Here is a 144,179-nt window from a genome sequence, read left to right as displayed (position 1 = left end):
ATCATATTGCTTAAATTGTTTCAGCATATTTTCAATATCACGAAATTGTTCCATAACAGAACAACCATCAACCATTTGATAATTATTGAAGCGACTGACAAGAAATTTCTTACTTGTAGTATCTTCGGTCGTGTATCTTGTCTCCAATTTGTCTCATAATTCTTTAGTGGTAACCTCTTTTGGTAGGTGTCGAACAAACCATCAGATAAACCATTCAATATGTGGCCCATGCACATATAATCAACATTACCCCATTTTTTCCTTTCTCAGGTTGCAGCAACAGATTCGTTTTCATTCTCTTCAGGTCTTGGAGTATCCAAAACATCGGCAATTTTCAAAGTTGATAATAATAAGTGCATCTTTTTCTGTCATCTTCAAAAATTACCTTAGCGTTCCACTTTCATGTGTTGTGGTAGTCATCATGAAATATAACCTTAAAATTGTTAGTACAAATATCTGATAAGGAAAATCTCAAACACACGAACAGAACTCGAACAGAAAAAGAAGAAATAGGACAAGGCTCCAAGGCGTGTATCAAGCTACTATATTTAAGGTTATATTCGCCCCAACCTATCTTTTGTGCGCAAATGAGTTTCAAGCAAATTAACCTCGAGGATACAATGAAGCCAGTGACTATTTATGTTTTGCACTAACGAGAATAGTCCACTAAGCACTAAGCAATGTATAACAAGAAACTCAATTTCTACAAGGAATTTCTGCAGTAACTCTTTATAGAACAATCTGATAATATTAGAAAATGAGGAAGGATAGAAAGAACTTTTAGAACTTGTTGGTGTGATTTCCAAGTGAAATTTCATTCCTATTTATAAGAATTTTCATGTCTCTTCATAGAGATATCTTTCAATAGGTGTCTTTATGAATAAATAAATAATATTTATTCATTTAATTTTATAACTATTCGAGAAATATTGTTTGAATAGTTACAATTTTTTTTCAAAAATCAAATGATATAACTTTTGACCAATGATAAAAAGATTTATCTTTTGATTAATTACATTCATTCATTCATAATCATTGGAATATTATAAATATTTGAAAATGTTCCAACAGTGGGTCTAATCATGGTCCACTTCTTAAGTGGCAAAATAACTTTCTAGTCAAGTAGCTATTGGACCTATTTGGATCTAGCTAAGTCCCATGTGCTATACATGCATCGAGAAGGCTCGACATTTGAGTGAGATTAATTAAAGACGCTTCATATGTTGACCATGTTATATGTTAATGAGAGTCATGGTAAACGAGATATTATGATGCGTGAGACAACATTGAATACTATAAGCAAGTCCCTTTTGCCCTTTAGTGAAGTATGTATAATATTTTTTTGGTGAAAAAGAGAACAAACTTTATTGCCTACTAGATTAAAGTTCAATACATAACATGTGTATGGGCATTATCCAACAGTGAACAATTTGTGGATTAGAACACACACAAAGTAAATCATTAAAAAAGACTACATCCAGAAAAGAGCGAGGTTGGAAATTACTCTCCCATTGCGAAAACATCCACATATTTGTTCCTTTCACGAAAAACGTGCAGCACAGAGCTAGAACTTAGAACGAAGGAGAGTCTTGAACTCATCAATAAAAGCAGACAATAGGAAATTAGGATTAGATGTGGCTTTCATAAAATGAATTATAGCCGTAAAATCAACTTCAATTTCAAGATTCTCTATGTTGATCTGTCGAGCTAAGACAAGGCCACCTCTAAGTGCCCAAAGCTCAACTTCTACATTAATTACTTTAGGGATATGTCTAAATGAACCAATCAACCAATTACCTTGATGATCATGAATAATAACACCTACACTCGCTTTAGCGGGTTACCTATAGTTATAAGAATATTTATAACTTTGATATATTTGTAGCCTTTTTCCACAATATTTTGATTAATGTTTTGTAAAAGATGATTTCAAACTTTTTTCTTTTTTACGTTTGATTCACAAAAAAATTAGTCAATAATTATATTCTTTAAACTAATGATTTTATTTAGGACAACACTAAGAGGTGCAAGCAGGGTCGCTTCCCCCCAAAATGGTAAAAAAATTTAATCTCTTTAAAATTTTTAAAATAACATCATTGTTAAATTACACTTTGACCTTCCTAAAATGATAAAATTTCTCTATAAATCCTTTAAAAATTATAAAACAATATATTAATATAGTGATAAAATTATATTTTAACTTTCTTTAAAAAATATAATTAAATCTTAACCCCTTAAAATATTTTTTTTTACTTCATCCTTGATTTTGTTTTGATCAACATGGAAACGATTTGAAATTAAATGTTGTGATTCAAAAATTCAACTATAAAATATCGAGCATGTATTTAGTTGTTGTCTCAAATGAGTCTTAAACGAGAGATTTGAGAATTTTATCTAATATACATATGTTACGTTAAACAAATGTGGTTTAAAATCATTTTAATAACTTAACTAATGTTACTTTAGTTTGGGCGGTTATATTGCACCACTTTAGTCCTGTTTTGCAATAGAATATATATATTAATTTTTTATGTTGATTTTCCTGTTTATATTTAAGGTTTGAAATTGTTTCTTTCAATAATATTGACTTCAAAGGTTAAATTCACATCTCTTTTATTGAATAATTGATTTTCATTTCACAACTTATAATAATATTACTTTTTTATAATTTTAATCTCTACTAAATATATATAGTATATAAATAGTTAGTATTTAAAACATTTGTGTGTATAAGCTTACACATTACCTATAAATTAATAAAATAAGGGTAAATTACATCAACAGTCACTCAATTTTGAGATAGCTGACAAAACAGTCACTCTGGTTTCAATTCAGTCACTTAACTTTCGAAAAATAACAAAACAGTCACTAACGTTATAGAAAAGTGACAAATTAGCCACCCATTAACTTTTTTCGTCACTAGCTTAACGAGACCGTTGACGTGGCCAGTCAACTTGCCACGTTGGACGAGGCAAAGTTCAGTGATTTTTTTATCATTCCTTTTCCATCTTTTAATAAATTACCCAATATTTTTACTTTTTGCATAAATAACCCAATATGTTTATGTTTTTTCTTCTCCACCCCAATAATCTTTGTTTTCAAAGATGGTGATCTGCTTCTTCTTCTTCACTAACACAGATATGCTCAACTTAAAAAAAAAGATGCAGTTTCTATTTTCCATTTTCCATGAAAGAGATATGATGGTCAACATTAAACGTCATCATCATCCATTAACTATTATGGGTTTAAACCTCACATGGGTATTGCAATATCCTGATTTTGGGCCTAGTCGGAATAGTAGTTTCGTGACCACAAAATCTGAGATAGAAATAATGATTTTATGATTATTTTGAGGTCTATGATATGATTGCATGATTGTGTGAAAATTTCGTGAAGAAATTTTATGCATAAAGTGCTTAAATTGAAATTAGGGACTAAATCGAATAATTTGCAAAACTTGCATTCTAGAAGTTTCCAGTATGAAATTGTTTTGAAATATTAATTAGGAGGTCTTAAATAGAATTTTACCAATTTCTAAGTCTATGGACAAAAATTGGACATGGATGGAATTTTTGGAAAGTTTAGTAGTAAGGGCATTTTGGTCATTTAGGGGTAAAATGAATTAAAATACAAAATTAAATGCCAATTTTTCTCATCTTCAACCTCATGGCCGAATGTAGCAAGGAGAAACCATGGCTAGGGGTTTCCAAGCTTCCAAGCTCGATTGTAAGTCCGTTCTAGCCTCGTTTTTAACGATTTTTACGTTTTTGGAGTTCCGGTAGCTCGATTAAGCTTATGCTAGCAATAATTCAACCTAGGGTTCATATTTGGAAAAATACCCATAGGTGAAATTTGTGTATTTTGGTATTTTATGATAGAATATGAGGTTTTAAATTATGTTAGACAACTTGTACTACTCGGTTTTAAGCGAAAACGAGCAAAAGGGCTTAATCGGTAAAAATACCTAATAGTCATAAGTACATGTTAGAGTGAGAATTTGATGTTGCCATAGAAGGGAAAAATGATCATCATGTCATAAAACATAAGAAAATAGGCTGAAGTTTAATTTACGAGCTTTGGGGAAAAAGTGTAAATATGTGAAAGTTTAGGGGTAAAACTGTAATTTTTCCAAAATATGAGTTTGGGTCAATTTGAATAATGTGAGTCCTAATTAGACTATATTTTAAATGATAGAGCAAGGAAAACTAAAATTCGGGCTAAAATGGGGAAAATACCAAGTTGTGGACGAAATGGTAAAAATAGCCATTTTCGCATACGAGGTAAGTTCATGTGTAAATAATGTAGTATAATTGTTATTTTTAAGTTATTGATGTTAATTATATAATATGCTAATTTTTATCATGAAATATATGCTTTGTGGTTATTTTCGAATAAAATGCAAATTATGTGAATTATTAGTTAAATATAAAGTGCTACCGAGTATTGGTTTCGGTATTTTACGGAAGATGGCATGGAGATGTGTTCGAGGAAAATCCCGTTTGAACCTTAGGAATAGATTAGGATACAAGTGACATGTCACTAGGATATTTGGGCATCCGAACTCGTTGAGTTGAGTCCGAGTTCACTTATGGATGCGAATGTCTGAACTCGTTGAGTTGAGTCCGAGTTCGAGAGATGTAACTAGGCATCCGAGCTCGTTGAGTTGAGTCCGAGTTCACTTATGGATGCGAACACCCGAGCTCGTTGAGTTGAGTCCGAGTTCACTTATGGGCGGGTTACATGGTAGCTTGGCTACATATGTGGCACTTATGTGCAAACTTTCCATGTATCCGAATTATATTCCGATGTGTTCAACGGGTAAAATTCTACTCAAATGGAGGAATACTCGAGAGGAAAGGGACGTATTGGTAAGTGTTTTGAAATGAATACTTTGAACAGGTATGTACTTAACCCTCGGGTTGAAAACTCAATATAACAACAATATGGTAAGATGATAAATGAAAATGTGATATGAATGTCTCGGTGATGATTATGCAAATGATGTTTTATGTTTGCTTATATAGTTGTGTTACTTGCTATTTGCATGTGAGCTTACTAAGCATTTATGCTTACTTCCTCATTTTCATTCCTTGTAGTGTTGACAAGCCAGCTCGGAAATCGGGAACGATCAGAGGCATGCTCACACTATCCGTATACCATCTTGGCATAATGGCTTGCATATTTTGAGTATGGCATGTATAGCATTATAATCATTTTGTATATATGGTCTTATGATATGGTTATTGAGTGGTATGGAAATGCTTGGTAATGATTAGCCATTGGAATGGCTAATCATGATCATATTTGGTGTTATGTATGCTAAATTGCTAGCTAATTCATGGAAACCATGAAATAGGAAAAATTTACCATAAAATAGATTTAGATAGCAGCAGTGACGTGAGTTTGAAAAATCATTAAAAATAGTAGAGATACAATTAGATTATGAATAAATATGGAATTTAAGAATTATGAGTCTATTTTCATATGGATGGAACAAAACAGGTATATGAGTTATATTTTATGAGATGTTTAAATTTTTGTGAAACAGGGCCAGAGCGATTTCTGGATCCCCTGTTTTGAATTTGGAAATTCACCATAAATTGTTCAAAGATAATTACAAGTCATGATTTATATGTACAGATTCCTTATTGAGTCTAGTTTTATTAGAAACAAACGGAATAGTCATTGAAACTCTGTACAGGGAGATATCTGATTCGTAATACACAGTGGTTAGAGCAGTCGAACCCTGAAACAGGGGAGACTTTAACTAATAAACTGTACTAATTTGCTCGACCAAAAATTCTAGAAAAAAATTAGTAAATATATATATGAGTCTAGTTTCAGGGAAAATTTACGAAATTGGATTTAGAGTTTTGGAACTCGAGATATGAATTTTTAAGCGACTGTGATGCAGATTGCTAGCTTGACTGAAAATTTTAAAAACAAATTGTTTGAGCTGTTTAAGTAATGAATTAAGTCTGTTAACACCTCGTGTTCGACTCCGGGGACGGTCTCGGGTACGGGGCGTTACAGGTATAATTAACAAGATCCCTTAATTGACAAATGAGTTTCCATTTCAATACAAACCATATGTACTGAACAAAACACTCACACTTAGATACTTACCAAACATCACCATGGTAGTAAACGGATAAAAAAGTTTTAAGACAAAAGGTAATTAAAAAAAACAAAAACCTCATACAGAAAAAGAAAATGGAAACAACAACAATCGCACCATTTTATCCCTAAACCATGGCAGATTATAAGTCCAAAGTATCTGGTACAAAGAAGAAGAAAAGATGACCTGAAAAGAGATAAGATGGTGCATTTGGATGGATACAGCGAAGAAAAGCTTTCGACCATTCTCTTCACCAGAACTACTCTTTGTGAAGCTTGTCTCACTGCCGCCGCCACAATTTACGACCATTTTTTTTATTTTCTCGATTCCTAACTCAATCACGACTCTCAAATTTCTCTTCTTTTTCTTTTTCTCTGATTCTTCTTTTTCTTTTATTGCCTAGCCCAGTAGAATGTCATGTCACTTTTTCATTACGTCTATAACAGAAAATAGTTAAAAGAACTGTTTTGTTATTTTTTTGAAAGTTGAGTGACTGAATTTAAACCAAAGTGACTGTTTTGCTAGCTACCCTAAAGTTGAGTTACTATTAGTGTAACTTACTCTAAAATGAACAACATTTAATATTTTCTCTTGAATAAAATCTAAACTTAATTTTCACAAAGATAATATATACAAATTTTAAGTTTTATTCTCTATATTATTAAACTTTTTACGGATGAATAAAATGTTTCACCAAAAGTATTAGGTGCAATGGTAAAGTATATTGTACTATTCAAGAGAGAATAAAATTCAATAATTGAAAACGACATTATTAAAAAGAACAACTACAAAACCCGAACATAAACTATAAAACCAACATGAAAAGCATAAAAAAACAAATAAATAAAATTAATAGAAATTTACAATTAACTTTCTTTGCCTTTACTTCCAAATTTATTCCCGCTTCACTGTTTACTATTAAATTTTTTTTCACATTAATCTTAGTAAAAAGTATAAGGAAGAAAGAACTTTATCTTGAAAAATTGAAAATTTTCTTAGTCTTCTAAATTATTTTACATTTTCTTTGAATTTTTTTTAAAAGAAAAAAAGGGATGGTGAAAATCTCATCGATTCTAATAAAGAAATTGATGTGAGCTGCAGAAATTTAGAAGAAGAAGACAAGAATAGAAGGAAGAAGAAAAAGTAGCAGAGAGAAAAGAGAGAGAAAGAGTTGAGAAAATAGTATTGATTTTTCATAACCAACACTAGCACAAATGAGGGTGCTAAAAGAAAGAAAATAACGGTCATTATAGTTGTCGTCTGGTACAAGACTGAGCACGAAAATGTCCCGTTTCATTAACCAAGCCCTTCACCCCAAAATGCAGTGTATTCATTAAAGTACCCCTCCCCAAAACGTGTTGTTTTATGTAACATAATTAGCTCAACAATTTAAAAAGAAATAAACAGAAATTAACGACTTTTTAACCCCATAATTATATGCCATAACAATACTCCCTCTCTGCAGCAGATCCTTGTCCTCAAGGACCGAAAGCAGGATATTGCCTTTGAAACTCTATCCAAGCTTCCCAAGTGGAGTCCTCGGGAAAAGTGTCCACCCATTCCATGAGCACCTTAGTGATAGCATGATTCCCTTTTTTGATCATTCTTCTATCAAAGATTCGTGCTGGTTCCTTCAGGATCGAGCCATCTGTTCCAACAGGTGGCAATGTGGGTGAGTGTATAGCTGAGCCAACATGTTTCTTCAGTTGAGACACATGGAATGTGCGGTGGATTTTTACTGCTTCAGGTAATTTCAATTTCTAGGCCACCTGACCAATTTTAGCTTCAATAAGATAAGGGCCATAAAACCTGGGGGAAAGCTTCTGATTCTGCATCTTTCTCAGTAAATGTTGTTTATAAGGTCAGAGTTTCAGGTATACTAGGACCCTAATTGCAAACGACCGATTAGATCGTTTCTTGTCTGTTAGCTACTTCATTCATTCTTGAGCACGTTTCAAGTGAAACTTAAGTTGCCTCCTTAAAGTTTCCCTATGCTGAAGTGTTCTATCCACTTTAGCTACTGTAGAGGACCCTGGCAGTTATGATAGGTGAATAGGAGGTTCCTAACCATAGACGGTTGTGTAAGGAGTGGTGTTTTTGGCTGAATGGTGTATGGTGTAGTACCACCACTCTGTCAAAGCTAGCCAATGAACCCATTCTAAAGGTTTTTCAACAGTCATACAACGCAAATACCCTTCAAGGCACCTATTGAGAAATTCTGTTTGCCCATCTGTTTGGGGGTGGTAGGCAGTGGAGAGGTACAGTCGAGTACCAAGTAATTTGAAGAGTTCTTGCCAAAATCTGTTAAGAAAGATTTTGTCTCTGTCAGATACGATGGACTCTAGAATTCCATGAAGCTTGTATACTTGATCCAAGTAGAGCTAAGCTACATTTGCAACAGTGAAAAGGTGTGCCAAAGCTAAAAAATGAGCATGCTTGGTTGGTCTATCAATTATTACCAAGATGGTGCTTTTACCTTTAGATAAAGAAAGACCTTCTATAAAGTCCATACTAAAGCAGCCCATGCTGGATCAAGTATTGGCAGAGGTTGCAATAATCCAGGGTATGCAGCATTGTCACTCTTGTACTGTTGATAGGTGGTGTATTCTTGAATCCACTATTTGACATCTCGCGATAACCCTTTCCAGTACAATAGGCTAGCTATGCAACGCCGAGTAGCATGTACTCCTGAGTGGCCACCAATGGCCTCACTGTGGAACAACTCAAAAATTGCTTTCTTCAGGTTTATGTTGTGGTCGATCATCACTTTATGTTTTTCTTAAGAACCCTGCCATCCCGTGAGTACTTGGGATGGGATTAAGGATTTTGTAGTAAGTCCATGGACAACTTCTGTAGCTTCACATTATCCAACCCAGCCTATAGAATCTTATCCCAAAGCTCAGACCATGTAAGTGACATCTCCTCAAGCATTGGTAAATTTGACCTTCTGGCAGATGAGTCCTTCTAGCTAAAGCATCAGCCACTACATTCTAAGACCCTTTTCGATAAATAATGGAGTAGTTATACCCCAACATTTTAGAAACCCACTTCTGTTGATATGGGGTGATGGCCTATTGCTCAGATAGGAATTTCAGATTTTGGTGGTCTGTCTTGATAATAAAGGGGCTTCCAACAAGGTATGAATGCCACTTCTTAATAGCAAGCAACACAACTAACATTTCTTTATCATATATGGATAAAGCTTGGTGTTTAACTCCCAAAGCTCTGCTAAAAAACACCACTGGTTTTCCTTTTTATTGTAACATAGCTCCAATCCCATTACCACATGCATTTGTCTCTATACAGAAGGGCTCATGAAAATCTGAAAGAGCTAGTACTGGTGCTGTGCAAATAGCTTCTTTAAGAGCCAAAAAACCTGTTTGGGCAGACTCCGTCCAATGCCACTGTTGATCTTTCTTTAATAGTGAAGTGAGTGGTTGAGCCAGGGCTCCATACCCTCGAATGGATGTCATGTAGTAGCCAGATAGGCCCAATAATACTCTAAGTTCCTTGGTGTTCTTAAGTATAGGCCAAGATAGAACTCATTTTATCTTCGATGAGTCCATACTGACAGTCCCTATTGTTATAATATGGCCTAGATACTCAACCTGAGTAGTGGCAAAACTACACTTATTTTTCTTAGCATAGAGTTGGTTATCCCTTAGCAGTTGTAAGACTACTTCCAAATGCCTTAGGTGGTTAGTCTAATCCTTTGAATAAACTAGGATGTCATAAAAAAAACTAGGACAAATTTTCTCAGAACTGGTTTAAAAACAGTATTCATCAAAGCCTAAAAACTGGATGGGGGCATTTGTTAGGCCAAATGGCATAAGTAAGATTCATAGTGGCCCGCATAAGTTCTGAATGTTGTCTTATAAACATCTTTGTCCCACATTCTGATTTGGTGATATCCAGACCTCAAATCTAGTTTAGAAAAGAAAGTAACTTGGCTAAGCTCATCCAATAGTTCTTCAATAATAGGAATAGGAAACTTATCTTTAATGGTCATGTTGTTGAACTTCTTGTAATCCACGCATAATCGCCAGCTCCCATATTTCTTCTTTACCATGACAATAGGTGAAGCAAATGGACTATTGTTGTCCTTTATAATCCCTTGATGCAACATTTTCCGCACTAGTTTTTCAATCTCATTCTTCTGAATAGTGGGTATGTGTATGGTCTTACTTTGACCACTTGTGATTCATCCAGCAGGGGAATGCGATGGTCCTGAAGTCGAGTAGGTGGTAAGCCTGACGGTACTTGAAAAACATCATCAAAAGCAACTAATAACTTGAGTAACATTGGATGGTCAGGAGACCTTGGTAGAGTAAGTACTGTCTATTGGCTAAAAGATAATAGCATAGGCTGGGGACCATAGCTTAATACTTTGAAACATTTGGCTACTTCATTGTCAGACAATAGTTGAAGACTGCTAGGAATAACTTCTTGTAGGATATGATTTTTACCCCAGTGTTCGAATTGCTTAGTGAGGGAGGAAAAATTCTATATGATGGATCCCAAAGATAAAAGCCACTGAATTTCCAACACTAGATCACACCCCTTCAAATGTAACAAATAAAAATTAGTAGTGAATGTCGATCCTTGAGTTTCTTATTGGACATTTTTGTAGACTCCTTAGGTAGACAACCGAAACTCTATTAGCCACCATGACCCTTAATGCAACAGTTTGCTTAGTAGGTAAGTTTAGATGCTTCACCAACTTAGAATCCATGAAATTATGTGTGCTCCCAAAATCCACAAGAATGATGACTTCTGTTTGCTCGATGTGAGCTAAAAGCCTCATAGTGTTGTGCTCTTGAGAGCCATGCAAGGCATGCAAAGAAATGACAGGCGAAGTGACCTCGGGTTTCTGCTACCCTTGTTTCAATTGCTCATTGCAATCTTGAAACTCATTAGTTTCAGGGCTCTTTGGCTCAGCCTCACCATTAGAGGAAATTTTAATCACCAATTGGTACAGTTGAGATTTTTGGCATTTTTGTCATACAATGTATTTGGAATCACACCAGAAACAAAGCCCTTCATGTCTTCTATCATCTATTTCTGCCTGAGATAAGGACTTCACAAGGCCTTTAGGACCCCCTGTGGTGCTAAAAGTGAAAACGGCTTGAATAGGTTTAACAATTGGTAGAAAGGGTCTGATTGGTCCTCTAGCTCCCTCGTTATATGTTGGTTTTTTTATAAGCTCCGAGATAATACTTTCTACCCTTCTAGCTAAACGAAAACCATCCACTAGGGTAGAAGGTGGAAACAACTGCAAGTATTGCCGTATTTCTGGTTTGAGATTACTAACAAACATACTAATCGCATGTTCTTCAATTAAATCTATTTGATTGAGCAAACTAACGAATGTATCATGAAATTGAGTCACTGACCCTTGTTGCTTCAAGGTAACAAGCTCAAACATAAGATCTAGAAGAGTGTTTGAACTAAACCGATCCCTTAGTCAACGGGTATAGACCTCCCAGGATAGTTGTTGCAACCCACCACGCCTCTGGACAAAAAAATAGTGACAGTCCAGTGCCTTGCCTTCAAGATGGAGCATGACTACTTTTACCTCAGCCTCATTTCTGACACATTCAGATGAGAAGAATTGTTCAAGCTTCTACCACCATCCATAAAAATCTGTGCCATCAAAACATGGACACTCCAGTCTATATAGATTACTGGTGACATCCCCTGAAGACCCCCATACCAATGATCCAGTTTGCCTTGAATCTTGTAAGTGTGATAGTATCAACTGCTTCTCCTTTGAAGATTTAGGAGGAACACTCCGTAGTATGCCTTTTCCTTTGTCCAAGCTCACTTCCACCAGAGTTTCCTTGCTAGTACCAACAACACCGGTTGGTGTTGATTGCCCCATGTATTACTTAAATAAAGCTTGATGACCTGTGCAAATCTCAGTTCAAATCTCCCCTTTCATCGTATCATGGAAGGATTGAAACTTGGTATCAATCTTGGTATCCATATTTGATTTCAACTAGGTGAACTCCTATTGTAGTTGACTCATTTCTTTTTGAAGCCTAGTGGTTACTCCATCGTTGGCCATGAGGAAAGAGAGGCTTTGATACCTTGATGTGAGCTACAAAAATTTAGAAGAAGAAGAGAAGAATATGAGGAAGAAGTAGAAGTAGCAGAGAGAAAAGAGAGAGAAAGAGATTGAGAAAATAGTACTGATTTTTCATAACCAACACCAGCACACACGAGGGTGCTAAAAGAAAGAAAATAACGGTCATTACAGCTATTGTTTGTTACAAGGCTGAGCACGAAAATGCCCTGTTTCATTAACCAAGCCCTTCACCCCAAAACGCAGCGTATTCATTAAAGTACCCCTCCCCAAAACGTGTCGTTTTATGTAACATAATTAACTCAACAATTTAAATAGAAACAAACAAAAATTAACGACTTTTTAATCCCATAATTATATGCCATAACAGAAATAATGTTATCTTCTTTATTTATATGTAATGGAACAGTTTCTATGATTGCATTTGAGTAAGATATTCCACCAAGACACAGTTGGCAATCAAACTTCTTATTATTTATAAGTTTGAATTGTTTAATTCGAAAGCTTATAGCTTGAAATTGAAGTACAATTCGACCTTTATAATCTCAACCTATAAAAAACTAGTAATTCTCGAAAGCCAAAAGGTCCAAAATTAATAATAAACCAAATCACTTGAAGAAAAAAAATATTCATTCTACTTTTTAATTGAATTAATAGTGCATATTTTTGTTGATCAAATTGATATCACGAGTTAATTAAGAGATATTACGAAAATATTTTATTACCTTAATCTTTTTATTTTTATTTTAAAAAGTCAATTAAAAATTTGTATGTAATGTGGTTTAAACTCATGATACAACTTAATCATTAAACCAAAGCTTAATTTTAAAATAATATCTACATATTGATTGTTTTATGCATATTTTATACTCCATCAATATTATACTGATAATGTAAGTTAGCTCGAGATTTAAAATTGATAACAACACCATAATAAATAATTATAGTACCTTTAGTATTCTTTTTTTATACAGAAAAAAGAAAACAAAAGTTACCTTTAATATTCTTAATATGATATATTTACATATTTAAATTTTATTTTACTCATAATTTAATCTATTTTTCATTTTAATATCATATATATTTCATATGTTATTATCAATTAGTTTCAAACCATATATTTTAGTACATTAATTTTAAACTAGCATCTATGTTTTAAGTATTTAATTCTCATGTGATAAATTTTCTATTTATATATAAAAAAAATATGAAATATCTAATTATTTAAGGGTTAGTATTTGATATAGCATATTTTTATTTATTTCGTAAGCACTTTAAAAAATGTCATGTATATTTTTTAATATTATTTATTTTTAATATTTTATTATATTTTATGGGCACGTTTAAAAACTAGACCATATTGACAATGTAAAAAATATTATCACATTATTTAATTTGTTTTATTCGTAAAACACAGCATGCTTATGCATGGACAAGCTTTAACTACTTGATTAACACTTAACAAGCAACGAAAAACACATACTTTAGTGCACACAAAGTAGTTTCCACAATAGGTTTAGACATATATAGGAAAGGGAACACTAGTGCTTTTTATCGCTGCTATCAGGAGCCTGATTAAGTATTCTTCCCAACCTTCCTAGGCATGCTGCCGCCATCATCTCCACCACCACCGCCTCCACTGCTTCCACTTCCACTTCCGAAGCCATAGCCACCGCCACTGCTACCACGCCCACTGCTGCTACCTCCACCGCTTCCGCCTCCGTGCCCTCCACTACCCCCACTTCCAGTACCACCACCACTTCCTGAACCATACCCAGAACCACCTGATGAACCACTACCTCCACCACCGCCGCCTCCACCTCCCGACCCTGGACTACCACCAACCGAAGGAGTTGGAGAGGGAGATCCCACCTGCTGTGGAGGGCTTTGTGAATGGACGCAGAGAGCAAAGCATAGGGAAACTAAGAAAAGGCACATCACAAACCAACGACTCATCTCTCTTGATTTTACCCAAAAGAACAATTCTTAAACAAAACGCTCTTCAAACAATTGAACCAGCAAGTCATATATAAAGGTGTGAGAGATGGAAGAAGCCATGATTTATGTAACTCAAAAGCCTGTTTCCTTGTACAGCTGCATGCAAAATTCGAGCATAAGTTACACCGATGACCGAACGATAAATGTTGTTTTCTTGATAAAGAACATTCGTACGGAAGGCTTTAAGGTTTTGAACGTCGGCCAAATCGTAGTTTAGATAAGTAACACCGACCTTATACTTGTTCTTGTTCTTGATAAACATCATTGCTAAGGAGAGCTTTTAAGGTTTTAAATGTCGACCAAATTGTAGTTTAGAAATATTTAGAACCTTATAATTTGTATCGCCATATGGTGAGATTAGTTCTGGTAAGGCTAAAATTATGGTTGGTAGTGAAGTTGGTAGTGAAATTGGTTACTTCAGCAATGAAATTTGATATTGTATTAGTGAAATTATTTTTAATTCTACATTGGCTAGAGAATATTTCTATGCTCACACTTATCTCATATAAAAGTGTCATTTTATTCATTATTTTTATTAAAAAGTTATTTTTAATGTGTCAATTTCTTCATTATTTTTACTAAAATGTTATCTTTAATCCTACATTAATTAGAGAATACTTTCATAGCTCACTTATCCTCCATTTTCATTAAAGAATTACTTTTAATCCTATATTGACTAGAGAACACTCTTGTATCTCACATTTATCTTATTAATAAGTGGAAATTTCTTCACCATTTTTATTAAAAAGTTAATTTTAATCCAACATTGACTAAAAAATTCTCCATAGTTCATTTCTTCACTATTTTCATTAAAAAGTTAATTTTAATCCCACCTTGGCTTGAGAACACTTTCATGCTCACACTTATCCTATAAATAAGCGTCAATTTCTTCACTAATTTTATTTAAAAAGTTAATTTTAATCCTACATTAACTTGAGAATACTACCATAAATAAGTGTCAATTACTTACTCTAAGTGTAAATTTCTTTACTATTTTCATAAGCTCTTTAGAAAGAGCTTACTCAAAGGAGAGAACATTACTATATTTGTAAATAAGTTCAATTACTTACTCTAAGTGTTAATTTCTTTGGCCAATTTTGATAATAATAAAAAAGCCATTTATTAAAAAATTATGGTTTTGAGCCGATTTTTTTTGGATATTTAGGGAAATAGGTCAATTTTGGAGAGAGAAGTGAAAACTTCCTCGATCAATTTTTATAGGATTTACTATTTTTTGTAGGGTTTAGGGCTGGAAATTTGTAAGGACAGATTTATTTGTGTTTGTGTTTGGGGTAGACATTATGAAAGCTTAAAGGTATATTTGAGTTAACAGTGATACGATAGCGCTCAGAGACCCATACATTTCATTTGTCATGTCGAGATGGAACCATTGCCTTAGGAGACCATCACATTGCAACTGAGGCTCTAAGTTCAAGGTGTTTATACAGTCACGGGTTGAAGTATAACTAGAGCTCGTACTTGATGGATGTTAATGTGCGGTCACAAGTTAGAGTATAACTTGAGAGCCCGATTGACAGTGGTTATGTGGTCACTGGTTCAAGTTTCATCTCATCATAGAGGATGATTTATAAACCCGATATATAAGTTTGAAATCATAATCATAGGGAAAAATTGAAGTGCTTTCCAATATAATCAAATTAATCTTTTTCTCCATCTCTACCAAAAATAGTATCATTAACCTCCTAACCCAAAACCTGTAACAGAGTTGGATGTAAGAGGACTCTTAGGAGGGAGTGATTGTGATGGTGGAAAGAAGGTAAAACTAGAGTCGGGGGTAGTAATTGTAGTTATTAATGAGTTATTTAATCACAACAATCATTGTTGCCCCGAAAGGACATTCATATTTTCTCTAATGCCACAATCACTCCCCTCTGAGAGTCCTTTTGCCCCCAACTCCATCACAGGTTTGGGAGAAGATGAAGGTTAATGATACTATGTTTGGTGGAGACAGAGAAAACAAAATTAAGATGATTATACTGGAAAGCCCCTAAGTTTTTCCATATGATTATGATGTCAAACTTATGTATGGGGTTTACAAACCATATTCTCCTGGTGAGGTGGAACTTGAACCCGTGATCGCATAACCACTATCAATTGGCCTCTCAAGTTATACTCCAACCCGGGATCGCACATTAACATTCGTCAAGTGTGAGTCGTAGTTATACTTCAACCTGTGACCGAATAAGCACCGGAAGTCCAAGCCCAAGTTGCAATGTGATGAGCTTTTAAGGCAATAATTTCATCTCGATATAGAAAATGAAATGCATGGGTCTCCAAGTGCCACCGCATTATCGTGAACTCAAATACACATTAAAGCTAGCACAATGCCTCCCTCAAACACATAAATATTTCCATAGAAAATTTTCAACATTGAAAAAAACAATTGAGGAGATAATTTTTTAGGGTTGAGGGGTGGTGGCCGAGAGAGTTTATGGAGTAAGGGAAGGAAACCCCCCTTTATATAGGAAACCGGGTGGACAAGAGGAGAAAACAAAACAAAACATGTACCATGAGTATCTGAAATTATCTCAGGATCCTTGAGATGTCTGAAAATTGAGGACAGGGATTCCTAGTTTCTGGAAAGTTTTCATGGGTTAAGGGGTTGGTTGAAAAAAGGAAGGGTGAAAACACATCCCACAGGATGCATTTTCAATTGACATAGCATATGCACCTCCGACCTACATGCATAATGTCGACCTTAATGCTGAAGGTAGGTTAAAATTTCCAGAACTTTTTCATAAAAGACTAGGCCAGACGAGTTTTTCATTAGATGTTGGCGATTTTCAAGTTTGCATGAAATTTTCCTTGAAAGATGCTTTTGTTGTTGTAGTAAAGCGATACAACATAAAGCATGAGGTAAACTTCTACATTACAAAATCCCGATCGGAGAAATTCGAGGCCAAGTACGCAATGTGTGACAACAGATGATCATGGAAAATCATGGCATCTGTGAGAAAGAAGACGGGGTTTTGGACCATTAAGAAATATAGCACTCCGCATACAAGTGCAATATTCGTAAAAGGAAATCTTGTTGTCATTAGGACCTCAACAGCCACTAGTGTCAAGTTCATGGTACTAATTATTCATCATCACGAAATGGTTGGACATAGATTCTGCACGTTATTTAACAAAAATAAAGAAACTTGACACCCATTAATGTCAAAATACTTCTAAAAAACAACATTCTAAAAAATAACTTTCTCATACACATATTAATAAATAATATTAAAATATAATAGTAAGCCTAATTTATACTACATTTATATCAAATTGATGAAACCGAATTGGACCAACCAATACATTGGTTCGAAATAAGGTAAAGAATCAATTGACTTGTGAATTGATATGAGTTGGATTAAAAATCGATTGAACCAATGATTGAATCGAGTTTTATAATTTTTTACTTTTTAATTCTTTTATGATCTTTTTGTAATTTTTTTAATTAATATGGACGAATGAAACCTCACTAGTCTATGATAAAATATTGATTTAGATTCAAAATTGTAACTTAAACTTCGTGCACCTAGAGAAACAAAAATAAATAGCTTAATATATTAAAGAAAACTCTTAAATTATTGACCATTTTAACAATAAAAGCCCATTTCCTACTTTATTTACGGAAATGGGCCACTTTATTTATTATTAATCGAAATCGGCTGAAAACACTAAAATGCGTCCACGTAAGAACGTTTTAAGGGGATATTCCAACAAAATGCGTCCTTGAGGCAGCTTTTTTGCCATGTCAGCAAAAAACGCGCTGACATGGATAGTTTTGCTGACATGACAAAAGCTTTCCCTCAGATGTGCATTTTAGCCCGTGTTTTTTACCCTAATGATCATTTAAAATTTTGATAGTTAGAGGGTCCAATGGTAAAAAAAACTATAAAACCCCTATTCTATTTTTTTCACACAAACATTTCTTCCGAAATTCTCAAAAAAGCTCAAAAATTTCTCCCTAAATTTCTCGAAGCTCTCTTTAATTAACTATTTTCTTTAATTTTTTTCTAAATTAGTATTGTTTTTTATAATTTCTAAGATATTTGATCATGTTAGCAATGGATGAGAAATTAATTCGTTTCGATCATAAAAATATCTCCATCGAACAAATGAAAATGGTAAGCGTTAATTTCAATTTTTGAATATTATTTAATATTTTTTTCGTTTATGTAATTTTAATTAATTTTAATTTTATAATTTTTTATAACAGTCTGTAGATCGGTGTTCCAATGTTATATTTGTAATATGTCTAGTTCCCCATTACCGTTAATAGAAAATTACTTGAGGGAAGGGGTTTTTGGCATGTGACCAATATAGGCCGGGGGTGCAAGTTAGACCGGAAACCCATCAGTGCGTTCATAGAGAGGTGGAGACCCAAGACGCACACATTCCATCTTCCATGCGAGGAGTGTACCATCGCTTTGGAGGACGTGAAGTTACAATTGGAATTGCCAGTGGATGGGTCCGTACTCACCGAGTCCGTTCAATCTGCTGATTGGGGAGCCATATGCTATATCTTTTGGGTGTGATTCATGATAATATTTACGGAGGTTGAATCGAGATGAAATGGTTACAAGACACATTCCCAGAGCTAGGGAATGATCCGACTTAAGTAGAAAGAATACGATATGTTCAGGTATACATTCTTGAGATCATTAGAGGTTATATGATGCCAAACTTGTCACGAAACCTAGTACATCTGAGATGGCTATTGAAACTTGTTGATTTTAGAGCAGCTGACGAACTTAGTTTGGGGTCTACCGTGTTGGCAACATTGTACTGGAAGATGTGCGGGGCGACGAAACCAAATAAAGGTAAAATCTGAGGTTGCCTATCACTACTACAATCATGGGCTTGATTTCGCTTTCCGTCCTTGAGTGAACCACCCATATACATTCCCACTCATAACGAGGTAAAATTTATATTAGATTTTACAATTATTACATAGATTAAAATATAATTTTATGCTAAAAATTTATTTAATTAGGTGGAACCATTTGGTGAGTTATGTTGGAATACCTACCGCTCTTGAAGATATACGGCTTCTATTAGACCAGCGGTCGAAAGCACATTTAAGTATTAAATGAAATATATATACGTAACATATCGTTTCGTATTTAATATTTAGTATTATGTGTATAACTAATATTTTTATCATGTTCATATAGTTTCAATGGACACCATACGAGGATCCGTCAATTCGGGTAGTAATTCCAGATGAATTCTTTCAAAATCCGAACATTTGGCATGTTAAGGTCCCATTGGTTAACTATGCTACTGTCGAGATGCACCAGACGGATAGTGTAACAACCCCTAACCTTTATCCATCACAGGAATAGGGTTACGGAGCATTACTAAACTTTTTAGATCAAATACCTTTAAAACATATCAAAACAATCAACCTAGATACCTAACCAATGTACCCTCATAGGTACCACAAATTTATTATCAAAACATATTAATTTAAACATCATTAAAATCAAATTATAAACATGCCAAATTCAATCTGATTTGCCTTTATTATGCTCATTTAAACATTAATTTAGACATGTCAAAATATAACCTCAAACATAAACACATACTCATATATATAACCAACCAAAATTAACTTATGATCTTATCTACAAACAATCCACAAAATGATTAGCATTTATACACCCTAGGTACATGCCGACACAAAAAGAAAAAACATCACCACGTTTTGAGTTTGGGATCATTGATGGATGCTGAATCGGCGATCAAACTTAAGTACCTAACCTACACACGAAAAACAAAACCGTATATTGAGTATAAACTCAGTGGTATTTCTATAATCCGAATATTTAAAGGCAAGATATTATAATATATACATTTAATCACACAATAACATTAGTCATCCAATTAATCAATTCATAAACACATCATTCATAACATATACAATTCTCATCACTTGCTATTTCAAATCTCATACTTGCTATACAAATAGCTTTTCACAATATGATACACAATTTATGTGTCTCATTTTCATTTCACATTCAATGTTTTCTAATACAATTCATAGTATCATTTCATTTCTTTACCCTTATTAACACGACTCGGACTATGATGGATACACGGATCCAACCAATACACACCAGTTTGGTAACCACTACCTCATCAGATAATTCAAAGTAAAAATTTGACACCTAGTATCTCATCGGCTAAATCGAAGTAAATTGGCACCCAGTCACTACAGCAAAACTGACTTTTAGCAGCGTTTTTTTAGGCCTTTAGCGGCGCTTTTAAGCGCCACTAAAACTATTTACGGCGTTTTTACAAGTGCCGCAAAAAACGCTGCTATAGATGGCTCCGCTAAATTTTGCAGCGTTTATTTGAAAAAACGCCGCTAAAGGTCATGGCCTTTAGCGGCGCTTTTCCCACAAACGCCGCTAAAGGTAATGAAATTTTAAAAAAATATATTAAAAAGATCATGAAAAATATAAAAAAAATTAAAATTCATTATCAAAATATTGAGAAGAATAATGTCCATGATTTAAATATAAAAATTTTCTATTAAAATTCATTATCAAATAAAAATAAAAATAAAAATATAGAATCAAAACTAAAATAAATAATCAAAATTAGATTAAATATAAATATAGAATCAAAATAATAAAACACCAAACTTGTATACTGCCCACCATTATAAGTCACTAAAAGCAAGAAAAACAAAATGACTTAATTCATGGAATTTACGAATGTTAACATCAGACATGAGTTTAAAACTTTGCCTTAATTCGAAAGGATATTCAAAACCAGAATCCACAATAGATCGAAGCAGCTCCGGTTTCAGCAGAAAGTTTCTGAATCCCGAACTGTGAATTCCAACATACCCCCTACACCACATAAAAAAGAACATTGCTTTACACTAAAATTAGCAGATTATATTAGAACATTGTTTACCTTAAAAATATGTATAAATTAAAATCAACTAAGGCTAAAATACCTGAGGAAGTGCTTCGACACAGCTGCGATAAGTATAAAGCACTGATGCCATCCCCTTCCCATCCTGGATAAGTGTGTTCTGCCATGTCATCAAATACAAGATCAGAGACTAAAAAAAAACACTAAAAAGTTTATCAAAATTTTGCAATTAACTTTAGACTCTTAACTAGCTTGGGCAAAAAATAAGTATTTATGCATATAAGCAAAAAGGAGAATAAAATAAAATAAATTGACATACAAGCTGATTGAGAGCTTTTGTGTCCTCTGTAAGAGCAAAAACGATAAGCAGAAGTAATCATGATGTGGTTCAATTATTTAGGTTGTTCCTTGATAGCAAGTTTAGAGAGTTAAGAGGAAATAATTGACTGAGGGTGGATGAAAAGATGACATTAAGCTAACCTTGTTAGTGTTTGAGTGGTAAGAACATAAAGTGGAGGATCAACAACGCTCTCATCAGCATGCCGCAAGAAGAGCAACAAAAATGAGAGGTTTCGGTGAAAAAATTAACCATCTATAACCAAGTTTTAATAATCATCAGTGTTCAACACAAATGAAGCTGGCAAGTCAAAGTTTTGAAGCAGAGGTGAAAGCATGTAATGGTCAATCTATATTTGTCAAAAAAAACCCCAAAAAGGATTTCAAGCACTAAGTAAGACCATTTTCACCAATAAAAAGCAACGTTTTACCCTAAAAGACTAAAGTTGAATCATGGTATCTGAAAAAACTTAAAGAAATAGAAATGATTGTAAAGAAGCAGGGAATAAGAACATTACATACTATGAATTTATATTCAATGTATAAGTTTTTTGCGAGTAATATGTAAAAATAACAAACAGACCATTACACATGTGACAATAACACATTAAATCTTAAAAATAACAGAACTTAAAGACTAAAATTTTCAAATTCCAAAAGTATAAAAACTAAAAATGACTAAATTAAAGTAGAGACTAAATTAACAAATATAGTGTCTGATAATAGAATTTGAAAATCAACTTATTTGATATTAATTTAAGATATGATATGACATATCCAATGGAACCATTCTAGCTTAACTCCATATTGCATTTAATATTGCATTTTAGCTTTACCCAAAATGCCGCTAAAGGTAATGAAATTTTAAAAAAAATATAATAAACCAATGAAAACGATGAAAACCGAACATTTGATGCTGATAATTAAAAACTCTTTTGGGAGACAAAACAGAGAAATGGAAGACATTCTTGCTTTTTCTACTAATGTAATAGCAACTACACAGTTTTAAAACTACATCATTTCCATATCCCATACCCAGTACCATGGTTCGTTTTTCATGCATGCTTCAAGACCCGTTTCTAAGCCAAGGTCACACCTTCAAACACATTTTAACCCGATTTTTCATCACTAATATTTTGTACTTGAAATAGACATGAATCCCATGAGAATGGAAAAGGAGAAATGATCAATGTGTCACTATAAAGCCTTAGGAAACTGGAAGTATTTTCAGAAATGAGAAAAAAGTTATTTGAAATATAAATTTGTACACTAAAGTTATATCCATTGTCCAACAAAATTTCAGAAAAATTTTGAACACATATTTTAGAACTTTAACATACAGCTGCAATCTCAAGGCATTTTAATCTCTACTAGCTTAACAAGGAAAATTGCTGCATTAGTAAGAAAATAACTTAAAGGCCGACCACAGTTCTAAGAGATAATGCGCTAATTTCAACAAAATGAAGAATCAAAAACCAGAATAAAGAAGAACTGAGAAAAAAGAATAAAACCAAACATATAAATGATCTGTTCAGCGAAACTGGATGTGATCCCGGGAATTGTGCATGCCCTCTAACCTGGTTTCAAAAAATGGCCATACCAGAGCTCGTATTAGATTAAAACTGTAATGAATTATACGCAAACTAAAGAATTAACTTTTAGCCAAAAAATATAAATAATTAATTGGATAAAAGGTGTACAATTTTTCAATAGTTTTAGTTTTATAAATGAGAGAAGTTCTCCTAATTTTATAATTAAGAGAAAATATTCTTATAGTCTTCGAATATAATATACATTAAAACAACAGTTTAACAAATTCAAAGACTATTAACTTATCACTTAATAATCCTCCACAAAATTTCCAAAGCTACAGTCAAGAAACAAAGTGAATAAAAAAGCTATGTCCTGATGAAACATCACCAATGAAACTGGAAGAAACATAAACAAGTATACCTCAGTGCCAATTAGTAACAACTTAATGACAAAGCTTAATATAATTTGTAAGACCTACAAAGCTTAATATATATGGTGAAGAAGAAAAGGCAGGCTGGCCATCAGCAAAGATTACTGTTATAATCAAATAAGACAAACCCATTCATAATATTTATAATAAATAGGTCATTTTGTGCTAAACAGTCAATATATTACACTTTCCAAATGGAAATGAGGAAATGGTACTATGAAGCTAGCAGGTTTCATTTGTTCTCATGCCCTTATTAAAGTTAAAAAAAAAAAAAGAGAAATTAAGAATACTGCATGGTTGTCCATACAAGTAATGCAGTTGGAGCTCCATCATCATCATCATCATCATCATCATCTGCAGTTGCTTCACCATTGAGATAAAGATCAGAAGATCTTTTCCACTCAGGAGTTGGAGGGCAGACAAGAGATTCTGGTCTTCTTTCATGATAAAATGCATAGAGGGCATCAATATCGTCTGGTTTATATATTCCTGGTGGGCGTGCCTCAAAAAAAAATTTTATTGCCTGCAGAAAAGGTTAAACAAAAATAGTAAATAGTATTCCATTGTGAATGACTAAAACAGATACTGGAAAAGACTAAAAAAACATACCACCACCAACAACAAAAATTACTGACCCGAGTAACAGACATTGGCTGTGTTCGCATGAGACAGTGAATAATCATGTAGCCAATGCGGTTATGACCATGAGTACAATGGACAAGAATGTAATGGCCTAAATTCAAGATTATCGGAACAATGGTTTCGTAATCATAGATCCGATTTAAAGAGAAATTTATTTCAATATTTTTGCTTGAAATTTTATATGATAGGAAAATCGTATGAAAATATTGATAGGAAAATTTTATCGATTTAGTGATTAGTTAGAAAAAGAAATTATTGAAGAAATTGGGTAAAATAAGGTATCGGGACCTCTATCTTGTAAAAGCGAGTCGAAAATAATTTTATAAATATTTATGAAATGTTATTAATGTGGTATTAAAATTTCGTTAGGAAATTTTAATGTTTGGGTAGTCAATTAAATGAAAAGAACTAAATTGTAATAGGTGTAAAAGTTGCTAGAGTGATTAAATAGCTTAAGAGTCAAATGAGAAAGGATTTAAAAGGCAATTAGACCCAAAAGTTATTTGGGCTGGACTGAAAGGGTATGAAATCAGCAGAAAAATTGATAAATTAAGGGTAAAATTGGAATATTGCAAAATTAACTAAATAAAACTAGGACTAAATAGGAAATATCTAGATTTCTCTTCATTTCTCTTCAATTCCAGCAGCTAAAAACGCCATAGGAGGGTTCTCTAGCTGGTATTTCATAATTTTTGCACCAAGTGAGTTAATCCTTGCCTTTTTCTTGTAATTTTTATATTTTTAAGACTTTTACAACTAGGTCCTACTATTAAATTCATTAGTTTTTGATTTCATGGATGAAATTGAAAGTCACCATGGTTGAGTGCTATAATTTTATGATGAAATAGAATGAAATTAAAGCTTTAATTTGTTTATGAGATGATTTTATTAGGCAATTTCAATGGAAATTGATTTTTAGGACCTAATTGTGAAAATGTTTAGAATTAAAGTCTATTGCTGAAATTATGATTCCTAAAGGTTGTAAACTAGTTTAAGGTGATAGAATAAAATGTTAATTGAGAAAAATCAGCTCAATTGAGAGGCTAATTGAGTAGGGACGAAATTATCATTTATTAAAAGCTTAGGGGAAAAATGGTAATAAACAGCTTGCACTAAAACAGTTTAGACAGCAGCAGTAGACTAACTTTGAAAAATCACTAAAAATTGTAGGAATCGAATTAGAAGATGAAAAAAATATGGAATTAAATCTTATTGAGTCTAGTTTCTCATAGAAGAAATATTGTAAGCAATGGATTTGTAAATTTTGAGATATAATGAATTTTGTGAGACAAGGTCAGAATGAATTCGGGTTCCCCTATTCTGACTTTGAAAAATTATAAAAAATTGAATAAAAATAATTAGGGACTTAAATTTATATATATAGAATTATTAATGAGTCTATTTTTAATAGAAACAAACGAGAACATCATTTGAATTATGTATAAAGAGATAATTTTTTTTAGTGAAGAAGGGTCAGAACTGTTAGACAACAGAACAGGGGTGACTTTGAAGAATAAACTGTACTGATTGGCTAAACAAAAAATTATGAAAAATTTATGGTAAAAATATATATGAGTCTAGTTTTAGGGAAAATTAACGGATCTTAATTTGGAGTTCCGTAGCTCAAGTTATAAATAATTTAGTGACTATGACTCAAGTAGACAGCTTTGAATGAACTATAAATAATAGTTGAATTATAGAGAATGTTGCATATGAACATGAAATGTATTAAATTGATAATTATATTTATATATTTAGATCCAGAAGATTCAAATACGAAGCTAGATCGAGGAAAGGAAAAAGTTCGGATTAGTAGATTTTACTGTTTACAAAAAAGTATCAAGGTAAGTTCGTGTAACTTGAATTATATTCTGAAATGCTTGAGATTGTATGTTATTGATGTGAATATGATTTGAGTGCTCATTGTATGAAAATTAATGAAACATTGATATATTTGATAAAATGGGAAGAAATCCCGGTTGAATGAAAGGAAAATTCGATGGATCTCTGAAAAGGAATTGACGGTAAAAAGGATCTAGGCCGGACGGGTGATCCTATCTTGATATAGCCCTCCCGAAGAATATGTGTAAAATGGATTTAGCCCGGACGGGTAATCCGAATTAGGGTCTGAATTTAGCCTGGACTGGTAATTCAGATCCAAACTCATTAGAGTAATTGTCGTTGCAGGGATTTAGCCTGGACTGGCAATCCCGACAATACTCTATGAGTTTATATTGCAGGGATTTAGCCTGGACTGGTAATCCCGCTGCAAGGTTGAGGTTCGCGGGAGTGTGCTCTCTGAAATGAAAATGTGCGCACATGAATATGAATTGACAGACCCGGAATTGTACACTAAAAGTGTACCTTTGAAAATCCATCGAAAATTCCAAGAAATTCAACGGGATAAATATGGAAAAATAACAAGGAAATAGAAATCATGGTATTGACGAGCTCATCAATCATAGTATATATTATTGGTACATGGAAATTATTGTACTAACTTGAATGTTGAGTTTGTGCATATTAGGGTAATAATGCATTGAATGGATATATGGATGTTTATTGTATTGTATTGAAAATATTAGGTAAGTATAATTCTTGTTACATGAGCTTACTAAGCACAAAGTGCTTACCCCGTTTTCTTTTTCTCTGTTTTGTAGTGTTAAGAGCTCGGAGGTCGGATTTGGTCGGAGACACATCACACTGTCAACCTCAGGATTTCGGTATATAAAGAAACTTTATTTTGGAAATCAATGGCATGTATAAGCTAACAAAGTAAATGTTAACGTGAAATGAATGTAAAGTTAGCCATTAATATGGTTAACAAACCTGGTTATAGATATGTGATGACGTTATATTATATAACTGCATGAATCTATCATGAAAATATGTTGAATTGATTTGGTTGATATGGATTGGTCTCGATTTAATATTGCAGGGAAGGTTAGATATTTATAAAAGGGCTATATTGAATATAAAAAAAAATTTAATTCGTAAACTCCGGTAATGCCTCGTACCCTATTCCGGCAATGAATACGGGTAGAGGTATTACAAAGAATATATTTATTCGATTTCTGACGTAGGAGAAATTGTGACACCTGATAAACAAGTTACATGGAAGTTTCAGTAAATTGGTCACAACACACTAGGAGCAAGTAGCTCACATCATACCACATGTAGATCAGCAACTGTAATACATGAATGAGAAGAAGTGGGGATGCATTACCGATTATGACATAAGTTCTAATTTATGTTTGTGATTACAACATAGTAGTTTCTTGTTTTTAGCATAACATGGAAACATATAACCCAATGACCAGCCATAAATTTGGTTGTCAATTGATAAATGCATCATGGGAGTTGGGGCTAAATCTATCACAGAAATTACATTTTAAGAAGAGATGAAGGTAGTGATTCTAGTAGATTCTGGAAATAACGGAAAAATATCATAGCAAAAAGTACCTCATAAACAAAGGTATTTACAGACGCATTCTCAGGTACAGCATCCCTTCCCCTACATTGTATCTAGAACACAAAAATAAAAAATTAAGCCAAGGCTGAAAGAAGTAAGAGAAGCATTAAACCATACTCTAATACTTTGCTCACCTTTACATGCTTAATGCCTTTTTTCTTCAGGTCTGTAGTTTGATAGTAACGAGAAGTGTTCGTCAAATCAATCACCAAACCAAGCTGAAAGCAGGCATAACAGATAAGGTATTGTTTTCAAATAAACAATATCATTTTAAAAGTCTTATCCAGCAGAAACCGATAACTAACTTATGATATAGACACTTCTAACAAAATCTTGAATGATATAGACATGCCCACCACCTAACCTTGTATAATCAGCTTAGCCCCTATATGCTGTCATTTCTATAGTCAGAAAGACCCAGCATTTATGAGGATTTGTGCTCTTTCACAAGGATTTTGACATACCATTTACATGTTTAAGATGATGATAGAAGAGATCAGCTTTGCATTCCTGGGAGAATCGATGAGGTCTTATCAATGCGAAATATGAAAAGATGATGATAGAAGAGAAATCAAGCAACCAACAAACAACCAATATGCTACTAATAAATTGCATCTATTCAAAGCATATCCTCTTTATTACTCCAAAAAAAGACCCGCAAGTCAAAGTTCCATGCAAATCAAAGTTCTAAAACCTCAAGTCCAAGTACTGCAATGAACATATATTCCATTTTTCAACTAAATCCAATGAAGAAAAAACCCTTAAATCATAAGAAAACACACACACACACACACAGAAATACCAATTGGACTGATAGTCGATCCTCTTTCAGTTGAGACCAAAACTGCTGGTCCTTGTACTTCTGGTTGCTCATCCTAACAAAACAAAACAAAAACATACACCTACTCATCCCGTGCCCTAGATATTCTTTAAGAGCTTAGACTATTATCTAATGGAATAAGGAGAAGAATCATTCTACCTTAACATTCGCCAAAGCAATTATATAGTTTTAGATGAACTATTGCTGCCAAAATTATGCAAATAATAAACCAAGCTCAAAATCAGAATCAAGAGAAAACAAAGGTGTACCAATTTACGAGCTAAAAACAGACAACAACTATGAAAATATCAGCCACAGAACATGCTTGTTAGATATATCAAAAATCAATAAATACTATCTCCATGCAGTGATTTTAGAATTAAAAAGAAAATGAGATCGAACATAAAAGATTTAAACAAAAAACAGAGATGGTGCTGCATCTCGACCAATTAACTCTGAAACATCCACAAAAGAAGTAGTTTCTGGACGTTTGGGTTGGTTGATTTTTCTTTTTATCAACTCAAACCTAATTTTGTCTTTAACAATCTCATCTACTTCTTCATTGATTTCCTTTATTTTGGTAGCAATATTATAACGCTTGGCAACTTAAGAACCTGAAGAAAAGCATGAAACAAAGGGGCATACCTTCCAGTTACGAACGAAGCAGAGCCAGAAGGATCTGTTTGCAACTGCTGAACTGCAGTTTCCCACTCATCTAATACATCTTCCATGTCATAAGAAACATATCTGAACTTGTCTAACCAAAGTTTAACCCGTTTGTCCACGGATTCTTTCTCCTCTGCATCTTCAAGCTCCAACCGGTGTGCTTTAAAGTTGGTTCAAGCCTTTTCACCTCTTTCTCAGCACCTTGCACCAGACTCCAGGCTTCGATTGCTTTATCAATGGTGATTGCAGTCATCTGCTCCAAGATCACCGAAACAGTCGCTTCCGCCATATCTTCAAACACAGATTGATATATTGGAAATACAAAATAGAGAGTTGCAGTCGACGTTCAGTGGGTAACTAAAACACTGCGTAGAATTGATTTTGAGATATGGGTACTGCAAAAGCAGTGAGAATCAGTGGATGCGAGTGATGGAGCGTACTGTGAAAATGAAAATGAAAAAAAAAAAGAGAATCAAAGGGACTTCGGTGAAAATCAAAGGTATTTTGATTTGGGGATTTTGGGAAACCGATTTGAGGATATCGAATTGGGGGAAGTTTTAAGGGATTTGGAGATTCAAGGTTTGGGGAACCAGACGTTCAGGGGTAATCTGAATTGGGGAAAGTAAAGGAAATTTGGGGCTCCAGAAAACGACGTCATTTTCAATCTATTAAGAGATGTTTGTGGCGTTTTTTATAAAAGCGACGGTAAATCATCTCTTTTGCGGCATTTTTAAAAAACGCCACTAAGTATGCAACCTAATAATTTTTTTTCTCTTTTATTATTATTATTATTATTATTATTTACTAAAATGGTTAAATTTTAATTTGGTCTCTTTAATATATTTAAATTTCAATTTTTTTTGCATATACTTTAATTTTTAATATCATTTAGTCTATATATTTTTATAATATTATTAATTAATCCAAATAGTTAATATTATTAACTTTTTGATTAAAACATTACATGATAATATATAATTTTAATATTCAATCTTAGAGAATAGAGATTGAAATGTGGTTTCCCATTTTTTAATCAAAATATCATTCAACTTGCACCAACAATCACTTATATACCCAAAAAAATTTAAAATTATTTTAAATAATAGTTTTTAATTTTTTTATTTAAATAAATATTTTTTAAAAATTTAACTAATATTTAAAAGAATTAGATAAAATTTGAAATCTTAATTTTTTTAAAAATTTTAATTCTTTAAAATTTGAAATTATTTAATATATAGATTAAAAAACAATCAATCATATACCCAAAAAAACTTTAAAATTATTTTAAATAATAGTATTCCAAATTTTTAACATATAAATTTCACACTAATTATCTTAAACCCTAAACTCCTAACCCTTAACTTATGTCCCTTTAACCCTAAAACCCATACACTCTTAAATCTTAAACTCTAAACCACATAACTCGTAAAACCCCTAACTCTTAACCTCTAAACTTTAAGCCATAAAACATAAACCCTAAACTTCTACCCCTTAACCTCTAACCCTTACCCCCTATCATCTAAACTTTAAACGATTAAAGTTTAACATATATTTTTATAATTTTGAAATGATTAAATCAAAAATTTTCCACTATTCAAAGGGATGAAGTGCAATTTTACCTTTAAAATTTTTAAAAATTTCAAAAAACCAAAATGGAAAATTTTTCATTTTTAGAGGAGCAGAGACTTTTTCAACCCCCTACTTATGCCCCTAAATATATATTAATTATATGGTTTAGGATTTAATTATTCAATATGATTCACTTGAGATTAACATACTATATACCCATGGCCATTAAACCTTAAACCATAAAACCCTAAACCATAGACCTTAAATATTAAATCCTAAACCCCAAAATAAATTTAATCAATATTAAGTATTGCTTTCATAATTTATTATGAACAGAAGCTTTTACATTAATATCTATGTATATACACATCAACATCCATATGATGTTTTTTGGGGTTTAAGGTTTTAGGGGTTATAGTTTAGTATTTATGGTTTTTAGGGTTTAAAGGTTATAGATTAGTGTTTATGATTTTTGGGGGTTTAGGGTTTTAGGGGTTAAATGACTTTTAGCGGCGTTTTGACCATAAACGCGGCTATTGCTCTGGTTTTTAGCGGTGTTTTTGGGAAACGCAGCTATTGCTCTGGAAAAACGCCGCTATTGCTCTAGTTTTTAGCGGCATTTTACCAAAAACGCCGCTATTGCTCTGCTTTTAGCGGCATTTTTGCTAAAACGCCGCTAATGTACAATTTTTGCGGCGTTTTTTGATAAAATGCCGCTAAAGCCCTATTTTCCTGTAGTGAGTGCCTCATTGAATATATCTAAAGTGATAAATTGACACCCAATGTCTCATTGACTCGAAGTCAAAAAATCCCTGAACTCTTCCAATCCTATGGCATGCCATCTATATCCGACTCAGCCCGATATAGTTAATAGGGTTTCAATTCACTATTCAATAACAATCAATATCAAATATCAATTTTTCCATATAATCACATATACAATGAATTTAATTCAATTCAATATCAAAATGTCATATACTTACCTCAAACTACTTACCATAAACATTAAATCAAAATACAACAATTAATTATAAGATTCGGATTATCGAAATACAAACTAGAATTTTCGAGCTATTCCTTGTCGACTTTATTTTTTCTCTTCTTAGAGCTACAGAATTAAAATAATTAAAATTCATTAATACAATACAATTTAATTTAACATTGAATAATTCAATTTTTATTCAACATTTGCCTAAATTCCAATTTAGTCCCTAAACCGGGACTAACTTTATTTCTTCACAATTAATTCTATATTTTCATTCAATTTCCACTTTAAACTAGATTTAACTCTCTAATTTCACTTAAATATTAAATTTTAAAATTTTTTACAATTTAGTCCCTAATACTTAAAATTTACAATTTATTCTATAATTCAATCCTTTTTCATTTCTAACTTAAAAATCTATTAATTTAGTTCCTAATACTCTATTTATTCAACATAGACAACATTTAAAAACTCAAAAATTTCTAAAATTTTGACATAGGTCCAGTAGTATTTAATACTAGGATTTTAAAAATATAAAAATTATAAGAAAATGGACTAAATTAACTAACCAATTGAGCTTTGAACCTTAAAACCCTAATTCTCCTTCTTTTTCCTTTTCTTTCCTTTTTTTCTTCTATTTCGTTTCTATTCTCTTTCTTTTTCTATTCTTTTTCTTTTATTTAATTGTTATAATATAATATAATATATACATACTTAACTTTTAACTTTTAATATTTTAATATTATAATATATATTTTAACTTTAAAAATTCATAATATATATAAACTTATGCTGCCTCAATTATGACCATTGGCATAATTGCTCCTTTGGTCCCTTTAATTTTCTTTAATCTATAATTCAACTCTTACCTTTTATACAGTTTAGTCCTTTTACCTAATTACTCTTAATTCAAGCAATTTCACCTAACCAAAACCTAATTAACTTCACAATTAACTTTGTAAGTATTTTTAATAAATATTTACAAATTCATTTTACGAAAATGGATACCTGAAGACACACTTTTCGATACCTGTGACTATTGGGTCGTTACAATTCTCCCCCTTAATAAATTTTGTCCCCGAAATTTACCTGAAAAGAGGTAGGGATACTGAGATCTCATTATCTCTTTCGGTTCCCAAGTTGCTTCCTCAACAATTTGACTACGCCATAACACTTTCACTAACGAAACTCGCTTATTTTGCAACCCTTTCACTTCACGTGCCAAAATCTCAATCGGTTCTTCTTCGTATGACAAATCAGGTTGAATTTCAATATCTTCTGTCGAAATAACATGAGATGGGTCTGTTTGATATCTTCTAAGCATCGAAACATGAAAAACATCATGAATTTTCTGTAATTCTGTAGGCAAAGCCAAACGATATGCAACTAGTCCCACTCTTTCTGTAATCTTATATGGTCCAATAAAACGAGGACTCAGTTTCCCTTTTCAGCCAAATCTCAAAATTTTCTTCCAAGACAAAACTTTAATAAATACTTTATCACCGATAGAATATTCAATATCTCGACGTTTTAAATCTGCATATGATTTCTGTCTGTCAAAAGCTGTATCTATCCTAAATTTTCTTAACAATGTCTTTTGTTTCTTAAATTAATTTCGGCCTAATCATTTTTCTTTCACTCAATATTATCTAACAAATAGGTGATTGACATCTATGACCATATAAAGCTTCATACAGAGCCATTTGAATACTTGATTGGAAACTATAGTTGTATACAAATTCAGCCAAAGGTAAGTAATGCTCTTGACCTAATTCAAAATCAATAACACAAGTACGAAGCAAGTCTTCCAAAATTTGAATAACATGTTTAGATTGCCCATCAGTTTGCGAACGAAAAGCTGTGCTAAAATTAAGTCATGTACCAAGAGATTCATGCAACTGTTTCCAAAATCTCGAAGTGAACCGCAGATCCCGACTGGAAATTATCGATATAGAAACACCTTGCAATCTCACAATTTCTTAGAAATAAACTTCAGCAAGCTTTTGAAGTGACCAATCAGTCTTGACTGCAATGAAATGAGTTGATTTCGTAAGTCGATCAACAATTACCCAAATAGAAGTGACCAATCAGTCTTGACTGCAATGAAATGAGTTGATTTCGTAAGTTGAAAAACATCATGAATTTTCTGTAATTCTGTAGGCAAAGTCAAACGATATGCAACTGGTCTCACTCTTTCTGTAATATCATACGGTCTAATAAAATGAGGACTCAGTTTCCCTTTTCGGCCAAATTTCAAAACTTTCTTCCAAGGTGAAACTTTAAGAAATACTTTATCGCTGACAAAATATTCAATATCTCGACGTTTTAAATCTGCATATGATTTTTGTCTATCAAAAGTTGTATTCAATCTATCCCAAATTTTCTTAACAATGTCTTCTGTTTCTTGAATTAATTCTGGCCCAATCATTTTTCTTTCACTCAATATTATCTAACAAATAGGTGATTGACATCTACGACCATATAAAGCTTCATACGGAGCTATTTGAATACTTGATTGGAAACTATAGTTGTATACAAATTCAGCCAAAGGTAAGTAATGCTCTCGACTTGATTCAAAATCAATAACACAAGTACGAAGCAAGTCTTCCAAAATTTGAATAACATGTTCAGATTGCCCATCAATTTGAGGACGAAAAGCTGTGCTAAAATTAAGTCAAGTACCAAAAGATCCATGCAACTGTTTCCAAAATTTCGAAGTAAACCGCAGATCCCGACTGGAAATTATCGATATAGAAACACCGTGCAATCTCACAATTTCTTAAAAATAAACTTCAGCAAGCTTTTGAAGTGACCAATCAGTTCTGGGTTCCTACACCATCCACACAACTATTTCGATTTGAGCATGTTTGAATTGTATGACCTGGGTTCTTACACCATCAGCACAACTTAGTGGTTCGTTCTTTCCCGGATATCTATATTATCATGTATTATACTCGAGTAAGGTCGACCTTTTGGTTTGCAACGCAATTCTCTATTCGGTAACAACTTAAATGTAGCAAGCGATATAGATGGTCACTTATGTTCATCTAGGACCGGTGGGAATACATGTCTCCACACGTTGTACAGATATTCTATTTTGTACACTTTGTCGATATATCTCATGGGATCCAAATAGAGATTCTGACAAACTGTAACTGCATGAGCGCATGGATAATGAAGTGCGTCAAACGTCCTACAGTCGTAAGTCCTATTTCTCAAGTGTACACGATATTGCCTGTCGGCAATACCTTGGTTTGGCCTGTTGAACTCCGTCACATGAAACCATAGTGTCACCAAACAGAAATATGTTTCCTGGACAACCATGGTTATCAACAAATGATGCGTTTTTTTTAAAATAGAATTTATGAATTCAGCCAGGTTTAAGGTCATATGACCATATTATAGGCCGCCGTCATATGCTTGTGTTTACTGATCAAAACGTATGTTACAGTGGTAGTCTGCGCCTTGATCATTAACTAACCACAAAATCCCCAACATCTCATGAAAACTGTCCTTATTGATCTCGTACCCTATCAATATAAGTTGATAGCGAAAATTACATACCACTCTTCCATTTAGAATAAATTGAATATTACAAACAAAATTATATTAGTAGAGATTAAAAACCCATCTTGGTCACTTATTATTGTTCAGTAGTAGACTAATATTGTCCATAATAGTTGGACGCAACATGCCTTAGACAACACTGATGGTGTGTGCAATTCCATATGTTTCCTTATCGCTCAATTGCTGCTAGTATCCTAATGCCCTGATTTGATATAACGCAGATATTAAGTTGAGGGCAAACATGCATTCTCAACCTAGAAAGAAAGAAATCTCAATCGTCACCTGACTCACTCGGTGTTATTACAAACGCAATTGGAAGAATTCTCTCACCGTCATCCTGTGCTACAGCTAGCAATAGTCAATGGGTATATCTACCACACATAAAGGTACCGTCAATTTGTACCAATGGCTTGCAGTACACAAATGTATCTCAACATTACTTAAAGCTCTAAAACAAACGCTTAAACATTTAGCATCCATGGAGCAAGCGTCGTTGTAGTACGTAAGACTTGCTTCAAAGTTTGTTACATAACCTGGAACGTTCCTCTCCAGCACTTGACACTATTGCCACACCTCATTATATGAAGCATCTCACCCACTATGCATCTTTTCTAACGCCTTCTACTTAGCTGTCCAGGCCTTGCGGTAAGAAGGTCTGTACCTCAATTAGTTATGAATATTGGCAATTAAGACCGACATAGAAGTCTTGGGATCCGCCTTCACCATCGGTAGTATTAAGCTAGCTATCATATCTGAATCCATCTTGGGATGATCTTGTGAAACACTTGTCAACGAAGTACGTTAAATAATGCAACATTAAGTAGTAACATTATTGTTCAAAAGCCCTAAACACCCAGTGATACTATACCAGCAACACACGTATATAGACCTTTGTACTTCTATAACTCCCATAAGCCTGTCTTTTTCTTAACCGAAGCCATGATTTTTCATAAACATGTACCGTCTTGCACTACATACTTAGCCTCGGACTTCTCAGATTTGGATTTAACCACGTGGTAGTTAACCTTGTTCATGATGTTATATTGTTTCAATGCACCAAGAAAACTATCCTTACTGGAAAACTCCTTACCAACTTCCAATTCACCTGAGTCCAACGATGAACTTGTAAGGTCACGCCTTTTGTGTGGTAATCTAGAAACTCCAACGCATCATCTGCCGATAGATTGACATTATGCTTGTGGGCTAGAAGCGAGTACGCCGTGAATTGCTGATCTTCTTTTTCTTTATTTGAACCTCCTTCACTGTTTTTAGGTTTGGTTGGAAGAGGCTCCGGTTCAGAAATAATGCAACTTTTGCACTATTAGGGATGGGCTTTCGAGGTTGATCCACATTAGACTCATCATCTAACCCACCATCATCTGCAACGTGCGAAATCCCCTTACCGGTAGACGTCGTAAGGAGTACATCATCCCTTCTTGGAGACGTTTCGTAATGTCCCCAATCAGATGTAGATTGTCAACCACTAGAAGTTGATGACATTCCTTAGTACGTATTTCCAGCATCGAACATCAACCCACCGAGGTGAATGTCCCATCCACGAACCGAGTGTCGTGCAAGAGTTGTGTATTCCATTCTGCCACAAAAAACGTGCGCTTGCGTGTTCTACCTCCCACTAATGGAGTGTCGAGCCAGGGTCGTGTATTCCTCTCGAACAGTAGTAGATGTTGAAGTCGCAAATGCCTCATTTGGCAATGAAAATTATATATATAACTTAAGATAGAATGATCCACTAGCGAGACGAGTCTGCACTATCGCCTCCAAGCTACGACCACCTTTGATATAAATTGAGCCATATGTCATGGGATCAACCGAAACACAAAACTAATACTTAATAGACGAAACTCTCATTGGCGCCATTCCGAAGATTTTGTGCCTAATTCTTTTATGAAGTTCTGTCAAATCTATGTCTTGGTTAAAAACCAGTTGTGTTGTATTCTCCGATAAAAAAAACAATGCCGTTCTTAGTGTCACGAACCTCACCATCATAGTAAATAACAACACTAATATGTTCACTCATCTTCAATTTTTATTCTACTTAGCCTCTCTAATTTTTCTTGCTGAAACTTATGCAACATGTGAATGACATTTGGCTCATTTATAGCCTAAGGCCAAGCAGGAACTATTGTAGAAAAAGAGTGTCAACGTGAGAGCTTTTTTCAGTAATTTTGTTGACAATGCATCCTGCTTGAAGCGTTTTTGACATATTAACTGTTTTCTCAAAATTACTTTTTCAGGAACTACTATAGAAAAAGAGTGTCTACGTATGAGCTTTTTTCACTAATTTTGTTGACAGTGCATCCTGCTTGAAGTGTTTTTGACTATTTTTTCAGAACCGTCTTCTCAAAATTATTTTTTCAAGAACTACTGTATAAAAAGAGCGTCTATGTGGGAGCTTTTTTCAGTATTTTTGTTCACAGTGTATACTACTTGAAGCGTTTTTACATTATCTTTTCGGAACCGTCTTCTCAAAATTATTTTTCAGAAACTACTGTAGAAATTTTTTTTTCTTATTGTTAATATAAATTTTTCAAAACTCAACCCTAAACCTTTTTACAAAAACCCTAAAAGCTAAACACAAACTTATTTAAAAAAACCTAAACCCTAATTTAATTAATTTTCTTAAAAACACTAAACCCTAATTTAAATTAATTTTTTTTAAAAATTTAAACCTTAATTTATTTTTTTAAATCTCTAAACCCTAAACAAATAAAATAATAAATTATTTTAATAAAACCCTAACCTTAAAACACTAAAACTCTAAACCCAAAAACCCTCGTCACTAAACATGCAAATAGCCCTAACCCTAGAAAAACACGGGCTAAAATGCGTCCCTAAAGGAATGCTTTTGCCATGTCAGCAAAACGCGTCCACTTTAGCATGTTTTTTGTTGACATGACAAAAGCGTTCCATGAGGAACGCGTTTTGCTAGAGTTTCCCCTTAAAACGCTCCTAGGTGGACGCGTTTTAGTGTTTTCGGCTTATTCCGATAAATAATAAATAAAATGGCCTATTTTCTTAAATAAAATAGAAAATGGGCTTTTATTAGTAAAATGGTCTAAATTATTATATTTTGTTTAAACAGGCTCTTATATTTATTTTATAATTAAATAAATCTTAACTTATTATTTTTATTCATGGAAGTCCTTAATTTCAAATTAAAGGATGATATTTTAAATTTTTTGCATTTTTATTAAATACAAAAAAAATAATGTTTTAATTTTTTTAAAGTACTTATATATATAATAGACTTAATCACACTTTTAAAATTTTAATTATTTTTTAAAATTTTATATTTTATTAATAGTGTATATAATTTCAAAATATTTTAATTTTAACATTAAAGTTTAGGTTTTATGAGTAAAAACTAAAAAGCATAGTTTAGGATTTTTTTTAGTATAAATAAATACAAAAAAAGAGAAAAAAATTTCCGATGCCATGTGATTTAACCTTTTTATTGCCCAATTTCAGATACCCAACGCTGCAGCTTCATTTGCCCACTATCTGTCTCTCTCTCTCTCTCTTTCACTTCACTTCCACAGCCTTCTCTTCTCCACCAATCCAAAAAAAACAAAGATGCAGTACAAAAACCTGGGCAGATCAGGCTTAAAGGTGAGTCAACTATCGTATGGAGCATGGGTTAGTTTCGGTAACCAGCTCGATGTTAAAGAAGCAAAGTCACTTCTCCAGTGTTGTAAAGACAACGGAGTCAACTTTTTCGACAACGCCGAGGTTTATGCCAATGGTCGAGCCGAGGAGATCATGGGTCAGGCTATTAGGGAACTTGGGTGGAAACGATCGGATATCGTGGTTTCTACCAAGATCTTTTGGGGCGGTCCTGGGCCAAATGATAAGGGTTTGTCTAGAAAACATATTGTTGAAGGAACCAAGGCGTCCTTGAAGAGGCTTGATATGGATTATGTTGATGTGCTCTATTGTCATAGGTTGGTTCACTTAAATGATCGGATTTTTTTTCTATTTCTTTTTTTATTTTTTGGGTTTGGAATCGATATGGGGTTTTGTTTATGTTTCCTGATTTGGTGCTTTTCATTAGATCAATTCATTTTAACAACTTTTCTTGCTTTTGTTTGAATATTTGTTTTATGCTGTTTATCTTTTCTTGGATTTTAATTTTGATCTGAAGTCACTTGATTTTTGGATTTTAGTTTTGATCTGAAGTTACTTAAAAAGTAGCATCTATAATCTTCAAGATGTTCGATTTTCAGTATTTCTGGGTCTTATTATGGCTTGTTTGTCGAGGAATTCTAATGTGTGGTTTTGGATATAGGTTTAGTTGAGGCAAAACTACCATGTAGCTATTGTATTAAGAGTCAAATTCATTTTGTCTCCTCTACTAAAAAAATTGGACAAATTAGTCTCTTAGATCAAAGAGCAAACTTATCATTTTGTTAAAATTTTCTATTTTTACTTTTTAACACGTGGAACACATGGAGCATCATGTGTCACTACTTGATTATTCAATCAGACACATCAATTTTTTAACCCTACAAATTGATAATTTTTTTAACAGAAATGATAAATTTGCTCTTTGATCTAATATACGGGGACTAATTTGCCATTTTTTGAGTAGGGAGGGCTAAATGTAATCTGGCTCGTACTTGTACTTTTTACCGTTTAGTCGAATGTTTTACATGTGGAGTAGTGTATAATCTATCATATGTAACAGTGTAAGGCTCTTTTACGGTTCTTTGTGGATTGAAGTCTTGTTTTCGTCTGGATAATTTCTCTGATCAATTTTTGGGAGTCTTAAGTTCTAGGAGTTTTCTTTTCAAGAAACTTGACATGAGTGCATTAATTTGATATTTGGTTACAGGCCAGACACACAGACTCCAATTGAGGAGACTGTGAGGGCAATGAATTATGTGATTGATAAGGGTTGGGCATTTTATTGGGGGACAAGTGAGTGGTCTGCACAACAGATTACGGAAGCATGGGGAGTAGCTGAGAGGTTGGACCTGGTAGGCCCGATTGTGGAGCAGCCAGAGTATAATCTATTGACTAGGCACAAGGTAAGTGGTGTTGGAACTCAGTATACCGAGTAGGCACTATTTCCTCCTTTTCATTTTATGTGAACTTTGTTTTGGCAACTACACATTTAATAGAATTCTCAGTATTCTTCAGTTTGTACCATAAAAACTTGACTTGCCCTTGAATTTACAGCTGTTAACCAGGAATGACTTTGTTCCTACCTCCTTCAGGACTATACAATTTGTTCATCCTTTTCTGTATCAATGCAGGTTGAATCCGAGTACCTTCCTCTGTATACTAACTATGGTCTAGGTCTTACAACATGGAGTCCGCTTGCTTCTGGAGTGCTTACTGGAAAATACAACAAAGGAAATATACCATCTGACAGTCGGTTTGCTTTGGAAAATTTCAAAGTAAGAATCACTTCACATTTGATTTGTTACTTTTGATTTTGTATGCTTTATTGATCTTTTTGTCTCAATTTGAAGTGTTGAACATAACCACTTGTAGTCTTCTAGGTTTCTTTTTCCTCGTAAGGATATATTTTTTTGATGAGATTGATTTTAGGCTATGGTTCACTATGTTTTGTGCTTCTTACGAATCTAACATCTTGTTTATGCATATGTGCTTGTAGTAAATATAATTTCTTGCACGTTTACAGTTGATAAATCTCTGGTGTCTGTATCCAAAAACAGAACAAAAAGATCAAAAACTCAACTGTATAGTTGTTGTACGTGTACCGACATAATATTCCAAGCAAACTTATGTTTTCCATATTTAATGAACATTTTCATTTAGCATCTCTAGAGATGATTGTGAAACTTAATTTAGCTGCTAGTATTACTTGATTATACTTGATGTGTAGCATATGTTAATTATTTCTATGAGACTAATCTGAAAATCCTTCCCTATACGTCATGAGTAAGCAACTAAGCTATGTTGTTTTCTTGTGTAGAATCTTGCTAACCGTTCACTAATTGATGATGTGTTGAGGAAAGTTAATGGACTGAAGCCAATTGCTGATGAACTTGGTGTACCATTAGCTCAACTTGCAATCGCATGGTGCGCTGCAAATCCTAATGTATCATCGGTTATTACTGGTGCTACAAAGGAATCTCAGGTTATTATATTATGTATCTCTAATCATTTTGTTTCATATTTGTTTGGACCACTGTATGGATCCAATGAATTTGCTTGGCTATTAGATGCTTCATGGAAGCAAATTTACACATTTTTTAGTAGTGCAATATTATAAAACTGGGCTGTTTGCTACATATACATGTGCTTGAAGTGTCAATATATGTTTGATATAGGGACAAACCAGCCGATGACAATGAAATATGGGTAATTTAATGAAAGGGTTATAAATTAATCTGGGATTATAGTTGTTTGCATATTTGGCAAAAGGTGACATGATTGGCTGTTTTGGTAGTGCAGTAGTATAAAATTTGGCTGTTTTCTAATTATGCATGCGTTGAAGTGTCAATATATGTTTTATATAGGCATACTGGATGATGACAATGAAATATGGGTAATTTAATGAAAGGATTATAAATTAATTTGGGATTATGGTTGTTTGCATAGTTGACAATAGGTGACTTGATTGCAGCTAGATCTGTTAATTGGGTTGGTTTTGGATTGGGTTAATCTAGGTTGGGTGATTTTGGGTTTTAAAATTTTCGGGTCATTTGTGTTGAGGACATTTCAGGTTCGAATGATTTTTTGTTTGGGTTATTTTCGGGTTGGACAGGTTTTGGTTGTTGACTTTTTATGGTCAAATCAGGTTTGGGTTCGGTTTAGCCGGCACAAGTTTATGGGTTTAACTCAAAATTGACACATCTAATTGCAACCTAATACCACCTCAACTCTTCATTTTCCTTGAAGTATCAATGTCCCACACTCATGTCTAAACACATTTTCAGATACGAGTATAGGACATGATCCTGACCCTCTTAAGTACATGGAAAAAACATAGAAAAAGTTTAGCATACTTGTGTTGTGCACGTACCTATATCCAACAATCATACCAGAGTCCAAGTAACAAGATTGCAACTTACCTATTATGTAGTGACATATTCGTCAGGGTTTGTAGACCTATTTCCTTAATGGCCATCTTTTTAGAATACCTGGATAACAACCTCACTCTTTTGCCACCAGGCTAAGTGTCGGAAGAACCCGTGTCTGAACTTGTAAACTGATGAAAATATTATTTTCTATGGTTCCAAGAAGTTCCAATCTAATGTTCCAGCGTTTTCTTTTTGTCCTTTCTTCTTGTCATGTGTTTGAGATTCTTGCTTTAATGGATTGATCATCTATGGTAGGCTAGTTACATTTGGTATAAGCTATATGTTAGAATTTCCATTAGAAGGTTATATTTTCTTACCTATGTCGGAGTATGTGTTGAACATGGTTGTCGGAACACAGGTATATAAAGAAAATATTAGTCGGAGCAACAAAGGTTTCAAGTGTATTAGTTTTTTAAACTTAGCTTTTTAAGGGTTGCATTAGGATTTGAATATTTACACTGCTGCTACTCCTAATACTTAACTGCAATTTTTTTTCTGCATTCAGATTCAAGAGAACATGAAGGCACTTGATGTAATCGCATTGCTGACTCCTGCTGTCATGGAGAAGATTGAGACAGTTTTTCAAAGCAAGCCAAAGCGTCCAGATTCTTACAGGTAGACGCGGGATACTGTTGCTTCCTTAGCATGTCATTGGCATAGCAGTGTTTTGGAGCAGATGTGTGAGCTTCAATTTGTGTATTTGGTTTGGTGTTTTATAGTACTTTGCAACTTTTAATTGTATTTGGCACCCTTATTATTGTGGAAAGAAGACTTGGGAGATGAAATGAATTTGTAACTGGTTGTGATTGTTGGTGGATTGTGAACGTACGTACAACTCTAATTTATTTATCTCTTTTCTATTTTCTGCTTTGGTTTGAATTTTTTATTTTATTTCTCATGATTCTAGTCTACAAAAATATATACCAGAGTTTCACTATTGAAACAAGTTTTTTATTTTTATTTATCAAAAATATTTTTCAATTTAAAAAAAAAAATTATTATTATTATTTTAAATAAAGAAACCAAATGTAACTAAAATAGACAAAAGTACCAACTCCAAAATTATCAACGTGAACATTGACGGTTATAATGTTACTCAAATTGTTGTTTGAATTATTGCAACACTTGTAATAGACAGCGCAACAATAGTTTTATCCTAACAAGGATCACTGTTTATTGATTAAAATTTTTAGTTTAATTATTGTAAATAATTAAATATTAATATAAGGGTTAATATGTAGTTTATCTTTAAATTTGTCCAAAAGAATTTAGTTGGTAAATTTTTTTTTAGCTAGTTGGTATTTGAATTTATATTCAGTCACACATATTATCTCAATTTGTTAAACTTCAATTTTTTAGAAGTTAACATGTGTTTAAAAAAATACTTAGTTACTACTTGAACTTGTCCAAATTTTTTTTTACTTTTTTAAAAGATTTTTATTTTTTTATTTATATCTATCACATGTTATATTGAGATGCTGTCACATGTCACCATAAAATTGGCTGTTAATGCCACATCAGCACAAATTTCTGATGTTAGTGCAGATGTACTAACTTGGGTGATGGAATGCAACTTTAAGTATCACAAAGATAAAAAAAAGTTCATGTACCTAGGGCTGTAAATGAACCAAGCTTGAACGAACAAACCTCTATTCCTGTTCGTTTGTTTATTTTTAAGCTTGTTCGTGTTCAATTTGTGTTCGTTAAGAATTTCAAAATTTTTATTCATATTTTTTTATTTAAAATTATGTGTGTTCATGTTTGTTTGTTTAATGTTCACAAATATGTTCATTTAACTTAATCAAACATGTTCACGAACATTAAACGAACAAGTTCATGAACATATAATTGAATATGTTCACGAACAATGTTAATGAATAATAAACAAACAAACAATAAATAAATACATACACACAAATATTATTTTAATATTTTTATAAGAAAATATCATTAATAAAAAAATGAGTCAAAACAAGTTTGTTCGTGAACATAAACGAACCGAATACACCTCTGTTCGTGTTCGTTCGTTTATAAACGAACATAAAATTTTTGTTTGTACTCATTTAACTTGGTAAATGAACATAAATGAACGTTATACTAACGGTTCACGAATAGTTTATCGAACATTCTGTTCATTTATACACTTATATGTAAAAAGCAAAAGAAATAAAATTTTAAGTTCTCAAGCTTGAAAAGGTCTAACCTATGAATACGTATAAAATCAACCAAAACACCATAGAAAGGATTCATGTAAAAAGTCAGAAAAAAGTATTATATTTTACATTAAATCAAAGTTGGAAGGATTTGTTATAATTATTGATAATAAGAAAGTACTGAAAGTACAGTTTGCAGTACTGTAAGCAGGAGGAGCAAAATAGCAGCCATAAGAGAGATGAGTGACCATGGACTGTTAAAATAATTGTGCTTCAAATTCGCCATCCATATGTTCCAACGCTTGCTGCAATGCTTGTTTACATCCTCAAACACTCCACTGTAATAGAAGTTGTGGGAATGGCATACATAGATTCCCAGACTGTTAATCATGGCCGCCACCGCTTTATCATCCCCTAACATGTTATTTATAATCCCATGCTGGCAAAGTATTTCCACATCTTTAGGTGAATCAATAAGGCTGTCCATCAACACCATGTAATCACTTGCATGCTTCACATCTCTGTCTGCTACAAATAGTTGCTCGAATGCAATCAGATTTCGTAGGAATGATTCGGTATAGTCATCGATGTTAAGTTTAGGGATAAGCAAGGTTTTGTTTTCGAACCTTATGTCGAACATGCTGTTTCCTTCTATCGTTTCGAATTTGATTCCCGATTCTTGGAGTTCCAAGGCACAACGAATGAAATTCATATCGAAATTCCGGGTTTCGTTTAAGGCTTCCAATTCGGAACTCGAAGGATGACAGCAATGGTGATAGGTGAAGTCTAGTAAGTGTTTGATTTCTGATGTAATGGATATGAGATCATGTTTCGGACGTCCTTTTCCGGGTACTCTATGGAAGAACATATCGAAAACCGCTTCAATGAACATACCTTGATCGACCCCAGTCTCGATTACGGAAAACAATTCCCAAATGACGAAGAAAGGAAGTTGATTTTCGACTAACAAAAAGTCTTGAATCAAAGCAAGAAAGTAGCCATTAGTGTAATAATTGACCAAATCCTTCTTTAAACACAAGCGAATCAACTGCACAATAAAGCAACCATCAAGAAGCAACATTTTGACGAATTCATCGGAGTCGAGACATAAAGGTTGTTCATAGCATTTGCGAGCTTGTGTTTCTAATTCTCTCATTTTCATGACATATTTTGAAGCATTCATCACCATTGTTTCTTCAACAAGTTGTTGAAGGAAGCCAATCTTTCTCTCTTCCATTGCTTTCAAGTGAAGTTTACCACGATGGTACGGCCCGATTGAAATGAGTTGTGGTTCATAGGCCTTTTCATTCACCTGACGAAGATAATTAGGTACTTTGGAAATGCAAGGCTTAGGCGAAGCTAGTGATGAGCTCTTAAGCATTTCGTTTACGCTAATGGCAACGGGGTCTTCTTTTACTTTAGCCTGTAAATTGCACCCAAACCATGTTATCCATAAATAAAATGCAAAGTTTTCAGTATAGGTATTTTATACCAAAATCTAACCTAAATATTGTTGGTTTAAATTTTGGAGATACATTGTTGGCAAATCCCGAACATTAATCATAAAACAAACATCATAATATTAACATAAATTCAGACGAATAATATTTAATTTGGGCTTTCATATCATTTTATAATTGAATTAAATTGATATTTTATCAAGTAATAAGCTTATAAATAGAGATTATATTTTAGCCTTTAGAATTAGAATTAGAATTAAGAATATATCATTCATGTGTCGATTAAGAGTAAACTCAATTAACATTGTTGTTATTGCAGTATTTAGAAGAATGTGAATTCGAAAGCGTTTAAACGTATTTTTTTTTCCGATTTAAGAATTGTAAGTATTGCATAAATTCATATATATATATTATTCATGTGAGATGTTAATCTAAGGAATGTTTTGTAACTTTATCAGTGTAGAATTTACAAGTGAGTCCTAATATATGGGATGAGAATTTGTAACTTAAATTCGTATTGTGATTTGTAAATTATGAAATTGGATGAAAAAAAACTAAATCAATTTAAATATTTTATTGTTAAGTACGTATAAACTTCTTAGGATTATATAATATCACGTAGAATTTCTTACGATGATATGTATAAAGCAACCAGAAAATTGTTCACTACCAATATTTAAATCTATAGACTTAAAAAAAAATCTCGTTCTTTTCACCTCCCTATCTCATATATTAAAAACTGATGAATAAATTGAACAAAATGGTGAACATATCAATAAAGATATAACCTTTTGTCGACCTTTCTGGCTAAAATAAAGTGAAAATCATTTCAACCCATGATAGAATTTCAGTCCATTCATACATCCCTGGATTTCTAGCATTTTAAATTATAGTCTATATATTAATAAGACTACAGATAATCAGTTCTATTATTTAGATTTATGTATAAGACTTACTTGTTCAACGGGCAGCGCCATGCCTGCAAATGGGTTTCGCTCGGTTTTTTGCTTGGCAATTGAAAATTGCTAAGGGAAAAAAAACTATCTAAATTAAGAACTAGAATAGGATTTTCCCCATAGAGGTGAAATTTTGGGTATGATGAACCAATAAATTCTTTTGTTGGGTTCTTTTTTGTAATATGGAAGCAATAAATTTTGAGCAAATGCGGTTGGCAACTTTGAAATAGTTAGTAGAGTGGTTGAATAATAATTAATACAAAAGCAATTTACTTGCAAACTTTGGTGTCAACGTGGTACTACTTTTTATTGAATGCAATTACTGAGCCTTCAAAAAGATGGAAAATGGCATTGAAAATTGGAAAAAAAAAAGTAGGCTCTCTTTACATGCAATTAATTTATTGGAATATGCTGAAAAAAATTTGAAAAATTAAGCTGAAATTCTATAAGTTTATCGATTTATGTTGTTTTTGGAGAGAAAAATAAAAATGAGATTTACAGGACTCGTTTCCACTGCTACATCAGTGAAAACGTGTCACATAGGACGCGCTTTTATTCTCTCCTAAAAACACGCCCTACATGGTGCGTTTCCGCTGATGTGGCATTGAAAACATGCCTTGTAGGACGCACTTTCACTTAGGTAAAAATTGTTTTATTTTTTTTTCTTGCGATTGAAAATTAGAAGTTTGTAGATTTATTTTTATTCGTGTTTGAGATAGACATGATTATAATTTTAAGCAACGTTTGAATTTATGGAGGTGTCATAGAGTTGGGTGACCTACAAATTTCATTTGCTACGTAAGTATGGAGCCATCACCCAAGAAGTCAATCGCGTTTCAACTCAAGGTCCCAGTTGGCGTTGATTATACAATATGGGGTTGAAGTGTAACTAGGCTTCAAGTTTACAAAGGTTATGCTGTCAAAGGATGAAGCATAAATAGGGCCCCAGTTGACAGTGGTTATGCGAGCACGGCAACCAATTTTTCCTCGTTAGAGGCGGATGGTTTATAAAACGCAATAGCATTTTAGTATAATTAAATATTTCATTTTGTCCATGTCCACCAAAGGCGGCAACCCCTTTATGATAACTTGTGACATGATTAGGGTGCGTCACGCTTTTGTGTTGAGATGGACAACACGGATTACTTGATTATACTAGGAGGTCCCTTGCATTTTCTTTCTTTGTACTTCCATATGGGTTTTATAAAGCATGCTCATCTTATGAGGAGAAACTGGTTGTTATGCCCGCATAACCACCGTCAACTAGGGCTCCAGTTATGCTCCATCTTTTGATAGAACTTTGTAACCTTGAAGCCCTAGTTACACTTCAACCCGAGATGGTATATTCACCGCCAACTTGGACCTTAAGTTGAAAAGCGATCTCGATTTCTTAGGTGATGGCGTCATACTCATACGTTAAGTGAAATTTCTAGGTTACCGAGCTTCATGACATCATCGTGAACCTAATCGAAACTTAAAACTATGACTATGTCTCCCTCAAAGTGAGAGAGAAATAAATCTTCAAACCTAAAAATTCGAACACGCAAGAAAAAAATAAAAAACAATTTAGAATACTGAATTAGAGGATGAGAATGTGCATTTATATAGAGGATGGAGCGGGGGGAAAAGGGATTTTTTATCTCGGGTTGCAGGGATTTAGAAGCAAAAGGTAATTTGTTGATTTTCTATAGAATGAACTCAATATAGGCCTTTAATTTTCCATACCGACATTTGAAGCATATTATTGATCTAAAGGATACTTGGCATTAGAAGTAATCGGGGTTGTCATGAAAACTTGAATTTTGTCCCTACGTTGTTGTCGAAGTAAAGGTAATTCATTAATTTACGTGTAGGTTTAGGGTTTTGGGTGATGAGAACTATATTTTTTTACAATTTTCTCAGTTTTAAACATGTGGAACAGGCTATTCCGTTGAAGATGAGCAGACGAGTGAGAGCTCTAATCCATTACAACAGTCAAATTTGTGAGACCAAAATTGACCTCATTTTTGAATCAGCACAATCCGAAGATCTGGCATTCAACTAGACCATAATGTTAAAGGAGTTCGAACAAGGATTAGGTGCAAAGTGGGGATCCAAAGAAGAATTTTGAGCCTCAAATTCAGATATTTTTCATCATTAGAACCCGCTAGATATGTCATTTTTTAAATCAAGCGGGACAATGATATGAAGTAGGTGACCGAATCCCATTGCTCTACTGGGAATGTTGTGCCGGAGTTGTATGCCGACTTCGTCGAGGAGAACGAAGGTGTCCCAAGCTCACAGACATCGTGTCCACCAAATCCTACGCCTAATCAAGAAGCTGAAATTCCCATCCAACGATTGTTCGATGGATTCACATTATTGCTACGAAGTTTATACCAAGACCTGCCGAAATTATCTTTAATGGTAAGGCATTCATCGGTTTCGCCCCTGGATCATGGGGTGGGGGACAGTTGATCTCTCATAATTTGATGTAGCAGATTGAACTAGTTTTCACATTTAAGGAGCTTGAATACAAGTATTTTCATTATGTTTTAATTCAGTTTCTTTAGTTTTGTTTACATTTAATAAAATGTGCACATAGAGTCTTTTATTAGCCTTAAGGGCCAAATGAGGCATAAGGGAGAGTTAATATAATTTGTGACTGTGCCAAAGACCTTTAGAGGGTATGTCGGGTCAATACTGGATGTTATGGCGTAACATGGGGTAACTGATGTCGCAACGTAGCAAGCATAATAGAGAAAGTGAGAAATTGCATTTAATCTCGCAACATAGGCTAAGGGTGTTGCGACATACCCTTGAAGATAGCTACAGAGGAATGCTACATCGCGACATAGGTCCTGGTGTGTCGTGACATTGACTCCGTGATTGGAACAAAACACAAAGCAGAGGCATTTTGTCTACACAATTAGACTTTATGCTCGAAAACGTTAGCTAACCTAGGGTTAAGGACGACGACTACCTAAAGGTTATAAATAGGCCCCTTTAGCAAATATAAAAAATATCTAAGTTTTATCCTAGTTTTCTACCATTAAATTTAGTCTTATTTTCTTTCCTTCTTAAGTTTTCCTAGTTTTAGTTATTTGTTTTCTTTAAGAGATCTGATTGTAAATGAGATCAACTTCTATGGATTCATGCTTATTATCTATATCAATCAGGCTTTTCTTAAACTCTCTATTTCAATCCATTCCCTATGATTAATTTTTCCATTTATTCTATGTTGTTTATGAAAGACATGAGGAATTAATCTTTCTATGGGGGATTAGCGAGTGGAAGCATGATCTCTTAACTATTTTATATGGTTATTCAACAGATCAATTGTTTGAGAAAGGAAGAATGTGGAATAAACCCTAGGCCTAACAACTCCAGGAAGTCATCAAAGTGGGAATTAACCCAAATTTGGTATTGCCCATCCGTCAACACCTTGACCCCAAACCAGTCTGGATTGTGAGGTCGGAAGATAAGTAGTTCTTGCTGACTCATTATGTTAGTGGAAGATCAGAAGATCTTGCTAGGGTAGTGACTAGTTGATTGATGAAGAACCCAAGACGACAGTTGATTGAGATTGTTGAAGCAAGCCAATCACCCATCTTCAAATTTGATTCACTTTATTTCTCTCTATCTTTTGCAATTTTACTCTTTTTATGTTATTTTATTTCTTTAGTATAAGAAACCCTAAAATTATCTCTTATTTTACTTTCATACTATAATTAACTTAAAGTATTAATTAGATATTTAATTGTTTAGGTTAATATTGATTTAGTACTCGCATCCCTTGGATACGATCCTCGGAGTACTTACCTACTTCATTGTAAAATCTATATTACAACTCATCCCGTATACTTACAGATATCGCCTCGTAATTCTTCATTCTATTGTAGTATTCACACTCTGAACGTTAGTACGTTCGGAGGCGGTCAAGTTGTTGGCATTGTTGCTACGGAGGCAAAGTCATTAGATTGATTTTAACTTTTGCTTGTTAAGGAATAATTAGGAAATTTGTAGGTTATAGCTACGCTTTTCAGTTTATTTTGTTCAATAACACTTCTAACATTTGCTTAATTTTAGTAATCTTAGGCACAAAATAGTCAGTCAGAACAAGTCATGGATGACTTTTATTTTATGTGGTCCAATGAAGACTTCGATTATGATGAAGATATTTACAAAGAATGAGTCTATCAAGATTGGGAAATCCAGGAGAATTAATGATTACTAATGCTTGAATTAAGTCAACTCCGAGGAGAGACCTTAGCTCGTCACCCAAGATGATAATGACCATAATAATATACTATCAAAAAGGTACCAAGAGGTGCCAAGTCTGAAACTACTCAGAGAAGAGAATGTTATCATAGGAGCTTATGAAGAAGGAGAATCTTTAGACTGTTATCCCCTTCAATCGATGAAAAAATATTTAGACAACTTAAATGGAACTTCAGAAAGAGGAGGTATGGAGCTAGCAGCGGAAATGGATAGGGAATTGAAGAATCAAATAGATCAGGAAATCATCGTCTCAGAAACTTCGAGTGATATTGAACCACAAAAACAGTATAATAAAGACTCGCCATTAAAGACGATGATAGTTAAGACTGAGTTAATAGAAAAAATGTTATCGATTCAAAAGTTCACAAGACATCATAATGAGAAACCAGTGATAATATATATTGACAGAACTTACGAACATATAGCAAGTTACTGTCAAGTTAAAAAGCCGGTATGTATAAACCTTGAGTTATGACTATTACGAAACGTTTGATTCCTCTAATGACCATGAAAGGAATTATTTGCAGTCCGATAGAAGGATTTAAAAGCCCCACTGAAGTAGAACTCCAGTAACGCAATACAATCTTCTTTCTCTATCTTTCTGCAAATGGCTTTAAAAAGTACTTCTGAAAAGGCATACCTGATAAATGAAAAGAATAGAAACACCATAGACAACCATTGTGAACAGCAATCCATAACCTTTCTCCAACATAAAAATGCTAAACACCAGTTAAAGTAGTTATGTGGGTATGTGGCCATGCAGATTACTGATAGTTATAACCTACGAAAAAAGTTGTTGATCATTAAAATAGGCCGGAACGAGACACTCACAGTCGAATTGAATGGCATGATGGGTACTGGTCTAATACAGATAGAAACAAATTATAGGAAGCCCATCGGTGCATATTGACTGAGCTGGCGGACAAGTCTGGTAGTAAAACCTAACTTTTTCTACTAATTGACCATTACTAATTGTACTAACTACATATCTCACTAACAAAATTGTTAACAAGTTATAGGTTGGTCAAAGACGAGTCCAATAAACATTTGAAGCATGTTGGTGGACTGAAAATGTGGAAAACAAGGTAAATGTCGTGACACAGACAACTTTGTGCCGCAACATCAAGGGTAATAATGAAGAAGTTTAAAAATTGACCTAATGCCGCTACATAGAAGACAATTTCTTTAGAATTCTAAAACTGTAGGGTGTGTCGCGACATTGGGGTTCGATGTTGCAACGTAGGTAGTCTGTTAGGGATGTCGCGACACGGAACCCCTATGTCGTGACATTGCTGTAATTTTCTTCAGGGGTGACCCGACTACGTAACCCAACGACATAATCACTATTTTACTCAAATTTCAATCATAAAACTATCCCTCTAATTTAAATCAATATTTTACTCAAATTTCAATCATAAAACTATCGCTCTAATTTAATCTAACTTCATTCTAAACATTTACTCTTCCAAAACCCCTTTTCTCCTCAAACCCTAAATTTTTAATCATTCATTCCATATTCTAAGAAGCAACTTTGGAAGGTATTGTCAACAACAAAACAGAGAGTGGAGCACATACAAAGCAACTAAAAGTCAAGGTTCAAGTATTCTTAATCTTTTACTATTTTATTAGTTATTGTTCATATCTGTGTTGGAAATATTATGCCTCATAGAAAGAGTAAGAGAACTTCTATTCCGGAAACTCCATGTATTTTTGACCCTGTTAGATTCCATAATTCCAACATAGAAAAATACTTTTTGGAGTTGCAGGGAAGACCTCTAATGCAATTGAAAAATTTTATGCGTCCCTTAAGGACCAAATAATCAAGAGAGGCTATAATGCAGTAATCACTAACGTTGAAGTACGTGAGGAAGACGTTTCAACTTCTCCTACTGATATTTGTCAATTTTATAACATCCTATTTTATGAAAAAGATTTTATTGATAGTATAGATTTAGAGAGATTTGAAAACATTGACATGAAAGATGTTATAAAATATCTGACACAAGGCAGCAGTATTGACATGGAAGATGTTATAAAATATCTGACACAAGGCAGCAGTAGTTGGAATTACAAGTCAGATACTGAGCTTCCTACGAACTTTAATCAGGCTTACGTTTCCACTAGCTAAGATGTGGATGCAATTCATTGGCACTAGAATTGCACCAGCATTGAATGTATCTAACGTTAATGTATTTCGACCAGTTTTGTTATATGGTATTCTACAGTGAACACAAATTTGTGTAGGGTGTTGGATCTTTTGAGAGATGAAACGGTGCTTGCAAAGCCAAAAAGCTAGACTTTTCTCCCACACCTCGTAATGACACTATGCTGCCAACCAGAAGTGCCAATGAGCAACAATGAGCAATTCATGAAACCTACGAAAAGTATTATTGGACATACATTATATATACAGTATGTTGAGCTTCAATAGAAGCAAATTACTGAATGGAATCAAAGGAGGAAGAAGAAAATGGACGTTCCAGCCTCAGTTAAATAAAAAGATTCAAAAAAGGTTAAAAAGGAAGCTAGTGGAACCATTGAAGCAAAACTCAATGGGATGATCAGATGGATGCAGGAAACAGGACCGGTACTTCAAGAATTCACAAGGATGAATGGGTTACACACTCCAAGTTACCTTCCAGATATGTTCAGGCCAACTCCAACTTATTAGAATGAGGGGGCAAATCTTTATGTGGAAGGTGCTACTCAAGAGTACCTTGAAACGGAGGACGAGTAAGAAGCGAAATTTCAACCACAATTTTCTACACCAAAAGGGCCTGTCATACGAAGCCTAACTTACCATGCGATTTCAATGAGTGAGAGCTCCCACAAAACATATGTCAGAGGAAAGGGAAAAGCCTCTATAGAGAAGAGGCTTGTATTTTTATTGGATGATTTTAATTTAGACTTGTATTAATTATTGGATGATTTTAATTTAGACTTTGTAGGAGTAAGATTAATAAGTATATTTTATTTTATTTTTGTTGCATTGTGTTTAATTTTTCTATATAGGAACCTGACACGATGGAGAGAAACAAATTCGAACTTTCAACGATCAAAGGAGGAAGTGCCCACCAATAGGAGTTCAAGCAATCATGATCAATCAGGTAACTTCTTTCCTTATCTTTTGATGGGTTACACATTGAGGACAATGTTTCAACTAAAGTGTGGGGGCTAACATAGAATGTTTGCTTCAATTTTTTACATTTTCTTTAATTTTTCTTATCTTTTGGTGTGCTTGAGCTTGTAGAAATATAAATGATTGGATAGGAGTAGACCTGCTTATGGGTCGGGCTACCCGGCCGTGCCCGAAGGCCAGCCCGAAATGTGCGAGGGTTTGGGCAAAAATATAGGCCCGAAAAATAGGCTTGGACAAAAAAAAGGCCCACTTAAAAAATGAACCGGGCCCCGAGTAAGGTATTTTTGTCCCGAGCCCGGTCTGACCCGGCCCAAATTCACTAAATGAGAAAAAAAATTGCTATTTTTTTTTGTTTTTGAATGTTGTTTTCTTGTTTTTTTCTCCTTATTTTGCTACCATATTACTATTATGTTGCTACTATGCTGTTCTTATTATTTGGATATTGCATAAAACTTATTTTATTATTAATTTTGTTATTATTTTAAAGGCATTTGTTAATTTTGTTATTATTTTAGAGGTATTTGCTTGTTAAGTTGCATCTATCTTAGTGTTATTTAAGTCTACATATTTTTTAAAATTTATTTTCAATTTGTTGGAAAATATTTATTTTGATTTTTTTAGTATTTTTGATGTATTATATATATTTAGAAATTATATAAAATAATATAAAAATTAATACGGGCGGGACGGGCCGGGGTTTTAGCATTTTTATTTGGGTCGGGCTTGGGCAAAATTTTAGGCCCATTTTTTGGGCCCGGCCTGACTCGAGCCCAATGAATGAGCCTAAGTTTTTAGTTGAGCCTGGCCCGAACCCAGCCCGGCTCGGCCCATGAGCACCTCTAGATAGGAGCATGTACATACGTTGCTTATTTTTATGAATAAGTTTGGCATGATGATAGGAGATTTTAAGTTTTTGATTATTAGACTACTAAAGTTCTATATGTTACATTGTAAGTAGGTATTAGATATCATTTGTACCAAGTGATGTAGAAAATACAAGGAAACGATCATGCTAGTATAAATGATAAATGGTTGAATTTTTGTTTGTTCGGTTGATTAAATTCGTGCATATTGAGACATTTAAGGATGACCTAAGGAACACATCCAGAGCCAAAAAGCTGTCCTATTTATATTTCACCTTTAGTACCAATTTTGAGCTTATTAACATTTCTTGATAAACCTTAATACAAGCCCCAAGCCTAATAACGTTAATTTGAATTTTCCCTTTTTCTTTGGTCCTACATTGCATGATTATAGACGTCTGGCCATACGTATTGAGGGTTAAGTAGATACATCATGGCAGAATTTGTAAAATTAAAGTGAAATAGGAAAGATTAGTGTGATATGGGAATTATAGGTTAGCCTAATGTGCAGAATAAAAAACATCCAAAAAGAAAATTAGTACAAGTAAAAAAGGCCCTAAATTAGCGAAAAAAACATTTATGAGTGAGATTTATTGAAAAAGAGAAAAGTCACAAAAGAAATGAAAACTCGTTCATTAGTGTACAAAAACTCGTAAGACTAGCCATAGTTACTATGTCATGCTATGACTTCCTATATATGGAGCAACAAGGAAGGTGGGAGAAAGAGAAATAAAGCGAAGAGCGGAAAATGGTCACTGATGGAGAAAAATAAGGATCAATACGATGTGCCAAATTATATTTGTATTTTTAACCCACTGATGCTTACCGTTTTTGAATTCCATACCTGTCCTAAGCCTTAGAACGTTACAAGCCGAAAAGCCCTATGTGACCTAAGTATTTTTATGCATGAATGAACATCATACTAAACATTCACATAAATGATTATTTATATTCTGCTCGGATAATCAAAGTACTTGTATGATTTGTTGATGGATTCATATAGGTGAGAACCTTAATACTTGTATATTTTGTAACATACTGAACTTAGATGTTTGTGATCAAAGGTGGTAAGTCAACTACTCATCGTGTTGAAATTGTTAGTAAACGCGAAATGCCTAAGTCATATACTCTGAAATCAATACTTGTACCATAATTGCTCAAGGGTCGTCATTTTCATTTTTTAATCTTTGTTTATGTTCCTTGAGGACAAGCAATGACTTAAGTGTGGGAAAGTTTGATCTGCCGTATTTAGTGTACCGGATTAAACTAGTTTTCACATTTAAGGAGCTTGAATATAAGCATTTTAGTTATATTTTAATTCAGTTTCCTTAGTTTTGTTTGCATTCAATAAAATGTGCACATCGAGTCTTTTATTAACCTTAAGGGCCGGATGAGGCCTAAGGGAAAGCTAACGTAATTTGTGACTGTGCATAAGACCATTAGAGAGCATTTTAGGTCAATACTGGATGTTATGTCGCAACATGGGGGATCTGATGTCCCAACATATCTAGAAGAATAAAGAAAGTGAGAAACTACCTTCAATGTAGTGACACAGACTGAGGGTGTTGCGACGTACCCCTGAAGATGGCTATAAAAGAACATTCTAGTTGCTATGTCGTGACATATGTCCTGATGTGTCGTGACATCGACTCTGTAACGGGAATAAAACACGAAATAGAGGAATTTTGGTCTGCACAATCGAACTGTAAGGTTGAAAACGTTAACTAACCTAGGGTTAAGGATAACGGCTACATGATGGCTATAAATAGGCCAATTTAGCACATGTAAAGAACATCTAAGTTTTAACCTATTTTTCTTTCGTTAAATTTAGTCTTGTTTCTTTCCATCTTAGGTTTTCCTAGTTTTAGTTATTTACTTTCTTCATGAGATCAGATTGTAAAGGAGACTAACTTCTGTGGATTCGTGCTTACAATTAATATCAATCATGCTTTTCTTAAACTCTCTATTTCAATCCATTCCCTATGATTACTTCTTCCATTTATTCCATGTTGTTTATGAAAGCAATGAGGAATTAATCTTTCTATGGGGGATTAGCGAGTGGAAGCATGATCTCTTAACTATTTTGTAGGGTTATTCAATAGATTAATTGTTTGAGAAAGGAAGAACATGAAACAAACCCTAGGCTTAACAACCCCAGGAAGTCATCAAGGTGGGAATTAACCAAAAATTGGTATTGTCCATCCATGAACACCTTAACCCCAAACTAGTTTGGACTATGAGGTCGGTAGATAGGTCGTTCTACCTAACTCATTATGTTAATGGAAGATCAAAAGATCCTACTAGGGTAGCGACTAGTTGATTGACGAAGAACCCAGGACGACAGTTGATTGAGATTGCTTAAGCAAGCTAATCACCTATCTTCAATTTGATTCACTTTATTTCTCTCTATTTCTTGCAATTTTACTCTTTTTATGTTATTTTATTTCCTTAGTTTAAGAAACCCAAAAATTATCTCTTATTTTACTTTTGTACTATAAGTGACCTAAAGTATTAATTAGATATTTAATTGTTTAGGTTAAGATTGATTTAGTACTCGCCTCCCTTGGGTACAATCCTCGGAGTACTTACCTACTTCGTTCTAAAATCTATATTACAACTCAACCAGAATATTTGCGGATACCGCCTTATAATTCTTCATTCTATTGTAGTATTCACACTCTAGACATTAGTATGTCCAGAAACGGTCAATAGTCGAGGGTATTTGGTCACTGGGCCTAGGACACACCCATATAACATTCGTTTAGTGCCTTTGATTTTAATTTCAACGCGTTGATGTTCAACACTAATAACACTAAGACAGGCACACTATTAAGTTATTATGGTGGCTCAAACAAGAATGATTTTGGGATTGACCCAGGGTTTATAAGAATAGATGATCTACTCCCAAAAATCTTGACTGGTGAGGGCACATCCAACATTGGATTTCTAACTAGGGTTGATAACGAATAGGGAGAAGAGAACGAAGAGGTCAAAGAGGAAGAAGAAGTAGATAACGACACGATAGAGGAAGCAAAGTTCGATGGTGCAAAAATTACAGTAATTTCATAATCGAATAGCATTGTTACTGAACTAGAAGATGGTGGATCTGACGGTGAAGCTGTGGACATTGCTCGATGAGATGACCCAGGTTTCACAGCTTACCAACCCCCACCATACATATGAACTCTTGAAATTGCTGTTGAGGGAGGTTTAGAATTCTCAGACCTCCCTCATAGAAGACTAGGGCACGAGTCTTCGTCAACAAATTTCGCTCATTTAGAGGTTGGAATGGAGTTTGACTCCAAAGATGCTTTTGTAGCTATTGTCAAGCGGTATTGCATACAATTTGGCGTTAACTTCATCCTTACATGCTTTCGATCCGAGAAATATGAGGTTAAGTGCGTAATGCATGGAACATGATATCTATGGAAAATCATGGCATCTTTGAGGAAGAAATTGATGTTCTGGATGATCTATAGGTTTAAGCTTATATTAGAATTAGAATTATAATTATAAGAGTTATTTTCTCAGTTTAATTTCTCTATCATTTATTACTATATTTTAGTTTCTCGTTTATCACTATAATATAAGAAACAATGTTTTAATAACCATTTCAGTCCCTTGGTTAATTATCAATTTGGTCCTCAAGCATTTTCCAAATTAAAATTTAATAGCGATTAAACTTTTACAATTTAGTCTTTATACTATAATTAATTATTTTCTTAGTTTAATTTCTCTATCATTTATTACTATATTTTCATACTAACTTTGTAATCCTCCTATTATAATTTCACGAACTCAATTTATGGAATTGAGTTCAAAAACCCCATAATCTAACATTGTCTCAAATCAGGTCGTTACAGAGCCATTGTGGAATAAGATATGTGGCGTATTGCAATAGGATGAGGTGGCAATGTCCTTTGCCAAGACTAAAAGAGTAGGGATGCTAAAAGCACAAATACATCATCAATTTAACTTCCACAAGAGATGTTAGACGTTTTCTTGACCATACTAATCTCCTTGTCAACAGGAAATAATAATAGACTACGTTATAAATTTACAAAAACAATATTTCTCTCCCTCGCTAGTGCATATGAGCTGGTTGATAGGCAGCTTAACATCTTACAACCTCCATCACCTTTAGAGAAATAATGGAGAAGAGTTTGGAAACTAAAATTCCTTCTGAAAATCCAAATCTTCATTCGGAAAAGATTTCAGTACCTAAGATGTCAAGAGAATAACGAATTAATTGAGCACTTGTTTGACCAATGTCTTATAGTCAAGTCCATTTGGGATTACAGTCTGCAAAAAGCATTCCTTCAGTCAAGCATGGAACAATGACTTGATGCCAATCTTAATGCAAAAGAGTGGATACCTAAACCGAAACTCCCTGGGTTTCTTATCTTTGCATTCACATTGTTGGAGATATGGCCTATAAAAAATAAAATAGTGCTTAGAAATGAACCAAGGCTTAACTATGTTCTTGATAAGGCTGTTGAAAAGCTTCAGAATACTTTGTTGTAGCTTTTAATGAGAAAGTGGTCAGAGCAGTTGAATTTATGCAATAATTTAGTTCTCATTTAGAGTTTCAAATTAATAAGAACGGGGGAATTTTGGTCAAATTAGGACTTCCTAAAAGGAATGGGCAACGACTTTTTATGAGAGAAGAACTCCCATACCACCACCCTTTGTCCAGTTGGGATTGTTGGTTTTAAAATTCAAAATTGGAAAGAATGAAAACACCTAAAAAAACCTTACCCAATGTTAAGACATCTTTTTTTTTTATTATTAGCATGAAACAAATTCAAAAGAACAATAAATAAAAATGAAAATAAAGTATTCTAAACCTATACGCATGAAAACCTTTGGAATGTCGATCACAAAAGGATCATATTCAACTGCTATCAACCTTAAAATAATAGGAAAAAAAACAAAACAATCAAATATAAAAATGAAAAGCTCATTCCTAATTAAATTCAAAATTAACAGTACAAAAATCTTATAAAATTTGAGACATTAATAAAGAAAAACTAAGGTAAATGAAGTCTAGAATTCAAAATGGAGCCAAGCATGTAATTGTGATGTTAAAAATAAGTTTACAATATTTTGAATTTCTTTTTGGGTATAATCATATGTATTTTCAGTTGTTTTATAATCTTAGGGTCCGTTTGATTGCCAGTAAAATGTTTTCCGTAAAATGATTTCTGGAAAATGTTTTACTTTTCTGTAAAATGATTTACTGGAAAATATTTTCTGGTGTTTGATTGAATCTGTGTAAAATAATTTCTGCTGTTTGATAGATTTCCTGAAAATATTTTCCGGAAAAGTTGTTTTTACATTTGTTCTAGTGATTCAGTGTTCTATCCTCATATCCTTATGTCCTATTATATCTATATTTGGGCTAAAATGAAATGGTAAGTGAAATTTATTAGTGAATTGATGAGTAACATATAATAAATAGTTTTGAGAATCTTAATGCTTAATGTCTACTTAATTCCATTTTAATATATCATAAACAAGGTATTTATATGTTTAATATTGATTACTTGCAAAGGCAAAGCTTAATTCTTGACTATTTACTAAGTTTTTACAAGCTTAACGCATTATTTTTTCAACGCGTAGGTAAAGGCTCGACTTAAAGCGAAGTTACTATCTTAACTAATCTCATCGCATCTTGAATATTTTGTTAGCTCGGTGAACTTGGTTGAGCTTTATTTGGAATATATGTTGATTTGATGGTGTTTTATGTTTTATAATGTTTAGAAATATTAGGGAATGATTGGTAATGGTTTTGGCTTGATTTTAGGTGTTCCGGACATGTTTTGGGGGCCCTTGCACACTTATTTCGCAACAAGTCAGGCTTGTGTGAATACAAGTAGACAGAATGCCCCAATGAACAATTTCAAGGCACTTGTATCAGTACAAGTCTAATAATAACCTTAAATAGTATCAATCATATATCATATTTATGTCCAAATATGAATACTTCAAAAATTAAATGTCAGAGCAATGTAGGGTAGGGAATACTGTAATGAAGTACTTATCCAGGAAATAAGTTCGCGATTCGATCATCAAACTGTTAAAAAAAATGCTACCTCAACTAATATTACAACTGTAAAATACTGCATGTTCCAGCCGCGGATTCCAGAAAGAACAAGCTCCGATAAACTGGTTTCATCTGATTGTAATAAGTGTTTTCCCAAAGAACGTATAAGAAAAACCTAAGGTTATCGAATCAGTACTGCACCGTGTGTAATTTTTCATCTTTGCTCAATTGATCAGAGAAAATCCTGACATCAGGAGTTAATTTTCCAGATTCGAGTTCTGTATCCTACGGACATGAGGGCAAGCTCCCAAAGCATGTTTGGTATACTCAATGGATTTACCTTGGATCCTGGAATTTCGGACCAGTTTACAGATATCTCCAGCATTGGAATACCAAACCATTTGCAAAGGAAAACTATTTCAACATCGAAACACCACCTGCACATATATTTCATGACCGATTCAGTTACAGAGTTTTTCACAGGGATCAGAGCAAGGACCAATAGAGAATTGAAAACAAAGTTAGTCCAAAGTGTGTCCAAAATGAGGGACATGAATCCTTCAGGTTTCAATGGAAAGAGAATTGAAATTTTCTATACAAAATTACTTGGCAAATCTTTTCAGAACAGTGGATATACGGAAGGATGAAACTAACTTGAATATGAATACCTATTACTAAAAAGATGACTTAATTCCCTTTGTCATTATTTCTTTCACAACAACGAAAAACCGAATTTCCATTACGAGTTCACCTCCATCCACTACTTTTTAATCTTCTATTGTCTATTTCTCCTTACTAGATGTTTAGCTGTAAACAGGAAACACAGAAAAGTACCAGAGTATTCAATGCGAAAATGAGCATGTCGATGGCAGGACAGTGATCTAAGCATGTAGTTTAGATTTGCTTTGATGTCTTAATGACAGGATAAGCAAGTAGTAATGCTTAAGGATAGGTGTTCAATAGTGTCTCTGAGATCACCTTTTCAACCGGATATTGGTAAAAAGCTTCCTTGCTGCAAACCTAGTAAACATCTTAAAACCACACTGCATTTTATGAAGAAACTCCAGATCAGGAAAATGTTAATAAAGAATTCAATATATTATGTTAGTAATATAAAAGATATGCTTCTTGGGCCAAAAAAAGAAACAGAAATCCATACAATGAAGGAACATACCTGCGTATCACGAATTCCAGGACCAGCAGCCAAGAGAACCACAAGATGAAAACCCTTCATCAAAAAATTGCGGTACCACTTCCTCTAAAAATAGAAGATTTAACAAATTCAACAAGAAGAACTCTGCAACTTAGAAATGACAATCAAAGTATGATTAAATAGCAAGCATCGTAAGTAAACTTAACCGTAGCTAGAGCTTTCTCCTCATGATGGGCACGAGATCCAAATGCAACTATTGGGATATCAGAAATTCTAAAAGTTGCCTCTCCGGCTACTGAATCACCAGGGTGATAATCTTTTCTCACAATTGCATGGATCTGAAGTACAAAAAATTAGATAATTTTTATCACACAGTATGTCTTCAGTGACTGTGGTCAGAGTCTTTTACAAACCTGGTTTTCAAGTTTTTCTAGGTCAGTAACCTTGGAAGCCCCATCGGCATCTAGCATTAGAAGTAATTCACCACGTGAATGTAGCATTCCCTGTTTTACAATGCTTTCACAGCGGTAAAGAGCTTCAGTCCATTGTTATCGTGCAGGAGGCATCAGTCCATGACATTTCATATTGAGAATTCCTATTGCTGCTAAATGAACAAGGAAGAACAAATCTAATAATAACCTTAAATAGTATCAATCATATCAGACACAAATTTCCAATAGAATCAAAATAAATCACAGATTGATATACCCTTTAGCATGATCCAAGGATAATCCTATAGAAGATCAATTGGGAACTGCAGTTGAATCATCAAATAAGAACTTCCTACATGAACAACTTCTAAAAGATACCGTCAGTCCATATCTAAAACTTGCAAGCAATTTTTTTTCCCCTTCTTTAGAATTGAAAGTTGCAAAAGGACCCTCAACTTCAATTCCAACCCAATTTCCCATCACATTAAAAAAACACAAAAACTGAACAAAATCTCAGAAAACCAGAGACAGCAAAAAGAAGTGAAATTTAAAGATAGGGGGAACATGATACATACGTATTAGAAGAAGGACCAAAGAGAGGATTTTCTTTCAAAGGTTCAAAAGAAAGCCTGCCAAGGAACCTAGCCACACAACCACCTTCAAATCCCTGATTGTTCTTAAGACAGTTTCTTACTTAGGCAGTCGATGTGGGTAGCAATGGTGTTAGAAGAAGAAGAAAGAGTGGAAATTAGAAAGATGGCTTCCAGCATTAACAACCGAACGAAGAATAAAAGAAGAAGAAAGCTTACCCATCATTTGAAAGCAGAAATGGCAACGGCAGTAGCAGCCAAAAAGAAATGAAAAATAAACGGAGCATAAAAGCCAAAAAGAAATGAAAAATAAACGAAGTAACCGTCGAAAAATGAAAATGGAATTGCAACATACCAGCAGCGGTTTCCAGTTCTGAACCAAAATGAAGCTTTCAATAACGGAAATTTGAAGGAATGAAGGAAGGGAGAAGAATGGATGAAGGGAGCTTAGGGAGAAGAATGCCTGAGAGCTTTAGGAAAATGTCTTACGGAGATTGAATCGGTAAGACAATTTCCCAAAAATTGTAAGGCATTTTCCCGTGTTTTGTAGTTGATTTTCCAAAAGGAAAATATTTTACTCCAATCAAACACTGGAAAATGGGGAAAATCAATTCCGGAAAATATTTTCCCCCTATCAAACAAACCCTTAATATAGTCTTTGCCTTATTTTGTGATAGAGGTATTGGCTTTTTTTCATTCCCACCAAGGAGCTGTAGTTGTACAAAAATAGGGCTGAACTACCTTACCTTATGTTATTAGTAAATTAGAGTTGAATATATACCCTAGTTTTCTTACTCGTGCAGATTTACATAGAGTATAAATTAATTATAATTCTAATAACTATAAAAATCTTTCAAATATGAATCTAATATTATGTTATTTAACAAGTAAAATTAAATAATTTAATATGTGCAGATGATAATATTGATTATAATTATAAAACAATCAATGTGCCTTTAATTAATAATAGTGTAAATTAGTACTTATATATACATGTATAGGTTTATTGTATTTAAATTAAAAGATACATTTAATACCCATCAAAATTGAATTTAAAAATTTAATTTCATTGAAAAAAAAACATTCGGTGATGAACAACGTTGAGATTTTGTCTGATGATCGGGTTAGTGACGGTGATAGCACTAACGTGGATCGTAACACCAAAAAAGTTAGGTTTCAGGATGAAAGTGATGGCTCAATGGAGAATATGGTAGTAGATATGGCTCCGTGGATTTTCATGGAAAGATAAAATTTTGGGAGGGACGGGTTCTGGATCTCTTAATAGTGCCACTGATTTGGACCTAGAGTTTAAGGATTGTGATATCCTCAGATCCACCATCAATGGAATTCCCACTATCGACTTTTCTGATTGCTTGAAAAAAATTCTAGTAAAGGATATGGAAAATACTGTTGTTGTCAAGTTATTGGGACGCAATATAGGGCATGGAGTCTTATATAATCGTATTATCAGCCTCTGAAAACCCTCTCAACCTTTTCACATAATCGATGTAACAAATGGGTATTACCTAGTCCGATTCCAAAATAAGATGACTATGATATGACGCTAACTCAAGGTCCATGGAAAGTGTTTAGAAACTATTTTACAATCTAGCCGTGGACGGTGGACTTTGACCCCTTAAAATGTTTCCCAACTGAGGCTTTGGCCTAGATCTGCTTTTCGAGCCTGCCGAGATTCCTGTACAAAAAACAGATATTAAAGGAGATTGGAAGCTTGGTCAGGAAAGTGGAAAAACTAGATATTAAAATGAATAGTGAAGCAATAGGGAAATTCACTAGAATGGTCGCGTTTGTAGATCTGGGAAACCTGCTTACCGCGCAAGTTGTGGTCAATGGCCAGGTGTCGCAAGTGGAGTTTGAGGCTTTAATTGAGTTATGTTTTTCATGTGGAAAATATGGTCATCTTAAAAGTCTTTGTCCTTCTTCTTTGGCAGATCGAAACACTCACAGTGGTAAAGAGGATCCTTCTAGCCTGATAAACAACAAGCCAATTTCGGTAACGATAGGAGAAGCCTTCGGTCTGTGGATGGTTGTTGAGCGCAAATCTAAGAGCGATCAGGTTGGCAACCAAAATCTAAAGGCGAACATCTCAAAAAAAAATCTGTCTGGTTCCATATTTGAAATGTTATCTTCATTGGAAACACAATCTATGGGAATGGAGGCGAAACAATCGAAAATGGGGGGAACTAGGTTTCAGCAATGTGCTTTTATTAAAAAATTAAATGACAAGGGGTGGGGGAAACAATCTGGGCTATTGGCTAAAAAAAGCACGGGTAAAGGATGTTTGGGTCAATGAAATGGTGGTAGACTTGAGGAGCAGATTAGGTTACTGGCGGAAAAGGATGTTGACAGGAAATGAATACTTGGTGTTTTGGCCTGGTGCAGGCTAGGTCACTTTTGGGAGAGAGTCTTAGGCCCCAGTAGGCTGGTGGCCAAAATATTGCTTCAGCATACTCAGTTTTGAAAGGAACAATGGACATGCAGTAGTCTTACCCAATTGCTCCCGAAACAAAAAATCACGACAAGCCCTCTTATCTACACTTCAACACCACCTTCGAAGGCCCCCTTAAATCAGTGATTGTTTTAAATTCTAATTTTTGTAACCTTAAACGACATTCAGTCGTAACTTTCAAGGAAAATTTGGATACCAATTCCAAACAAAAAATGGTAAAAGAAAGTTCTGTGGCGTTTGAAAACCTCACTGGTTTTTCCAAAGGGCATGGTGTTGAGAGTAACAAAGGGAATAAGTGTAGTAGAAAAACATTAAATAAAATAATGTAGGTGTGGGGGATGGTTCAAACCTGCTAGTAGTTCATGAGTGTCACTTCCGGAAGCCCTGAATTCTATGGCAAAGCTTATTGGTGCACAAGTGGAAATTTCTTCAGATAAAGTTGACACCCAAGACAGTAGTGTCAAAGCTTCTGCTACCTTTTAAGTGGTTGGTATTCTTACTCATATTTATTTTATTTATGAATTTTACTATTTTCTCTTGGAATTGCTAAGGTTATACTAGTTTGAAGTTTCTTCGGGTTTTCTGTGAATATAATCGAGAACATAGACTGGATTTTATTAGTCTTTTAGAAACGAGGGTCAGTGGAGAAAAAGTAGATTCGATTATTACAAAGCTAGGTTTTCAAATTCTCATAGTGTGGAGGCAGTCGAGTTTTCAAGCGGTATCTGGATTGGATAGAGAGAGTCAGGTTGTGTGGAGGTACAAGAAAGTCATCTCCAATTTGTATTAGTCAAAGTTTCTGATATCTTTTTCAGGTAGCCCTTCTTGGTCTCTTTTGTGTATGGCAGCCCTAATAGCCGCAAACAGAGACAATTATGGGAGGCATTGCAAAAAACTATTCCATTGCATGGATCTCTATGGATGGCGATTGGTGACTTCAATGCTATCATTTCCTCTAGTGAAAAGAAAGGAGGACAGACTTTAGGAAAAAATGTGCCCTTTTTTTGGCAATCTTATGGATTTAGCTCAGTTTCAAGACTTGCGTTTCCAAGGTTCGCAATTCACTTGGTAGAGAGGCGGGATTGTTGAGCGTTTAGACAAGGCCATTTGCAATAATGTTTGGAATTTAAATTTTTTGAATTCTATGGTGACATATCTCAAATTTGATCACAAGCCTTTAAAAATGTCTCTTGTGCTCGAGTATCACTCACCAAGGAGGGCATCCGTTTAGGTTTTTAGTGGGTTGGATTGATCATCCAACATTTTTGGATTTCGTTAAACTAATTAGAGAGTCTCTGCTAGCATGTCGACAGTGCACTCTAAGTTTGCTAATCAGGTTAAAATATGGAACAAATATGTGTATGGTCATATTACTACTCGTAAGAAGATTCTGAATTGAAAATTAAAAAACATTGAGATTGAGCGTGATAGAGAAAACATTGAGATTGATATTGAACATGTTACATCATGAGGATGTTCTTTGGCAGTAAAAGGCACGTTGCGATTGGTTGGTTTTAGGGGACCGCAACACCAAATTTGTCCACACTCGCACTGTGATGAGAAGGAAACAAAATAGAATTATTTCCTTGAAAATTTATTTGGGTGAGTGGATTATGTATGAAGAGCAACTGAAGCTTGAAGCAGTCAAATTTTATACTACTTTATACAGGGAACATCCCGGCCTACTGAATGATTTACCCTTTAATACTTTCCTACGCCTTAATGACAAGGATTTCAATCTCTTTATTAGGTAGGTGCCTGATGAGGAAATCAAAGCTGCTCTTTTTGATATGATACCTTTGAAGGCACCTGGAATCAATGGTTATCATGTTTTATTTTATCGAAGCCAGTGGAAGCATGTTGGTACCTTTGTTTGTAGGTGAGTTAAGGGTGTTTGTGAGTTTGAGTGCATTGACTCAGAGTTGAATAATTTCCTTATTGTGCTTATCCCTAAAGTTCAAAATCTAGAAGGCTTCACCTATTTTTGGCCAATCAGTCTATGCTCTATTATTTAGAAATTGATCTTGAAGGTCATTGCAAATTATTTTAAAGTGGTCTTTCCAAGAATTATAGCTCCTGAATAGATATATTTTGTAGTAGGACGGAACATCACTGATAACATTGTCATTGCGCAAGAAGTTATACACTCTATGAAGGGTATACAGAAAAACAGGAAATGGATGGTCATCAAAATCGACCTAGAGAAAATTTATGATTGGTTGCGTTGGGATTTCATTGATGCGTAGCTTCAAGCTGCAGGTATTCCTATTTTGTTACGAAATGTTATTATGTATGCAATTTCTAGCTCTACCATGCAGGTTTTGTGGAATGGGATCCCAACTCAAAAATTTCATCCAGCTAGGGGCGTTCGTTAGGGATACCCATTATATCCCTATTTGTTTATACTGTGCATAGAGTGGTCAGGTCATAGTATTCGTACTGCCATGATGTTGGTAACTGGTCCGCTATAAGGCAGGCTCCTGATGGCCTACTGTCATCTCATCTTTTCTTCGTAGATGACTTAATCCTTTTTGGCCATGCTAAAGATCACCAAGGTCGGGTCATTAAAAACAATCTTGATGAGTTTTGTAATTACTCGAGACACTGGATTAATATGCGGAAGACAAATTTCTTCATCTCTAAAACTTTTGATGACAGCTTGGGAAGATGAATAAGTAGATATTTTGGTTTTCAAAAAGTGAGAAACTTGGGGTCTTATCTCGGCGTGCCCCTTTTCCATGGAAAGGTCACTAATAACACGCTACGCTTCGTAGTTAATAAGATGATAGCAAACTAACTAGATGGGATGCCAGACAATTCTCTTTAGTTGGTAGGGTGACTTCTGCGTAATTGGTTCTGTAACACCCCTAACCCCTCTTTGTTACCGAATTAGGGATACAAAATATTACTGAGCAAAACAGAACATTTAACTTCACAACAGAACAATTATACAAATTAAATGCTAACATAATAATTGAATCTAATCATGGTAAAAATACACTTATGGGCTTTAACTCGAGTCTACGAGGCCCTAAAACCAATCTAGGATCAAATCAAAACAAATTAGAAAATTCTAGAAAAACTTGAAATTTTTTTAAATAGGAATCACATAGTCGTGTGGCCAGGCCGTGTGACATAGCCCAGTCCGTGTGAATATTTGAAGTTTGGACACATAGCCATGTCCCAGCTCGTGTGTCTGCCAGTGTAGGTATTTGGAATAGGGCTACACGGTCATGTCGTAAGTCTTGTGCCAAATCGTGTGTGTATTCGATGTTGGATCACACGACTGTGTCGCTAAGCCGTGTAACTCTTTGTGACCGCGTGCACCAACCTAGACCTGAAAATTAATAAGATACACGACCGTGTGAATAGGCTATGTATGGCACACGGCCATGTGACAGCTCATGTCCCAAGCCGTATATACCAAATATGCCTTCCAAAACAAGCCAAAAACAATGTCATGTCATAAGTTTCAAGATAGAACCAAAAACGACCATTTTCATGCCTTTAAAACTCAATCAAACAAACTTGTAACATACCAAAAATCCAACCTAAGTGCCTAACCAATATGTGCTCTCATTGACACCACAAATTAAACATCCAATCGAACCCATATTCATAGTTAACATGAAATTAGCTTTAAGGCATACTAAAATCTCCTTTTCAACACATTCATTTACCATATGTCAAACTAATCACAAAACGCATTTAGGTAATGACCAAAAGCACTTCAAGTCTCAAACATAACCCAATTCCAAACATAGATATACAACCCTCAAAGCTTACACAAACTAACTTATAAACAACATCATCATAAACAAATTAACTTAAAGGCTCCTAGTACATGCCATTTATAACCCGACAACAAAATAACTAAACCTTCTACCAAGATGAAGTGTAACAACTTATTTTCAGTGAAATCGAAATAGTGATTTTGGAACCACAAATTCGATGATTAAATTATTATTATTTTAATGTCTATGGGACATTAGTAAGGTCGTATTAAAATTTATTAAGAAATTTTGATGTTTGCATGATTAATTAAGTGAAAAGGACTAATTCGTAAAAAGTATAAAAGTGGAGTTCTATTAGTTAAAGGAGTCAAATAACTATAAAATCTTAAACTAAGGGACTTGATTGGTAAATAGGCCAATTAAAGTGATAGTGGATGTTTATGGACATGGTTTTGATGAAATTATTATAATTTTTAAAGGTTAAAATAGTAATTTGATAAATAAAATTAAAATGACTTAATGAAACAAACTCATCTTCTTCCCTATTTCATCTTTCCACCAAAAATCACCATAGACACTGAGCTTGAGCATTCGGTTAGCATTCTACCTTGCATGTAAGTATTCCCCAGCCCTGTTTTTAATGATTTTTATGTTTTTGAGGTCGTTTTAACGTAATCTAGCTATCCCGGGGTCAATTTGTAAAACTGTTAAATGTTGAAGGTTATTAAATGAATGTTCTTGAGTGGTTCTTGATTTTAAATGCTAGATTATGAGCCTTTGTTGATAAATAAAGAAGTTTTACAAAGTGATTTTTGATGAATTTTGGAAATTAGGGACTAAATTGTTAAAGGTACGAATTCTAGGGTTTTAATGTAAAATGATGATAAACATGGGTTGTTTCAAGATCCCTTGCATATTTGGTTAACATGGATTGAAATTAAATTGTATAGATTGTAAGTTATAAGCTTAAGGACTAAATTGTGAAAAAGGTAAAATGTTAGGGGTAAAATTGATTGAAATTGTCTATTTAGATCAAGATAAACCACGTACGGACCTAGATCGAGGTAGAGCAAAAGCTTTGGATTAGCTCGATGTAACCTTCACGTCCCTAGTTGTCGAGGTAAGTTCGTATGAACGATTATCGTATTAATACTATTTAAATTATATGTTATTATGTTACTTATAATGGTAATTGAACAATGTATAAGCAAATCAATGTTATGAGGGCTATTGACTCCCAGTTAAACCTTAGGAATTCGTAGGATACAAATGACATGTCATTAGGGAGTTCATGTTTCGGGTTATGGTCTTGAATGCCCTACCAATGGCTAAGGTCCAACATTTGTTGTAGATACTCCACAACCCGTGTAAGCAACATCGTGTAGCTTATATTTCGACCCACAACTCATGTGAGCAATGATATAAAGGAAAGTTTACAGTTATATGTAAAGGCACACATTGTGTGAGCTTTCTCGAGTATCCGATGAGATTATAGATGGTTCAACGGGCAAGAAAAGAGATTGAAAAGGTAAGTGTTTAAGTGAAATCAAACATGATTTTATGGAAAGAATGCATGAACTAATTGATGTATTTCATATGGAAAATAACTTATGCTATGGTTGATTCATTTGAGTTATGTGCAATGTGCTAACTTTTGTATTAATGATGATGTATAGGTTTGTGCCAAGCTTGTGGTTTGGGTTATATTATGCTTATACTTTAAGTTATATAAATGAAATGGTAAGTTATGTTTTATTTTCTACGAACTTACTAATCATTAATTGCTTACATAGTTTCTTTCCTATGTTTTATAGATTATCAGAAGCTCTATCGATTTGGAAGCTCGTCAGAGATCTATCACACTATCCGACATAAATATCGATTGTTTTTTAATGTTTTGACAAAGGTTATAATAGCATGTTCAGGTTGAATTGTAATGTCATTTTTTTGAATGTTTAGTTGGTGAATTGGTTTGTATAAGATATTGAAGTTATCTTGATTGGTACCTTTTGATGCCATGTTGGATTGTGTTAAATTGGTTAACTTGTGATGCATGTTTTGAATGTCTCTTACAGTATATTTGAAATGGTTTTGGTAATGTTCAAGTTTGTGGCATGTTTTAGCAAGTTTTGAGCTAGGATTTGATAATTGAAATGTGGCAAAATTTACATGCTTAGGTAAGTGTTGTTATGTGTATTTAAGGTGCCTTTGAATGGCATATTGGTTAGTGGTGGTAGGACTTTGAAAGTGACATTTTGGTGTATGTTTTGCTAATGGTTAAGTACCTCTAATGTGTGCATGAATGGTTTGAGAAGTTAAGCATGATATGGTATGGAAATGGTTTGATTCTAGGTGAATATTAGGTCCACACGGTCTGAGACACCGGCGTGTGACTTAGCTGTGTGTGACATACGGCCTGGCGACATAGCCGTGTGCCATCTGAGAGTTTCTCTATATGCAAGTCAGTGAGTTACACGGCCTGGCACACAGGTGTGTGGGGCAACTCAAAGAGTTACACGGCCCGACATACGGGCATGTGACAAGGCCGTGTGACCCTACTCAGAGAGTTACACGGGCTGGGACACGGCTGTGTGTCCCTAGTTCGAAGATTACACTGCCTGAAACATAGGCTTGTGTCTCAGCCATGTGAGGCACACAACCTAACCACATGGCCGTGTGACTCCTATTTCTAAAATTTTATGATTTTTTTCTAAATTTTCTAAATGATTTCAAATTGGTCCCAAATCATTTCTAAGTTATTTCTAGGGCCTCGAGGGCTTTATTTAGAGACAATATGTATGTGTGTGATTAGTCTATGATATGTTTATGTTATTAAATGAAATTAAGTTTAGATGTTCTGATAGTACAGTAATGCTCCGTAACCCTATTTCAGTGACGGATACGGGTTAGGGGTGTTACATGAAGAATGGATAGTGTGAATATACTCCGACTAGATTCCAACCGATCGAGCTTTTCGATGACCTACAAGACGAAGAAAACAACTACATAAGCAAATAGTGCTTAATAAGCTCGTATAATCTTAAACTTTAACTTACCATTAAGAATGTAACTGAACCATTTAACAAGATAATTCAATATCTCGATCGTAAGTTCATTAATCACCTATACACATCACAAATCTCACACGATTAGTGAGTTCATATATAATACATGTAAATTTATTGTGTTGTCAATTACATATCCAAAAACACACTTGGTTCATATCTCAACCATCACATATTCACTTAACATTTAATATATTTATTTCAAATATTCATTTCAATATCCTTTTTCACATATTTATATTCCAACAAATACTTTGTATAAACACTTCATATAACCGTTCATATATCTATTTCTATATAAACATTTCATATAGTCGTTTCATAAAACCATTTATCACATAACCATTATGTGTAAATTCATTCATTAGAATATATATTACTATTCTCTACAATACAAACATTATGAGATTAGTAAATGTAACAATGAAATATACAATTTCCAACATATCTTAGATCTTATAATAATAAATATGTCATGTACACATTTCATTTATCACGTAACAAATAAGCATCACTTTTCTGTTTAAAGTATTCATACATTTATATTCAAACTCACATATATAAATCATGTAACATTTATACTTAATTAATAAACATACAAAGCATGAAACTAACAATTCTTGCCAATATACCATCGTTGCAACTTTCCAAAACATTTAAACCTAGATAATTCATATAATTAAAATACCACATGATAAATGATCATACACCAAGTCATGTTATAATAACATCTCATTTCAGATAATCGAAAGGATAACACTCATTCAAGTTAACTTTAGAACTTTAATTAACTCACGATGCTGCTCACACAAGCTTTAGAGTATCTGTAACACATGCAAAATCTCAAACAATCGTTATGGTCTATATCACCGATACATAGTACTTGTTAAATGTTCACAAACTCAAATCCTGCTAAATAAACACCGACTCAAGGCCTGCTAAATAAACACCGACTCAAGGCCTACTATTCAAGTACATCATTTACTCATTATATTCACTTATTATTTATTTTCTAATTATTAACTAGATAAATAACAGCATTAAATCTAATTATAATAAAGCATGTAATAAGTAAAAATCACTATATACATAGGAATAGTAGTACGAACTTACCTCAGCTACAACGGTTGTAAAAGTAAAGTCGATGATTAATCCAAAACCTTAGCTTTTCCACAATTCAAATCTGGTTGATTCGTTTCTTGATCTAGATAATAATTTTTATTCAATTAAATAATTTAAATAGCTCACATAATTAATTCAAATCTATAACCCACATCAATTGTGAATTTACAAAATTACCCCTAATATTTTAACATTTATGCAATTTAGTCCTCAATCCCGAAATTTACAAATTAACCACAACTAGAAAATTTTCATGTTAGCCAAATTTTATGGAGATTCTAAGCACCATATTTTCTATCATTTCACAATATTTACCTTAACTTTTACCATTTTCAGAAATAAATCCTTAAACATTAAAATCATTAAAAATCGCTTAACAAAATATCTATATTTAACTACCAACCTCAATAGTCTATCAATTAAATTCACAAACACTTTCAATTCATTCATGGAAAGTCCTAAACTTTTAATTATTTTATGAATTGATCCCTGAGCTAGCTAGATTAAACAAATACAATAACAAAAGCATAAAAATCATTAAAAATAGACCTCAAAAACACAAGCATGCAAAGGGAGAAGTTTGGCTGAACCTCATTGACTCAATAATGGTGTCCTTCGGCTAGAGGAAGAACACAAAAATATAAATTGTTTTGCTTTTGATTTTATTATAACTTAACTTAAACTTTTCTTTTCTTTTCTTTTCTTTTCTTTTTATTAACTAATAAAACATATATTTTAACATAATAAAACAACATCAATCGTACCTACCTTTTCAATATGGCATATTTGCAACATAAACCAATGTACCTATCTTAAATTGATCAATTAATCATTAGAAACTAACTTTTACAACATTTATGATATAGTCCTTTTTTTAACCAAATTTTAATATGACCTTAATAACACTCCGTAAATATTTAATATATTTATGGGCTCGATTTATAGAAATGAGGTCCCAATACCTCATTTTCTAAGAGCACTTGACTTTAGGGACATACCACTTGAACCTAATTATTCTTTCAATTAACAAAAATCATTAAATCAAATTTCAACATAATTCTATATTTGACTCATAAATATTAAAAAATAATATTTACAAACTCACTCATACGATTTGTGGCCTCGAAACCATCATTTTTGAAACCATTAAAAAACGGGCGGTTACAACTCTCTCCCCTTAAAAAATTTCGTCCTCGAAATTTCTTAGCTGAAATAAGTTTGGTTACTAATTTTTGAAAGACTCTTTTATTGTCCAAATCAAATTTGTCCCTACTAACCCGTTCTCGTTCTATTTTGACCAGTATAACGGGGTTCTACATTTTCATCTGTCAAAAACTTCAAACGGTATCATTTTAATACAAGTCCGATAGTTGTTATTATCAACGAATTCAACTGGTAAAAATTTTCCAAATTGCCCTTAATCTTGATGATATATCACTGTATTATGTCTTCCAAGATATGAATTTCTCGTTTTAACTGTCCGTCTGTTTGTGCCATAGTTTTGTGAATATCAGATACATACAACTCGACTAGCTTTCAAACGAATAATCTGTTCTAATCGAAAAACCTGAATCATCAGATTCATAAATGCTGCAGGAATATTAGTTAATTCCTAGAGCTTTGCTAAAATTCATACTATCCATAATAGATTCTAAACACTGTTTTCAGCACATCATATCTGTAACTCACATCTGATAATAACCACATGGATAATCTGTCTTCAAGAACACTGAAGTACTTTTCAACTAATCAAATAGGTCCTCAATACGAATCAACGAATGTTTATTCTTTATCATGACTTTATTCAACTACTAGAATCTAAATACAAACTCACCAACCCTTCTTTCTTTTCACAATACAGTACAAGTGTGTCCCAAAGTGATACACTCAATCGAATAAACCTCCGTCGGTTAATCCTTGCAACTGAACTTTTGATTCTTTTAATTCTATTGGAGACATTTTGTACAGAACAATCGAGATTAGAGTAGTCCCTAGCATTAATTTTATGGTAAACTCAACTTTTCACTTTTACGATAGATCTAACAATTCCTCAGGAAAAACCTCTGTAAACTCGGAAACTATCACTACCTAATCAAATTTTATTCTGGAATCCAAGACATAGACATAAAAATGCATCACAGCCTTTTCGGATCAAATTCTATACAAATATCGTTGAAATCATGTTTGAAACACAATCAGACTTAGCAGATTCAACAAAAATCAATTCACTATTCTAACATTTCAAATCAATCCGTTTCTATCGGTAACTTATTACAATAGCATAATTAGTTTGCTAATCCATTCCTAAAATAACATCAAGTTTATTAAAAAGTCTACAACATCAAATCAACAGAAAAGTTGCAACCCTAAATTCTTAGCGAATACTGTTTGCAGACTAATTCAACTATGGTATTTTAGCCTAAAGGGTTCATTACTTTAATAACATACTCACGTGACACAACTAGTAAAATATTTTCTATTACTAACTTAATGCATGTATAAAAGTGTCTCAACCCAAAGTCAATTAATGCATATAATGAAACATTGAATGTAGGAAAGGTATCAGCAACAACATCAAGAACTGAGGCCTCCATGCGCGCTCGATTACATAAATTTTGACGAGAACTCAAACTTCAAATCAAACTGCTATGTATTTTGCTTTGCTTCTATTGGATCTATTTGTGTCTCAAATTTCTGATCTTCTAACTCTCGTAGAAGTAATAATAAGTTTTGCATTCAGATCTCTGCTCAACTCAACTCGAATCAGCAGATCTTTCTTAAAATGATCGGGAAATCCACAAACAAATTAGGATTCATCCTTCAATCTACATATTCCAGAATGATTCCAGTCACAATAATGACATTCCTAACATTAACTACTGAAATCATCGATGGTCTTACACTATTTTGTTTCATTCTATCTCTGACGTAAAACCTTGATGGCACTAAAAATAGCTATTCGGTTCTTTCATTTTCTTTGGCGAGGAAAAAGAAAATGTTCTGAATATTTTTTTATTGAAGTCCCAAACTTTTGTCTCACTATGTTTCTTATAATAACAAATTTCTTCCATTTTCAATCGGCTTCATCTTATGAGCATATTTACTAAGCTAATCAAACTCTCGTTCGTATTCTGCAACTGATTCGATTCCCAGTTTCAACTCAAGAAATTTCTTTTTCTTCTTATCAAGATTTCGTTTGCCGACATAATTCTTTCAAAAATCAATTCAGAAAAAATCCCTATTAATCCGTTCTTTTGATACCATAATAGTTAAAGTTGATTACCAGTGAATAGCCTCCTCTTTTAACAAAAACACAGCACATCTTAGAAAATCTTTGGAAAGACATAACATTTCATCTTGAACTCTCAGTGTTTTCTAACCAGTACTCGGCTCTGACTGAATCATAACTCACTTTACCTTTAAACTCTTTGGTCCCACATTTTCAAGTTTTATCAATAAGAAGCCTGTGAATATTTTGTTATATAAATATTTAAAGACGAGGGATGGAGGTCGTTGAGCTATAGAATTAACTTTCAAATTAGCATTAAACATATCATTCATTAATAAGAAAAATACTATGAACCTCTTCTTTAGATTCTTGAATTTCAACACATTATGAGTAGCCCGTTAATCGAAGGCTTGAGCATTGCTCTCAAGTTCATCAAAATTAGCTCGGTTGGAAAACATCTTTTATATATGTGAAAAAAAATCCACAAGAGTCAAGAGACATCACACTAACACATGTTATAAAATGGCAAGTATTTCTAGACTCCATACATGCTATGTTCAGTTCGAAAATCGACTAAATCGTAACTCTGATACCACTAAATGTAACACCCCTAACCTATCTCCGTTATTAGATTAGGGTTACGAAGTATTACCGAGCAAAACAGAACATTTAACTTTACAACAGAACATTTAACTTCATAACAGAACAACTATACAAATTAAATGCTAACATATAATAATTGAATCTAATCATGGAAAAATACACTTATAGGCCTTAAATCAATACTACGGGGCCCTAAAATAGTTTGAGAATAATTTGGGATCAAATCAAAACAAATTAGAAAATTTTGGAAAAACTTAAAAAAATTTTAAACAGGGGTCACACAGTCGTATGGCCAGTCTGTATGGCATAGCTCAGTCCGTGTGAACATTCAAAGTCTGGAAATAGGGACGTGCCTTAGCCTGTATGTCCGCCCATATGGGTATTCGAAATAGGGTCACACAGCCGTGTGTCCAGACTTCAAATGTTCAAACAGACTGGGCTATGTTAGACAGTCGTGTGACCCTTGTTTCAAAGATTTTCAAGTTTTTCCAGAATTTTTAGATTTGTTTTGATTTGATCCCAAACTATTTTTAGGGCCCCATAGACTCAATTTAATGCCCATAAGTGTATTCTTTTTTTCCATGATTAGATTCAATTATTATATGTTAGCCTTTAATTTGTATAATGTCATGTTGTGGAGTTAAATGTTATGTTTTGCTTGGTAATTCTCTGTAACCCTAATCCAGCAACTGAGACGGGTTAAGGGTGTTACATGTTCTACTCTCAATTCCAAGTTATTTTATGCACACGATTATGATTCCCAAAGGCTTATGCAATGAGATTGAGCGCATGGTAAGGAAATTTTTTTGGGGATCCTATAATGGTATTTCGAAGATAACCTTGGTAAGTTGGGATTCAGTGTGTCAACCTAAGTCACATGGAGGTCTTAGTCTTGGACACTTGAAAGATCATAACACTTATTTCATAATGAAGGTTGGTTTCAACATTATCTCAAATGTCAATGCCCTTTGGATCTGGGGGGTCACTAGTAGTTTGTCTGAGGAGTTATCAAGAAGATGTTGTTCCTTCTTATGAAGATCCATTTCTAAGTTATGGCCTTTCATTTGTGAAAACCTGCTATGGTTTGTCAGGGATAGAAATAGTATTAAATGCTAGCGAGACCCCTGGATTCCAAACTGCACCCCTTTATTTAAATTAATTCCTTCCTCTACTAACCTTAATATGGATTGTTCCCTTAGTAATATGATTACTGGTGACAACTCATGGGATTTGTACCTTTTTCGGCTTTGGGTCTCAAAAGAGGTTATCAACAAGATTGTAGTTGTTCCATCGCTGCATCCGTCTTTGGGCCCAGACAAAATTATTTGGAAAGCTACTTCAACTGAATATTTCTCCCTTAAAAGCGCTTATGGGAAGATTCGAGAAGGTACAGTGAACTCAAAAGAACAAATTTAAGAGATACCTTGGAATTTTAGAGGCCCCCAATAGATCCGCTTCTTCATCTGGCTTACCCTTAAGCAATGTTTACTTATGAATGTTGAAAGGGTAAGGCGAGGCATTGGGAATAGTTACACTTGTGGTCTTTGTGGACAGAATTATGAGGATGTGTTGCATGTGCTTAGAGATTGCTTGGCTGCTAAAACCATTTGGGATAAATTTATTCCACAATAAAGTATCTCTAAGTTCTACACTGGATCTCTCCTAGACTGGATGATGAATAACCTCTAGAACCGTCTAACTCTTTCTTTGGATGGAGTAGATTGGTCGTGCCTCTTTAGGATTATCGCGTGGCGTATTTGGAAGAATCGCAACTTGCTTATTTTTCAAGGCATTTCGTGGAATATTTATGAGATCTTTAAAATCTCTTACAGTTGGGCAAAATAGTATTCCTCAATTTCAATGACATCATCTCATAAAACACGAAGTTATTTCCATAATTCGTCTATAGCTAGTAGTTGGGTGTGTTTGAGAACAAATGGTTCGGTTAGGATTGATGAGGGTTTTGCAACAATTGGAGGTTTTGTGCGAGATCATAATGGTGGGTGGATCATTGGGTTCTCTAGATATTTGGGTCTGCTTCGGGGGATCTTAGATGGGTTGAACCTTATTTTGGATAGACGCTTTGAAAGGGTGTTAATCCAAACTGATAGTATTGAGGCTGTCAACGCCATCAAGGATAGTTCTTCAGGGAACTTTAATTCTGCCATTGTCAGAAGAATTCATCATATCCTGGAAGTGGTAAAGCAGTGGAAAATCCAACATATTCCTCGAGAAGAGAACTAAATTGCAAGTTGTCTTGCCAAAACACTTCGCAACAAGAGACTAGGTTTAAGACTATTCGAGGATCCTCCTTTAAGGATCTAGTTTAATTGCTTTGTATCTTTATCTTTTCACCAAAAAAAAAAAGATACATTTGATTAATTCATATTTATATACATAATATTTACCCATACTATAATTTATTGCAAATATAAATATTTATTTATTTAAACATGAAAACTCTTTTAATTTAAAAATAAAATAATTTATTTAAAAATTGTTTAAAATTTTATAACAGTTAAGATTAAAATTAAAATTAAAAACTGGGTAAAGTAAAATTTATTTAAAAATCTGCTTAACATTAGCATTAAAATACAAGCTTTTAAAAAGTGTAAAAAATTAATTTTATATGACAAAAATATCACATCTAAAATAATTTATGAATATTGTATTATACATTTTTAAAACTGATTGTAACATGTTTATAATATGATAAAAACGTGTTTAAGTTATTAAATAATATAATAAAAATTAGTTTTGTTTCAATTAGCATTAAAATAATTAATTTAAATCATATCAAAAAGATTGAAATAGTTAATTTAAAATATGTTTAAAAAACTTATACAGTTAATATCAAAATAAAAATAAACTTAATAAAGACCATTTTAAAAATATTAAAAAATTAAAATTGCTTAAAATCTGTTTAAACATGATATAAATTTACTTAAAAAATTTTAATTTTTTTAAATTTTAAATTTTCCTTAAAACGCTTTTTAAGATTATAGTATATGTTTACCATATATTTTTCAAAAACATACTTTTATTTTAGAAAAACTATTTAAAAAATTTTATAATCTTTATCAAAAATTTAGAACATTATAATTTGTTTAAAATTTATTAAAACTTTATAATGTTTCAAAATTTTAAAATCATATAACATGTTTAAAAATAATTATAACGTTTTTGAAAAATATGTTAAACTTCATAAATAATAGTTGCATTTTAAAATTTTCAATTAAATTAACTTAGAGAATAATAAAGTTAAAATTGAGAGCTCAAAAAAATAAAAGTATTTTGGGTACTTCTAGGTTAAATAAGACATGTCGATTTTTTTTTATTTGGTTTTTTAGGTGGTTTTTTTTCTAAATTTAGGGAAGTAGGTCAATTTTGGAAAGAGATGTGAAAGCGCGCTTTCACACGCCCAGCTGGACATGCTTTCACACTCTCTCTCTTCAGATTTTTTAAGGGTTAAGGTTTTTCTAATTTTGTTAGAGTTATGGTTTTAGGGGTGAAACCACAAAAATTTATAGGTAGAATATTTGAGGGGCCAGGGATGCGATAATGCACATCAGACCACATACATTTCATATATCATGACAGGATAAGATTATTACCTCAGAAACTCATCCTATGAAAGTCAAGTTTCGAGGTGACGGTGCTTGATACGGTCACGGGTCGAAATCTAAGTGGAGGTCTCAGTCGGCGATTGTGATGCAGTCACAGATTTGAATATAACTGGTGGTCAGTTGTTAGTCGTTTTGCGGTCACAAGTTCAAGTTTTTTGGATACCCGCAAATGATGTCTTATATATACCATATATAAGATTGAGGTCATAATCATAGGGAAAAAATTGAGGGATTTCTTGTAATAGCTTGTTTTTCAATGATGTTGGAAACAATGGTTTCGAGACCACAAATTCGACAAATAAGTTCGGATAATTAGTATTTAAATTATGCGAGTCGATAGTAATTTTATAATGAATTTTGATTTGAGGTATTTTAACCAATTGAATTAAAAGTTAGTACAAGTGGTTTGGTTTAAAAGTCAAGTGGTTATTGAAAACGAGGTATTAGGACCTCATTTCTGTAATTTAAAACTGTAAATATTTTTATTAAATATTTACAGAGTCGTATTATAGGTGAATTAAAGTTTGGTCCAGTAATTTTGACGATTGGTGGCCTAATTAAGGTAAAAGGATTAATTGTAAAAGAGGTAAAAGTTAATTGCTATAGATTTAAAATAGTAAAAGGAACAAAATAGTAATTAAATCATGGTTAAAAAGTCCAAGTGGTGGTGACATGATTAAATCCATTAACTTTTGGGCTATTTCTCATTTAGTCCTAATTAACTTAGGATTAATTTAAAATTAAGTTTGTTTAGTTAAAATTCAAAATAATTAAAGGACCAATTGTGTAATTAAACCCTTCTTAAATGGTAAATATACCATAGGTGATGATTGTGGACGATAATGGGCTTGAAATTGTTAAATTTGAATGAAAATTAAAGGGTAAAAAGGTAAATAAATAAATAAACTTTATAAACAAAATTAAAATAAAAGAATCTTCTTCGTTAAGCAAAAAAAAAACTGAAATAGCCATTAGAGAAGAGAAAAGGATTCGGCCAAGCTAGGGCTTCCATTTGGTTAGGCAATTCTTACTCGTTTTTAGTAATTTTTATGTTTTTGAGCTCGTATTAGCTCAATCTAGCTAATCCGGTAACTAATTTGTAAAACTGTTAAATGTTATGGATTATGTCATTGATGAGTTTTGTATGTTCTCAGAATTTTATGATGGATTATTAAGTTTGGTTGTTAAATAGGACAATTTTGTAAATTAGTTTTTAATGATTTTAACGTTTAAGGACTGAAATGTTAAAATGACAAATTTATTTGTACTTGATATGAAATAATTACAAAAATAGGCTGTAGAAAGGCACTTGAATATTCGGCTAAGCTGAATTTTGAATAGAAATGGTTAAATTGCATGTTTTGAGTTAGGGATTAAATTGCATAAAACTAAAATATTGAGGGTAATTTTGTAAAAATGTCAAAAATGGCTTAATTGCATAAAATGAGCTAATTTTACTGTTGGAATTTGTTGATTGAATGAATTTATTATTCTAGATCAAGTATCGGTTGAAAATCGAGGCATAAAGAAGAGTCTTTATACCTTATCGTGTTGTAGTTTAGTGAGGTAAGTTTGTAATGTTTCTTTTATGTTACAATGATTCCATATATATTACTTGTTTATTATAATTAGATCCAACGTTAAACTTAACTATTGAATGATTTGATAATAATAATAAATTAAATATAGTGAACACATGATGTTTCTGAATAGCAGGCTTTAAGCCGATGTTTTTATTGGGCTTTGTGCCTAACGGGCTTTGTGCCGGTATTGTCCATCAGGCTTTGAGCTGGTGATATAGGCCATAACAATGGCTGAGGTCCTACATGTTTTGTGGATTATCTACAGCTTGTGTGAGCAGCATTGTGAGCCAGTGATTATTTAGCAAGTACTATGTACCTGTTCATATAGATCGTAGCTTGAGATCCTGCATCTTTTGCGGATTCTTTGCAGCTTGTGTGAGCAGCATCGTGAGCTTTTCAAAACTCTAAAATTAACTCGAATGAGTGATACCCTCTGATTACCTAAGATTAGATCTTATTAATACGACGACTGAGAATATTATGTGAATTAATGCACTATGTAATACTCACCTGTTGTGAGCTGTGTTTGACAGGAACTTTGTTATTTAATCTTATAATTTGACATTTTATGTTAATTTGGTAAGATTTATCGTTTAATTTAGCAAACTTACTAAGCTTCAAGTAAGCTTACTCGTGCCTTGTCCTTTGTTTTGTATATTACATTTTCCGATCAAGAGATCGAACCAACTCGCAAAATCACACTATCTTGAGGACCCTTTCGGTAGATTTTGTAAACATTTGGCTCATATGGCATGTAGTAGGCTAAATGGTTATTATGCTATAATTCATTGCTATGTGTGATGTTTTGCACGTGATGAATGAACTGTAATCTTTGTGGTATGTTTATTAACCTTAAGTAAACTTGAGTAGGTGGTCAAGATGGTAAGTGTCATATTAAGTTGGAATGATGTGTTTGGAATGTGTTAGTTGGTATATATTATGGCTTATAGATAGTTGTTTGATAATGAGTAGCATGAACATTATAATGTGTTTGGTACATGATACTTTGGTTGGTTTTAGATGAATGGAAATGGTATGTTTTGGTTAATTTAAAGTGTGTTTATAGACATGTGAATCTACCTGTACAATTACATGAAGAATAGGCTTGGATTTGGTCACTTTTACACATACAAGGCCTAGGACACGGGCTGTCATATGGTCATGTGTCACACACGGGCAACCCACACGGGTGTGTCGCCCAAGTCAGTGAATTATATGGGTGAGCACACGGTTCAGCACACAGACATATATGGTAAAAACACGGGTGTGTGGGATAGCTACACGGTCGTGTGACCCTTATAGTGAAAAAATTTAATTTTTCCCTGAATGTTCTGATTTGTTCTGATTTGGTCCCTGAATGTTCTTAACCTATTTTTAGGGCTTCGAAGGCTCGATTTAAGGTCATAAATATATGTTCTATTTCATTCTAAATCATATATGTCTTTATGAAATTTATTTGATAATTAGATGCCAATTGATATAAAAAGTTTCGAGATGTACAATAATACTCTGTAACCCTATTTCGGCAACAAAAATGAGTTATGGGTGTTACATTTCTGATGTAATCAACATAATTTTTTCTCTATTTCCAGGCAGCCGGTATTTAACCTTTCATTCTTATCCGAACTAAGATTTAGTTAGCAATTTTTCACATATTTAATGTGTTTCTTATTTGGGTAATTAATTATGATACAAGATTTTTTTTGCATATTAAATACATTTTTGTCAATTGAGTCTTATTACGATTGGTATGAGAATTATTGTCAATGCAAGAGGACGTGGGTTCGAGTGTGCTGAAGCGTATTATCCTCCTATTTATAGGTTGGAGAAAGGCTCCGGTAGTTCTAGGCATTGTATCAAAAAGAGCAGATATGATTAAAACCTATAATGAGATTGTTAAAAAAATAGAATTTAAAATTTTTAAAATAGAATTTGATTAGTAACATAATACAAAAAAATTATAATTTTTAAACAATAGGATTAAATTATTTTTAAACAATCTTTAGAAAACAATGACCTTTTCCTTAGAATATTGTTGTTTTTGTAAAACCGAATGTCGATATTGGAAATATAAAATTATCGTAAAACAATAAGAAAGAAAAATAAAACACAAATTTTACGCGGAAACCCTTTTAGGAAAAAATCACGGGCAGGGGAGAAGAAAATTCACTAGTGTTGAAAATCGAATGATACAGGAGGCGTTCTGACTACATCTATTTAAAGCTGAAAAATCTTATTCTAATAGAACATATTCTACTTGTTTTAGTGCTTTATTATTTCTTTAACAGGAATTTGGGTCATACAACTCTAACAATTTTAAAAAATTATACACAATTCATACAATATTTTAAAATTTTATAATATATAGTATTAGACTACAATATTTTTATAATATGTTTACTGTATATAAAAATATTATTTAAAAAATTAAAATTTTATAAAATAAAAAATATCTTTTATAAAATAATATAAATTTATTTTCACAATATTACTTAATTTAAAAAAATGAAAAGAAAAATATTTTTTAATTCATACATAAAACAAACTCGTGCATGGATAAGAAAATTAGTATATGATATTATAGATTTTTTATTATCAAAATGTTATATATTATAGATAGCTCTATGAACATAGATTGTTTAGTTTTTCTACGGTTGAAGGCGGAAAGGCATTAGGTATATGAAAAAACTCCAAATAAAATAAGATTGAATAGGAGTGCTTTTTAAATATAAATTATATTTAAAAGAATTAATGACAATTAAATTTATATGTTATATTTACTTGAAAAGAATATATACTTATAAGTTGATTTTTTAAAATACCAACATTATCCTTAGTGATTCTAAAAAGGAATTAGTTTTATATTATAAATATGTAATAACGTGCTCTCAAGTGATAAACAAGAGGGGGGAAAGTATAAAAAATTGGAATAAGTCACCGGAAACCCTTAGTTTTAATGTCCAAAACAATGTCCCTACCAGCCAGCCAGCTTTGACAAATCTCAATTGACTAATCTTACGTCTCTATCAAAAGGAAAGAAACTTTACTCAACCATTGCTTCTTCTTCCTGCTGCAAATTGAGTCGCCCATAAACCTCCCATATGAAACCATTGTGTGAAACAAAACTAGGATGTTTGAGCTTCGCATGAATACCGATTTGCATTTGAATTTCCGTCCCTCGTACCGGATCGATTCACATTTCAAGTAACCCAAACAGGTAACCAATACACACTTTTTTAGTAGATGTCAAGTGAAATACATGTCTATTTTATAATGAGTGAAATTAGAGAAAACACTTCAGCATTTAGTATTAATTTTGGCATCTATTACTTGCTGTTAATACTACTCTTGCATTGATTTAAATCTACGTTGTAATGTTATTGTGGTCAATTGCAAAATAAATATCAACTGCAAAGAGTGATTGTAACATCCGTATCCGAGTTCAATCATCTTTGCAACTTAGTGTCGACTGCTGTTATAGGTGTTATTGATGTAGAAGAACTTAAATGGCGGATGAAAAAGATGACCCGGTTGCTATTCGTATAGATAAAAAGCTCAAGGCAATTTCACCAATATCATCAAACTGTTGCATTTTCAAAGTACCGAATTATCTTCGGAAGGTAAACGAAAAGGCATACGAACCCGAGGTAGTCGCAATCGGTCCTTACCACCAAGGTAAACATCATTTAAAACCAATGGAGGAACATAAATTCCGGTTTCTCGGAATGCTGCTCAATGAAATGAAGGAGGATGTCACCAACTATGTAATGGTAATGAGAGAATCAGAAGATAGAGCTAGGAAATGTTATGCAGAACAGCTTGATCTTGACACCGACGATTTCGTCGAAATGATGCTCATTGATGCTTGCTTTATAATTCAACTAATCCGCAAGTTTGCGATGACGACGGTGATGGACGATCCTTTTTTCAAGATAGGCGGTTTCCATGGCATCCTATGTCGTGATTTGTTGTTGGTGGAGAATCAACTTCCGTTCTTCATTCTTTGGGAGTTGTTTTGTATGGTAGAGATTCCGAATCCAGACATATTCCTATACATTACCATGAATTTCTTCGGCATAATATTGCCGGGTAAAGGGTGTACTCGAGATAGCTTAAAATCGATCATGGAGATCAAGCATCTGCTCGGCTTGGTAAACGATTGCTGGCAACCTTCTGAATCTGAAATGGTAGCCTATAGGAAAAAGACTAAACCAATCGAGTGGAGCTTCATGCATTGTGCTACTGAGCTCCAAGAGGATGGAATCCGATTTGAAAAGGCCGATGGAAGTAGCATTTTCGATATAAAGTTCGAAAACGGGACAATGAAGATACCAACATTAGAAATCGATGATCATACAGAATGTTTCTTCCGCAATGTGATTGCCTTTGAACAGTTTTTCCCAGGGAGAAGCTTGAATCATGTGACTGATTATATGAACTTCATGGACTGCCTTATAAACTCGCCGAAAGATGTGGAATTACTTCAACGACGAGGGATAATTAATAACTGGTTAGGCAACGACGAAGTGATCGCCACCATGTTTAATCGGCTGGGTGATTCAGTGAGCATATCTAGGTACTCCTTTTACTCTGAAGTTTTCAGCAATGTGAACGGCTATTGTAGTAAACAATGGAACAAATGGATAGCAAACTTGAAGCACAACTATTTTAACAGTCCATGGGCACTTGTTTCTGTTCTTGCAGCTGTTCTTCTCCTTCTACTTACCATGGTTCAAACCATTTTTTCAGTTCTCTCTTATGTTAAGTAAATGCTAACCCATTGGGGCTTCTCGGCATCAATGTAATATTCTATCAGATGTTTGATTGTCTTTTGAGTTGATTATATGATAAGTATAATTAGTGTCGAGAGTTTATAATATAAGAGATCATCTAATTAATATTCATATGAAAAGGATAAGAGGAAGAAAAAGAAAAAACAATTTAATTAATAATAATTAAAAAGGGCAAATAGAATATGCAAGCATCCAAGCATTGTTACAATATAAAGAAAGACCTTTATAGAAACATTTATTTACCCTTAAAAAAGGTCCAAAGTGTAACCCCTATACAAAGCCTTTCTTTCACTATCCTAATCAGCCAGCAAGGGAGAAATATATATATATAATAAGCTATGAAAGAATGAAGCAATCTATCCGGATAACCCCGGTTAGCAAGGGCAGCAAAACAGCAGTAGGTGGTAAATCCAAGACAGATTAACAGTTGAGGTTACGGCAGACTGAGATAATAATCACAATAATAATCACAGCAACAATACCGAATACAATCAATTTCATCTTCATATTCTCAATCCACATCTTTCTTTTTATTTTAGTTCCTTGCTGCCTAAAATCTTGTGCCTGGAATCCAAATATCAAGTCAAATGCATCTATGTGTTCTGCACCACCAGTATGTTCATTTTTTCTAAGTTTTTCTATAGAAATGAAGGGACATATTCCCCACACCAGTATTTAGACATGCACTCAATACAAATATCAGATATGAGCCAACATAAATGACTGCAACAACGATTCATAATTTCTAGAACCTTCAGTAGAGCAGAATAGAGTCATAATTTCAATCATCCATAAAAATGCAGTTTAGATAGGACTAACCTGTGAGCGAAGGTTCTCAGTTTTATCAACCAGTACCTCAATCTTCTCACCACGGTCAAGGACCTGGACAAAGGAAAATGTTGTTCTGTGTGTAATAATATATCTGAAGTACCATTAACATTTTATCTACACTAAAACCCATGGTGGCTATGCATGCCTACTTATATAAGAGATTCAGAAAGAGTAGCTACTATTACCTTCTCAATATTTTCCATCATAACACCCTTGACTTCAGAAACTTGAGCCTTCACTTTGGCAAGTTTACTGATCTCTTCGGGATGTTCCGCACAGTACTTCATCTGAGCCTTCAATTTGGACCTATTCAATATAAAGAGCTAAGCATGTGAAGAAGAAGAAGTATAAGAGTTAATGGGAGAGGCATTGATACCCAAATTCTCTATTAAGACTCTTGGCTTTAGCATTTGCAGCCTTCCCTCCCCCATATCTCTTCGAGAAGTCTTCCTTAACTCTTTCTAGAAATGCAATTGGAATTTGCCTGCCCGCGGATTCCGTTGCAACTACACAGTAGGCTGCACCACCAAATTTATTTGGCAAAATGAATATGTGAAACAGAGAGATTAAAGAATCTAGGAGTTACCAAAATCAGTACTGCCCCCATGGTAAAGATACGCAGTCAAAGCTATATCACCCGAGACCCAAGGCACCAAAAAAAGCACAAAACTTATGTATCATGTATAGTAAGCTAGACTTCACCTATTAATAGTGCATTTTGTTAAGTAAAACATTGCTCGTCTATCCCTGTTCCTAATAAAACTACAAAGTTGCAATCAGTTATAAGGGAACATCTACATTCCAAAGAGACTCTTTGATCAGTACTTCCCAAAAATACTCATTTACCTCCCAAAGTTTGATGATAACCAAATAAGTCACTGGAATTTATTTACTAAATAAATTTTAAATAAAAAGACTATTATACCATTTTATTAGTAACCTTGTGTCTTTATTTCTATTATTTTCTCACTATTTTAGTTACAAAATCATATCAAGTTTTAATGGTAAAGAAATTGATTAAAATAAAAGTAACGAAATAATGGAAGAAAAAAAAAAAGGAAAATGTAATAATTACCGATGAAAGTTTAATGAAAATAAACATAATATTTGTTCAAAATTTACTTTAATTATTAAAATTTAATTTCATTTATTGTCCTTATTTCTACTGTAATTAATTTTTTTATAATTAAACTTTTATAGAAATTTAATTATTTTATTAAAATTAAATAAATTTGGAAATTATTCTCGACGTTTATATAATGGAATTAAAACTAAATTTAAAATATTTGCATGAATTTTTCTTAAAAAGAAGCAAAAAGAAAAAGACAAGACAAGACAAAAAAAAATATATAATTAATTAGCATTCCTGAAATTTTATTAAAAACAAGCTTGCGTATATTATTAACTTGAAAAATACATTACATCAACATATATTTATATTAGGCTTACATGGTGCATAAATTAGTTATAATATTGAGAACCATAAAAATTTGTCAAAATTTAAATCTAATAATAAATTATTTAATAAGTAAATTTAAATAATTTAATAAGTGCATATTGATTATAATTATAAAAAATAAATGTGCATTTAATTAATAATAATGTCAATTAGAACTTATATAGATGTACGATGTGTGGGTTTATTGTATTTAAATTAAAATATAAATTTAATTAATTCAATTTTTATATATAAAATATTTACACATATTATAATTTAGTGTGTCACACCCAGATTCCACAAAGTTCAGAAATTAATAGCCAATTGAGGGATGCATTTGGAAAAAGCCAAAAGTTGGTGGCCTATATTGGGAAGTCAAGAAAATGTAGAAACAGAATTGGACATGGTTGGAATCCATTTTCGGTTTGGTTAGGTTAGAGCCAGTCGGTTCCTTAGTTGGGGATAAAATGATTGTGAATGGGTGAATGTTGCACAGTTAAAGGTCGTGCAGGAATGGCTATAAATAGCTAAGAAATGATTCCCCGAGAGACTTCTTCTCCCCCTTGTCTCATTTTTCTTCATCTTCCATGGTTGCTTTGAGGAAGCGATGGCATGGAAAGCCCTGCATGGAGCGACGATTGTGAGAAATTAGTCAGAAAAGTAGAAAATCTGAGAGGCTGGTAAGGTTCTAAGTCCTTTAATGTATGTAATATTTAAAAAAACAAAGTTAAAAGTTTTCAGAACCATTTTAAGGGTTTTACATGTTTCTAAAAGATTGAGGTTTAAAGTCAAAACACTAATTTTAACCTATGATTTGACTATCATGCTTAGTTGCCAAAAGAATGGAAGCTCTAGCGATCGAAAAAGTTAAGCTGATAAGGTGAAGAAGTATCAGGTGAGTTTCTGCAGCTCAACCCTGTAAAGGCTAAGTATGTTACGATTGCATAGATATATGAATATCCTCTATTCTAGTTTAGTATGCATGTTCCCATGATGTTTTATTTATAAAATGTGTGCATTGCATACGGAATATGGGAAGAGAAATTATCAAGGGGTATAGTCGAAGATAGGATTTGGAAACAAAGAGTAATTTTGTTAGATATCGTCATCCAATCTTGCTAATGCAACCCGTGATGTGCAAAGCTCCAGACCTTGCGGAGGGGGGACACTATGGTGTTCGAGCATCAAGGTTAGGAACAGTGAATTGGAGGAATGGAAGGAATGCAATAGGAAGGGTACGTAAGAAAGACCATGGCTAGGTCATGGGTCCAATTAGAGGCTATATGTCAATATGAGTAAGACCATAGCTGAAAGATGTTATGGCATCATGATAAAGATGAGTAAGGCCACAGCTGAAAGATGCTATGGCATCAAGATAAAATAAGTAAGACCATAACTGAAAGATGTTATGGCATCATGTGAAAGCACGTTAGAATGGCTAAATAGGACTAAGACCATGACTGAAAGATGTTATAGCATCATTTGATAGTCCATGGAGATAGTAAATACAAGGTTTTTTGGTGTAAGATCACAGCTGAAAGATGTTATGGCATCATAGATAATCCATCAGGATACTAAACATGGGCAAACCACTAGGATAGTAAACGCGGGGACCATGAGATATAAGACTGTGGTTAGGCTATAGCAACCAATGTAGTCCACATAAAGAATCCATTGGGATAAATAAATGTAGAGTGGTCCGTCGGGACATTAAACATAGAGTGGAATACTAGAACGATAATTATGGAAAGTCACGTTTAAGGAAAAATGCAAGCATTAGTGAGCAGGTTTGAGAAATCCGTCAGGTAAAGTAAGAGAAATATATTACCGAAACAATAACCATTAAAGTCAATATGGTAATCGGGTGGTAATCCAACATGAAACGGTCATGGGAAATGATTCGCCAATAAGTGACGGATGTATAAACAAGCGAAAGATGGTTCAACCAAGGATCACAATCAAGGATCCACCATTAAGCATAGACAAAAGAAACCTATTTTAATAAAGATTGAGCATGGGCTCGATGATTAGTTCGTGAGGTAAAAAGGTGTAGCTAGAACCTATTGATCGAGAAGGGTTACACAAAGGGATACATCAAGAGATAGATATGTCTGTTGATACTTTTCCTTTCTAAGTGGAAATTAGTAAGAAAGCACCAAGTAAATAGCTAGTTTCGTAGAGAATCGATATGTAAAAGATAGAGAACTCAGACAACCACCCAAGTAATAGTCTACTGAGTATTGTAAGTTAGGCAGACCATAACAAAAAGACATGTTGCATTAAATAAGCAAGGTATCAACGACAAGGCGGGTTACAAGGATGTAAATTGATTTCGATTTTCCTTAAGAGGGACATAGTTTGCCAGAGTGGTGAGGGACCTCATTAATTATATCAATCAAGGGAAAACTCAACAAGACATTCAAGACAAATGTGAGGTAAGGAATTCGCTATGGGCTAAATAGATTTGGAATGAAGCTCCAAGGGAAATTACCCAAAGACCTCTAGGAGGGTAGGCCTAAGAAACTACCTTATAAGTACATGGTCGAAAGAAGAGTCCCCATTGGGAATAAAGGGAAGAAATAATATAGGCAAAGAAATGACAGAGAACGTGAAGCTGGTGAGATTTTAAGGATCTATCAAGGTTGGTTGAAGGTTGATAGGATGACCAGAAGGAAATGGCTCAACGATCTATCCATCATGCGGATAGGATCGAGAATAAGTTAGAGCCCGATATGTCAGGTTAAGAGAAAATTTTCCACATAAACAAAAAGTTATTTACACTAAGTTCCATTCTTTTTGCTATCCCAGCGATGCGGGGCTTAAGTTTGCGTATTCTAGTTAAGAAACTCATTAAGTTCTTACGAACTTACAAAGGTTTTGACTTGTGGTTGCAAGATCCGCGGGATAAGGAACTCAATGAGGGACTAAGCCAGACCGTATGGATTTAAGGCGCACCATAGTATCATGTCATGTATATAGGAATAGGGTACCTTTAAGAGTTTCTCCATGGGACGACTATATTGTAATTACTTAAATCTCCTAAAGTCCGAAGTTCAGACGGTTAAGTTTATTTTTATTATTTCCAAATTCAGTGATCGGGTCGAGTGAGGGTGTTACATAGTGCATGTATCACAATATTGGAACCACCACTATTTAACCTTTCATGTTTATAAAAAGAGTTAATGTGAGATTAAAATTAACTATTTAATGTAAATGTAACACATGTGAATATTCTCTAGTCAATATGATATTAAAATTAACCTTTTTAATAAAAATAGTGAATAAATTGACATTAATTTATAGGGTAAGTGTGAACATGGGAGTGTTCTCTAACCAATATAGGATTAAATTAAATTTTAGTGGAAATAGTGAAAGAAGTGAGATATAAGAGTATTTTTTAATTAATGTGAGATTGAAATTAACTTTAATGAAAATAATGAAGAAGTGAGTTATAAAAGTATTCGCTAGTCAATGTGGGGTTAAAATAAACTTTTTAATGAAAAATAGTAAATGGGAGGGGAACAACAACTGGAAACGGTTGCTAATACCCTATAGGTTGAGGAGCAAAAGTAAGAATCCGCCCAAGAAAGGGTTCGTGTCTGATTAGCTAGTTGGTGAGGCAATAGCTGATGTGACCATAGCTCGGGAAGTTACCACCAAACCCATTGAACTGCCACAAGGACCTATAACTCGATTTCGAGCTAAGAGGTTTCAAAATGCATTAGCAAGCTATGTTGATCTAGCTTGGGGAGAGCAAGTAGTCGAATCCATTGATCATGCTTGGATCAGTTCAATAGATATCCCTTACAATTTATTACAAGCTGAATTTTATTTTTAATTGAACTCATCTTAGTTATTAATTGAGTTTCTAGAATAAATGCTTATCTTAGTTAATTTAGTTGCTAGAATAATTTATTGTTACATGTGTTCTAATATGTTTGTTAAATGAATGCTTGTAGGTGACTATTCAGCTAGAATAGGTTACAAACAATGGCGGTTACAAATTGTTAAATGCAATTATTTAGTTGGAATCAGTTATATACAAGGGGCTATTACAACATTTAAGAAGAGCATTATTCACCATTTAAATTCGGCAGCCTATTCCTCTTCTCTAAGGAGCTGTTCAAGAACAGCAATAGACAAATGAGTGATTACACATTCCATAACTGATTGTCTCTTAATGATCACACCATGGTTTGTTTGAGTGCCTAAAATGTTATCCATATTGCTGGTGTCTATTCGGTTGCCCAAGCCTTCAAGTTCAATTAAATCAGCTGAATTGGAACATTAAATCATGTTGAAAGTTACTGTTATTTAGGCCTAGAGATTTCAAGAGTTTATGCTTAGTGATTAAGTTTCATTTTAGCTCATAACCGCTCATTAAAGTTGAATTCAAGTGACTTTTTGGTTAGGTCTCTTATAGTACTATAAATACTTTGTAATTAGCTTGTTGAAGGGACTTTTTGTAAAATTTATGCTAAATCTAAAAAACTTGTGAGATTTCCAATTATCCATGTTCTTTCGGGACTGAATTGACTTATCAAGTATTCTTGTGGCGTCAATCTGTTTTTTGTTAAACCGAACTTATCACCTTTTGGTGTGGCGTTCGTATACCTTTGGTTCCAATCACATTAATAATGGGTCAAGTTTTTCTTTTTTTTACTGTTTTTTTCTAAACCTAATTCACCAAAGACCTATTTTGAGTTTTGGGTAAACAATTCACATTATTGTTGGTTCATTCTCAGGCCTTAGCCAAATTACCTATCTTTGTTTAACCATTTCGCAACCTTGTTTTAAGCCTATTTCTTTCTTTTCATTAGCCTATTTTGATTAAACCTAATTCATTTCATAAACGATTCAACTCTTACTCCAATTCACGATTGGGCAACAAATACGACTCGAGACATCTACAGCCAAGTTCGTATTATTTTGTATTAGAGCTAGTGAAATTGGATTAAGAATCGGCACTTTCAGTACAAAGGTATTGTAGATTCGATAAAAAACAATTCGAGAATTTAAAAGTACTTATTGTAATTAGCATATTATAAGTAAAAAAATCGAAATTAAAAAAAAAGTGTACAAGATCTTCATTGCCGAATTTTTTTAAAAAAAATATTCTACTTGCTGTCCGGAAACATTCATTCAACATCCTACCATTAGGCCACACCCAACCCTTTCCATTTTATTTGTTTCAAGCTTACCTTTTTTGTCCTACAAAATTCCTACCAAAATCGTACATCAGTTTTGCCAACCGACCCACAAAAGCTGCTTCTAAGTCTAACTAGTCCCTTTAAAAACTCAGAGAGGCAGAGTGAGCGGAAAAAGGCACGAGGGTTGTGAGTTTATTCGAGTGAAGAAAAAGCCAAGTGAGTGTGATTTCTTTGTGAGAGAATTTGTGAGGTTTTGTTGTAAGTACCTGAAATGTCCCAAAGTCCAGAAAGAAATCCAAACGAGAGAGTTGGGATCCAACCTATAAGAAACGTTTGAGGAGGCATGCTAGATCTCACCCTTCAAGCACTCATGCGAGAAATAGAGCTATTATTTGATCGTAAACTCGAACCAATCGAAGATCAATTATTTCGATTCGAAACACGAGAACAGTATGAGGCAAGTCCAGAAGTTGCAAGACGAGGGCGCGGACGTCCAATCCAAGATCCCTATGAGCGAGTGATCAAGAAAGTGATCATTCATCTACCCAAAGTGTACGTCAACGAGGCCACCAACGAAATCGAGGCCCTAGAGATCGAGACCGTCCTGATGACAAACTTAAGAATATTAAGATGTCGATTCCACCATTCCAAGGTAAGAACGACCCCGAAGATTATTTAGAGTGAGAAAAGAAGATTAAGCTTATTTTCGAATGCCATAATTATTCGGATAGAAAAAAGGTGAAGCTCGTGGAAATCGAGTTTTCAGATTATGCCATTGTGTGGTGGGACCAGCTTATAACGAGACGAAGATGAAATGGTGAAAGACCCATCTCTACTTGGGCTGAAATGAAGTCGGTCATGCGGAAACGATTTATTCCTTCATACTACTATCGGGATCTTTATCAACGACTTCAAAACTTTACTCAAGGCAATAGAAGCGTTGAAGACTATTATAACGAGATGGAGATAGCAATGATCTGAGCTGATATCGAGGAGGATTGAGAGGCGACAATGGCCAGATTCCTTGCGGGCCTAAACCATAACATTGCCAACATAGTTGAATTACAACACTATGTTGAAGTGATGGACATGGTCAACATGGCGATAAAATTTGAAAAACAACTCAAACAAAAAGGAGTTAGTTGATCCTATACTAATCCCTTCACTAACAGATGGAGCTAATGAGTCAATAAACCCCTTGTTCGAAGAAATGAACTGGTTGTAGCTGCTAAATCCAATCAGCCTGTTGGTGAGTCAAGCTGGAATAAAAATGAGTAAGTGTCAAATCGTACGAGAGACATAAAATGTTTCAAGTGTCAAGGCTTGGGGCACATAGCTAGTCAATATCCTAATTGACGAGTTATGGTGGTAAGGACTGACGATGAAATCGAATCTGATGAAGAAAATGAAAATGAGCCTGAAAAGCCATCCGATGATGATGATGAAGATTTGGAGCTTCCGGTTGAAGGCGAAATCCTTATGGTGAAAAGGAGCCTCAATATTCAAAGTGCTAAAACCGAACAAAAATGGGAAAATATTTTCCACACTCGGTGCCATATCCAAGTTAAAGTATGTAGCATGATTATTAATGGGGGAAGTTGTACTAATATAGCAAGTACCATACTGGTTGACAAGCTTGGGTTAGCCATGACCAAACACTCGAGTCCGTACAAGCTACAATAGTTGAATAATGGAGGAGAACTTAAAGTGACAAAGCAAGCTGTTGTAGCCTTTTCCATTGGAAAATATCAAGATGAAGTGGTATGTGATGTGGTTCCAATGCATGTGGGACACCTTCTTTTGGGCGTCTATAACAGTTTGATCGACATACAATTCATGACGGATACACCAACCATTACACATTTGAGTATCTAGGCAAAAATGTAACCCTAGCTCTACTTACCTCGAAATAATTGTATTGAGATCAAATCAAATTAAAAGAGTCTATCGAAAAATCAAAAGAAAAAGAAAAGAAAAATAAGAAAAAGAAAGAAACAATTAAGAGAGTGGAGGTAAAAGCACGAGAGGAAAAAGAAAGTCAAAAAGAAAACGAGAGTGATAAAATAAGCGTATTTGTGAGGGAAAGAGAAATAAGAAAATCTTTGTTGATGCGTTAGTCTATGCTTGTAATTTTGTACAAGGAATATTTATTTGATGCTAACGAACTTGATAATTCTTTGCCTTCTTCTGTTGTTTCATTACTTCAGGAATTTGATGATGTTTTCTGAAAGAAGTGCCTAGTGGGTTGCCTCCTCTCTAAGGAATCAAACACCAAATAGAATTTTTTCTCGGGGCTATAATTCCAAATAGACAAGCTTACCAAAGCAACCCCGAGGAAACCAAGGAGTTGCAACGACAAGTAGCGAAATTAATGGAGAAAGGTTATATAAGGGAGAGTCTAAGTCCATGCGCGGTACCCGTTTTGTTGGTGCCTAAAAAGGATAGATTGTAGAGAATGTGCGTAGATTACCGAGCCATCAATAAGATTACCGTCAAATACCGTCATCCCATTCCTAGACTCAATGATTTGTTAGACGAGCTTAGCGGTGCTAAATTGTTCTCTAAGATCTATCTGAAAAGCGGCTATCATCAAATTCGCATGCGGGAGGGGATGAGTGGAAGACTGCGTTCAAAACCAAATATGGTTTGTATAAGTGGCTAGTGATGCCATTTGGCCTCACTAATGCCTCGAGTACTTTCATGAGGTTGATGAACCACGTTTTGAAGTCTTTCATTGGTCTTTTTTACGTAGTTTATTTTGACGATATTTTAATTTATAGTAAGTCTTTATCTGATCATCTTGAACATCTGCATGCTGTTTTGGAGGTTTTGCTAAAGGAAGTCTTGTATGTAAACCTTAAGAAATGTAGCTTTTGTACCGACAAAGTTATTTTTCTAGGTTTCGTTGTAGGTACGAGTGGCCTCGAGGTGGATCAAGACAAGATTAAAGCGATACAATAATGGCTACGTCTGACAAACATCAGCCAAGTTAGAAGCTTTCATGGTCTTGCAAGCTTCAATAGAAGATTTGTGGAGAACTTCAGCACTCTTGCTGCCCCATTAACCGGTATTATCAAAAAAGATTCTCATTTTATTTGGTTTGATGAACAAGAATCTGCTTTTGTTAAAATCAAAGATTGTTTAACTAATGCTCCACATTTGTGTTTACTTGATTTTAACAAAATTTTTGAGGTGGAATATGATGCCTCTGGTATAGGTATAGGTGCGGTTTCAATACAAGATAGGCGTTTGGTGGCTTTTTTTAGAGAGAAAGTTAACGGGGCTACGCTCAATTACCTTACCTATGATAAGGAAATGTATGCGTTGATACATGCATTAAAGACGTGGCAGCATTACCTTTGGCCGAAAGAGTTCGTTATACACACGGACCATGAGGCTTTGAAACACTTGAGAGGGCAAACCAAGCTGAACAAACGTCATGCAAAATGGGTTGAGTTCTTAGAATCCTTCCTATATGTGATTAAATATAAGCAAGGTAAGGAAAATATCGTTGTGGATGCTCTGTCATGAAGGTATGCTCTTTTAAACCATTTGGAAGTTAAATTACTTGGTTTCACTTATTTGAAGGATTAATATGCTGATGACTTTGATTTTGGAGAAATTTAAAAGTTATGTGTGCAAGGTGTATATAATAGGTACTATCGGCAAGATGGATTCCTTTTTTGAGAAAATAAATTGTGCATACCCCAAGGATCAACTAGAGACGTACTGGTTCATGAAGCGCACAGCGGGGGATTAATGGGTCGTTTCAGTATTGCCAAAACTTTGGCCATTCTTCAAGAACACTTCTATTGGCCGAAAATGAAATGAGATGTGGCTAAAGTATGCTAGTACTGTATTACTTGCAAGAAGACGAAATAAAAAATCTAGCCACATGGACTTTATACTCTGTTGCTGATCCCGAAAGCACCATGGATGGATATTTCTATGGATTTCGTTCTAGGTATTCCTAGAAAAAAAAGGTAAAAACTTTGTGTTGTAGTTGATAGGTTTTCAAAAATGGCTCATTTCATTATGTGTAACAAAATTAGCGATATCCTAAATGTTGCAAATCTATTTTTTAGGGAGATCGTGTGATTACATGGTGTTCCGAGGACCATCGTTTCAGGCTAAGACATCAAGTTCCTTAGCCATTTTTGGAGAACCTTATGGGGCAAGCTTGGCACCAAGCTGTTTTTTTCAACAACAAGACATCCCCAAACCGACGGCCAAACAGAGGTTGTTAATCATGTTTTGTCAACACTACTGTGGGCAATTATTCGAAAAAATCTAAAAACTTGGGAGGAGTATTTACCCTACATCGAATTCGCATACAACCGATTGGTACACTTGACTACCAAATATTCACTCTTTAAGGTAGTGTATGGTTTTAATCCATTAGCTCCGTTGGATTTGTTGCCCTTACCCTTTGATCAGTTGATACATGTAGATGGAAAGAAAAAGGCAGAATTTGTGAAACAATTGCATCAGCGAGCTAGGGATAATATTGAACGAAGAACCGAGCAATATGCTCGTAAAGTCAATAAGGGACATAAACGAGTGACGTTTGAATCCAGTGACCGGGTTTGGATTCACATACGTAAAGAGAGATTTTCAGCTCAAAGACGATCCAAAGTTTTACCGAGGGGAGACGGTCCTTTTCAAATCTTGGAAAAGATTAACGATAATGCCTATAAGATAGACTTACCTGGTGAGTATGGAATTAGTGCTACTTTTAACGTTGCTAATTTATCCCTTTTTGATGTACATGATGATTTGGGGATAAATTGCTTTGAAAAAGGTGGGATGATGCGACCATAGCTCAAGAAGTTACCACCGAACCTGTTGAGCTGCCACAAGGACCTATAACTCAATTTCGAGCTAAGAGGTTTCAAGATGCGTTAGCAAGCTATGTTCATTGAGCTTGGGGAGAGCAAGTAGCCGAATCCATTGATCATGCTTGGAAGGCATCCTTTACAATTTATCACAAGCTGAATTTTATTTTTAATTGAACTCATCTTAGTTATTAATTGAGTTGCTAGAATAAATGCTTATCTTAGTTAATTTAATTGCTGGAATAATTTATTGTTACATGTGTTACATGTGTTTAATGTGTTAGTGTGTTTAATGTGTTTAATGTGTTTGTTAAATAAATACTTGTAGGTGACTATTTAGTCGGAATCTGTTACAAACAAGGGCGGTTACAAATTGTTAAATGCGACTATTTAGTTGGAATCAGTTATATAAAAGGAGCTGTTACAACATTTAAGAAGAGCATTATTCACCATTTAAATTCGGCAGCCTATTCCTCTTCTGTAATGAGCTATTCAAGAATAGCAATTGAAAAATGAGTGATTACACATTCCATAACCGATTGTTTCTTAATGATCACACCATGGTTTGTTTGAGTGCCTAAAATGTTATCCATATTGCTAGTGTCTATTCGGCTACCCAAGCCTTCAAGTTCAATTAAATCAGCTGAATTGGAATATTAAATCATGTTGATAGTTGCTGTTATTTAGGCCTAGAGATTTCAAGAGTTTGTGCTTAGTGATTAAGTTTCATTTTAGCTCATAACCGCTCATTAAAGTTGAATTCAAGTGACTTTTTGGTTAGGTCTCTTATAGTACTATAAATACTTTGTAATCAGCTTGTGGAAGAGACTTTTTGTGAAATTTATGCTAAATCTGAAACTTGTGAGATTTCCTATTATTCTTGTTCTTTCGAGACTGAATTGACTTATCAAGTATTCTTGCGGCGTCAATTTGTTCTTTGTTAAACCGAGCTTATCACATTTTGGTGTGGCATGCGTATACCTTTGGTTCCTATCACATTTGATAGTGGATCAAGGCTTTTTTTTGTGCTGTTTTTTTCTAAACCTAATTCACCTAAGACCTATTTTGAGTTTCGAGTAAACAATTCACATTATTGTTGGTTCATTCTCAGGCCTTATCCGAATTACCTATATTTGTTTAACCATTTCACAACCTTGTTTTAAGCCTATTTCTTTCTTTTCATTAGCCTATTTTGATTAAACCTAATTCATTTCGTAAACGATTCAACTCTTACTCAAATTCACGATTGGACAACAAATACGATTCGAGACATCTACAACCGAGTTCGTATCAATAGCTTACCAAGATGATGATCAATAGCTGGTCTGAGAGGATGATCAGCCACACTGGGAAATTATCACTTATTTTATAAGGTAAATGTGAGATATGAGGTGTTCTCTAGTTAATGTGCGATTAGAATTAACTTGAAAATAGTAAAGAATTTGACACTTATTTATAAGGTAAGTATGAGCATGAAAGTGTTCTTTAGCCAATATATGATTAAAATTAATTTTAGTAAAACTAATGAAATAAGTGAGCTATAAGAGTATTTTCTAGTTAATATGGAATTAAAATTAACTTTTTAATAAAAACAAAGAAGTGAACTATAAGAGTGTTCTCTAATAAATGTGGGATTAAAATTAACTTTTTAATAAAAATAGTAAAGAATTTATCATTTATTTATAAGGTAAATGTGAGATATGGGGTGTTCTCTAATCAACATGCGATTAAAATTAACTTGAAAATAGTGAAGAAATTGACACTTATTTACAGGGTAAATGTAAGCATAAGAGTGTTATTTAGCCAATGTGGGGTTGAAATTAATTAAAGGATGTGGAATGAAAATTAACTTTTTAAGGGATTAAAATAAATTTTTAGTAAAAATTGTGAAAAGTGAGTTATGAAAATATTCTCTAGTCAATGAGGTACTAAAATTAACTTTTTAGTGAAAATAATGAACAAATTGTCACTTATTTATAAAGTAAATGTGATATAAGTGAGTGCCTCTAGCTAATGTGGGATTAAAATTAACTTTCTAATTAAAATCGTAAAAAAACTACCACTTATTTTTCAGGTACCTTTAAGCATGAGTATGTTCTCTAAACAACGTAGGAATAAAAAGAAGTGAAGTGAGTTATGAGAGTATTTTCCCATCAATGTGGGATTAAAATTAACTTTTTAATGACAATAGTGAAAAAACTATCACTTATTTATAAGGTAAATGTGAGATATGAGACAATTAGAAATTGACACTTATTTATAGGACAAGTGTAAGAATGAGATGGTTCTCTAGCCAATGTGGGATTAAGATTAATTTTTAATAAAAATGGTGAAGAAATGAGCTATATGAATATTCTCTAATCAATTAGGTACAAAGATTAACTTTTAATGAAATTAGTAAACAAATTGTCACTTATTTATGAGGTAAATGTCTGATATGAGAGTGTTTTCTAATCGATGTGAGATTAAAATTAACTTTTGAATGAAAATATGAAGATATTATCACTTATTTATAAGATAAGCATGAGCATGAGATTGTTCTCTAGTCAATATGGGATTAAAATTAACTTTTTAAAGGAATTAAATTAATTTTTAATGAAATTAGTGAAGAAGTAAACTATAGAAGTATTCTCTAGTTAATATATGATTAAAATTAACTTTTTAATAAAAATAATGAATAAGTGTATCATGAGAGCATTCTCTTGTCAATATGAGATTAAAACAAATTTTTAATAAAATATAAAAAAATTATCACTTATTTATAAAATAAATGAGAAGATTTTTAATTTCTTAAATTATATATAAAAGTATGTAAAAGTTCTATTGAGCATATTTATAAAAAAGTTTTTAAATTGAAAAATAAAATAAAACATAAATGATAGTTTTAGGCTATTTCCGAATCAATAAAATTATTATTATTTCCCTCTTTCAAATATATATAGTTATAGATTATAAATAATATAAATATTTTTAAACTACGAATTATTTCTCATAAATTTCTTTAAAGAAGAAACTATAGAAAGGTTATGAAAATAGTGATGAAATTTATATATACTTGTAAGGCAAATGTAAGTTATGAAAATGTTCTCTAATCGATGTAAGATTAAAAGTATGTTATATAAGAATGTTACATGCTAACAAAATAAATATATGATGTGTAAAAAAAAAAAAAGTCTCCGCATCAATTGAGGGTCTTAAATCTTGTAATATATATTATTAGAATAATATTTAATTATAATTTAATTTAATAAAAAAATAATTTCAAAAATAGTTAGATTACCCGTAATTAAAAAATATGAATAAAAAATTGAATGAATAATAGGTAAATTTATATTTTCATTTATAATTCATCAAGTAAATAAAGCTTGGGATATTAATATATTCTTATCAAAGCGGACAAGTAATTATTTTTCAAACTATAAGTGCATTTTCAATTTAAATATTGCAAAGGTAATTGTGTTTAGAGGTATTTATAGGTTGGGTTGAGTTCAAGTTGACTTATGCATGATATTAATATATTTTATATTTACTTAAACTCGATCCGACTTGAAATATGAGCCCACAATTTTGCTCAAGCCTATTCATATCTATAAATAGCTAACCCGAACCCATTTTATACTCGCAATATTATTTTTATAATTACTTTTAATTTAATATTTAATAAATTTATATATTTTTTATTTATTAAAATTTTACATATAATCACCTTAACAATTTTTAACGTTTAGTTCATAGTATTAATATTATATACTACTATAGATTTAATTTTTATATGTTATAAATTACATAATATATAAAATAACAACATAAAACAATATAGATTTAAAAATGAGTTAGGCTAGACTCGAACCTTGAATGTTTAAATCTGAGCCCAACCTATATTTTAAACAGACCCATTTTTTATCCAAACACATTTTTCAAGTCTAATATTTTTGCCCAAACCTTCCTAAATTTCAGGCAGGCCTTTGGACTTAGATGAATAATTTGATTTATGAACAAGTCTAACTTTATTCCTTTGATATTTAAAAGTTAATTTTTCTACTTCAATTTTGAAGTTATTGTATTTTTTTATTTAAAAATTTTGATCCTTTGTTAGAATTATGGACATGACAACTTAAAAAAAAGTAATATATTTTTTTAGCACTTTCACATTTACAATTTTATGCTATTTTGGTCTTTACCCTTTAAAATGTATATGTAAAAAAAATCATTTTTTTCAATAAAATCTTAAAAAACTGTAAATTCTTTTTTAAAAAATCCAAAAGTTAAGAAAATAACTTTTTTTAAAAAATATAAAACTTTCAAAATTAAATTTTTTTGGTGAAATACAAGAAGAGGACAAAGCCCTAATAACAACACGATTAAAGTAACTCGAACCCATTCCACATTTGGGACAGTGAACACCCACGCCATCACGTCAACAATTCATTCCATTTACTACTTGAATGGTAATAAGATTTCATCAAAGTGTGAGTTGTTCATTCCATCTATATTAAATTAATTTTGAATAAGTACTTTTTACTTGAATCAATTCAAAGTTTGTATCAATATTTAAGAAATTTTTATACTAATATGCTATATATAGATTTATAAATAAATTTAAATAAAAATATTTTAATATATAATTAATTTAAATTAAATTAAAAATTATTTATTCAATTTTTTTTAACATTGACGGAATGAATAAATCAAACTTTAGATAGGCCTTTATCATGGATGGAGTAAATAATGTAAGCTTTGAATTCTTGAAAGTTTTTATGATTTTTTTATAATTTTTTAAAAATTTAAAATAATTTTATTTTAAAATTTAAAATGTTTTTATTCTTTTTGTTTTATAAAATATAATTTTTAAAATTTTATTAAAATACAAAATAAATGTTTTTTATGTAATTTTAAAAGTAAATAAACCGTACACTTTGGAAGCTAAAAAGTTAGTATATCTTTTTTACTGTTACCACTTGACATGGGAATTGGATGGGAATTAAGATTTTTTTTTATTAAATTTTATTGTAGGTTCTAATCATTCATGCTCTGCGTTAACAATAATACTTACGCTAATCCAACTAAAATTAAGATTTTTAAATAAACAAATATAATTTTTTTTAATATTTAAAAATTAATGTATGTATTCTTTATTAAGGTATATCAAAATAAAGCATCATGTCTATTTAACCATTATGGCCCAAGAGCCATAATTAAATTCTTTAAATTGAACATTGATGAACAAATTCAGTGATTCCAATTAATCTATCTTTCCTTCTTTTTATTGATTCATTCCAACAAAGACAGATCAAACAGGTAAATGCACAAATACAATACGTGCAAATCAAGGCAGTCAATACCAAATCTCATAAAAAAATGGAGTCAAAAGCTCAAATTCAGAATAGAATCAACAAATCCAAACAAAAGCACCCTCTAAATCAAAACTAAGCCCAGCGTAAACACGCGGCAAAACAGTCAGCCGGTCAACAAATGCCAAACAACAAAAAGGATCGGGAATCAGCAAACGTATTTAAATCATTAAATCATTAATAAAATCAATCCGTAGAATAGGTTCATTCCAATTTATTATTATTTTTGGAAGCAAACCGATCAATAAAAACGAAGATTCAGATCCCAAATCGTAGCCAAAGGGGATAAAAAAATTCTTACTGAATCCATTGTCAACGAGGTAGTTGAAGGTGTGGCCATCGCAATTATAAGTAAACCTGTTGCTGGAGGCAGGGAGCTTCTGGAGACATTGAGCGGCGATGGTGTTGAAATTACCCGAGAACTCGGTGTACTCGGCGAGGATCACCGTGCCTCGAGCCACAAAGGTGTAGATCAACGACTGTTGTCCCATCTCTCAAAACCCTAACCCTAAAATTTTCTCAACCAAAAATTCAATTGTCACAAAAAAAAAATTGGAAGGGAAAAAATAAGATAGCAGCTGAGGGATTATGGGATCGGAGAAGAAAATAGGAAAATGAAGAAATGCTACATTTATGCTAAATGGAATTATATTTATGTATAATATTTATTCAGATCAACGAGAGGAGCTAGGCGATTAAAAGGGAGAAGTAATTTTCTCATAATTATTTGTTTCTGTTATAGTTATTTTTTGTATTACGTTCTACTTATATATTTAAAACAGATAAATATTGATGTATTAATAATTTTAATTTATTCTTTTTTATATTATATAATTAAATTGCATTTCGAATTATTGCACTTACATTGAAATAGAGGGAATTGTTGGTTTTTTTTCAAGATGCACTAGCATTTCATCCCCGCTACGCTGGGGTTTCAATCTTATTTATTTATTTAAATTTAAAAATAATTATTATTTAAATAATTTTTTGAAATATTTATGAAAAATACTTTAAAATTTTATTAAATAATATTAAAAAAATATCCAAGTTTTGAAAAAAAAATATTTTTATTTAAATTAATTGATAAATATATTTGATATACAACTCTTAATTAATGTATATAATAAGTTGGGCGCTCAAACTAATATCGTAGTAAGAAAAGTGCCACCTGAATTAATATTAAAACGTAAAATTATAATATGAAAAATACTTTTTAAAATATTTTATTATGATTTTGAAAATTGTCAGGTCCTGTGCCTTATGGGAATGGGCTACATTTTACTGTCCCAAGGCCGGCTTCCCAGGGGTACGAACTATGAAAATAGGGACGGGCATAAAGGGCATATTCGGAATTACGTAACAAATCTTGCCGCTTTTTTTTTTCCTTCAATTTCCCGCCAAAAATACAGAAGATAAAAAAGCTCCCAAATCATTCCCCTTCTTTTTTCCCTCTCACAGTCTCCGGCACTTTGACTTTGCTCCTTCCTATGGACATGGACATTCCGCTCCCTGAAGAGCTCGAGTTACTGGAAGCCAACTCCCATTTTTATGAAGAACCCTACATAGATTCTCCCCCGTCCGATTCCTCTCCTCCACAATCACCGCCCTTGAAAAATCTTGAAACCGACGGCTCAAAACGACCTCGAAACTCCGACGCAATCGAATCTCCACCCGAGAAGAACAAGAGAACCAAAAGAATTGATATTGGGGAGGAGGAGGAGGAGGAGGAGGAAGAAGATTGGCTGCGGTACGCTCCGCCAGAGGAAACTAACGTTGAGGTTGCAGTTGAAAAGGATGAGGAAGTTTATTTGTCAAGGTTTATGTCGGCAATTAATGGCGATTGCATGCCTGTCACTGCGCCAAGTGGTGGCGAAAGAGTTTATGCGAAGATTAGCGGTGCGCAGAGGGATGAAGGATTGGAGAAATTGAATCTCAAAGAACGATCTAAAAGTAGTTTATGCAAAATTTAGGATAATTAGAAAAAAAATGAAAATTCTCAACTATAATATATGGTTCTTATGTTTATTTGAATTAATGTTTAATTTCTTTGCAGGCCTTCTTCCTGAACCAATCAATGTTCTATTGCAAAGAGTGGAACAACAAGCTTTTGCCAAGGTACATTGCCATTTACAAAAATTGAAGGGTTTTCCCCCCTCTCTCTTTAATGCTGCAAATCTTGAATAAATTCACTAACATGTTAAAGTGATTTTGAAAATGTTCATTTGTTTGTGTCTACATGCTAGAGTATTTGTGGAATTGGAGTCTGCTACACGAAATTGTTTCCTTATATTGCAATCTTTCTAATATGAAAGAGTTGTAGCAAACAAAGTGAAGATTACATTCTTGTACAATATTATCAAATATGAAAGTCAAAACTAGGGGAAACTATAGAAGATTTAACAGTCAGCCATAATTTCTTTTCATGTCACGCTAGTGTCTAGATAGTAATAGTTTTGAATCTTTTTCTTTGATCTATGTTGTGCTCAACTAAATTGAAATTTGCCCTTGGCTTTACTATTTAGCAGTTCTAGTGGTCATATAATTTTGCTATGGAAAGAATTGTTCTTACAATTCATTTATATGGTGTTGAAGGCCTTGGAAGCAAGTTCTGAACATCAGAATGATATAACTATTCCCGAGACAACTATGGTCCATGAACAACTTTGGGTCGAGAAATATGCTCCAAGTTCATTCACTGAGCTCCTTAGCGATGAACAAACAAATCGTGAGGTACATACTAGTTATTTACATATGTAGTTCATGGAGACTATAATTGTTTTAAGCTTTATGTACGTATGTATATATATCTTTAGTTATCAAGTTCTGATGGTGATCTTACTGCAGGTCCTATTGTGGTTAAAACAATGGGATTCCTGTGTTTTTGGATCCGAAATTAGGAGTACCTCAGATGAAGTTTTGTCAGCTCTCAGACGACATTCTTCTACTCAACATAAAAAATCTTTTGATATGGATTTTTCAAGAAAGAATAGAGGACATAGATGGATTAACGGAAATAACAACCACATTGATAATGTGGATCATGGGACCAATAATTTAAAAGGTATGCAGGACTTTTGGAACAAAAACTCAAGGCTCACTGGTCCACCAGAACAGAAGGTAAGCAATGGTATATTTGAGAGAGATCTGTCTTGGTTGAGACATTTCCTTTCCTTCCTGTTAATAGTTTTCCTTCAATAAGTTGAGGAGTTATAAAATCATTTCAAATTGGCACCAAAAAGAAATATCACAAGAGAAGGCTGTTCTATGACATCACGTTCTAGAAGGAGCAGTGTACAGTTTTAAGTACTTATTTGGAAAACCAAATTGATCCGTTCCGAGTAGCTCTGGTTTACTTCTGTGTTTACTATACTTCAATATCTCTTGGTGTCAGTTGAAAGAAATTTTAGTTTTTCAACTTAGCAGCTGGTTTTGTTTGAATTCTTTGATATGTTACATGCATCACAATAAATGTAATCTGGTTTTTAACAGACTCCTTAGTTGAGAAACCATCAATTTCTTATCTTGTTTGGTGCTCTTAAATAAGACAACGCATTTCTAGTAGATTAGAAAGTGTTAATTTGCTTCATCATATTTTAGTGCTAATTATCAACTTCTAAGTTTGAAATCCATCATTAATTGAATCTTATGAAAATTGCAGATTCTTCTACTTTGCGGTTCCCCGGGGCTTGGAAAGACTACACTAGCGCATGTAGCTGCAAATCATTGTGGATACCGTGTTGTGGAGGTCTTTTGTGTTTACCTTTTACTCATGCAAGGTCCCATAGGTTCATCAACATTGCAGGATAGTAGCATTCAACCATTGCATTAAGCTGTTTCTGATTGCCTCTCTGTTACTATGTATTAAATATGATTTACTTTGACCGAGAGGTTTTAATTGGCTAAAAAGGATTTTATAGAGTCATGGATGTCTTGTTAATTTTCACAAGCATCATATTTCTCAATTGATATGTCTAGAATGTTCTGTTACTTCTTGCATATTTTTGTAACATAATTTTTCTGTTTAATATTTGTATTCTGCATTAATCTTTTTAAGTATTTGATAAGAGTCCTGTGTAGGTTAATGCTAGCGATGATCGATCAGCATCAACAATTGAAGCCAAAATCCTTGATGTTGTTCAGATGAACTCTGTCATGGCTGATGCAAGACCCAAATGTCTGGTTGGTTATTAATTATTTCTTTTTGAAAGTCTCATAGTTTAATTTAATTTATTTGTTTACGCAAGATGATACTCAAACAAAAGCTTATTGAGTTGTTTGTAGGTGATTGATGAAATAGATGGAGCTCTTGGTGATGGGAAGGGTGCTGTGGAGGTTATTTTGAAGATGGTATGGCACGGTTCTGACTGTTGATGTCCTGTGGTTTTTGTGAAGCATATTCCAATCATGCATCTAGTTACGACATGCTCAAACGATCTTCAATATCTACTTTGATTTTATATTCTCTCTTTCAGTCAGCATTTTGGTGTTCTCTTTATAGTTATTTTTTCCTGCATGGTGGTTAAAACTTTAAAAGGTAGAGAAAGCTTAATTATTATCAATTTATAAAAACTAGGGGTGTAAACAAGACATCATCTTTGCGTGCAAGATACTCAGGTTTGGCTCATAAAACAAAACAAAAAAACTGAATTGGCTCAATTATTGTTGAGCTGAGCTCAAGCATCTTTAGCTATCAAGTGAGTTGAATTTGAGTGACTTAATGCTTGACTTAAGTAGTATGCAAGTCTAATTGAGTTTTTCTATTTCTAATATATTTTTTAGTTAGGAATGGAAATTTTCAAGTCAAACTTGAACTTGAACTTGAACACGAACTTGAGCGCAAATAAATGAGCTTCAAGCCAAGCATGTTAATCAAACTCAAATTTTGCTAGGTAAATGAATATAATTGAGTGAGCTCAAATAGTTTGATCTTTATATTGACTCAAGTTCGAGCTTTAAAAATGAAACTCCTTTGAGCTTGAGCCAAGGGTTGAGCCTCAAATTTTGTGTTGAGCTTGAGTTTATTATGACTAGAGCTTGGCTTGGCTCAACTAAAAAGTTACTTTCAGTTACTCAAAAGAAATGCCAAAATATTCTCTTAAGAATTTCCAAAATTTTTATACTTTGTTAGTATTGTCTAAGTTAGCACAAGCCATAGGATAATCTTTGTTAAATTAGTGTGCTAAAAAGTGCATCACTACAATTCTATTGGTCAATAGGACAGTGAGTCATATGTTTACTTGATTCTATTCCTTTATTTTTTTGATGGTGATCAGTTTCTTTGGTTCTTTTTAAACGTTTTCTGTAATTAACTGTATTTTGAGGGTAATCTATTTACAGGAAGGAAAGGAAATCTGTCCTGGTTGAGACATTTCCCCTTCATGTTAATAGATTTCCTTTTATAAGTTGAGAAGTTATAAAATCATTTCAAATTGGGATTCCGATTCAGTTACTTCATTTATTTGGGTCTTGTAGTTTTTATGTACAGTTCATGAATCATACAATCACTTGATGCAGGTGTCTGCTGAAAAGAAGCATGATTTTGGGAAGGAAAATAATGCTAAGAAAAAAGGAAGTAAAACTGCATCCCTAACAAGACCTGTGAGTTTGAAATGCCATATGTGCGCTGTTTGGTAATATTTTGTAGGTGACACTAAGTTTTTGGGCCATCTATGTAGGTGATTTGCATATGTAATGACCTCTATGCACCTGCTTTAAGACCATTGCGTCAGATAGCAAAGTAAGTTCTTTAGCTGTCAACAGTAGTAAGCATGTTGGTGATTTTGACCTGGTGCTCATGGCATTTATTATTTGAATGGTCACTTGGCAAGTGTTACTAGCTCTTTGTTTCTTTTGCCTCAATTTATAAGAAGGAACTCTTTTGATAATCTCTTTATTCCTTTTTGTTGGCATTTCTGCTCCTGAAGGAAAGAGTATTTGAATTAAAAGGTGCATTGATTCTGCTGCATTAGGCACATAACTAGTGTGGATGAAATGCCTTTTGACCTCTTGTTTAATGGTAGCACTAATGATTGCCAGCTTATAGAACTCATTTTTATTGTTTGTTTGTTATACCTGGAAATTTCCTCTTTTTTCCCTCCTTAGTGGAGTTTTGAGGTGCTTAAAATTATTATCCTGACAATACCAAATATTTTTTCCAGGGTTCATATATTTGTCCAGCCAACGGTGAGTCGTGTAGTAAGCAGGTGATTCTTCTGCAATATTATTACTTAATGGTTATGATGCTTCAAGTTGCTTCCGGTGTTTTCATTGCATAATTGTCCTTAAAAAAGGAAATTAACATATTTATATTAGCTATTATTAGTTTCCAATACAACTTGATTGTGTGATGGAAAATATATTCATAACTAGGAAGAACAATTAATTAGTGAGCTTGATTTTCTAATTATGTTTCTTTTACAGGCTCAAGTATATTTGTAACAGGGAGGGAATGAAAACAAGTTCCATTGCCCTTACTGCACTAGCGGAATTCACCGGTGAGTTTTGTTGCTTGTTTTCGAGGATGTTCTTTTACTTCCATTAGTGAAGATATTCATATTATTACTAAAGCTTCTTTAGTTGCGAATTGCTTTTTCTCTCATGGTTCTGGTTCTATTTAGGCCTTTGTTTTTTCTAGTCTAATCTCAAGATATCATTTTTATATTTGGGCTTTAATAATATGAACTATTTTAGTTGTGTTTCTTCCTGCCTTTTTTTTTTTTTTTCAAATGTACTTATCTTTATTCCCTTTGGTTAAAATGTTTCAGAATGTGATATACGGTCATGTTTGAACACTCTCCAGTTTCTCCAAAAGAAGAACGAAACCCTCAATGTGGTAAGACTTTTATGTCATCTTATGGTTTTGAATGCATTCATTAAGAAATCTAGCACTGTTGCTGGAAGGGTTTTGGCTAATCTTACTAATTTCAGAAAGAAGTTAAAGGTTTAAGATTCAATGAATGATACTGCCCGCTAAAATAGAATTGTCCTTTCAGACTTTCCTTATGGGAAGAGTCAGGAAAATAGAATTTTTTGCTGCGCCAATTTAAAATGTTTTACTTTCAAGTGTAATGTGATGCCTGGTAAGTGTATAATAGTTATAACTAACACCAAAACTAAATAATTTTAAACCTCAACGTTAAATTTTGTTACATAGGAGGCTATTAATTGACCAGCTCTACAGTGAAGTCTAGAATTCATATATGTTGGTATCTGTAAGATGAAGTTTATGGATTAGTATAATCTATAATTTGTTTCATTTGAATTGTTAGTCATTTCTAATGGCTACATCAGCACTTGAAGATCTTTTACCGTAGCTTTACTGTAACTCTAACCTTCTTTTCTTTCTTTTGATATATATATTTTTAGATGAATGAAATGTGGTGTCTCTTTCCTATGCAAGTTTGCTTGATAATCTTAGACGTTATAGCCTTTCGGTAGTTTAGATAATTTTTTAACTGCTTTCATTGATTCAATCTAATAGGTTATGGTTGGCGTTTAATCAATTGTGACAAGTAACTTAACAATTTTTACACATTGTTCCCTTCTTCCCTTTATTCTTTAATCATTGTTGTCAATGATTGCAATTGTTTATTTTTGAGTCTAATTCTTTTTTCTCTTTTTCCATTTTCAACATTTTAAAGCTTGGGCGTTTTATTTAGGGCAATGAGTAATGATTAGCATGGTTTCCTCTTTCTAGATGGACATCAGTTCACAAGTAGTTGGGCGGAAGGATGTCTCAAAAAGCGCTTTTGACATATGGAGAGAGGTATGGTAGTGGCTTATTTTGGAATTGTTTTTGTTATTTATCCTTTGAAGCATTTTTTCACTTGAGGCTGCTGTCCTTCAGATTTTTCATAAAAGAACAAAGCGGGACAGGAAATCTAACACTAGTTCTGGGAGCAGCTATGGTGAATTTGACTTTCTGCATGCCCTCATATCTAACCGGTAGATATTAGATGCCTCTCAATGTCTTTTATTACAATTCTGTTTGAACATTATTATTTTTCGCTTCATGTTTCCCTCCAAAAGGTGTGATGATCCTTGTAGTGGACCAGCAAGCCTTTTGCATTTTTTTTTTGATTTAATTCCTTTGCTTCTAACCTTAAGTTATGAATGACTGTGCAGTGGTGATTATGATGTAATTTTGGATGGGATCCATGAAAACATTTTGCAGCTCCGGTTTCATGATCCAGTGATGCATAAGACAGTAAGGCTTGCCTATCTGAAGTATTTGTAGATGACCTATTCAACTTATCTGAAGTATTTGTAGATGGCCTATTAATATGGCAATACAATATTGTTTACCTTGTTCTCTTTCCACAATGAAATCTTTACCATGTACTCATGATATTTCAAGGTCAAATGCTTGAATTCTCTTGGCATCTCTGATGTAATGCAACAGTATGTTATGCGGACACAGCAAATGTCCCTTCAAGGTGAACATATGCAGTACCAACTTCAAATCCCTGGCATGTTTATGGCCACTAAACACTCATCTGATTTTATCTTTCACTGCAGTTTATCAGCCTTCTGTTGCAATTACTTTGCATCGGATAGTTGCCCAAGTCCAAAAGCCAACTCTTGAGTGGCCAAAGTCATTTCAAAGGTAATCTCTACTCCATGCCCAGGTTCTGAAGAACCCAATGCCAAACATGGAGGACTAACAGTCGATAATACTGTATTTGGTGCAATGCTTCAGATACCGTACTATGCTGATGGAAAAGACAGATATTTTAAGGGCTTGGCACCAGAAAATTCCACCTTACATTTCTAGACATTTATCAACAAAGTCCTGCATAGAGGACTTGATATCTCCTTTGTTGCATATCTTGTCACCACCAAACTTTAGGCCGGTAATTGATTTGAATTTACTTAATTCTTTGACCTTTTATGGCTTCAATTTCTTTCTTTTCTTTTGTTTATTTAGGTAAATTAAGCAAGTTCTTGAAGCATACAAACATAATGTATCTTGCATCTCATGGTTTGTGTCTTTTTTTACAGCAAAACATGTATTCCTTTTTTAATGTGTTAGCTGAACCACTATTTGTTGATTGGAGATTGGTTTTTCATTAATACTGGAAAAGTCTTTTGCACAGTTACAATTAATTGTGTTCTGCAGTGGAATTTGCATATGCATTTTGATTGAACTGTATAAACAAATAACTTTATCTTGTTTGCAATTTTAATATGTTCCTATTGGTATTAAAGAATGCTTGGAAGGTGAATTATTGACAACGTAAGCAAGAAGTTTAACATTGGGCAAGGCTAGATGCAATCAAATAGGTGCAGACTTTTGGAAAGGTAGTGTCCCTAAGGTTTAGTATGCAATCCCCATGTAAGTTTTATTTGTTCTAAGCAAACTATAATCTAACAAAGGATCTTCAGGAGTTCCAAGTAAATTTTGACCCTTAAAATCTATCCATGGATTTGTATCAGAAAAGGTAAATTTAATTCCAAGGGATGACGTTATGGACAATGTTGCCACATTTTTGTTTAGATGCTGGGCTCTTTGTGCTAGTTATGCTATCGAGTTTTGTAAAGATAGTTAGTATTAGTCATTCGGTTGCTTACTAGTTTTTCTAGCTGTGCACGTGCACATTTAGATACAAAGTAATATACAATATTAATTGTTTAATGTTGATTTACTTGATATTAATTCTTTGATCATTATATAGGGTGCCTACTGTTACTATTTTTGGTGTCCCATCATCTCTCTCATGTATCTAGAATGTTCCTTTTCTATTTTCATGTTATTCTCTTATTAAAAGAATGCAGCAGTTTCTTTCAAAAAAAAAAAAAAGAAAGAAATAAAGAAAAAGAATATAGCAGTTCTTCCATCTCATTTCTGTGGCTTTTCTTGTGCCTTCAACAGGTGGCATTGCACTTATTATCAGAAACTGAGAAGAATAATTTGACTCAATTAGTAAATGTGATGGTTTCCTATTCTATCACCTATAAGAACATGAAGTCTGATTCACTGTCCAGTAACATGGGACATGAAGCAGTTTCAGATGCATCAGCACTCTCTTTTGAGCCCCCCATTGGCGAGTTTATTGCTTACAAGGTTTCTAGCTGTGCTTTATGTTTAATGGCATGCAACTTTATTCAAAATTTCATGATTTTGACCTGAATATCTCTCTTTGATATAAGCAGGATTACAGATCAGATCATCATGTACTTGCCTTAGCTATGAAGCAGGTTTTATTGCATGAGGTATGTAATGTAGTTACTTGACAATATGCTGTATTTTTGTCTGCTTTATTTTTAAGATATGCTAGTTTGATGTTTGCTGATGCCTGTCTCTGTTGGCATATAGCTTGATGATTGTTATTGGTGCTGTAGTTGCTTTAGACAGACAACATTGAAATAGATTACTTTAGTACTCACCGGATTCTGACTATTTACTATCCCTTTTAATCTCTGTAATCTTTTATGTAACTGGAAATAATCCAACAAATTTGTGGTTGCCATTTTTTGGGAAGTATCATGTAAATAGGGGGAGTGATCCTCATATGTGAGCTATAGGATAACACTTTTTGTTCTGTTCTTGGTAAGACATTTATTGCGAGTAAAAGGGATTCTAAAAGAAGCAATAAAATAAAAGAACTTATACAGTGAAAAAGTTATTTTATTCTGGTGCCATGAAACTTATTTCTAAAGTTCTTGATGGCATTGCTGTTTCCAAATATTTCTTTAAATGGTTTCAAGGTTTTATTTTATATCTCAAATGAACTGATGATAGATCATACGATAGTCATGGCTCAACATATTTATTTTTCCTAGCCAGATGAACAAATGTGTGTTGTAAAGACATTTATTTGACAGAACAATGATATTGCAGTTTTGTTACTTTTTGAAGCTTTGTAGGCTTAGTGGCATGCAAACTCAAGCAATTCATAATTAGATTTTAAAACTTGGAAATACTGTTAGGTGTCATTTTCATGGATTTAATCTTCATTATTTGGGTGCATTTTCCCAGATACCTACTTCCACTCTAGACTTGTCATGAGTTACAATTTTTCTTTCTTCTGAAACCACTATGAGAAATATTAAATTAATCAATTTAGTATAGATAGGAGTTTAATATCCCTATCCTCTTAATTTAAAGTTCTTTTAAGTATCATCTTTGTGCTTGGTGGATTTTAAGCTTGAAGCAGCGTTTAGCATAAACTTTTTAACATCATGTTCTTCCTTAGATTGAAATCTCTTCTGTCTGTCGAGTTACAGTCTTCAACATTTTATTTTCAGAAAAGGAAAAAGTAAAAGCTTTTATACAGTGTTCTTACTTGTGAAGGCTTTTGGAATTTTTTCTGATTTCAGGTTGAGAAGCAAAAGATTTTGCAAGTAAGCACTGGGAAATCTGCGCAGAGAACAGATGGATGCTGCAATGGAGACCAGAGCGTTGTAGGGAAAGGGGCCAGTGTAGCCAAATGTGCTAAAACTATTGGTGAGAATGCTGGTGCAGGCACAAAGACCTTTGAAAATGCGAAGAATATATCAAATACAAGGCAAGGTAATCTTAGTACCTCCACAGTTTCATCATCTTTGGTTTCTAGCAGAAGTGCCACCGTGGAGGCAAAGCAAAAATCCACTTCAGATGTCAGGAAGGCACGTAGTGGTTTTGATTTCTTTGAAAGGTGATCTTTTTGACTTCTTTCCTTTTATTTTGATTTATAATAAGTTTTTCCTTCTTTATTCTTCTTGTTATTGTTATGCTAAACTTTGTAAAAGTTTGAGAATAAAAATGTGGCTAATTTAAGTGACAATTCCTCCCGGCAAGTCAACTTCATACCCTTCCTATTTCTTTGCTATGTTTGATGGCCGTATGAACTATGACTCATGCTTTATTTCCGATAGACTTCCCATACATTTGTTTTTCAGATGATTAAGTATTTGGGTTAAGCCAAAGTCAATCTAGTTGAAGGTTACTCTGGTTGATCTTGTTCTCACCTTTTCATTTCAGCTTTAGAACACCTGTTCTAAATACTTGGTAAATCTCTGGCTTTTTTAGCTGTCTTCACCTGATCCTTTCTCTTGCTGCTGTATACAGCCATTGGTGTCTGTCTGTTAAGTGAGCATGTCATTCTTTTAGAGTAATCAACTATGTTGCCTTGGATTATAAGTCAACTGTAGCAAATGAAGGTTTAGTGCCAGTTCTAGATGGAATCTCTTCTGATTTATAAAAAAAATCAGTGGACCATACCAGAATATATTGACTACAGTTTATATAACTGTATATATATTATATTTGTTGAGATTTTGTCAACTATAATCCAGGTTTAGAAAACCAAGCAGCAGAGGTTCTCTGGATTCTGAAATTGCAGTAGTGAAGGAAGTGACGTTGGAAAGAGATTTGCGGCCTCTGTTATTTAAATTTAATGAGGTAAATTCCTATCGTTTAGCTTCATTTTATCAAAGCTGAAATTTAGTACATAACGAGTTAATGACTAATAGAAAACCTGGTTGCTTGGTCATGCCATGAATGTTATGTTAAAATGAAACCCTAAGGTTTTGCTGAAAGGGATTTTCTACAAAGTGTTGTGTTGCGTTCCCATTTTTTCTTTGGTTAACAACATATTGATGCTCTGCCTTTTTGACCAATAGATTTGTGTGGAAAATAACTGGAGCTAAACACAAAACATAACATGACAGCAAAATAACACAAAAACATGAACGTATCAAATCTCGCGTTTTAAAATTTATATACATATATAATATCTTAGACATGATAAATTGCGAAGTCTAGCATAGGTGTGTAGGGAAGTAGTTTCAAATAATTCACTCCTCTTCTCTGTCTTATTAGCCTCTCATGCGTGCTAAGCCTCTTTTTATAAATAAAAGACTTTACTATTGCATAACCTACAAGTTAAAATAACTTAGCAATTTGGGTCCATTCTCAGACAAGATTTTGAGAAGAATGCCCAAAATTGTAGGGTAGCCTAATATGTGCGTGTGTGTCTTGTTTGGACTCAGGGGTGATGTTGGATATGAGTTTGTATCTGGTACAAGTATGATTATATTTTCAAAGTATTTCCACATATTTGAAGGATCATTTTCCCGTACTTATATTCGAATTTGTATCATACATGTTTACTTAAAATAAATAGTTGAAGTAACATATGTAGAGATTACGTATTTTCAGCTACCTTCTGGAATTTGGTGATATGTCACTGATGGCTTGCTTTAATGACTTCAAATTCCCAGTTTCATCTTCTGGCTGTGCAATTGTTATCAAACTAGAAAATGATGCAATACTGTGTTGTTTTTTGCTTTCCTTTTACATGCAGGGTTTTACCAATGCCGTGAAGAGGCCGGTTCGAATGCGCGATTTTCTGCTATAATGAATCTTCATGTCTTGTCCAGCACTCAGCAGCTGCTAATTTCATGTGCGATATTGAACGCACTGATATTATTTGCCCTTCAAATTCCAAAATTATATAATGACAACATTTCTTACAAGTGTTTTTATTTATATATATGGAAAAGCAGTCTCTTTCTTGTACATCTTTTCCGTATTTAAAAGAAAAAAAGAAAAAGAAAGTTAAAAGAGCAATTAGAAACAGGATGATTTGCTTTACTTAGATGTTTTCTCGTATTTTAAGATCTTGTCTCGTACGTGAGTTTGGAATTGATCAAATAGTACTTAGATTATTAACTTTAGATGCGGTAACATAACATGAGCATGAATTAATAAGTATATGGAAAGATAAAATTAAATATGAATTTATATTTTTAAATAAGTTGCTAATTTATTAAGGGTAAGTTTGGACAAAATAAAATAATTAAATGAAAGCAATTATTAGGGTGGTAATTATAAGAATTGTAAATTTTTAAATGTATTTGGTTGATAGAGTGTAATTATGTCATAATTTTTTATGTTATGTTTGGTAGTACAAATTATAATTACATACTTATATAATTTATTTGTAAAAAATATTAATTACTATAAAATTTATTAGTATGATAAAAATAATTTTTAAACAAGTAACACAAATTAAAATCAAATTATCTATTATGTTAGCCTTAAAAAGTAGTTAATAATATGATTATTAATAGAAATAACAAGAAAAATAAACATTATATGTAATTTTATTTAATTGTTCTAGTGTATATTTGGTGGGTTATTCCTTTTCTAATATTTAACATATGGTCCATAACATTATTTATTAGTCATTGATAGAGTTTATTATCATATGAATATGAATTTGCATCATTATATTATCAAAATCTTCTTCTTCCATGTACTATTTAAAGTATGGATCATCTCAATTCCACTTATGATTGAAGTTATGAAATATGCAACTTGTTAGTACAATACAACCTTATTTTTTTGTTCTATAGTAAGGTGATGATGTTAATATGAGAAATTTTTTTAAAAACAACGATTGTTTTCTCAACTACATTTCGAAGCCTTAAGTGTATCAAATTAAATAGTTCACGAGCTATAGCTATCTACGGTGCTTGTGTCAAAATTCTCTTAAATGGTATCATATTTCACGATATGGTGGAAGAAAATATTTTCTATTTGTACAATTAGCATTGACCATATAATATTTGATTCACAATCCAAATAGTCTATAACTTTAATTATAAAAGCTTATATAAACTTAGTTTGGAGAAAGACTTATGTTCGATTATATCCTTTTTCATAATACATAAATTGAGTAAAAAATAATATGAAAATTATAATATATTTCATTTATATAAAAAAAATATCCTATAAATTGTCCAAAACTTTTATAACACTTCTTATAAAAATAATATAATTTTTTGTCATAACTTTAAAAAGTTATTTTTTTTATAAATTAGTTATAATCAAAAAAATTATAACAATTTTTATTGAATAAGTCTATTATTTTTATAATAATACAGCATGAACACATAAATAAGTTATGTTCATACTTCTTAGTCATAATTTTTTTACACAAACATATTTTAACACTTTTATGACATACAAATTATATTTTATAATAAAATTTTTTTATCATAAATTTAGAAATTTTGTAAGATTAAAAAATATTTTTTTTCTAAAATAATATAATTTTTATTATAAATTTACAAAAAAAATAAATTATTTTTATAATATAATTTTATAAAATTTATAATATAAGAAATTTTTTAACCATAATCATCTCAAACACTCATACGTATTTATGCTTATAATATAATTTTTATAACTTGTATATGAATAAAATTTTAAAATTGGATTTAGGTATAATTACCTATGTAATTACTCAAATTCTCACCCTTCCCTACTTCAAGAATCATAAAGTATAATTAGGGTGCACTAATTACACCCAATTTGATGGGACCCACCAATTATAGTAGTTATCCAAACATGTCACCCTTGTATAATTACAAGTAATTACACTCAAATCCAAGGCTTTCCAAACACTTCCTAAAATTATTTAAAAAATTTCTATCTTCATATTGTTTTAGCTTAATTTGTGTGTTTTGCATGATTAAATTAATTCTAAGGAAAATGACATCTAGATTCATGAGTAGCTAATTCTTTTAAGATGATTAACGAGCGAATGTGGGAGTAATTAATGGGAAAATAAGGGTTTACCATAGAATTAGTTGGTTTAAATTATGCATGCTTAAACTTTAGGATTGACAATCTTGGGAAGTAATCTAGGTAGATAGGCCGAGAGGATAAGTCTACTGAGCACCTCATAATTTATCTTGGCTTAAATTGCGAGGTCGATAGATAAGTGGTTTTTATCGATGAATTAATCAGTTAGAGGTCGAGAGATAATAATTGGTTAGTTATTAGCTAATTCATTAAAACTTGAGTTTTGAAATTGATTACAACCACTGAAGCGAGTTAATCTTTTGTCTGTTAATTGAGATTTCTTGTTTATCAATTTATTTTTAATAATTTTTTTATGTCCTTAATTTTTATTATTAATTATCTTTATTATTAATTATTGTAATATAATTTTCAGTGATTATTGTTTAGACCTGTTATTGTAGAAGATAATACTAAGTTTAATCCATCCTCCATTGGGTACAATCCTCGGAGTACTTCTTGTATCCTGTTCAATATTATATTACAATTTGACCTGTATAATTGCGGATATTGCTGCTTTATTATATATCTTTTTGCTGTAGTATTTCCATCCCAAATGTTTGCATGTTTGGCGACAGTCAAGTTGTTGGCGCCGTTGTCGAGGAGGTTTTGACATTAAATTTATTTTAATTTTCTACAATTAGTAGGATAAATAGAAAAATAAAAAATTATAGATATGATTTTTATATTTATTTTTGTTGTTTTTAATTTTAAATTTTATGCTATTTTTTATTCTTTGGCTTTGATTTCAGTGTAAGACTCGAAGTGAAAACATTCCAATTAAGTTACATTCTGATCCAAAGCGATTTTATAGATGCGACTGTCAATTGATGCAAAATGATCCACCCATGGTAGTTGATTTACCTTGGGAAAATCCATTATTTGACGATCCATCTGAACCAAAAACATATTCAGGGAGAGCTATTGATGGCTCAAAGGACGTTGCGTGATTATGCACTACCAATTATAGGTGCCGTGTGAGGCAGTATTGAGAGACTGACGATTGATGCCAATAATTTTGAGATCAAAATGGCTACAATTCATATGACTCAGAACACCTTGCAGTTCTGAGAGAATATGATGGAGGACCCGAATCAACATTTGAAGCGATTCCTTCAACTTTGCGATACATTCAAACATACCGGGGTCACTGATGAAGCTGTTCGTCTTCGATTGTTTCCCTTTTCCTTATGTGATAACACAACTGATTGGTTGAAACCAGGTTCCATAACTACATGGGACGATCTAGCGGGAAGATTTTTACACAAAAAATTTCCTATTAGCAGAACCTTTCAGCTCAGACATGATATTGCAAATTTCAAGCAGATTGAGGGTGAAACATTGTATGAGGCATGAGAGCAATTTAAGTTGCTGCTGAGGAAGTGTCCCTATCACAAGATGCAAGAGTGACTCCAAATGAAAATTTTCTATAATGGTTTGGATGGTATCTAAAGTCTAGTTTGGATAAAGTAGTCGAAGGAGCCCCTATGAACCACACATACAAGTGAGTCTATCAGTTAATTGACGATATGACTATGAACTCATATATGTGGCATAATGAGAGGTTCGCCTACAATCCAAAACCACCAACGGTAAAAGCTATCCACAAGGAGGTAAGTATAAAATTTTTTTGGAAATGTTGAACTGTTTGGAAACCATCATTAAACCATCAATGATGGAGCTGACTTGGGGCTATGGGCCACATTCTGAAATCCATGATGGAACCGACTGAATCCTCCTTTCTAATCTCCATATATGTAGAGATCTCAGGACAAATTTATGAGGAATAACCATATTGTATGTGGCCAAAGGCTAGACAGACTAGAAGGGGAGATGCAAATAATGAAAACGGAGCTTCAACAAGTCCATTCCACGTGCAATTGACTCGAGTCCCAAATGGATAGTCTCCATAACTAAATGAGTCAAATGATGAGTTTTTGTAACGCCTCAAGTTTTATACCTCTGTTTTCATGAAATTTTGACACAACTATGTATTTACTTCAGTGGTTAAGTGCTTTGGGTGTGTGTGAGAGGTTCCAAGTTCAAGTCTTACCTTGGTAAATTTTGATATTTTTCTGATCTAAGCCTTGCCTTTGGGGAGTGGGTTTATATTTAGTTATTTGCAAAACCACATCAGAATGAGCTTGCTAGTTCAAGTGGTAAGGGAGTCTGTATGTTGTGTGGAGGTCCTGTAGGGAGGTTATCAGATTGCTGATGTTGTTCAGTTTGAATTCTTTTTCCAAATTTCCCCAAAATTGACGTTTTCTTTTCTCTGTGGCTCTCTCCCCTGCGTTTTCTTCTCTCTTTCGTCTTCATCACTTTTTTTTTATTTTCGAACTGTATTGCCAACAAATCGGTGGGTCTTGTGGTTTTGTGGCTCTTTTCTGTTCAATACCGTTACAGTTCAATTTAGTGAGTTTGAGTACGGTAATTCTATTTCGCTTGTTAAACTTCGTTATTAATGGTTGTCGTTATGCCATTAGGGGAAAATTCAGGAACTCGAAATCGTTCGTCAGGAACTTAGTTTTGTGGGAATTACCGCTGTTGATCGGAGGTAAGGGGTTGTTACTTAAGAGGTGAATAGCTTGTTATGGGTTCGATTATAGTTCGGTTTTAAACGTCTAATTTGGTGTTTATGTTGGTCAATTTTAGGTGCTATGTGGTTCGAGAATGTCTCCACATAAAAAATGTACCAGGTGTTTACCCGAAATGAAGAAAACAAGGTTTTGGCAAAAGCCAAAAAAGGCCACTATCGACGCCATATGGTAGGCCGCGTGAGAGGACAAGGCCGTGTGATCGACAAGGCATGGCCGTGTGCAGCACAAGGTTATTGGTGGCTCGAGTGTGGCCGTGTGAGCCATACGGACTAGGCCAAGTTGGGCGTGTGGGCTACACGGGCGTATAGGCCCACACAGGCATGACACATAGGCATGTTGATTACTAAGCCAGGCCGTGTGGACCACACGGGCAAGCCACAAGGGTATGTGAGCCTATTATACTAAGATTTTCTATAGGGTCCACGGGTCGTCCTAAACGACTGTGGGCCTACCGTAGGGTCGGTAAGGTTATTTAAACCCTGAAAACTTAAGATCTATTATTCTGTTCTGTGTAAATAGGCATGACTGATTTATCTGTTGAATGTATCTGTATATGCATGTTATATCCGTATGTAAGCATGTGAGCATGGCTAATCTGTATGTCTAAAACTAAATATTCTGTATCTGATATTGGGGTTGAAATGATATATATATGGAGGAAGTGTACTGAAAGGTGTTTATCGTCTATATTCTGGCAGCTTGGCTGCATTTAATCTGTTATGTGCAGTATCGATATAATGTGGTGTGTAGGGCTGGGTGGGTGTTTTAAACCCCACATGGTGTGTAGAGATGGTTGGAGATGGTGTGTAGAGGATGGGGGTAGGATTCTAATATCTGATTTGCATATCTGTATTTGTATCTGCATCTGAAATGGGCTTTGGCTCGAATCTGAATCTGTCTGATTTGTGATATTCTCTGTGTGTGCATGTTTAATTCTGTTGGGTTACACACTGAGTTTACGTAAACTCACCCCTTATTTGTCTGTGCTGTACAGGTAATCCAAAGAGTTAGGCGGATCGATGCAACGGAGGACTTGATGGTGACCACTTGCCATAGAACTGTTTTATTTTGCATTATGATTTTATTTAAGTTTCGGTATTTGTTTTTGGAGAGTTTGTAATTTTTGGGACTCTCTGGACTGTATGGACTTTAACTATGGTTTTAGTTTTGTTGCTTGTTTTATGCATGCTTCAACAAAATAATTTCTCTTAAAACGACGGTTACTTAAACAAGGTTTTCTAAATCACAAACTGTATTGCTTAAACATCATGGTTTCTCACAAGTTTCCGCACTAAAGGATTTTAAGGAAAAAGAATAAACATTTTGAAATAAATGAAAGCAAGTAAGGGTTTATAAGATTAAGGTTTTTATCAAGTTAGTTCTGTTTTCAAACCTATTCCATGTGACATAACCAGATTCAGCCATAACGTTTAGGCTAGGTTTGGGGTGTTATAGTTTTCTATAAAAGCAAAGTGGCCAAGGCATCCCTGGTAATACAAAGAATAATCCTCAGAAGGATAGGAATGATCATGTGAATGCTATTACCCTGTGATCAGGTAAAACACTTGATAACCTTAGTGCACCCATCCAAAAAGATGAAAATGTACAAAAGTCTGTAAAGGAAGCCCTGGATGAAAAAAAGCTTGAGGAGCCAGCCGAGAAGGTAGCCAAACCAGTAGTTGAGTGGGTAATTTCAAATCCTAGCACAAAAAAGATACCATTCTCATTGAGGCTAGAGGAAAAATAGAAATGGGACAAAGTTGACTTTCTAAGTTTTCTTAACTTATTTAAGTCGCTCAATGTTAATTTGCCACTATTGGAGCTAAATGATAAAATTCCAAAATATGCTAAGTATTTTAAAAAAATAATGTTAAGGCATAAAAAGTTAAAAAAAGAGCAAATTAATGTTTATGCTTTTTGCAGTGCTATAATTGCTAAAAAGACACCTCACAAATTAAAAGATCTGGATAGTTTTATAATTCCTTTAGAAATAGAGGATAGAGATTTTAGTAAGACCCTTTGTGATTTAGGAGATAGTACTAATTTAATGCCCCTATCGACCTACATGAAACTCAGATTGGGGGAATTAAAAAACACATCCATAACATTGCAATTAGTTGATATGGCCTTAGTATGCCCAAAAGGTGTACTTGAGGAGGTATTAGTTAAAGTGAGAAGTTTTATAATCTTTGTGGATTCTGTAGTCCTTGACTTTAAGGAGAATTAAGAGATTACCATTTTGTTGGGTAGGCCATTTTTTGCCACTTCTAGATCAACCATTGATCTTGAAAAAAAATGAATTATTTATGAAAATCGATAGTGAAATAGAAGTGTTCAAATGCCACCATGACTACCAAATTGAGGGACTAGAAAAATAATTGGGGAAGATTGTTTTGCATTATACTGTTTCACCCCTAACAACCTTTATCAAAGGTATCTTTGTAGTCTCATGTGTGCAGGAACTTATGGCTTAAGGGAGAAAGATAAATAGAAAGATTTGGGATAGGTAAGCATTTGTTGGACGGATCAAGATGATCGATAGAGATACAAAAAGTCGATGATAGAAATTAACGATTTACCAAACGAATCCGGTAGCCACACTTAAAAATTGACCATCAAACTTTATTAATATTTTTGTAAATAATGTAAAATTATATATGTTTTAGATTTTAGAATTTATAGTATTTGAATTAGTCTTACTTAAGATATGAGTAAAGTTTTAGGGAGCAAAAATGCCTTTAGAGGTGGATTAAGGTGATTAGGCATAACTCGAAGAGTCTGACATGCCCCGAAAAGATGATTTCTTGAAATTTACAGGCCGTGTTGTGACACAGAGCTTCAAAGCTCAAAAAAAGGAAAAATTAAGGGCTGTGTCGCCACACAGACCTAGGTTTGTGACATGAAACTTCAAAGCAACAATATTGAAAAATTCAAGGACTATGTCGCAACAAACATAGCCTATGTCGCGACATGAAACTACGAACAAAAAAACCTAGAATTTTTGGGCTCCGTGTCGTGACATACACCCCTTGAGTCGCATCAACATATCAAATTCTGCAACTTTCCTTTTCTAATCTCCACAAAATTTACCGGGATTTTTGTGAAAATCCCATTAAGAGAGCCCTAAAACTCCGTTTAAATCATCCTTAATAGCCACTATTCCTCCAAAATTTAGTTGTAGCTACTGAGCAACATCGAGAACACCATCCCTAGTGTTTTGAAAGTATCATTACTTCTTCTTTGTCCACCGGTACATTGTGGTTTTCTTCATTTCTATTCGTTGTAGGTATAACCTATTACAATTGGAACAACGGACTTGTTTGACAAACTTGAGCAACATCAAGAAAATAGGTCAGGCGTTCCAAATTTGTGATCATAGTTTTTTATTTTTGTAACGATCTGAAAGTTGGTGATGTAAAAAAAATATGGTTTCGAAACCCCGATTCTGTAAACTAGACTCGTAAATATTTTTATAAAATATTTAATAAGTTATATTAGGAGCGAATTGAATTTCGGATAAGTAATTTCATTGAATTAGTGCTTAATTTTAGTACATGGACTAAATTGTATATGTGGTAAAAGTGCAATTCACTAAGGAATTATAATTAGAACTTGAATCAAGGGGTTAAAATAGCAATTATACACTAAGTTACTAACCTATGGACAATTAATGAAGTTTATTTCTATATAGATATATTATATTATAAATTATTAAACAAATAAAAATTATAAAATAAAAATTAAAGAAAGATGAAAACTTAGTAAATGGAAAGAGATAACATATTATCTCTTTTGTTTTCACATTTCGAAACCAAGAGAAATAGAGGGAGAACGCATGACACAAGGGTTTATATTTATCAAGCTTAATTTGGTCAGTTCAATTTAGTCAATTTTTGTGATTTTTATGTTTTTGGAACTCCGGTAATACGAGCTAGCTAACCCATATAGTATTTTTTGTTATCTTTTAAGATTGAAAATGTTTCCATTGTTAAATAATTAAATTCTGAGGTGTTATTTTGATAGATTTTAAGGTTAGAAGTGAAATAAAACTAATTTGTAAAGTCAATTGACGATTTTGTACAAGGATTAAATTATGAAAATTTAAAATTTGGGGTGTAGTTGAGAAATAGGAAGTCCTATAAGGACTCTAGAAAATTTGGCATTAGATTTGGGGGGCTAAATGTGAAAATCATGTTATTCCCAGTTTTTGGGACTAAATTGAATAATATGCAAAAGTTGTATGATTTAGCAATTGAATGCGAATTTGGATGTTTATTGTTAATTTATTCTATTTGTTTTAATCCATAGCTAATGTCGACTCAGAGTCTTGAAAAAAGAAAGGAAAAGACAAGATCGTCAACAAATAGCTCGGAGTTTACGGTTTGTGTTTCTATAATCTGAACTCTTTGTAAATTGTTGCATTATGAACTGTTTGTGAATGGTAAGAATACATGGTGAGTTAATTGTGATAATGAAATGATTTGAGTTGAAATGAATTGATTGATATATCTGAGGATTAAATTGAATAATTATGAAAAATTTATATATATTATGTAAATGTGAAATTGAGTATGTAATGTGATGATAAAATGTTGATATATGTAACTTATATGTTTATGATGAAAATGAAGGTGAAATACAGTATTTGATTCTAGTGAATTGTGAAATGGAATCCCTATTAACTATTCGAGTAAAGTTGGATATAAGTAGCATGCCATAGGATATGAAGAGTTTAGACTTATTTTGAATACGAGTTGATGAGGCACTAGGTGCCAATTTGCTTCGGTTTAACCGATGAGATACTAGGTGTCAAATTTATTTATAGCGTTGGGCGTAACCACTTACTTCAGATTTATTCGATGAGGCACCGAGTGCCAAACTAATGTGTTGGTTGGATCTGTGTATTTGTTCGGGTCTGAGTCACATTAATAGAGGAACTAAACAGTAAAATTCGAGATAATGACATTGAAATGATAATGCTATTGAATTAACAAATATTATGGAATGAAATATAATGTGAAATGGAAACTAAAGTAGTGAATGGATATGTGAATAAAGAATGGTGTTGATTACATATTAAATGAATTGAACTATGATTTATATAATTATTGTATATATGAAATTAGATTTGGGTACCATATGTCATGTGAATTGAATTTGCCATGTATTAGTATTAGTAAAATGTATTTGATAAAATAATGCATATATGTAAACTTGCACATTTGATATGATAATTGCATAGCATTATTTAGTTTTAACTTGAGCATTTAAATGCATTGTATATTATTTTAATGTTCCAAATTATAGAAATATTGCTAAGTTATATTTAGAGTACGATTTTATTTTTCTTGCGTAGATTAGGTACCTATCAGTTCGATCATCAACTCAACATCCAACGATAATCCTGAACTCAAACGTTGGTGATATGATCATTTTGATTTTGGTAGGTACCTAGGAAGTCTTTTGGTTATAATGGTCATTTTGTATTTTGATGGCCTTGGTTATTATGTTTATTAAGTGTGTGTATATATATATATATGAGATGGTAATGATATTTTGTTGATGGCTTGCTAGGTTGATTAAGAGTCCGTTGGTTTACATGTAAAAGGTTTTATGGAAAATATTTTCTACATTTTTCTGTGTTTGTTTAATGAAAAATAACTTGGTTAATGGAAAATGACTTACAGGTCAACGTAAAATAAGCCCTTTTTCCTATAAAATGACTTACCTTTTTGAAAAACTTAAGTCATTTTCTAAAAAAGAACTCCTCTATAGGTAATTTTATTTTTATATAGAAATTAACTTAAATCAAACTTAATATTATTATATTGATAATAAATTATATTTTTATTTTTAAAAATATTTAAAAATCTTAATATATAATATGATATTTTTCAATATTATTAAACATATATATATCTTTTTGAAGTAATAAGACTAAACTTTATTTAAAAAATAAATCAAAACACAAGACAATATAGCCCCAAAATAGAACTAAGGCAAGTTCAAAACCTGAAAGCCCAGCAACTTGGCCTACCAAGTAGAATTGAAACAACATAAAAAAAAAAGAAAAGAAAAAAGGAAATTGTTAAACTAAGCCTTATTGGATAATATGTTTAAATATAACAAATTAAAGTGTTTTTGAATAAAAATAAAGTTAAGCAATTTCATAAAAATCAAGTTGAAATGGTTTCAATTGAGTCAAACAATTTCAAATATGTTTTAACAATTTTCAAACAAGTTAGAATTTCTCCAGGGCAAAAAGTATCGATACTTTTTGGCTAAGCATCGATATTTTGCAAGATATCGATACCCCTTTGATAATCGATACCAAATTGACATTCTACCATTTTCAAACCTTGGTAGGTATCGATCCAGTATCAATACTTTTCTTAAGGTATCGATATATTCCTAAGGTATCGATATTCTCACTACAACGGTCATTGAAATCAACATTAATTACAAAAAATATTGATACCTTTTTAGTGGTATCGATACTCGTTTTTGCAAGTGAAGTTAATGACTTGATATTTCATCCCCAATGGCTACATTCGCTTCTACAACAACCGAAACGGTTGGAAATCAATTAGAGGGTATAAATATCATCTTTCAAAGGTTTAGCGATAACAAGAAACGTGTGCAAAGCTTAAAGATCAATCAAAACAACCTAGAGATTAATTATTTTATACCTTTTCTTGTAAAAATTTGTGAGCTTTCATTGTATTTTTTTAGCTCAAGTGTTATTCTTTGTATTTGTGCTTAATTGGAAAAATCCTAATCTTGTAAAGATTTTTTTTCTTTATTTGCTTATTTGTTTCTTTTTGAGAGAGGGTTAATTCTTAAGGTTTTGGTAGAAACTTTAAGGGAGCTGTATCTTAAGATTTTGGAGCATAAATCTTAAGAGAGATTGTAAGGTTAAGCCTTGTCCTGAAAGGTTACTAAATTAGTGAATTTGGGAAAATCATTGGTTGTGGTAAACTAAGGTAGTGGAGTAGGCAATTGGGGTCGAACCATTATAAATCCTTATGTTCTTTGTTGCAAATTTTTCATTGCTTCCACCACAATTTCTTAAAGGCCAATTCAACCTCCCTATTGGCGATCTCAAGTCGATTCTTCCAAGCTAATTGAAACTAAAAGTCCCCTTGTCCAGTCAAATTAATAAACTGCCCCCCACCACTTCCCAAAAACACACTATTTTCCTATCAGTTGCAGTTTTCCTGAGACCATTGATGCTACATAGAAACACCATCTAGCATCTTCCACTACAGGAAAATAGACTTTTAGCGGCGTTTTTTTTGCCTTTAGCGACGCTTTCCCAAGCGCCGCAAAAAATGTCGCTATATGCAACGCCGCTAAAGACCATGACCTTTAGCGGCGCCTTTTTCGCAAACGCCTCTAAAGATCAGGACCTTTAGCGGCGCTTTTTTCACAAACGCCGCTAAAGACAATAACCTTTAGCGACGCTTTTTTCGCAAACGTCGCTAAAGACCACGACCTTTAGCGGCACTTTTTAGCAAATGCCGCTAAAGACCACGACCTTTAGCGGCACTTTTTTGACAAACGCCGCTAAAGATCATAACCTTTAGCGGCACTTTTTCCCCAAACGCCGCTAAAGGTCATGAAATTTTAAAAAGATATATATTATAAAATATTATAAAGGTCATGAAAAATTAAAATTCATTATCAAAATATTGAGGAGAATAATATCCATGATATAAAATAAAAATTTTCTATTAAAATTCATTGTCAAATTAAATTTTCTATGAAAATTTTAACTTTAAAACTAAATATAAAATTTGATGAATTCAAATTTAGAATTTAAAATAATAAATTAATAACACAATTAAAATTCAAAAATTAGAACTCAAGTTATTAAATATTAAAATAAAAATAAAAATATAGAATCAAAACTAAAATAAATAATAAAAATTAGATTAAATATAAAGATATAAATAAAATACAGCAAGTCTTTTACTAACAGCAAGTCCAACTACAGCTTCTTGTTTATTAATAAAAACAACAAAACATCTAAACGTTGCAAGACAATTTACAATCAAATATTAAAGCTTTGTTTATTTTCTCAAGCTGTAGTCCGTGGGCTAGAAAGACCTGTAGCAGAAATATGTTTAACGCAATGCCAAAAGTTTTTAAAAAAAAAATCAACATAAGAAAAGGAATTAGGAACCTTCTATAGCATTAGTGACAAGATCAACAGTTACATCATGCATGACCGACACATCACCTATTTAACCACCAATCAAATACACAATCAGAGATTTTAAATTTCCAGTCCTCACTAAATTTAAGTAATTAACTCGATAATCACTAAATTCACACTCAAATTAAATTGCCTAACTAATAAACTCATACCGGTTCCATGAACTTTCGTGAAAACATTGATATCAAAACCACCGGAAAACCTTCCTCCCTTGCCTTCGTCAACCAATTAAAAAAAAAACAAAAAACAGAAGTCAGCGAGCTAAATTCGAAGACTCAACATACAATAAAATGATGATTCGATTAAAAACTCGAGACTCACCGTAAGAACAATAGCTTTAACATCGTTTCACCTCGTTGCCTCAGCGAATTTCTCCTTCAATCCATCAATGACTGCAAAAATTCAAAAAAAAAAAAAAATCAAATCACCGAATCATTAATCAAAAATAAAGAAATGAAAAAAAGGGTAAATCAAAAGCTTTACTTGGAATAGCTAGAACAACGGAATGTCTAGAACGATCACCTTATGACCTTTTATCCAAAGCTTGAAATTTTCTAAAAATATGCCAGAAGATATATAGGGAGCCAATAACCTACGAAAAGAAAATTAACCAAATTAAGGAATCAATACAATCTGCAGTTTCAAGGCAAGGTAAATGACAGATAATCCATAATCAAGGTAAATGACATATATAACTCCCAACAGCCTTTAAATCGTTAAACATGGCAATCTAGTTTTAATTTTTTATTTTTAAGAAATTACAAGATAGTATAATGGTATAATTGCACTTTGTCCACTAAAATTTCCATTCATTTGTATCCCCTAAAATAATTTTTTGACTTTGCCTTTGGTATCAAGTATTTCTTTTTCCATTCAAAGCATGAACTTGTCTACATTCCATAGTCTTTGAGAAAAATCATTTGGAGGGATATACGCATCGAAAAGCAGGAAGACATCTAAATCATTTTTTTTAAGTTCACAAGTACAATTATAGTTATAAAATTATACATATTTGAATAGACTATAATCAAAATCAAGCATCACAAAGCACAATGAAAATAGTAATTAGAATTTATCTTGAACCAAATCTAAATAACTTTATAAAAAGGGCACAGAAAAAGATTTAAACCAAAATAAATTTGGTGAAAACACTATTAAACCTCATTGGCAAATCAAAAGCAATTTGAATACACCTAACTATGTGAAAAGAAAATCATAAAAGCAGCAATGAAAGGTTAGGAGAATCTTTGAAAGTACGAAAAGCAAATCTCTTTTAAACGTAAGCATATTTGTCATACCTCTTCTGAAATTGCTACGAAAGTTTCAGCTTCTCCATGACTATGACCAATAAGATCCTAAAGCAAATTCATCCATCTCTACACAAGGAACAGAAAGTCAATTATTAAAGCAATCTGGCAGTTCAAACTCATCCGGATGTCCAATTTGCTTCATCAACTTGTTTAATGCATAGCCAATGTGACTGCAATCAGAACTCTGGTAAAGGGGAAAATCCAATAAGAAAATTCAACATATCTTGAAAAAATTCTATAGAATAGAATAACCGAAAACCAGATCACAAGCTTTCTTGACATTTTATCAAAAAACTATATAAGAAACAGGAAGGTCAACGAGAAAGTCTAAAGGTTAATAAACATATCCATACTTATATAAAAGATTAAAAACCTTAATACAAGTTAGTACAACAAAAGGTTTTAATAAGCAATCAATTTAATAGCATAAAAATCCAATAGAAAATTAGATATCACAGTAGAAAATGTACAGAACCACAATGTACTGACTAAGATTAATACAAGTAAACGTTGTAACTCTTACACAGCCAGATAAGTTCTTCTTAACAATGACAAGGAAAAACAAAAATAAGTATCTAATCGAAGCACTTTCAATATCGCAAATCCCAAGAAAAACTGTAAAAAGTAAATCCACTAAAGTTTAAAACAAAAATTCAGAACCATTAGAGCAGGAAAAAGAAGAGAGATTTTTTAATACAATACATCTCAGACACCATAGGATCACATTCAAACTATTCTATTGCATTATAAAAACACTGACTAGTATATATTCAACAAGAGAAATATTCTTCTAAAGAAACAAAATTATTCAATGTAGACAAAATTTCATAGCACGCACCTCAAAAATTTTAACAAACAAAAAGAAAAACAATTAAAAAAAAAGGAAAAAGAAAACCCTGAACTACTAGAATTAAAGAAACCTATACCAGGCAGAAAAATGTAAAGCAACCTACTTTGTAGCAGGCATGGCCTCAAGTATTATAACCACAAAGAATATCTGACAACAATTGCCTACACCAAACCAACATGGAAATCAGTATTTGCAATTCCCACAACAAGTTGGGTTAATTTTATATGAAATAGTTTCCCTGCAGAAATCTAGCTTTTTGGACTTGTAAAACAACAAATCCAAACGAAATGACTTTAGTTTAAATTACGGCACTCTCCGCCATTCAGCCAATAGTGTTTTTTAAACATATACAAGTAAAGAAAAACAAACTGAATGAACAAGATAGGGAATGACAAAGCCCATGAGTAAAATAATGCAAAAAATAAAAATTCAGATAATAGTTGAAACAGAACTAACGGTTCTTGGATAAAATCTAGTTTGTTTTCTAAGCACAAAGATCCCTTAAGTTCCCAAATAAACACTTCAAAACCCTAATTCTATGTTTGTTTACCAAGCACATGCTTAAAATCTCACGATTCAGAAACTTAAAACTGAGATTTTGAAAAAAATACACTAAACTCACCATATCACTAAAACCAAGAGTTACCCAAAAGAACATGAGATCCCATAATTTCCCTTCAACTTTCTCACTAAACAAACAATAACCCATTTTTTGTTCTTTGAAAGGAAACAAGTAAACTTCCAAAACCCAGATCCAGAACAACCAAAATCGTTGAATTAAAAAAAGGAATCTATCATGAATACTAAAAAAAAATCGAATGCTTGAAAAAACAAATTGGGATCTTTAAGAAGAATCAACATAAAACTAAAAAAATGGTTTTAAATATAGCTTTTAAAAGAACTCAAACCTCAAGAAACCTCCGTTGTTAAGCTTTGGACTATGAGGAATAGTTTTTTCTGGTGACAAGAGACGAAAGCAAGAGGCGATAAACAAGCAGATCTATTCGGAGATGGGTATTTATGCTTAGATCAATTTTGATTGAAAGCTCTAAATCGAAGAGTAGGAAAGTGAATTCAGTGCAAAAATGAAAAGGAGTAGCTATGGTGGGTGAATTTATTGCAGTGAAATGAAAAGGAAAAAGAAGTGTGATTGGTGTAGGTGTATTGAATTGGTGTTGCTGGAAATGGGATATTTGGGGGCAAATTTTAAGAGTAAAAGGAAATGAGAAGAAGATGAGAAGCGGGTAACCAAAAAATTGTGAGCGGGATTTTAAAAAAAGATAAAAAATAATGGTCTTTTGTGGCGTTTTTACTAAAAACGCCACTATAGAGTTTAATTTTTTGTGGTGTTTTACCTAAAAAAGCCATTATTGCTCAATTTTGATTTTTTTTCATTTTTAACATTTTTTTTCTATTTTTTCTTTCAAAATTTTTGTGCTGAGATTATCATTTTTTGGATTTTTTTTAAATTTTGAATATTGAACTTTTTAACTGAAATATGGACTAAAATATTAAATATTAAATTTTAAAGCTTTTCATTTAATATATAAGAGGTTATCTAAACCTTAAACCCTTAATTATAGTCTTCAAACCCTAAATCATAAAACATAAACCATCAACCTTAAAAGAATAAAAAAACACTCTATAAAACAAGTTGGAACTAAAACAACACTTATTTAAAAAAAAACAAAAAAAGGGTTGCAACTTTTTAATAAGAAGATTGATTTACGAATAAAGGAAAATTCACTATTTTATAAAAAGAAAATGAGTTACAATTAAAAAAATATGGAGACACAAATGAGTGCAGAGGATTTTCGTTCGTATAAATAAATATATATTTTAATTAGTCAGTATAGATAAATATTAAAATCGTATAAACAAAAAACTATTAATAAAATTTAAAGGTAAACTTATCATTTAAAACGTTTTCCACAAAATATCCCTTCAATCCATTAAACAATATAACACCTTATTAATATATAAAAAATATTTTTTTTATCAAAATCAAGATATCTATTATCGATAACAATAATTAATTATAGGGTTTAAAATTTAATTATTGAATATGATTCACTTGAGATTAACATGTAAAATTGATTTTCGACGAAATGAAAAAGACATATATGGTAGAATCGTAACCATAGAATACGACCCTAATCGAAATGCATACATTTGTCTCATACACTATGGGGATGGTGAGAAGAGATATATTTTACATCCCAGAGGGGCTATAATTGGAGATACCATTGTTTCTGGTACAGAAGTTCCTATAAAAATGGGAAATGCCCTACCTTTGAGTGCGGTTTGAACTATTGATTTACGTAATTGGAAGGAACCAATTAGGTTTACGACGAACCATTAAACTTAAACCATAGAACCCTAAACCATAGACCTTAAACTTTAAATATTAAACCCTAAACCCAAAAATAAATTTAATCAATATCAAGTATTTCTTCCATAATTTATTATGAACATAAGCTTTTACATTAATATCAATGTATATATACATCAACATCCATATGATATTTTTTGGGTTTAAGGTTTTAAAAGTTATAGTTTAAGGTTTAGGGTTTTTTAAGGTTCTGAGGTTTAGTGCATTAGGGTTATAGATTAATGTTTATGATTTTTTTAGGGTTTAGAGTTTTAGGGGTTATATGACTTTTAGCGGCGTTTTACCGAAAGCGCCGCTAATGCTCTGGTTTTTAGCGGCGTTTTACAGAAAGCGCCGCTAATTCTCTGGTTTTTAGCGGCGTTTTACCGAAAGCACCGCTAATGCTCTGGTTTTTAGCGGCGTTTTACCGAAAGCGCCGCTAATGCTCTGGTTTTTAGCGGCGTTTTACCGAAAGCGCCGCTATTGACCTGTTTTTAGCGGCATTTTTTGTTAAAACGCCGCTATTGCTCTATTTTTAGCGGCGTTTTTGGTAAAACGCCGCTATTGCTCTGTGTTTTACAATTTTTGCGGCGTTTTTTGATGAAACGCCGCTAAAGCCCTATTTTCTTGTAGTGTTCTCTAGTTACTTGAAATACCTCTAAATCTCTCAGTAGGGCTCTTGCTCCTGTTGCCTTCCCGATCCCAATGAAACAACAACGTAAGGTTGTACAACCCATTCCAGGTAATTCTTCTCTTCCCTCTTTAAGCTTTCTGTGGCAATTATACGGGTCGTTTGGTTTGCTCATATTAAATATGCCTAAATCAGATCTTGGGAAGTCAATTCTTGTTATGGTGTATATCTCTAATATAAGCTCCTATTTCTTACTTGTCTTCAACATTGGACTGGAATTTTTTAATAATCCTTAACGCATCTCTTTCAATTTCAACTTCATCCACACCCATGCCAATCCCCAACCTAACTACTTGAGAACATGCACAAGCCTCCGCGGAAAACGGAGAGGCTATCCCATTCTCCAAAACTAATTTGGAGACTAAAACTTCCCACTGTCATTTTTAGCCACCAACCTTGAAGTAGATCTGAAATGTCGTTGGCTAAAAGCTGAATAAAAAATTATGCGAATGATTTGGTTCTTTGGGGGTCTCCATTCAAGAGCAAAAATGTGTTTGGTAAGGCTCTTGTTGATTAAAGCATCATTCTCCTGCACATATCTGATGATTTTGTCTGCCACTTCATTCCCAAAATTATTTTGGCCTTATGTATTTTTTTTGTTTCTCTCGTTCTAGATAACCCAAAGTGCGTAACAGAACATTCGATACTGGCTACTTGACCCATATTCAAAGACCCAGGTGAGCCACTCCCAATTCCCCAAATTGGGTTTAGATATCACCCATGGTAGATTTAAATGTGTCCATACTTCTGTTGAAATAGGGCATTCTCGAAATACATGCGTAGTAGTTTCCACACCCACACCACACCTTGGGCAGATTGTACTCGACCTAAGTCGTCTATAATGTAGATTAAATAGGGTAGGTAGAAAGTTCCAAAAGTCTTTTCAAGTTGTAATTTTTTGTTTTGCTGGGAGATTAAAGCTTCACAAGTTTTTGTAAAAGTGTTTTGTTGGGAGGTTAAACATAAATATTAATATTTAATTATTTATTTATATTTAGTTATATAATAAGTTATTTAATATTTTAATTTATTTTAATAATAAAATTTTTAAAAAATAATTTTAAATAATATTTTTCACATATTATTGAAAATATTCAATATTAATATTTTAATAATAAATATTTATTACAATTATAAATATATTAATAATAAATAGTTTGTATTATAAAGGTTAAAATATGTCAAAAGTCTATGTACTCTTCACAAATTTGCAATTTAGTCTCTATACTTTTATTTTCAAGAATTTAGCCCTCTACTTTTCAGATTTGAAAATCAAGTCAAATTGTTGACATTATTAATTTTTTCTGTCAATTTTGTTGATGTCACATTTTTAAATAAATAATACTCACTTGGTAATCATGTAACTAAAAAATGACATTGTAATGAACCCGAATTTAACTAAATATTTTTAATATATGCAAAAACAATGTAAAATATAAATTTATAGATATAAAATAAACGCAATTAAAGAATGAAAAGATAAGAAAATATCAAATGTATGTTTGTTTCATTAAAAACAGTTTTTATGAAATATTGTTAAGAAATCTGTTAAACAATAGAAAATATTTTACACATATTCATCCAAACACTAGAAAATATTTACTTTTCCAGAAATCATTTTGCAGAAGCCATTTTCAGTGAAACAAACAGTCCCTAAATTGTATGTTTAGTGTCCTTATAGTTGAGAAAAATGGCATGTTATGCAATATGCTTTTGGTTGATGCTTGGGAATTGTATGTTTAGGCTAGGCCTTAGAAATGTTTTGGTATGTTTGATATCTATGTCTATGCTTTACTGGGATGTTTTGATTATTTTTGCATCTAGGTCATTAAGCTAATAAGAAGATCACTTGTAAAATGTTTGAATGGTTTTTCTTATATATGTTTAACTAGGTTTGAATTGATAAATTGAGGTTCCATTGTAGGCATATTGGTTAGGCATCTAGGTTGACTGGTATATGGTATATTTTGTCATGATTTGGTGTGTTTTGAAATGAGTATTTATAGATTCAAATGGCTTGGCTTGATACTTAAGCAATGGTAGGTGAAATGGCTTGAATTTTAAGTTGTTTTAGGTACACACAGTCTACCACATGGCCATGTGAATATTTAATTTTGGTGCAGGTTTGTCAACACAATCACAGGGAGTTACACGGCCTGGTGACACGGCCATGTGACCTTGTATTCGAATTGTACACGGTTTGAGAACACGAGTGTGTGGAGTAGCCACACGACCATGCTTGAGGCCATACGGGCTGATCTCCTTCACATGGCCTGGCCATACGACTGTGTGACCCTTGTTTTAAAAAGTTTCCTATCTTTTTAAATTTGTTTCAAATTGATCCAAAATGATTGCCTGCTTAGTTTTAACCTTTCGTAAGCTCGATATTAACCTGTAGTTGACTGAAACACATGTTAATTTAATTAGTTATGATTTTTTTATATTTAATTGATATTTTTAAATTTAATTTGTTTGTAATTTTTTGGTATTTAGTTGTAGAATCTTATTGCCCGAGTCTGGTGACGGACCGGGTGAGGGGTGTTACAATTTTGATTAGACATTTGAATTTTCAACTTATAGTGTGTTGAGACTATAGTAAGTACAATCAATGACATATGTGCATAATAGTACAATCCCGGATAGTAAGTCATCAGGGGTGGATAATTTCAAAAATACTTAGAGAGAAGGAAGTTGATACCTACCTTACCGAAATTCAAAGAAAAACACCTTTTCTAGAAAGGGGATTCGAGTCCTTAATGACGTTAGTTAGCAAGACAAGGGACTTAGTTCAGTACCATAGGTGGGATAGTTTCTGTTAGATCTCGACAAAACCGGCTTACTCTCCCATTTTACAAGAATTTTATGCATCACTAAAAGAAACAGAAGCCAAGCGACCATTGGGCAAGCAATGGTCGCACGCCACTATTAGGGGCATAGAAATATCGATATCACCCTTAGAAATTTGTAGATATTATGATGTTCTATTCTATATGTATGATTTTCTACAAGATTTGGTTTAAAATTTTTCCAAAACATAAACATGGACATCATCATAAGCTACTTTATTGGAGGGAAAGGTGAATGGAAACATTAGTTAGACACTGATTGGATATTTACATATTAGACTATCCCATACGGATAAGATGTGGTTACAATTTATTTTCACTCAAATACATCATGTGATAAACGTATCTAACATCAATACTTTCGTAGCCACTATGCTTTATGCCATCTTACAAAAGGAAATAATTTGTACTGGAACATGGATATACTGAAGCGTGATCCATTGCGTTCGTAACAAGAAAGTAAGGTTACTCTTCCTACATCTTGTGACAACCTTATGCAAATAGGTGAAGGTTCCTATGGGCAGACTAGGATTATTTTTGCAGTCATCAAAGAATCCTATAAGAGAGTTCAATGCAAGATAATTTGTAGAGTTTTAGAAACAAAAAAAAAGGATTTCGAAGCCCAACAAAGTCTAGATGAAGCAACATTCCTGACTCATAATGGATAATTCGATGGATGCAAGAGACATAAATGATTTACAAGGATTATGCACGGAGACACAGCCTGTGGATGCCACAATTCCTATCTTTCAAATACAGCTCGAGACTAGTCAACATAAAAATTGATGAGGAGGACCTATAAGAGAAGGAAGATCCCAAAAAATAAGAGAACGAGATGTCAAAACAAGACTCGTACTGAATTTGAACTCTTTTTATTTTTATTTTTTGGATTGTTATTTTAAAACTTGGATGATTTTTTTCTTATTTTTGCTTTAGTTAGATTTTTTTTATCATTGCTAATTAAAAAAATTTGCTTATTTTTGTGTAGGAACTCAACGCTTTGGATGAAACTACATTATGGAGTTGAACAAGCAAGGTGGAGGTAACCCAACAAACATTGTGGAGCTGTCATGCCGAAACAGGTAGTCTCTTCTCTTAATTATTTCTGGTGCACATTAGGGACACTGTGCCAAATAATGTGTGGGGGGAGGTGACATAGAAAATTTTTAATTTTTGTTATTAGTGTTTGTTTATTATTTTTAATTTTTAGTTGAATTTTTCTTTTGTTTTCTTGTGTGCGTGTTTGTGCTTAAGCTTATAGAAATACAAATGATTGGTTAGGAGCATGTGAATAGGTTGTTTGTTTAAACTATAAATCTAGCTTAAGAATAAATGATTTTAGGTTATTTGCATTTGGACTAGTTAGTTCAATTTGTTATACCATAAATAGGAAAAAGGAGTTAAATATACCGAATGATAAATGTAAACACGAGTAGGCATACACGAGTAGGCATAGATGTTTATTTGAATTATAGGTTGTTTGAATTTTATAACTCAGATAATTGAAGCCAAGGTCATTGAAACGATATAGTATAATAAGTATAAAAACCTTACAAGTATGTGCTTAAAAATGAAAATTAATGAGCGAACAAAAGCATTGTGAGGGTTAAAAGCAAAGTGAATATGATAAAGCATAAAACGGTTAAAAGAAAATGGAGTGAAGAGTAAATAAATTGAAATAAATGAAAAATATGAGAAATTGAGAAAATCTTACTCATATTGGCACCAAATGTGGCACCTCAATCCCAACTGGGACGACCTGACCCTAATCCAGAACATTGCATTAGTCACCTGTAACGCCCTGATATGTATATCCCTGTTTTTGTAAATATTTAACACAAATCTGTATCTTATTCAGTGGTTAAGTTTTCTGGGTGTATGGGAGAAGTGCTAAGTTCAAGCTTTACCTTTGGCAAATTTTGGTTATTTTTGGATCCAAGCCTTCCCTTTTCGAGTGGCTTATATTAATTTGCGTGTAAATTCTTATCAGAATGAGCCTGTTGGTTCGAGTGGTAATGGTGTTGGTGTGTTAGAGGTCTTTTGTTCAAGTCCCTACGTCAGCAGGGGTATTTATTTTGCCCGGTTGTCTGATAGAGTTTCGATCAAGTTGGAAGTCTGAGGAACTTGAGTTAGTGGGAGAAAATCTAGGGATATGTTGTCATATCCGTGTTATTTTTATTTTTTTATTCCCAAAAATCTTTTCATCTATTTTTTTCTTTTGACGTTTATGGTTCTCATATCTTGGCAAATTTTGGCTTTTCTTGTTTCTTCAATTTTGCTCACCACTTTTAGTTTCCATAATTATCTTTGGTATTTTTGGGGTTTCCTTGCTTGATTAAGGTATGTGAGCATAGAATGATTTGCTCGGGTAGGGGTTCTTTAAATCTGTTATTGTATTTCTGAAATCTTTCATTTGGAACCTTATTGTCTGTTTTGGCAACAACAAATCAAAAAGATAGGGGCTCTCCTAGTTCTGAGTCGTAATCAAATCGTTGGGGGTGTTTTGAGTGAGTGTTGGATTTGATACTGGTTTTGTAGTTACGATGTAATTGTGAATTAAGTCTGACTGTGAGCATTGGTATGTCATTTTTTAGGTCTTAGAGGGTTCGTGTTTGTTGTTGCGTCAAAACTAAAACAGGTGTGCCCCTAAAACACAGAAAAACAAGATTTGAAAAAAGCCAAAAAACTATTCTATCAACGCCACACGGGCGTGTGGTCACTCATGTGGTAGGCCGTGTGTAAGGACATGGGCATGTGGTCAACGAAGGCACGACTGTACGCAGCACACGACTGTGTGGCAGCTCGAGTGTGGCTGTTTGGGCCACACGAGCATGACACACGGGCGTGTGGTTTTGGGGCCAGGCCATGTGAGCCAAATGAGCAAGGCCAATCTTAGCGTGTGAGCCCATATGGGCAAGCCACATGGGCATGTGGGCCCAAATTTCTGAAATTTTTTCTAAGATCATACGGGTCATCCCAATCGACTGTGGGCCTACCGCAGGGTCTGTAAGGGCTAAATAAACCCTAAAACTATGTGATCTGTTAGTTTGTAACACTGTTCTGAATATGATTATGCATGTCTGATTATTATGCTAATTACAATTCTGATATTTGTTTATATATAATCATGTTAAACATGTTTTAATCTATTAACTCTGTATATGTACTCTGTATCTGTTCTGTATATGATTGTGGGGTGGGATTTGTATTGATAGAGGAAGTGTTCTACATAGCTATCATCGCCTAATTTCTGGCAGCTTGGCTGTATTATATTTGATATGTGTCATATTGGCACAACGTGGTGTGTAGGGATTGGTGGGTGTTATAAACCCCACATGGTGTGATGGGATGGTTGGAGATGGTGTATAAAGAATGGGGGTAAGATTTTGATTTTTCTGATCTGTATATCTATATCTGAAATGGACATGAGTCCGTATCTATATCTGTATATGTTCCTGATTATGTATATGGTGTTGTATGCTTGCATGCTTAATTCTGTTGGGTTACACACTGAGTTTACGTAAATTCACATCTGTTTGTCTGTTTATCAGGTAATCTTCAGTCTTAGTCGGATCGGAGCAGTAGGGACTCCCCGGTGGCCACTCTTCTGTAAAACTGATTAAAGCTATTGGTTTATGGTTTTATTTACTACTTTGGGTTATGTTATGAGAGTTTGTAATTTCTGGGACTCTCTGGACTATAAGACTTTTAACTGCAGGTTTGGATTTATTAATAATTTGCATGCCATGATAAATTATTTTATGAGATTGACGATTTTTACGCCAACGGTGTTTTTTTAAAATACGAATTTGATTTTTAAAATATATATGTCTTCTCAAGACTTTCGCTGTATGTTTGGCAAATGAACTAATGATGTTTTCAGTAAGTTGTGAATGTGTGCGAAATATGAAATGTGCACGTTTTTTACGAAACAACTTTGATTTTAAAACCCATTCCTTGTGACATCACCAGATTCTGCCATAACATCTAGGTCGGGTTTGGGGTGTTACATTTAGTGGTATCAGAGTCAAGTTGCAAAACTTAGCTGTGAATTGTGGGTTCCAAAAACTTTGTTTTAAAAAGTATTGGATTTAAAATGATTTGAATAATTAAGGAAGTACGTGGTACACCGAGTCTCCTACACCGATCCTGTAAGTATTTCTGAATTTTTGATAGAAAACTTTGAAAATACTATAATTAGTATTTTCTGAAACTTAGTTAGGACTGTTTCGAAAATACTTTGGAAAAAATTTACTGGAAACCGTACTAAAATAGTTAGAAACTGAAACTTCTAAAAATATCTTTAAACTACTGATAATTTATGCATAAAATATCTGTTAATAAATATTGGAACTGATGCGTAAAACTTTATAATGTAGATAATTTGAATTACACTATGAGCGCTCGTGGAGTTTGTAGCCGTGGTGGGGGTCTTAGGGGGGCTCGAGCTGAGTCTTCCTCACTTGGTAGTATGCCACATTTGTATACGAGTGAGACACTAATTTCTCCTGCTACTAAGACTGGGTCTCAAAGTCGTTCGGCTGGGGACGACGCATTGTCCTAAGCCATGCTGAGGATTTTAGAGAGGGTCACTGGAGCCCATGCTGGAGGTGGAGGTCGTGGGTCAGTAATTGATGACTCCAGTCTAAT

The 144,179-nt window shown here is 33.1% G+C and overlaps 8 protein-coding genes, 1 long non-coding RNA gene and 1 other non-coding gene across 30 annotated transcripts; 3 read left to right on the top strand and 7 right to left on the bottom strand.

Moving 5' to 3' along the window:
- Positions 1 to 13,778: 13,778 nt before the first annotated feature.
- LOC107917167 (putative glycine-rich cell wall structural protein 1) lies at positions 13,779 to 14,159 on the bottom strand. Its single transcript, XM_016846544.1, has one exon. It carries the CDS (start codon positions 14,157 to 14,159, stop codon positions 13,779 to 13,781), a length of 381 nt encoding a protein of 126 aa, XP_016702033.1.
- A 5,619-nt stretch (positions 14,160 to 19,778) lies between these two features.
- Positions 19,779 to 29,662, bottom strand: LOC107917880 (mRNA-capping enzyme). 12 transcript variants are annotated; one of them, XM_041077782.1, is made up of 11 exons: positions 28,980 to 29,627; positions 28,317 to 28,389; positions 27,649 to 27,732; positions 27,505 to 27,567; positions 27,102 to 27,140; positions 24,036 to 24,125; positions 23,708 to 23,923; positions 22,949 to 23,014; positions 21,184 to 21,261; positions 20,969 to 21,105; positions 19,779 to 19,976 (listed from the first exon to the last, which is right to left on the bottom strand). In XM_041077782.1, the coding sequence occupies exons 1-11, from the start codon at positions 29,063 to 29,065 to the stop codon at positions 19,964 to 19,966; spliced, it is 945 nt and encodes a 314-aa protein (XP_040933716.1). In that variant the 5' UTR covers positions 29,066 to 29,627; the 3' UTR covers positions 19,779 to 19,963. The 12 variants fall into 12 exon arrangements, 9 of the variants coding, with proteins under 9 accessions (XP_040933716.1, XP_040933715.1, XP_040933719.1 ...); XM_041077781.1 differs by having other exon boundaries at positions 19,779 to 19,971; XM_041077785.1 differs by having other exon boundaries at positions 20,969 to 21,073.
- Positions 29,663 to 38,573: 8,911 nt separating this feature from the next.
- On the top strand, positions 38,574 to 43,054 carry LOC107917780 (probable voltage-gated potassium channel subunit beta). 2 transcript variants are annotated; one of them, XM_016847092.2, is made up of 5 exons: positions 38,574 to 39,083; positions 39,974 to 40,169; positions 40,398 to 40,541; positions 41,084 to 41,248; positions 42,700 to 43,054. In XM_016847092.2, exons 1-5 carry the CDS (start codon positions 38,716 to 38,718, stop codon positions 42,811 to 42,813), a joined length of 987 nt encoding a protein of 328 aa, XP_016702581.1. In that variant the 5' UTR covers positions 38,574 to 38,715; the 3' UTR covers positions 42,814 to 43,054. The 2 variants fall into 2 exon arrangements, with proteins under 2 accessions (XP_016702581.1, XP_016702582.1); XM_016847093.2 differs by lacking the exon at positions 41,084 to 41,248.
- Positions 43,055 to 44,415: 1,361 nt separating this feature from the next.
- LOC107917019 (UPF0481 protein At3g47200) lies at positions 44,416 to 46,991 on the bottom strand. 3 transcript variants are annotated; one of them, XM_016846410.2, is made up of 3 exons: positions 46,764 to 46,951; positions 44,974 to 45,770; positions 44,416 to 44,875 (listed from the first exon to the last, which is right to left on the bottom strand). In XM_016846410.2, the coding sequence occupies exons 1-3, from the start codon at positions 46,782 to 46,784 to the stop codon at positions 44,848 to 44,850; spliced, it is 846 nt and encodes a 281-aa protein (XP_016701899.1). In that variant the 5' UTR covers positions 46,785 to 46,951; the 3' UTR covers positions 44,416 to 44,847. The 3 variants fall into 3 exon arrangements, with proteins under 3 accessions (XP_016701899.1, XP_016701900.1, XP_016701898.2); XM_016846411.2 differs by having other exon boundaries at positions 44,416 to 44,872; XM_016846409.2 differs by having other exon boundaries at positions 44,416 to 45,770; positions 46,764 to 46,991.
- A 13,968-nt stretch (positions 46,992 to 60,959) lies between these two features.
- LOC107918021 (dolichyl-phosphate beta-glucosyltransferase) lies at positions 60,960 to 63,778 on the bottom strand. Its single transcript, XM_041076155.1, has 8 exons — positions 63,755 to 63,778; positions 63,601 to 63,634; positions 63,231 to 63,348; positions 62,638 to 62,740; positions 62,431 to 62,562; positions 62,246 to 62,329; positions 62,050 to 62,114; positions 60,960 to 61,508 (listed from the first exon to the last, which is right to left on the bottom strand). Exons 1-8 carry the CDS (start codon positions 63,776 to 63,778, stop codon positions 61,322 to 61,324), a joined length of 747 nt encoding a protein of 248 aa, XP_040932089.1. The 3' UTR covers positions 60,960 to 61,321.
- A 21,857-nt stretch (positions 63,779 to 85,635) lies between these two features.
- LOC107918037 (UPF0481 protein At3g47200) lies at positions 85,636 to 87,504 on the top strand. 2 transcript variants are annotated; one of them, XM_016847534.2, is made up of 2 exons: positions 85,636 to 85,894; positions 86,224 to 87,504. In XM_016847534.2, the coding sequence occupies exon 2, from the start codon at positions 86,373 to 86,375 to the stop codon at positions 87,444 to 87,446; it is 1,074 nt and encodes a 357-aa protein (XP_016703023.2). In that variant the 5' UTR covers positions 85,636 to 85,894; positions 86,224 to 86,372; the 3' UTR covers positions 87,447 to 87,504. The 2 variants fall into 2 exon arrangements, with proteins under 2 accessions (XP_016703023.2, XP_016703022.2); XM_016847533.2 differs by having other exon boundaries at positions 85,647 to 85,894; positions 86,159 to 87,504.
- Positions 87,505 to 87,609: 105 nt separating this feature from the next.
- On the bottom strand, positions 87,610 to 106,035 carry LOC107918038 (putative vesicle-associated membrane protein 726). The gene is made up of 6 exons (XM_016847535.2): positions 105,940 to 106,035; positions 105,377 to 105,583; positions 88,678 to 88,819; positions 88,487 to 88,607; positions 88,290 to 88,352; positions 87,610 to 88,034 (listed from the first exon to the last, which is right to left on the bottom strand). The coding sequence occupies exons 2-6, from the start codon at positions 105,564 to 105,566 to the stop codon at positions 87,891 to 87,893; spliced, it is 660 nt and encodes a 219-aa protein (XP_016703024.1). The 5' UTR covers positions 105,567 to 105,583; positions 105,940 to 106,035; the 3' UTR covers positions 87,610 to 87,890.
- A 480-nt stretch (positions 106,036 to 106,515) lies between these two features.
- LOC107916973 (chromosome transmission fidelity protein 18 homolog) lies at positions 106,516 to 118,576 on the top strand. 2 transcript variants are annotated; one of them, XM_041077779.1, is made up of 23 exons: positions 106,516 to 106,971; positions 107,129 to 107,190; positions 107,668 to 107,805; positions 107,920 to 108,192; positions 108,734 to 108,820; positions 109,153 to 109,254; positions 109,357 to 109,422; positions 110,590 to 110,673; positions 110,751 to 110,812; positions 111,234 to 111,278; positions 111,496 to 111,569; positions 111,840 to 111,907; positions 112,772 to 112,840; positions 112,922 to 113,019; positions 113,200 to 113,281; positions 113,432 to 113,510; positions 113,593 to 113,680; positions 113,774 to 113,927; positions 114,947 to 115,138; positions 115,228 to 115,287; positions 116,395 to 116,711; positions 117,352 to 117,457; positions 118,362 to 118,576. In XM_041077779.1, the coding sequence occupies exons 1-23, from the start codon at positions 106,563 to 106,565 to the stop codon at positions 118,413 to 118,415; spliced, it is 2,769 nt and encodes a 922-aa protein (XP_040933713.1). In that variant the 5' UTR covers positions 106,516 to 106,562; the 3' UTR covers positions 118,416 to 118,576. The 2 variants fall into 2 exon arrangements, with proteins under 2 accessions (XP_040933713.1, XP_016701847.2); XM_016846358.2 differs by having other exon boundaries at positions 106,516 to 107,025.
- Positions 118,577 to 121,940: 3,364 nt separating this feature from the next.
- Positions 121,941 to 122,046, bottom strand: LOC121206920 (small nucleolar RNA R71). The gene has a single exon (XR_005902092.1). It is a non-coding gene; the product is annotated as a small nucleolar RNA R71 (small nucleolar RNA).
- Positions 122,047 to 131,154: 9,108 nt separating this feature from the next.
- On the bottom strand, positions 131,155 to 134,880 carry LOC107918234 (uncharacterized). Of its 5 annotated transcripts, none has more exons than XR_001689984.2 (6): positions 134,530 to 134,880; positions 133,725 to 133,782; positions 132,760 to 132,955; positions 131,945 to 132,053; positions 131,783 to 131,853; positions 131,155 to 131,676 (listed from the first exon to the last, which is right to left on the bottom strand). It is a non-coding gene; the product is annotated as an uncharacterized lncRNA (long non-coding RNA). The 5 variants fall into 5 exon arrangements; XR_001689987.2 differs by having other exon boundaries at positions 132,760 to 132,837; XR_005901847.1 differs by lacking the exon at positions 133,725 to 133,782 and having other exon boundaries at positions 131,155 to 131,352; positions 131,429 to 131,676; positions 132,760 to 132,837; positions 134,530 to 134,878.
- Between the last annotated feature and the right edge of the window lie 9,299 nt (positions 134,881 to 144,179).

This window comes from Gossypium hirsutum, chromosome A09, assembly GCF_007990345.1.
Source record: "Gossypium hirsutum isolate 1008001.06 chromosome A09, Gossypium_hirsutum_v2.1, whole genome shotgun sequence".
Classification (NCBI taxonomy): domain Eukaryota; kingdom Viridiplantae; phylum Streptophyta; class Magnoliopsida; order Malvales; family Malvaceae; genus Gossypium; species Gossypium hirsutum.
Note: the sequence above shows the minus strand (reverse complement) of the source record. Positions and strands in the feature narration are given on the sequence as shown.

Coding starts and splice junctions, on each gene's coding strand:
- LOC107917019 (XM_016846409.2), bottom strand. CDS start 46,784: ATGGCGCTGCCCGTTGAACAA. Junction 45,771..46,763: donor TGGCGCTGCCCGTTGAACAA/GTAAGTCTTATA, acceptor TGCAATTTACAG/GCTAAAGTAAAAGAAGACCC.
- LOC107917780 (XM_016847092.2), top strand. CDS start 38,716: ATGCAGTACAAAAACCTGGGCAGATCAGGCTTAAAGGTGAGTCAACTA. Junction 40,170..40,397: donor ATCTATTGACTAGGCACAAG/GTAAGTGGTGTT, acceptor GTATCAATGCAG/GTTGAATCCGAGTACCTTCC. Junction 40,542..41,083: donor TTGCTTTGGAAAATTTCAAA/GTAAGAATCACT, acceptor TTTCTTGTGTAG/AATCTTGCTAACCGTTCACT.
- LOC107918021 (XM_041076155.1), bottom strand. CDS start 63,778: ATGCCTTACAATTTTTGGGAAATT. Junction 63,635..63,754: donor CTTACAATTTTTGGGAAATT/GTCTTACCGATT, acceptor CGTTATTGAAAG/CTTCATTTTGGTTCAGAACT. Junction 63,349..63,600: donor AGAACTGGAAACCGCTGCTG/GTATGTTGCAAT, acceptor CGACTGCCTAAG/TAAGAAACTGTCTTAAGAAC.
- LOC107917880 (XM_041077780.1), bottom strand. CDS start 29,065: ATGGAAGATGTATTAGATGAGTGGGAAACTGCAGTTCAGCAGTTGCAA. Junction 27,141..27,504: donor TAAATACCTTTGTTTATGAG/GTACTTTTTGCT, acceptor CTTGTTTATCAG/GTGTCACAATTTCTCCTACG. Junction 21,106..21,183: donor GTGTCGAAGCACTTCCTCAG/GTATTTTAGCCT, acceptor TGCTAATTTTAG/TGTAAAGCAATGTTCTTTTT.
- LOC107916973 (XM_016846358.2), top strand. CDS start 106,563: ATGGACATGGACATTCCGCTCCCTGAAGAGCTCGAGTTACTGGAAGCC. Junction 107,191..107,667: donor AACAACAAGCTTTTGCCAAG/GTACATTGCCAT, acceptor ATGGTGTTGAAG/GCCTTGGAAGCAAGTTCTGA. Junction 117,458..118,361: donor TGTTATTTAAATTTAATGAG/GTAAATTCCTAT, acceptor TTTTACATGCAG/GGTTTTACCAATGCCGTGAA.
- LOC107917167 (XM_016846544.1), bottom strand. CDS start 14,159: ATGAGTCGTTGGTTTGTGATGTGCCTTTTCTTAGTTTCCCTATGCTTT.
- LOC107918037 (XM_016847533.2), top strand. CDS start 86,184: ATGGCGGATGAAAAAGATGACCCGGTTGCTATTCGTATAGATAAAAAG.
- LOC107918038 (XM_016847535.2), bottom strand. CDS start 105,566: ATGGGACAACAGTCGTTGATCTACACCTTTGTGGCTCGAGGCACGGTG. Junction 88,820..105,376: donor CCTCGTTGACAATGGATTCA/GTAAGAATTTTT, acceptor TTGGTGGTGCAG/CCTACTGTGTAGTTGCAACG. Junction 88,353..88,486: donor TGATGGAAAATATTGAGAAG/GTAATAGTAGCT, acceptor TCCTTTGTCCAG/GTCCTTGACCGTGGTGAGAA.